The sequence below is a fragment of the Schistocerca americana genome, chromosome 4 (genome assembly GCF_021461395.2).
Source record: "Schistocerca americana isolate TAMUIC-IGC-003095 chromosome 4, iqSchAmer2.1, whole genome shotgun sequence".
Lineage (NCBI taxonomy): Eukaryota > Metazoa > Arthropoda > Insecta > Orthoptera > Acrididae > Schistocerca > Schistocerca americana.
Window position 1 is genome coordinate 606879880 of NC_060122.1, and position 144179 is coordinate 607024058.

Consider the following 144179-nt stretch of genomic DNA (forward strand, 5'->3'; position numbering starts at 1 on the left):
TGAAATTTCGTAAATAGATCTCGCCGCGACGAAAAACATCTTTGCTTTAATGACTTCCATCCCAACTCGCGTATCATATCTGCCACACTCTCTCCCCTATTACGTGATAATGCAAAACGAGCTGCCCTTTTTTGCACCCTTTCGATGTCCTCCGTCAATCCCATCTGGTAAGGATCCCACACTGCGCAACAATATTCTAACAGAGGACGAACGAGTGTAGTGTAAGCTGTCTCTTTAGTGGAATTGTTGCATCTTCTAAGTGTCCTGCCAATGAAACGCAACCTTTGGCTCACCTTCCCCACAATATTATCTATGTGGTCTTTCCAACTGAAGTTGTTCGTAATTTTTACACCCAGGTACTTAGTTGAATTGACAGCCTTGAGAATTGTAATATTTATCGAATAATCGAATTCCAACAGATTTCTTTTGGAACTCATGTGGATCACCTCACACTTTTCCTTATTTAGCGTCAACTTCCACCTGCTACACCATACAGCAATCTTTTCTAAATCGCTTTGCAACTGATACTGGTCTTCGGATGACCTTACTAGACGGTAAATTACAGCATCATCTGCGAACAACCTAAGAGAACTGCTCAGATTGTCACCCAGGTCATTTATATAGATCAGGAACAGCAGAGGTCCCAGGGCGCTTCCCTGGGGAACACCTGATATCACTTCAGTTTTACTCGATGATTTGCCGTCTGTTACTACGAACTGCGACCTTCCTGACAGGAAATCACGAATCCAGTCGCACAACTGAGATGATACCCCATAGGCCCGCAGCTTGATTAGAATTCGCTTGTGAGGAATGGTGTCAAAAGCTTTCCGGAAATCTAGAAATGCAGAATCAACTTGAGATCCCCTGTCGATAGCAGCCATTACTTCGTGTGAATAAAGAGCTAGCTGCGTTGCACAAGAACGATGTTTTTTGAAACCATGCTGATTACGTGTCAATAGATCGTTCCCTTCGAGGTGATTCATAATGTTTGAATACAGTATATGCTCCAAAACCCTACTGCAAACCGACGTCAATGATATACGTCTGTAGTTCGATGGATTACTCCTACTACCCTTCTTAAACACTGGTATATTAAGTATACTTGAATGTGATGTAATCATGAGCTTTCTATTTGGCTTCTAACCAGTGTTTCCTTATTAACTGCTGTATAACTCACATAGTAATTAGTACCAAATTGCAATATTTAAATTTTGACAATATTTTATATGCATTTCTGTATCTTAAATGGCTCTATGAAGGGTGTTGTGTAACAAATAGTTTGCTAGATGCTCAGCATAATGTTTGACCAAATCAAACTGTGTATCAAAAGTATTCAGAAAAATTAGCTCATTTCAACTCCTAGATTCAAAGTAATCACAACAAAGCATACTATGTAAATCGTGTCATAAATCGCTGAGATGATTGTTTATATGTGTAGTTTCTGCACGGAAGATCAGCTTGGGCATTGAAAAGTATAATGAAAACAAGTAAGTATATGTACAGGGTTTATATAAAGTCTGACAACGCTTTCAATTATTTGTTGCATAAGAACTAAACGTTGTACAGATGTTATACATATTGCATTTTGAACAGAAACTGTGAAAGTTTTTCTTACAAACATTCTATATGCGAACCATGAGTGACACGGCAGACACCAGTACTGTTATCGAATTCTTGCCATACCTGTCCTAGGACGGCATCTTTGACTGTGGCATTCTCTTCCCATATTCTCTCCCAGAGCTCTGCTACATCACATGGTAGAAATGGTACATACACCTGATCTTTAATGGGTCCCCACAGAAAAAAGTCACACGGAGTGAGATCTGGTGGTCGGGGAGTCCATTGCTTGAAACAGCTTGCTCCGTACCTGAACTCACCATGTTTGCAACTAGTGCTGACTATCGGCAAATTACCAAACTACACTGTGGTGGTATACTTTCAGGGTTTCTCTTCAAAATGACGTATGTGTGATACCCGTACAATGTTTGGTTCTTGTGCAATAAATAATTGAAAGTGTTCCCGGACTTTATGTGCACCCCGTATATCTCTCCTACAACTTCAGTCTCATAGTGTAAATGCTTTATCAGCTAAACTCAAAAGATTGCATTATATTCATATTTGGTCTTACTTAGCAACTTCCTGATATAATTTCTGGTTAATCCTTCCCTAGACATAATATTTTTCTGCTAGTAGGCTATGATAGACATCATATTTTCATAAAGAGTGTAAAAGTGATGTAATTTGCTGCATAAATGTGCATCTGAACTTGACACTTTTGTACAACACACAGAGCATATCATAGTAGTAAACTTCATATGCAACACAAATCTGAAATCAACTGATGCAAAACTTCTCCAAGATAAAATAATCAATAATTCAAGTATACATGTACATAATCTTAGGTCCATGCTTAAATAGTAGATGTATGTCTGAGGATGTGTGACAATGATAAAGTGTAACTGAAGAAACAAATGTCACATGGCTGGGACCCTGTGTAAGTCACATGCATAATGCACAAAGAATGTGTATCACCCTGAGGGATCAATTTCAATTTTCAAACACATAACTGGTGCTAAGGCTTCAATTGTGTAATATTCCTGAGTCCAAATAGTTTCCTAGATTTAGGGTAAATTAGTCTGTAAGCATTAGGACGTGGAATGTGTAAAATTTGAAACTGTGTTACAAAAACATCAAAAAAATTTTAATCTCTTTATTTATAGCCTTAGATTTCTCGTACCTTTTTGTCAATGCCAACCAAATCTCCTGCTGTAAATTGTGTAGCTTTCAAGTTTCTGTCATGTCTCTGCTTTCTCTAACTGTGACTTAATTGCATGTTTGTCCTAACCATGTCTTCTCTCTCATCCACAGACAACACTGTACAAAACAGGATAATTAATCAGTTTGTTTAATAAATTAGCAGTTTTCTTGCTGTAGTGTACTTCATAGGGCGCAAATCCAGTTGTAGAATGTTGTAAACTGTTCAGAATATCTACAAACTGACTGATAGAATACCAATTAGTATGATCTTTGCTAGAATATTTTGTACATAAGCATCCAACATCCCTCGTATATATATATCTCTCTGTTGGATTACATGAAGGTGAATAAACAGAAATAAGTATGTGTGTGATATTCCTTTCTCTAACAAAATCTTTCAAAATATTTGATGTGGACTGACTTCCACTATCTGACAAAATAGCTTTTGGTGTATCTACCTTTTGAAAGTAATCTTGAGTAATATTATGAGTAATCTTCTTACTAGTTGTCATTATAAATAAATAAGTGTAATCTTCAATATAATGGAAGGAAACATTCCACGTGGGAAAAATGTCTTTAAATATGTCTGCTTGTGTCTGTATGTGTGGATGGATACGTGCGTGTGTGCGAGTGTATACCTGTCCTTTTTTCCCCCTAAGGTAAGTCTTTCCGCTTCCGGGATTGGAATTACTCCTTACCCTCTCCCTTAAAACCCACTTCCTTTCGTCTTCCCCTCTCCTTCCCCCTTTCCTGATGAGGCAACAGTTTGTTGCGAAACCTTGAATTTTGTGTGTATGTTTGTGTTTGTTTGTGTGTCTATCGACCTGCCAGCGCTTTTGTTCGGTAAGTCACCTCATCTTTGTTTTTATAATAAGTGTAATCTTCGTATGAAAGAGGCAGTTGCCCAAATAAATCTGCTCCAATGAGTTCTAGGTTGTTCTGTGGTGTAATTTTTTGCATTAAACTTGTGTGTGTTTGATCTGTAGTCTTGACCCTTTGACATCTGTCACAAGAAACTAAGCATTTCCTTACTCACCTACTAATGTTGTTAAAATAGATAATTTCCTGGATTTTCTGAATCTATTGCATGGTGCCACAATGACCAAAACTCTGGTGTACGTACTTAATAAGGGTGTCAATATGTTGTTCTGGCCATCCAGCTATATGAGCCTAGATTGTCTCTTCTAAACAAAATTCCATTATGTACCTAATAGTGCTGTTTGATTTTATCATAACCCCCTCCTACCTAAATAAATTTTTGCCAGCTTCCTTTCATCATCATGATTCTGATTTCCCTTAGCTGTTCACAAATTTTAGTTATCTCTTTTTCTCCCGTAATACCTTGAATGTACATGATTCTGAAATTTCTGTCACTTTGTCCATTGTAATTCCTATTTCCGTACTGCATCAGTAGTCTAGATAATGGGTCTGCAATTACGTTCTGTTCTCCTTTGATACACTGTACTATGTGATCAAACTATTGTAGATATACTACCCATCTCATAATTCTACTATGATATAATTAAGATCTTTGAATATAACATAAGGCTTTGTGGTCTGTGTATACAATTACTTTGTGCCCAACTAAATAAATTCGAAATTTCTTGGATCCCCATACAATAGCTAATAATTCCTATTCTGTAATGATGTAAGTGCTTTCATGTTTTTGTAAGGTTCTAGTTGCAAAACTTATAGAATGGTGTTCAATATTCCCATTAATTAAATTATCTTTAAATAAATGAACTCCCAACCCATAATCACTGCTATCTGTCATCAAATAAAATGGTAAAGACAAATCTGTTCTGTATAATATCTCAATGTTGCATAACTGGTGTTTAATTTCAGCAAAATATGCTTGACAGTCACTAGTGCACTCCCAGATACTATTTTTCTTTAATAAATTACGTAAACAAGGTACATTGAGTACTTGTATTTTAGTATACTTCTTATAAAAATTACATAAATCATATGGTTATAATAGAGGGAAACATTCCACGTAGGAAAAATATATCTAAAAACATAGATGATGTGACTTACCAAATGAAAGTGCTGGCAGGTCGACCTGCCAGCACTTTCATTTGGTAAGTCACATCATCTTTGTTTTTAGATATATTTTTTTTACATAAACCATAGAATGATCTGAGTTCCTTATTTAATTTTGGGTTTGGGAATTCTGCAATGGCCAAAAGCTTATCATCATCAGACAGAATCCGCACTCACTCATAATGTGACCAAGAAAATTCAATTGTTTAACAGCAAATTTATATTTTTCCAGCTTCAGATGCATGTTCCCTTCTCTAAATTTCTTTGCTGCCTAATGTTTTTAAATGTCCTTCCCATGTTTTATTGGTTATTAGAATATAATCAACATAAATGACTGTAACTCACTCCCCCAGACATAGTCCAAAGCTCTTATAAACTCAGCAACAGAAATGTTAACACAAAAAGTTACAACACAGTATTTAAATGATGTGGCATTATAAAGAAATGCAGTGTATTTTATAGATTCAGGATCAAGTGTAATCTGATGCTAACCTGAAATCACTTCTAAACTGGTAAAAAATCTAGCACTATCAAATTTATTCAAAAACTCTTCCATGCATTCTGGGTGATCATTCTCTCTTTCTAAAAAATTATTTTAATACCTAGTGTCCAATACTAGCCTGACTTTCTTGGATACAACAAGCAGTGGATTATTGTACTGGCTGCTGCTCTTATCTACTTCCTCCACTTTTGTAATTTCTCAAGCTCCCGTTCCACTACTTTTCTTTTGCAGATTAGTACACTATATAGTTTTTATAAAGAATGGATCATGATTTCTTAATTTTAACATGCATTGGTAATGTTACACTTTATGGCTTTCTAAGTAATGTCTCTCTCCTACACTTAACTTATCAACTGCGTTAACTTTTTCAGTACAAGGTGTGCAATATTATCATTACAAGAACTCTCATCCTTATCAAAATAATTGCTATCATCCATAATTTCTACTTCTCGTATCTGAATACTACAATTTTCATTAGACACTATATGTAATTATGTTTCTTTAATGTTACAGTCTTTGTTTCAACAAACAATAATGTCATCTTCACAACTAAAACTAGCATTTGCTTTCATAATCCAATCCATATCTAACAATATGTGTTCATTTAAGTCATTCACCACCAAACATCCCTGTTCAAAACTAGTGTTCTCAGTGCTAAAAGTTATCAAAGCTTTGTTAAGTAGCTCACTAAGTTTTCCTGTTGTACACCTGTGATTTGAAATTCAGTATAATTCTCTGTATGCTTTATTCTCTCTCTCAGTTTACCTGAAATACCAAATGTAGGACCACCTGTGTCACTCAAACGAACTCCTTTCCAGTTACCAGTCTGAATGTTAATATAAGGACTATCTAATATGTTTTCATGATCGAAAGTTTCGTTCTCAGCTAATAAATCATTCTCAACTTCTCTAAAATTTAATTCTGTTCCTATAGGTGATTCAATAGATATGATTAACCATAAAGTCCCTTTTTGTACCTTACACCTAAGTACAATATTCTCTTGTATTGACAAATCATCATCTTGAGAGTGTGTGTGTTCACTATTCAGACTTATCTTACTATCTGTGTTGCAGTTACTTGAATCAGACTGTGTGCTTTGTCATCTACCTGAAAATCTCTATTCACATCACGATCTTTCAAAAGACCGTGTGCGCAGCAGTGCTATGTCACCTGCATATGCTACAGCTCTTTTCATATGTAATTGGTTCCTGCCAAATGTTACTTAAATGCTGTGTTAAAGTTGTTAATGCTTCTTTGGAATAGAGTTGTGTTCAGTCTAATTGGTCATGTTGTACTTATACCCAATTACACCACGATTGGTGATTGAGTGTGCTCCTGTTCTCCTCCCAGATTTCTACTGGTTGGTCCTCCGTTTATTCTCACGATGGCTGATGGTGTTACGGAGGACATTTTATGTAGATTTGTCAAACAGCAAGAATCATTTGCCACGGTGTTGCACCACCTATCACAGGCACTGGACAATCAAACTCAGGTATTTCAATCATTGGCCTCTGTCTTGTCTATCCAGCATGTTCCTCAGTCTGTGTTCCTGTCTGTTTTGCCCTCCACAGCTCCACTGGTTTATATGCCCCCCTTTTCTACATACGATGAGTCCGTGTCATCATCATCATCATCATCATTTCGTGTCCGATGTGCCATATGCTGATCAGCTGGTGAGAGATGCTATTATTTGTTTAGCTCCGGATCATGAGGTGCCAGAGCGTAACCTATTGTGTGAAAATCCATCCCTCTTTGAGGTTTTAACTATTGCACACTAGTTCGAGGTGTCACAACCTGCGGTTAACAAAATTGAGTCATGGAGTGAGGTATGAGCAATCCAACCCTCTCCTCCACAACAAGCTTCAGATCGTTTTCAGGTGGAAGACATGGTTGCGGCGATCCACACACAATCACATCAAGGTGGCCAGCCTCGCTTCCAGCAGCAGCCGCACCAACAAAGTAAACAAGGCAGTAAACATCGACATATGCATTCCACACTTCCATTGTGCTCTTATTGTTTTGTTAATCCTGAGTGCCCAGACTGCCCAAAACACTGGGCTATCTGTCATAATTGCAATGAAAAAGGTCACATTGCTTCTGCTCGTAATGCAAAAATTCAGTACAATGATCCTGAGGCTGATACGGACCTAAACCTTGTATTGGCTATTTCTGTTGTGCCAAACAAGCTTTTCATTGATGTTATGATTTGTTTGTAAAGTCCTGCACATGCAAGTGGATACAGGAGCTGCGGCAACCTTGTTAAACTCACAAACTTATATTGACTTGGGCTCCCATCTGCTTCCTCGTCACAAAAGTTAATAAGTTATAATAAACACAATATTCCTATTCTTGGCCAATTCTGTGCCTCAGTGACCTACAAATCAATAGTTTGGTCACTTACATTTCTTGTTGTAGATAATGCACATACAGAGAATCTTTTTGGAGTAGGTACTTTTTTTTAAGTAGTTTGGTTTTAGCATTTCAGGTGGAATGAAATTAGTCTCTGAACAAGTGCTATATACACAGTTAAATACATTGTGTTCTAAGTTTTCGTCTTTGTTCTCACCTGGATTGGGGTGTGCCAACAATTTTCAAGTCCACATCACTATGAAACCTTCTGCTCAGCCTAGTTTTTTCCGGATCCATCCAGTTCCAGTGACATTTTGCGAACAAGTCAATGATGAATTAGATCACCTCCAGGAATCCAGTGTTGTTCAGCCTATTGCATTGAGTGAGTAGTCTGCCCCCTTAGTCATAGAATGGGTGGCCTACTGCCTTAGGTATAGTACAGAAACCGTTGTGCTGGTAATGCCTCAGCAGTCATTTGAAGGTTTCTGTGAATGCACAATCTATACCGGATACATACGTAATACAGTGCCCAGATGAATTCTTTGCAAAGCTATCAGGTGGTCAATATTTCTCAAAAATTTACTTGTTGGATGCCAATTTACAACTCCCTTTAGATACAGAGTCACACCATATATTGGTTGTCAACACCTCTTTTGGACTGTACCAAAATTTGCGGTTGCCTTTTGGAGTTGTCAGCACCACCACTATTTTTCAACATTTTTTGAAGCTACTTATAGTGTCTGTGATTGTGTGTGCAGACCAATTGGACGATATTGCAGTTTTCGGTGCCTCCACGAGGAATGTTTACAGAATCTGTGTACTCTTTTTTTTTTCTGTCTTCCAAGTGGCCAGGTTGAAATGTAATTTAGAAAAATGTCAATTTTTTTCAACCTTCTATCGTTTATCTTGGGTTTGAAGTTCCTTGCAAGGGTCTCAAACACTTGCCGCAACATGTTTCTTCTATTGTCTCTCTGGCACATCCTACATCAGTCAAAGAACTTAGGTTTTTCTAGGCAAAGTCCTGCACTACCATAAATTTTTGCATGAGGTAGCAACAGTCATGCAGCCATTACATGTGTTGCTGTGGAAAGGGACTCAGTTTTGCTGATCACAGCTTGTGAAAGTGTGTTTTCCACCCTTAAAGACCATGTTGCAATCTGTGCCATGCTTAGTGATGTACCAACCAGGCCTCCACTTGGTCTATGTGATGGGCACTTCACAGCATGGGTAAGGGGTGGCACTGGCTCAGGGATATCCCAATGACTCCAAGCACTCCAAGCAACCTCATGGTTACACCTAAAAAATGCTGACGCCTGCTCAAACTAGGTACTCTCAGATAGAAAAGGAAGCTTTGGCCATTGTATATGCTGTGCTTTTCTCTATAGTACCAAATTCTGCCTGGTCACCGATCACAAGCCATAGGGTTCCTTCTTCACTCCTTCTGCATCGTTACCAGATAAAGTGGTACATCACATTCGATGTTGAGCTCTTTTCCTTTTGCATTACAACCACAAGATTCATTTACACCTTACGAATCAGCACTCAAATGCCCCTCCTGCTGGCCTGTCCGAACCCGGGATTTGTTCAGGAGGAATTGCTTTATTTCCACATTGATGTCACCATACAGCAGGCAATTTATGGTTTCCCTCTCACTAGCACATCGATCATGGAGGTTGCAGCTTTGGAGTATAACATTCATACAACATGGTTAGGCGGATTCACCGTCTTCTCATGCGTCTGACCTCCTCCATAATTACCTTCTTTCAACATCAATTCTCTGTTGTGAATGGTGTTCTGCTTTTAGACATGAATCACGTGACCCCTCAGGTAGTGATTCCCTCAATGCTTTGCTCAGAGGTTCTCTGTTTATTACATGCAGATCATTGGGGTGTATCACACTCAAAAGCATTGATCCGTCAAAACACATTTTGGCCCAGCTTGGGCGGTGCCATTGTTTGCTTGGTTGCCTCCTGTTCACTGTGTACGACACACAAGCAGATCCTTGGGCATCATCGTCTCCTTGGCCGATGCCTTCACATGCATGAGACCATCTTCATGTGGATTTTGCTGGCCTTTTTCTCAACACTTAGGCTGTTGCTCATTGACATACATTCTCATTTTCCAAATGTAATTCATTTTCCATATTCAAAACTGCCATTGTTATAGCTTGGTCCAAATTTTTTCCACTCAAATGCTTGCTTACGACATTAGTGTCTGACAATGGTAACGGTCCACAATTTTCATCGCAAGAGTTCATGGTATTATGCATTTCCGGTGGTATCCATCACTTCCTCGCCCCATTGTTCCATCCACAGTCTTAACAGTGATGTGGAACACCAAGTGCGGACATTAAAAACTCACACGAAGATGTATGTTGCCAACTCTTCATCTGACGTTGCCTTAGCTCGGTTTGTCTCCTCATACTGTTTCACGCTGTTGAGCGAGAAGGGCCCGGTGGAGCTATTCCATATGTGCCAGCTGAGGAGACTGCTATACCTCTTGCATCCTCCACCTGGAGACCAACACATGCAGCTTGCTGTGCATCTTCCGGCTGGGATGGCTGTCAGGACATGCAGTTTGGGATGTTGCTCTAAATGAATTCCAGCTGTCATTGACAGATGCTAGGGGTGGCGGGGGAGGATGGCCGGTGCTTGAGGCACCATGATCAGCTTCACTTTGTATGAACAGCCGGAGGCCCCCTGATGTCACACCATCACCTCCAGGCCCGTCCACATTGGGCATCACATCATCCGGTGCTGCCAGTTCTCCACTCCTGCGTAGGTGAGGGCATCTGTCCTCAGTGGCCGAGTCACCAGTTTCTCTATTGCTTCCAATACCATTGTCAGGGATTCCATCACCTGCTCCTTAGCAACCGCTGGTGACAGTATTATCAGCACTGTAAGCACTGCCACCAGAGCCGATTCCCAAGGTCGACATGGAAACAGACATGGTGTCGCCGGTGTTTCCATGTGGTCTGACACAGGAAGATGCATGCAGAATGCGTTCGCACCTGAAGCACTTCAGACTGCTTGCTCCCATTCCTTCATTGAATCATCTTGCCCTCAAACCAATCCTCACTGAACTCTAATTGGCGATCTACATTTCAAGGCATCAGTCTGAATAAGCTTGTCTAGTGGTTTATCCAATGTGCTAATGTTCTTAATGGTCTCTCACAGAACTCCCGCATTCTCATTTTATCTTCTATGTTAATGGAACCATTTGAAAACTCACTCTTAATCCTAGGTTACTTGTCCCTGACGAAAGTTTAATAAGAAACAACTTTCCAAATCTTTAAATGATGTGTCTGGGTTAACATGCTGCCTAACCCAGAACAGAGCTGCTTCATCTAAAAACTTCCTTACTAACTTGACTTTTAGATGATCTAGGATACTTTGTGTGAAACTATGTTTGCCTTGACATGAAAAATCCACCAGATGGAGTTCATGATCTCCCGGGAAATAATTCAAAATCATTATTGTACATATTACCAAACAAACAATTATTAGTGTAAAAACTGGTTTCTAATTGATTAACTTCAGAGTTAACTACATTTATGTACTTGTTACAGTCCTCAACATTTCTACTTACAATGACTAACTCTTTCCTTATTTCTGTTTTACTTAATTCCAATTTTTCCTCTAAATTCTGTGAATTTAACTTAAAAAATTTATGCATATGCTTGATATCCTGCTCTGACTCTCTAATTATCATTTCCTCTGTTTCTCTTAATCTCTCCTCAGCAACAGTAACACTCTTATCCACTACTTCCAATTCCATATCAATAAATTGTTTAAAAGCACCTAGTTCAGCTTCTGCTTTGTCGAGTCTCTCAACAGCACAGTTAACTTTTTTTATTAATCTGTGTTAAATATTCCTTTATTTCTTTTAAACCTATTCCATTTTGCTCGAAATTTTTATTTATACTGTTATTTTGTTCTGACAGTTTGTCACCAAGCAGTGTTGTTGACAGATCAAAAAGATCATTTAATGGATGTGGGTGATGGAATCCATGAAGCGGTGAACAGATACTGCTTGAATTATGTTCACTATATTCTTCCTTCCTTATAGTTAACTCTGAATTTGATGACTGAAGTTGCTCTACTTGATCATTACATTGTTGTAGCTCATTTTGAAAAAAAAAAATACAAATTCATCACACGCAAACTTTTCGAAACAAAGTACAATCCTAACACAGGTTTCAGACACAGCCTAAAAACCCCTAACAAACCAACTGAAAAACATTAGTGATGAAAGTACCTAGCTTTTTTGTAGGATTGTGATATAAGGCAGCAGTCTTGCACAAAGTAAACATCCACTCAATTGTCCACATGTCATTTCATTAATGAGAGTCTCGGTTGGGCACACAGTTTTAATCTGCCAGGAAGTTTCATATCAGCAGATACTCCGCTGCAGAGTGAAATCTCATTCTGGAAACATCCCCCAGGCTGTGGCTAAGCCATGTCTCCGCAGTATCCTTTCTTTCAGGAGTATTAGTTCTGCAAGGTTCGCAGGAGAGCTTCTGTAAAGTTTGGAAGGTAGGAGACGAGATACTGGCAGAAGTAAAGCTGTGAGTATCGGGCGTGGGTCGTACTTCAGAAGCTCTGTTGGTAGAGCACTTGCCTGCGAAAAGCAAAGGTCCCGAGTTCGAGTCTTGGTCAGGCATACAGTTTTAATCTGCCAGGAAGTTTCATATCAGCGCACACTCCGCTGCAGAGTGAAAATCTCATTCTGGAAACATCCCCCAGGCTGTGGCTAAGCCATGTCTCCGCAGTATCCTTTCTTTCAGGAGTGCTAGTTCTGCAAGGTTTGCAGGAGAGCTTCTGTAAAGTTTGGAAGGTAGGAGACGAGATACTGGCAGAAGTAAAGCTGTGAGTACCAGGCGTGAGTCGTGCTTCGTAGCTCAGTTGGTAGAGCACTTGCCCGTGAAAGGCAAATGTCCCGAGTTTGAGTCTCGGTCGGGCACACACTTTTAATCTACCAGGAAGTTTCATATCAGTGCACACTCCACTGCAGAGTGAAAATCTCATTCTGGAAACATCCCCCAGGCTGTGGCTAAGCCATGTCTCCACAGTATCCTTTCTTTCAGGAGTGCTAGTTCTGCAAAGTTCGCAGGAGAGCTTCTGTAAAGTTTGGAAGGTAGGAGACGAGATACTGGCAGAAGTAAAGCTGTGAGTACCGGGCATGAGTCTTGCTTCGGTAGCTCAGTTGGTAGAGCACTTGCCCGCGAAAGGCAAAGGTCCTGAATTCGAGTCTCGGTCGGGCACACAGTTTTAATCTGCCAGGAAGTTTCATATCAGCGCACACTCCACTGCAGAGTGAAAATCTCATTCAGGAAATATCCCCCAGGCTGTGGCTAAGCCATGACTCCGCAGTGTCCTTTCTTTCAGGAGTGCTAGTTCTGCAAGGTTTGCAGGAGAGCTTCTGTAAAGTTTGGAAGGTAGGAGACGAGATACTGGCAGAAGTAAAGCTGTGAGTACTGGGCGTTAGTCGTGCTTCGGTAGCTCAGTTGGTAGAGCACTTGCCCGCGAAAGGCAAAGGTCCCGAGTTCAAGTCTCGGTCGGGCACACAGTTTTAATCTGCCAGGAAGTTTCATATCAGCGCACACTCCGCTGCAGAGTGAAAATCTCATCCTGGTAACATCCCCCAGGCTGTGGCTAAGCTATGTCTCCGCAGTATCCTTTCTTTCAGGAGTGCTAGTTCTGCAAGGTTCGCAGGAGAGCTTCTGTAAAGTTTGGAAGGTAGGAGACGAGATACTGGCAGAAGTAAAGCTGTGTGGACCGGGCGTGAGTCGTGCTTCGGTAGCTCAGTTGGTAGAGCACTTGCCCGCGAAAGGCAAAGGTCCCGAGTTCGAGTCTCGGTCGGGCACACAGTTTTAATCTGCCAGGAAGTTTCAATCAGTAGTATTGTTTAAGATACAAATTTACAAAACTTTAATAGAAAATTAATACAGAGATAAACTGTGAACAGTATAATTTAGGTGCATTATTTTCTGATGGGTATCTGTAAGTGGTTTGTGGAATAAACAATTTAGAAGCATGAAACAAGATTACATACAGAAATTAACAATGCAAATTACATTTGATTAATTTATAAGGAAAATATAAGTTGTGTCTGTCGTGATATAAACTGGAGTTAGAAACCTATTATGCTTTCGTTTAATAGTAGCCACATCATTCAAAATGACTGCTATAACTGGAAATCAGTATAAGTTTACATTTGTAATATGATGTTGTTGTGGTCTTCAGTCTAGAGACTGGTTTGATGCAGCTCTCCACCCTACTCTATCCTGTGCAAGTTTCTCCATTTCCACTACTGCATCCTACATCCTTCAGAAGCTCCTTAGTGTATTTATCTCTTGGTCCCCCTCCACGATTTTTACCCTCCACGCTGCCCTCCAATACTAAATTGGTGATCCCTTGATGCCTCAGAACATGTCGTCCTTCTAGACAAGTTGTGCCACAAATTCCTCTTCTCCCCAATTCTATTCAGTACCTTCTCATTAGTTACATGATCTACCCATCTAATCTTCAGCATTCTTCTGTAGCACCACATTTTGAAAGGTTCGGTTCTCTTCTTGTCTAAACTATTTATTATCCACATTTCACATCCATACATGGCTACACTCCATACAAATACTTTGAGAAAAAGACTTCCTGACACCTAAATCTGTACTCAATGTTAACAAATTTCTCTTCTTCAGAAACGCTTTCCTTGCCATTGCAAGTCTACATTTTATATCCTCCTTACTTCAACCATCAGTTATTTTGCTCCCCAAATAGCAAAACTCATCTACTGCTTTCAGTGTCTCATTTCCTAATCTAATTCCCTCAGCATTACCTGATTTAATTAGACTACATTCCATTGTCCTCATTTTGTTTTTGTTGATGTTCATCTTATAGCCTCGTTTCAAGACACTGTCCATTCCATTCAACTGCTCTCGCAGGTCCTTTGCTGTCTCTGACAGAATAACAATGTCATCGGCTTACCTCAAAGATTTTATTTCTTCTCCATGGATTTTAATTCCTACTCTGAATTTTCCTTTTGTTTCCCTTACTGCTTGCTCATTATACAGATTGAATAACATCGGTGATACACTACAACCCTGTCTCACTCCCTTCCCAACCACTGCTTCACTTTCATGCCACTGTTATAACTGCCACCTGGTTTCTGTACAAATCATAAATAGCGTTTCACACCCTGTATTTGACCCCTACCACCTTCAGAATTTGAAAGAGAGTATTCCAGTCAACATTGTCGAAAGCTTTCTCTAAAGCTGCAAATGATAGAAATGTAGGTAACATAAGTCTTAGGGTCAGTATTGCCTCACGTGTTCCAACATTTCTATGGAATCCAAACTGATCTTCACCAAGATTGGCTTCTACCAGTTTCTCCATTCGTCTGTAAAGAATTTATGTCAGTATTTGGAGCTGTGACTTATTAAACTGATATTTTGGTAATTTTCACTCCTGTCAACACTTGCTTTATTTAGTAATGGAGTTATTATATTATTCTTGAAGTCTGAGGGTATTTTGCCTGTCTCATACATCTTGCTCACCAGATGGTAGAGTTTTGTCAGGGCTGGCTCTCCCAAGACTATCAGTAGTTCTAATGGAATGTTGTCTACTCCGGGGGCCTTGTTTCGACTCAGGTCTTTCAGTGTTCTGTCAAACTCTTCACACAGTATCATATCTCCCATTTGATCTTCGCCTACGTGCTCTTCCATTTCCATAATATTGCCCTCAAGTACAACACCCTTGTGGAGACCATCTATATGCTACTTCCACCTTTCTGCATTCCCTTCTTTGCTTAGAACTGATTTTCCATCTGAGCTCTTGATATTTATACAAGTGGTTCTCTTTTCTCCAAAGGTCTCTATTAATTTTCCTGTAGGCAGTATCTACCTTACCCCTAGTGAGATAAGTCTCTACATCCTTACATTTGGCCTCTAGCCATCCCTGCTTAGCCATTTTGTACTTCCTGTCAATCTCATTTTTGAGATGTTTGTATTCCTTTTTGCCTGCTTCATTTACTGCATTTTTATATTTTCGTCTTTCATCAATTAAATTCAGTATCTCTTCTGTTACACAAGGATTTCTAATAGCCCTTGATTTTTTACATACTTGATCCTCTGCTGCCTTCACTATTTCATCTCTCAAAGCTACCCATTCATCTTCTACTGTATTTCTTTCCGTTTTCTTGTCATTCGTTCCCTAATGCTCTCTCTGAAAGTCTCTACAAACTCTGGTTCTTTCAGTTTATCCAAGTCCCATCTCCTTAAACTCCCACCTTTTTGCAATTTCTCTTTAATTACAACCAATGTTGCAAGTATTTTACTACTATACTGCAAACTTTGATTAAATAATGCATACAATATGAACAGAATGTGAGGCAAGTATAAATTCTACATTGGTAGTCATTAAAGAATTTAACTAATTAGTGATTTCAATGTTAACAAAAATATTCCTACCAATTACAGTCTGGATACTATGTGTACTTAAATGTGATGCAGTCATGAGCTTTCTGTTTGGCTTCTAACCAGAACTTCCTTATCAACTACTGTGCAATTCACTTAATAATTAGTATCAAAATACAATATTCAGATGTTTGACAATATTTTATATGCATATCTGAAGCTTAAATGGTTCTCCATAGGGTGATCTGTAACAGATTCCTCTCAGTTGAAACTACATAGAATAAGAAATAGTTTGTGTACACAGTGCTGGACAGCTTTGATGAATGTTAAAAATTGCACCGTACAATACACAGCTGTACTACTTTATTTTTATTAAAGACAATTAATTCTGAGTATGAATGTGACTTTCTTCAGGTCCCCAGTTCCACAGCCGATTAACTGAAAAACAGGTGTAGGCAATTATTATACAAAGCACCATATGAAACATCATTCTTCATATGTACAAACATTACATGCAAAGTGTCAGACATTATTGCAAGATTATACTTTAGAAATGTTTACAAGCATGCATTGCATAGCTTCAATGCCCAATGAAACACTTAGAACTCCACAGAGATGTTTTGTAAACATATAACACGATTGTGCCTATACTGTTCTCTCACTACGAGCTGAATTGCCCAAATAACTTATGATAGAGGCTCAGGACATTCCAAAGATATATGGATACCTAGTATTTAGCCTATTAGCAGGTCAAAGTTGTCATAATGTTCTAAAATTCGACTGATTTATTGAATGAACCAGACATTACATTATTTATTTGTTAATTATTGAGCATTTATTATGCAATTAGATTATTGTAGCACCCAGCAAAAACAGTTAAACTCTGCAAAGTGTGAATGCATACCAATAATAAAAAGAACACACAAAAATGTAGTGAAAATAAGAAAAAGACATTGTGTAGAGATTCATTGCTTACTTTAAAAATTATTAAGACTGAGATGATATTACATGTTGCAAGTAAGTCTCATCAAAATTATTCGGTTCAAATGGGTGATGTAAAACACTTCTTCTTCTTCTTCTTCTTCTTTGATATCCTGAAGACATTTTACTACTCAGAGTAACATAGGTGACTAAGATCAGTGTCCAGTGATTCAACATTGAATGAAATTAAGCTTAACGAGAAGCTCAGACAGGCAAATGCTAGATATGCTAAAATATACAAGATTCTCATAAAAGTACAGTGACAAATAATGTTAGTATATTGCATCAGAATGTCAGGGGATTAAAAAACAAAGTAGATAATCATCTTGTTTGTTTAGAAGATTTAGAAACTGAGGGTGGAATAGATATTCTATGCCTGTCTGAGCATCATATAGTCACAGATATGGGAAAAGTAAATGTAGGTGGATATAAGATTTCAGCACGTGGAGAGAGGAGGAGTTGCCATACATGTTAAAATTTATCTCAGTGTAAAAAATTTAGAAATTAAAAAAAATAGTGCATGTAGAGTAACATATAGAAACGTGTGTGTGTGTGTGTGTGTGTGTGTGTGTGTGTGTGCGTGCGTGCGTGCGTGCGTGCGTGTGTGCTTAAATAATGGTACTTTTATAACTGCAGCTGTGTATAGATCCCCATTGGGAAATTTTAAGCTATTTTTGAAGAAATTGGATTCCTTGTTATGCTATCTATCAGGCAGAGGAAAGCAAAGTATTGTTTGTGGGGATTTCAGTGTAGGTTTTCTGACAGAGTCCAATAGAAAGCTTGACCTTGACGTATTAGTTTGTTCTATCAACTTCATGTCAGTTATTCATTTCCGTACTCAGATAGTACAGAAAGCAGTGCACTGATAGATAAAGTTTTTATAGAGCAAGATAAATTTAATCAGATAAAAACTTTCCCCATTAAAAATGATCTGTCTGATCATGATGCACAGCTAGTTACAGTATATGATGTAGCTCCATACAGTAATGGAAAATAGTTCTCCAAAATAGCACATTCAATTAACAATTTAACAATTGCAAATTGAGGGAAAGCTTGCAATAGTCAGTCTGGGATGAGGTGTACAGGAAACCTGATTCTGATTTAAAATTTAACCTATTTCATCACACCTTTGTGAGTACATTTGAAAACAGTTTCCCTAAGAAAACTGTGAAACATAATTGTACGAATTATTTTTATAGTCATTTTTACGTGTTGTAGAAAAAATAGGATCCAGCTATTCATTAGAAAATGGAAAGCTGTGTATGTAAGAGGCAGCACCTATGCTGTTTCAAAAAACTGAAATTAGGAAAATAATAAATTCACTCGAGAGTAAAAGCTCACATGGAATTGATGGCATTTCCAGCAGAGTACTAAAAGTGTGTTTGTAACAGATAAGTAGAATTCTCAGCTACATATGCAGTAGCTCACTGAAACAGGCCATTTTTCAACATAGAGTAAAATATGCTATTGCTAAACCAATGAATAAAAAAGGGGCATAGGTCTGATGCTAACAGCTACTGCCCAGTCTCATTTGTGACAGCTTTATCTAAAATTTTTGAACAAGTAATGTATTCAAAAGCAGCTTCACATATTTGTGAAAATGAAATACTAACAAAATTCCAATTTGGTTATCAGAAAGGCTTCTCAACAGTAAATGGTATGTAAGCTTTCACTAATCAAATATTTAATGCTCTGAATAATTGGATATCACCCATTGGGACATTTTGTGATCTCTCCAAGGCTTTTGCCTGTACAAGTCTAGATAAACTTAGGTATTTGGGATGTGAGTGTAATAGTGCACAAATGGTCTAATACATATTTAACTGGAAGAATGCAGAAGGTTGAAATTAACAGTATGGATAGCCTGCAAAACTCAGCTAGGATTTACCAAGAATGGTGACCCACAGGGTTCAGTCATGGATTCCTTATTGTTCTTAATGACTAGCTACTCTACATGCAAGAAGATGCAAAGCTAGTTCTTTTTGCTGATGATACAAGTGTAATAATCACACCCAACAAACAAAAATTAGGTGTGGAAATTTTAAGTAATGTCTTTCAGAAAATTGTTAAGTGGTTCTCTGCAAATGGACTCTCAAAAAATTTTGAAAAAACACAATATATACAATTCTGTACAGTAAATGGCATAACACTAATGATAAACATAGACTTTGGTCAGAAGTCCGTTGCTAAGGCAGAATATTCAAAATTTCTGGGTGTGTGCATCAATGAAAAATTGAATTGGAAGAAACTCATTGAGGATCTGCTGAAATGATTAGGTTTAGCTACTTATGCTATTAATATTATTGCAAATTTTGGTGATAAACATATCAGTAAATTAGCCTACTATGTCTATTTTCATTCACTGCTTTCATATGGCATCATATTTTTGGGTAATTCATCTGTTCTACACTCATAGGTAGCACACCGTGCGTAGTACACATCTGATGCAGTGCTCGGGGCCACAGCACAGTTGCGACACCTGAGGATGGGCTTATGAGAGCAAAGAGCTTGATCTCTGCCCAAGCTCTTTGCCTTTACAAATGTCTGCTTGTGTGTGTGTATGTGCGGATGGATATGTGTGTGTGTGTGTGTGAGAGTGTATACCTGTCCTTTTTTCCCCCTAAGGTAAGTCTTTCCGCTCCCGGGATTGGAATGACTCCTTACCCTCTCCCTTAAAACCCACATCCTTTCGTCTTTCCCTCTCCTTCCCTCTTTCCTGATGAGGCAACAGTTTGTTGCGAAAGCTTGAATTTCATGTGTATGTTTGTGTTTGTTTGTGTGTCTATCGACCTGCCAGCACTTTCATTCGGTAAGTCACATCATCTGTGTTTTTAGATATATTTTTCCTACGTGGAATGTTTCCCTCTATTATATTCATAACTTTCTACTCAATTGTACTTATTCCGCTTGGCAACATCAATTAAACAATCAGTTCAGCTTATTGCTCCACTGAGATGCAACCACCACCAGTGACATGTTCTGCACTCAGTCGACCCTCATCATGATCTTTTTCAAACAAGGGACAACTACCCTTACTGATAAACATTACCCTCCCTGTATCTTCAGGTATATCAATTTTCATTGCAAACTTTATTATAAAACCTTTATTAACACCAACTGTGATGATCTTATACCCAATTGGATAATCTATTACAAGAATTTTAGTTCATATATTTATTATCCAAACAGTACTTTTACTGCCTGACAGTTGTGTACATGTCTCTCCCCCTTCACGATGTTAGAGATGCGGATAGGTCCATCGTCCTGAGCCGACTCAAACTGCATCTTAGTTTTTGGTTTTGCCAGAAGAGTATCCATATGCCAACCTTCTATAAGTTCAAGCAATCCATGTAAGTCCCTCCAGTGATACACCTTTTGCCAGTATCAATGTTCCTGCTGCTGGCTTGGCCACTTCTCCTCATGCCTTTTGGAGGAATTCCAAGTGTAGCTACCTTGCACTCTCTTGAAGTCTGCTACTAAACTGCAAAGAAATCAAACTATAAGTTATATTTATATTCAGATTGCATCAGTTATTTGGAAATTTTCTATTGGATATTTTCCATCCTAGTATAGAGTACTTTATTCTTTACCCTAACTTATGTTATTAAGTGATCTTATACTTGGTAATGAGTGGAAATGAAATATCATTGTGACCTTTCCTGCGAGTTATGAAGGCTAATAGAATTCAACATTCCACTGCCACAGCTGGTCCGCGTAGAAGCGAATTAAAAAATGAAGTTGTCATGGGACCCAGCTCCAGCCAGCCGTTTCGCCTCGCAAGCAGGCACAAACTGGTATTGGTTCCACTCACCTGTACCCACATTTGGGGATTAATCCTCTTAATCCAGTGATGAGGCACCAACTAGAATATCAATAATCAGCCTAGGCAGGCAATTTTGTTTGTTCAGTATTGGGCACACCGAGAGATACTTCAGACATCCTCTCCTCCTCCCCCCCCCCCCCCCCCTCTGAAAAAAAAAAAAAAAAAAAAAAAAAAGACAAATCCCTCCCAATCAGTAGCAAATTGTGACAGATTGACAAACTACTGCAAGCGCTATTGCATCATTTCACTAGCAGTCTGGAAAAATGCAACTGATTGACAAACTACTGGAAGTCCTAATTCAACTGTCTGCTAGCAGTTGGATCATCCTCTGGTCTATCCGACCACATGCTGTTCACAACCCTGCTTCAGACTTTAGTTTGTCCTGTGTACAGTGCAGCTTTGTATCTTTATACTAATATTTGCACAATGCCAATAACCTGCAGGTTACCCACCTGCAACACCCACCAGACAACCTATTGCATGTATCCATTAGAAAAACAAGTCTGGAACACTCAGAACTCCCTTCTTCATCTGCAGAAGCAGAGAAAGGACTGTCATTCTATTGGGTAACAATGAAATAATTTTGCAGATGAAGCATCTAAGTGTGCATTCATGAAGGCTAAAATTTTCCATATTGTGGCACCACACTAAGCATAGTCGCTTTGCTGTTGAGACATGGCATCACACACTGTTTTAAGGAAGAAGCTGTGGTCATTTAAGCAAATGACTTAGCTGTGGCATTTCTCCTTTTGGTCACTGGAATGAGAGGAAGTAATATTAATGTTCATGCAGATAGGATAATGTCCTAGATTGTGTGAGATTCTCCTCTGGTCAGATCACCCAACAATGTGTGATGCCTGTGGCAAAGGAAGTAATATTAATGTTCATGCAGATAAGATAATGTCCAAGATTGTGCCAGATTCTCCTCTGGTCAGAACACCCGACCATATGTGATGCCTGTGGCAAATTTTGGCATGCTGTATCTTAGCAGAATATGTTTTACATGGTATGACAACTTGATTAGCAGATAAAGTGTCCTTTTTCTTATCTAATGACAATATAATTCAGTATGTATCTTAATATTTGGTATTATGTTTGATTTTTTTTCCCTTTACATTAATAGGCACCATGTTAATATACTGTCATTGTGACAGACCCAGTTCACCTCCCTTCACCCCTCTCAGTGGTTAGTCAATTACCAGCACCACTTTTATGATTGTATCTACTGCATAGCCATTTTACTTATATTTAAACAGTGTATTTTACACAATGACTATACTACAAGTTTTATGTATTGTGTTTTTCTGTTGGTGAATGCGTGAATGTGAGCCAGAGTGAATGAGACTTCAATTAGAGATTTACACTCTTAGAATGTAATTTTCAAATGTTTTAATCACATTTAGCTCAAAATTTTTGGTAAGGTCACTGACAACCCTAAATTTGATGGCCTTTATTAGTTACCACAGAATTATACAACCATAGCTCCTGCTGTTTTTATTGCCTATTGAGTACTTTTGAAATCCTACATCTACAGCCACACACTGCAAACCACAGTTAGATGCATGACAGAGAATATTTCCCAGTCTACCAATTATAAGTGCTTCTTCACATCCTATTCACATATGGAGTGTGGAAAGAGTGACTGTTTACATGGATCTGTGCAAGCTGTAATTAAGCTAATATTTTCCTCACATCCCTTTAGGGAGCAATGTGTGGGGAGTCGCAGTATATTCCTAGAATCAACATTGAAAACTTAGTCTTGAAACTTTGTAAAAAGGCTTTCGTTGTAAATAGCAGTCTCCTTTGTGGGCTGATTGCATTTTCCTAGTATTCTACAGAACACAATCATAGCCTGCACATTGATGCCCCATTTTATCGCTTTACATAGCACAATAAAAATTATTTCATTACCTCTTAGGCACTGATTTGCATTCTCTGTACCTCATCTTGTGCTGATATCTCTTCTGATAGCTATGTTTGGCTGCTGTGATTTCTGTGTATATGAAAATGAAGGAGAAAAATGAGAGAAGGAGAAGAAAGAGAAGAGTTCACAATGTCAACATTGTGCTTGTCTGTGACTCACCATCTTCTCTAAATGGTGACTAGCAATCTATCCTCTTCATAATATTGTAGTTATTCCATCTTAGACTTCCCATTGTGTGAAATCTGCCAACTGCTTTACCCATTACTGAGCCCATATGATTCCTCCTTTTCATATCTGTACAAGGGGTTATACACAAGTATTTGTATGAGTTGACCATTCCCAGCTGTGAGTCATTGATACTGTAGTCACAGGATACTACATTTTTTTTCATTTTGTGAAGTACAGAATTTTTGCTTGTTTGAATATTTAATGTTGCCAATATTTGCACAACTTTGAAATCTTATCAAGATCTGACTGAATATTTTTCAGACAGTATTTCTTTATAGATAATTGCATAATCTGTGCAAAGTCTGAGTTTGCTGTGCTGCCTGCGAGGTCATTCATGAACAGAAAGGATCCCGACACTCTTCCCTGGAGAACACCCTTAGTTACTTCTACATTTATCAATGCTCCCCCCCCCCCCCCTCCTCCCCCCAATTCAAGATAGCATGCTGTATCCTTCTAACCAAACAATAATCAATCCAGTAATAAATTTTGCTCGATACACCATATGAGCATAGATGTGGTATTGAGTCAAATCCTTTATGGAAATCAAGAAATATGGCATTTATCTGACAGCCCTGATCCATGGCTTTCAGCTTGTTCTGTAATGAATCTTCTTTTCCAGTTCAGGCAAAAGATATTCTGTACAAAATATTGCAGTAGATTGGCTGCAAAACACAATTCATAGCCTGTACAATAGTGCCCCATTTTATTACTTTACACAGCATAACAAAAGATTGGTTTGTCCCCTCCTAAGCAATGATTTCGTTCCCTGTATTTTATGTTGAGCTGATAACTCTACTGGTAGGTTTTGCCAGCATGTGATTTCTGTCTGCTTCACAGTACGAGAAAACAAGGGAAAAAAGACACAAGGAACAGAACATAGCTTACAGTGTTAACCAACATATGGAAAACTTGACTTCTTACATGTACATCCATACTCTAACATGGTGGAGAGTACTTTTGTGCCACTGCTACATTTTCTCTTTCATGTTCCAGTTGCAAATGATGCTTGACAAGAACAACTGTTTTCAAGCCTCTGTGTGAGCATGAATCTCCCCAATTTTAAGTTCATGGGGTTCTAGGAAATTATTGTAGGAGGAAACGGTATACAGGTATTAGTTGGTTCTTCTAGGAATGTATGCTTCTGGAGTTTCAATAGTAAACCACAATATGATGCACAACACCACTCTTGTAATATTTGCTGGTGTAGTTGGATGGGCATCTGCATAATGCTTTCATGCTTACTGGATAAATCTTTAATGAACATCCTGCTCTTCATTTAATGTTCTCTACTTCCTCTGTCAGTCCTATCTGGCAAGGGTTCAAGACCAACAAGCAGTGCTCAAATAACAGTCAAACAAGCTACCTCCTTCATGGGCACACTACTCTTCCTGAGATTTCTTTGATCTCAGTCTGCTATCCTGTTTTTCCTATTATTAGTTTTATATGGTCATCCTCACAACAGAGGGGTTCCTCTCGTCCTGGTGTCTGAGGGAGCTGCCCTTATTTTTTTTACCTTCACCAACCCACCCTCTGTCCTCCTTGAGGAAGCAACTTGTTTTCTGGCTTTGGACTGCCTTAACAGATATGACATAATAATGGTCTAACAACTTTTAGCATTGTTCTTGATAATGGCATAAAAGGTAAAAGCCAAAATCTAGATAATATAGAAAATAAATATAGTAATACACAGTCAATTTGTGGTTTACTGAAGGCTAGGATACTCAACGCATTTTCGTATGTGTCTTTTTGGCAGTACTGACATTTTCACCTACTGATGATAAGTATTGACCAGAAATTCTGTCTCATAATTTTACAATGTTGGGAAAAGGAATTTAGTATTTCAGCCTTCTCTCTGTCATGGCTTGTTTCAGTGGTATTGTGGTCACTGAGTGTCTGGACATATGACTTTTATGCATTTACTGATTTAACATAAGGCTGAACGTCATAAAATTTTATGTAAGGTCAGTAAACAGCATTATAGTTTGCAGGGACACCAGCACGAGTGATGCTTCAGACCAGAGAACACATACGACTGACTGCGATCTCCATGTGGACTCCAAAGAAGTCAGTTTGGTTTAGAACCTTGTAGGGTGTGGATGTCGTATATGTCAGTTGATGGGCAATAAAGCAGTACTGGCATATCAATGTTTTATCTCCACTACTGATATGACCTCTGCGTCTAAAAGGGAAAACTACCACGTTGGTGGGTCGAGACAACTGTGATAACCGCTTAACGTATTGGAGAGATGTTCTGTTCCCTATCGTGATAATATGCTGTAACAATTCAGCTTACTGCCCCCCCCCCCCCCCAAAGATGATGACCCACAGATTAGCATGAGTGATGTGCATCATCAGTTTAATAACTGTACACCAGTGCTCAAATACTACCATGGATGTTGCTTCACAAAACAATGTATGCTCCAGTATGGCACAAAGATGGTCATTATACAACAATCTACTGCTGGAATTTGTGCAAGTTTGGCATCAAGTACATCAGTTCATGATTCAGCAGGACAGGTCTCCTGTGCCAACCACATTACAAAATCCATTAGGAAATACAGTCACCATTTATGGTTAGCATGAGCGCAAACACAACTTGGTCATACTACAGTTTATAGACTCTGCACACAACCCAAGTTGTCATCTTTCCAGCCGGAACCATGGGCACAATGTCATCTTTTTGCCACATAAATAAAACAAATATGAAGTGGTAAAATACGCCTTGCTACAACGCTAGTCACACATCCCAGAACAACGACTGAAACAGAGAAACAGTGATGAACGACTCACTGCCAGATGCTGTCTCACCAGCTTTAGACACTACTTGACCTGAACCCCATGCTACACACTGTGTTATGAACTTCATGGATTGTCAAGCTTCTGCCACAGCTATCACCTTGTCGACAGAATGTTCTTTGTGCCACAGCATAAAAAGCCATCAATGCCGAGGAGAATAACATACCACTCAGCACTGGATGTCAGTTGAACATCATCCACACTGAAACACTCTGACGTGTTGAAAGTGCACGACAGTGATGTCGGCACCCCCCAAACAGGACACTGACCTGCATGACCCATACACCACTGCTCTTCTAGTCGGCAGTGATGCACCAAATGCGACCACCACCTCAAGGCCGTCAAATTGTGGTGCTACATACGGGGTGTGGTGATATTTCCAATACCTGCTGGTCTCCCTGCAACTACCTACACTCCAAACATGTGTCAAAGTAGGTGCACTGGCATGCTGTACACATCAAGCCATCAGTGCCCACAACACATGAGCCATCCTCTCTTCTCACCACTCCACTGTCTGGTGGAAGGCTCTATATATTTGATTGAAGCATGTATAAATACTTCCTCACTGATGTGAGATCAGACACCAGTATGTTACTGAAGGACACAAATGCAACACTATCTGGTGTAACATCCCTACAGTTTTATACCACAAATGATTCATATGTCACCATACACTGAACCACTAACTGTACTTTGGAACTAAGCTCAAATCAACAATTTCATTGGACTTTCTTAATTACTGACATGAGTGAACAGGTGATAGGAGTCCACTTCCTATAGCACTTTCACGTTTCACTGGAATTAAAAAATGTAGTGCCACATTATCATGACATAGGACAACTCGTCCCAGTGCCCTTCAGCTTGATGCCCCTTGTCCATCAGAAACTACTTAATGGCCTGTTGGGCATCAGCATGATGGTGACATGTACTCTAACACACTAACAAAGCACATTACAATGATGAAGAACCTAATGACAATAAACCAGCCTTATCTGGACACCCGCAAATCATTGGATGCATTCCACACTGACAATGCAGTGCTATATTAGTGCAGAGTATAACTGAACCAATGTGTATGCTTCACTAATGCATTCATGCAAGCAGTGCGAGAATCTTTTGCTCACACTTCACTCAGCCATAGTCACCACTACATCCCCTGTGCCCACCCTGGCAAACCATGTCTCACTGCTGCTAAAACCCACAGCTACACAGTCAATGACCACAAGCACACCACAATGAACACAGGTCAGTAAGGCACACTCTGTCTCATCTCTCAGGGAATCAAATAAGTGAACGATCCCATCCCCCAACCAGGTACAAATGGAAGTTAAACCATGTGCCATCAATGATGGTATGATGCACCTTCTCATGACACCTGGTCCACCATTCTGCTACAAAGAATGTTGGCTGGCATCTGCTCTCTTTTGGGCTGCAAAATTGGCAGTCAATGTACTAATATCACCAGGGATGCTCCACTCTTCAGACAGGCCGTGGGCTTTCCCAATAATACTTGTACAGAAAAAGGGCAGTTCCATGAGACTCTGAGGTGATTACACAACTCTCATTGCTTGAATGATGCACAACAGTTATCCAATTCAAAATATTAAAGACTTTACACACTCTTGAGTGGGCACCACTATTTTCAGCATCATGTTACTGTTGTTGTTGTCGTCTTCAGTCCTGAGACTGGTTTGATGCAGCTCTCCATGCTACTCTATCCTGTGCAAGCTTCTTCATCTCCCATTACTTACTGCAACCTACATCCTTCTGAATCTGCTTAGTGTATTCATCTCTTGGTTTCCCTCTACGATTTTTACCCTCCACACTGCCCTCCAATGCTAAATTTGTGACCCCTTGATGCCTCAGAACATGTCCTACCAACAGGTCCCTTCTTCTAGTCAAGTTGTGCCACAAACTCCTATTCTCCCCAATTCTATTCAATACCTCCTCATTAGTTATGTGATCTACCCATCTAATCTTCAGCATTCTTCTGTAGCACCACATTTCGAAAGCTTCTATTCGCTTCTTGTCCAAACTAGTTATCGTCCATGTTTCACTTCCATACATGGCTACACTCCATACAAATACTTTCGGAAACGACTTCCTGACATTTAAACCTATACTCGATGTTAACAAATTTCTCTTCTTCAGAAACGCTTTCCTTGCCATCGGCAGTCTACATTTTATATCCTCTCTACTTCGACCATCATCAGTTATTTTGCTCCCCAAATAGCAAAACTCCTTTACTACTTTAAGTGTCCCATTTCCTAATCTAATTCCCTCAGCATCACCCGACTTAATTTGACTACAGTCCATTATCCCCGTTTTGCTTTTGTTGATGTTCATCTTATATCCTCCTTTCAAGACACTGTCCATTCCGTTCAACTGCTCTTCCAAGTCCTTTGCTGTCTCTGACAGAATTACAATGTCATCGGCGAACCTCAACGTTTTTATTTCTTTTCCACGGATTTTAATACCTACACCAAATTTTTCTTTTGTTTCCTTCACTGCTTGCTCAATATACAGATTAAATAACATCGAGGAGAGGCTACAACCCTGTCTCACTCCCTTCCCAACTGCTGCTTCCCTTTCATGCCCCTCGACTCTTATAAAATTGTAAATAGCCTTTCACTCCCGGTATTTTACCCCTGACACCTTTAGAATTCGAAAGAGAGTATTCCAGTCAACATTGTCAAAAGCTTTCTCTAAGTCTACAAATGCTAGAAATGTAGGTTTGCCTTTCCTTCATCTATTTTCTAAGATAAGTCGTAGGGTCAGTATTGCCTCGTGTCATCCAACATTTCTACGGAATCCGAACTGATCTTAGCCGAGGTTGGCTTCTACCAGTTTTTCCACTCGTCTGTAAAGAATTCGCATTAGTATTTTGCAGCTGTGACTTATTAAACTGATAGTGCGGTAATTTTCACATCTGTCAACACCTGCTTTCTTTGGGATTGGAATAATTATATTCTTCTTGAGTCTGAGAGTATATCGCCTGTCTCATACATCTTGCTCACCAGATGGTAGAGTTTTGTCAGGACTGGCTCTCCCAAGGCCGTCAGTAGTTCCAATGGAATGTTGTCTACTCCCGGGGCCTTGTTTCAGTGCTCTGTCAATCTCTTCACGCAGTATCGTATCTCCCATTTCATCTTCATCTACATCCTCTTCCATTTCCATAACATTGTCCTCAAGTACATCGCCCTTGTATAGACCCTCTATATACTCCTTCCATCTTTCTGCTTTCCCTTCTTTGCTTGGAACTGGGTTTCCATCTGAGCTCTTGATATTCATACAAGTGGCTCTCTTTTCTCCAAAGGTCTCTTTAATTTTCCTGTAGGCAGTATCTATATTACCCCTAGTGATATAAGCCTCTACATCCTTATATTTGTCCTCTAGCCATCGCTGCTTAGCCATTTTGCACTTCCTGTCGATCTCATTTTTGAGACGTTTGTATTCCTTTTTGCCTGCTTCATTTACTGCGTTTTTATATTTTCTCCTTTCATCAATTAAATTCAATATTTCTTCTGTTACCCAATGATTTCTACTAGCCCTCGTCTTTTTACCTACTTCATCCTCTGCTGCCTTCACTACTTCATCCCTCAGAGCTACCCATTCTTCTTCTACTGTATTTCTTTCCCCCATTCCTGTCAATTGTTCCCTTCCGCTCTCCCTGAAACTCTGTACAACCTCTGGTTTAATCAGTTTATCCAGGTCCCATCTCCTTAAATTCCCACCTTTTTGCAATTTCTTCAGTTTTAATCTACAGTTCATAACCAATAGATTGTGGTCAGAGTCCACATCTGCCCCTGGAAATGTCTTACAATTTAAAACCTGGTTGCTAAATCTCTGTCTTACCATTATATAATCTATCTGATACCTTCTAGTATCTCCAGAATTCTTCCATGTATACAACCTTCTTTTATGATTCTTGAACCAAGTGTTAGCTGTGATTAAGTTATATTCTGTGCAAAATTCTACCAGATGGCTTCCTCTTTCATTTCTCTTCCCCAATCCATATTCACCCACTATGTTTCCTTCTCTCCCTTTTCCTACTCTCGAATTCCAGTCAGCCATGACTATTAAATTTTCGTCTCCCTTCACTACCTGAATAATTTCTTTTATCTCATCATACATTTCATCAATTTCTTCATCATCTCCAGAGCTAGTTGGCATATAAACTTGTACTACTGTAGTAGGCATGGGCTTCGTGTCTATCTTGGCCACAATAATGTGTTCACTATGCTATTGGTAGTAGCTTACCCGCATTCCTATTTCCCTATTCATTATTAAACCTACTCCTGCATTACCCCTATTTGATTTTGTGTTTATAACCCTGTAGTCACCTGACCAGAAGTCTTGTTCCTCCTGTCACTGAACTTCACTAATTCTCACTATATCTAAATTCAACCTATCCATTTCCCTTTTAAAATTTTTTAACCTACCTGCCTGATTAAGGGATCTGACATTCCACGCTCTGATCCGACTGCAGAAAAGCTTACCTCCAAATACCTATAAACCAAGACAATGTCTCTAAGACCACAGTAATCACACAGTTTGGACTTTTTCATTTTCTATTCATGCCTTGCGGACCAAAGCATGCAGCTCAGACTGGACAGTGGTTCGTTGATGGAGGTCCCTTCAGATTTGACTTTAGTTATGCTTTCCTGGATGATATCCCAGTATTTTATGGAACCCCATGAGTTTGTGAATGGCATCTTGAACTAGTTCTAGTTGTCCTGCAGCACACAGGTGTGATCATAAATGAGGATAACCTGAAGTTACTTTTCTTGGACACATACAAAATGCAAAATGGATCAAACCTACCTCAGAAAGAACAGAACTCAAGAAGCAGTTACTACCAGAATTACCATGACCTACGACCTACAGCACTGTCTAGGCATTGTAAATTTTTTTTTGGTGTCTCCTGCCACAGGTGGCTGTGATACAATCCCATTCACTGGTGCTCTCACCAGGCCAGATGTGCAAGGGGGGGGGGGGGGGGGGGGGGGGGGGGGGCAACAAAATGCAAGAAGCATTCACACTAGCAAAAGACTGCCTTGCAAAAGCAACCACTTTGGTCCACCCAGTACCCAATGCATAGCTTGCTGTCACAACTGATCTATCGATTTTGGCATTGGAGTGGTCTTACTATAAGTTGTGGCAGGTGAAGCACAGCTGCTTTGCTTCTTCTAAAAAAAAAAACTCATGGCCTCGCTGTCAAAATGGTCCATGTCCAATCATGGATTACTTGCCGTCTGTGAAGCAGTTAGATATTTTACAGAAGATATTGAAGGAAGGTACATAATTATTTATACAGATCACAAGCCACTCACAGATAACATATGGCACCTCTCAAAATATGATATTCCTCATCACTTCTGTCATCTTGATGTTGTTGTGCAACATACGACAGATGTCCGTCATTTACATGCTGCTGATGGCATAGTCACAGGTTTTGAGTTGTTGATCAATATTATTTCTTGACAACTAGATTACAACAAACTTTCAGAAGAGCCAGAACTATGACCATTAAGGACTTACTTAACAGTGATTCCACCAGCCTCTGTATAGAAAGGCTGACAGGCCCTTGTAACATCCCCTCTGTGGAATGGCAAACCCTAACTTATAACGTACTGGACCCCTTGGGCTGTCTGGTATGGTAAGTGGTAGATTTACTGGGGTGCGTGGCACATCCTATTTGTGACTTACCTGCATGGTGGTAGCGTAATCAGCCTCTGCACTTCCTCGACCTGTAATCTTACCTGCAGTTCAGCCCCTCATACATTATTCAGCACCCTGTGGATTCTGTACTTAGTAAATACATAGAACTAAGGTTTTGGAGAGGAATTCCATTGCTACTAAATAATGCAATCCAGTTCTGATAAAAGTAATTATATTCTAGAGCCTCGTTTGTCTCAAAATCCTTTGATACAGTTTATTACCAACAAGTTGCAAAATCACAGTATGCATGCCAGATAGCAGTTAGACGGCTATGCCCATCTATGTGGGTTTAAGACCACTGTCGGATACCAATTACCTTTGGTTGTTGTCTCAGTAATGCTAATCCAAATTGTGATCGTTTTAATATCATTCACTCAGCTGCTACATGGGTCTTTTAGTTCAAAAACCAGGAACTTTATTATCGGATGCCATGGGACTCAGTCTTTACTTACACTTGATACCCCACATAAAAATAAGCATGATTGTAACCAATTGGTCATAATGATCATTGGCAGAAGACAAAAACAGAATTGCAACAGCAGGAGAAAGCACAGGAGCTGACTTCCTGTGTTCATGGTGTTGTGTACACTGAGCTTTGCTCAATTAACCATTTGCATCTATACCTCAGTAATTGTCACATATGAAGATAAACATTTATTCACAGTCAAAATAACTTCACCACCTACGTGAACATTACTTTGTCACAGTCTTATGCAGATTTAGCCAAAAAGCAAAGCTTAATTGGTAATCTTGCGGGAGCACAACTGCCAGCCATCAGTACGGCTGCCCAATCTAACCACTAGTCCTCAACAATGGCGAGCTGTGCGTTCCTTCTCCCCCACTAAACCGCTTGTGATGTCAGCTACTATCTCTGACCTTAAGACAGACACATTTTATCTTATACTTTCCCTGTTGCTTTCTGGAGAAATACACTTTTGATTTACACTCCTCTGCAAATTTTACTCTGACCCTCTTCTTTAATTTAAAGTTTTTTGAAACAAACCACTTTTTTACCCTTTGGCAGCCTCTGGTGGAGTGATAAATGCTAGCTTTGCATGCTATGAAATGTGCACATTGTTTACCAAATCCATGTGAATTTGAGGCAATTATGTCATGCCAGTTGGGCATGCACAAGAGCTTAAAATGGTCACAATTGAAGGTGTACTTATGAAGGAGTTTTATAGAGGAGCAGCAATACAGCAGAGTGTGGTAGATTTTGTGCTGTGTATATGAGATTACCGCATCTACATTATGTTCAACAGCATTAAAAAAACTGCTGAGATATTAGAAGTTAGGGTGTTCATGTGTACTTATGCTCTAACACAATGGTCACCACTGCCTATCCCCCTCCCCAAACCACTTGTGACGTCAGCCACTATATCTGCCCTTAAAACAGACACATGTTACCTTATACTTTCCCTGTTGCTTTCTGTGAAAATACACTTTTGATTTACAGTCTTCTGCAAATTTTGCTCTGGTCCTCTGCTTTAATTTAAAGTGTTTTCAAACAAACCACTTTTTTACCCTTCGCCATCCTCTGGTTGGCAACAACAGGGTTTCTTTTTGAAGCCATCTTATAATCTTAGGTATCACATGAAGTTCTTAAAACTATTGTGTATCTGAAGTGTGGTCATTTGTGCACAGCACATTGCCGCATTTCACCCTGGTACTAACATCCAAATACTATGCGATGGTCTCAAAACAAAAATTGGCCACTAGTCCTCACATCCACGTGGTGCACAATTTTTGGACAGTTAAACATCTGGAGTGCACCCAGGGTTTAGGCCAACAGTACCACTCATTACTGAACATTTTGTTTGGCCGAACATTAAAAGTGACTGTCGAGGCTGAGCACAAGCTTGCTTGGCTTGCTGGCACAGCAAAGTTGGCCGTCATACACAACATCAAATCAGGCACTTTGATATACCATGAGCAGGGTTTTTCCATGTTTGCCTAGTCTTGGTTGGCCCCCTTCTCGAATCTGAAGCTTACAGATACTTACTGTCAGTTACTGACAGAGTTTCTTGTTGGGTAGAAGCTGTCCCCAGTAAGGACATTACAGTACAATCAACAGCATATGTGTTCATCATTGCTTGGGTAGCTTGATTCTGCTCCCCTGAAATCATTATGACAGACCAGAGAAGACAATATGAGTCTCCTCTATTCGAGGCACTCTGCAACATCTGTGCCATTCATGTAATCTTATGACAGCACACTCAGAGTAACAGGCTTATGGAGTGGTAGCACAGAACCCTAAAAACCTGACTCATGTTCCAAGTGTGACTGTGGATGGAAGCCTTGCCGTGGGTACTACCAAGTGTTTGTATAGTATTCAAGAAAGACCTACATGAAATCTTATAAGGAGAATCACTCACGTGCCCTGCAAGTTACCATCTCTTACCTTGGATACCAATCCGAAAGTTTTTGTGCGTAAGGAACTTAGTAACTGTGAGTTATGTGATGATATGATCCAGCCAGCTTTACAGCCATCCTACACAGGCTCGTGTAACGATTTAAAATGAACTCTCATATGTTTGAAATCCTGCTTGATGGAAAAGCAACAATGGTCTCATTAAACATCCTAAAATGAGCCTGGACTCTGCACAAACACCCAGCTGCATATGATAAGGACCCAGAAGGAACAGACTATGACCCACGTGGTTAATTACCCCTTGATATGCAGACAGCTATTTCAGACTCTGAGGAGCCAGTCGTCACCAAATGGAACATGAGAGACTCTTACAGAGAACATCCATGTGAAACTTGTACACAGTGATCCAATAGTGGATGCCTGCCTTGACAGATAGCTTGACAACTCCCACTCACATTACAGTTACCTAGGAAAGTAGATTACACTGCTATGTCTTCTCATTTGTCAGCAGATGGAGCACTCACTATTACAGACCCTATGGAATGACAACAGCATCTGCTACACAATACATCAGCGACAGCTTCAGATCCTCCTCCTGATGCACCATTTCAGACACCCCAGCCCCCATCCCTGCCTGTGCCAAGCGAATCTCAGTGCAGTCACCCTCATCGAACTCCTCGAACTTTGGCACAGTATCATCTGTACAGCACTAGTGCTGCAGGTCAGTCCACAATGAGAGTTGGACCAACCGTGTTCTGCTTCGTAACTGGCCATGACATGGTTGGTCACTTTTATCAGGTTGGACCATCGTCGAGAAATGATCCATCTGTGTCCTGCTCTGTATGACCCATCTGCTTGATGATACTCACCAACCAGCACTCCTCCCCCCCCCCCCCCCCCTGCCCCCCCTGCACCCCAGTGCTCTACTCTACAGGAAGGGGTGAGGGGTGTGTGTGTTGGGAGGGAGGCTCTGAGGGGACACCAGCATAAGTAGCACCTCTGACCAGGGAACACACGCAGCTGACTGCAGCATCTGGGTGGGCTACGAAGAAGTCAGTTCACTCTAGAACCTTGTACCACGAGGATGTGTTGTATGTTGGATAATGAGCAATAAATCAGTACTGTCATATCAATGTGTCACCTTCATTTAGGTATGATCCCTGCATCTAATAGGGTAGTTACCACAAGTTTTTGATTCATTGCACACTTCACGTGTGGTTTTCATGATGTTAATTTTTTTCTAATTCAGTTTTTGGTTGTTTTTGAATCTTTGGATATGTTTAATTCTGAGGTGAAGCACTCTTTTTTTTTTTTTTTTTTTTTTTTTTTTTTAATAGTTTTCTAATGTGGTTGTCAACCCATAGCTGATCTTACACTCTCCTCACATAGCATCTACGGTGTTTTTTTACAATACTCTTGGAATTTTTCCATTTATAGTCAGCATTTCCATTCCTTAATGTATCTGCCTGATGAAATTGCTGCCATAAAAGTCTTGACAGAATATTTGTTAAAACATATGTAATACTTTGTGCCATGGATAATTGTACCCTCACAAGCAAAAACGTAATTGTTTGAAACTAATGGCACTATGAAAAACTGTGTTTGGGCTTTCCATACCTTGGGAGACATCATATGACATTAAAGTTATCTTCACATGTGCTGGGCCAGATGTGTCTCACAATATTGTGTAATGAGGAGGAGAAAAGGAAGGAGAATTGGACATTAAGTCTCACTGACAAATGAGAAAAACAGCGCAAATCAATATTGTACAAGGACGATGAAGAAAAAGAAACCAAAAACAGGTTGAATAAATAATCACAACATCAATTTGAAATGATTTAAAGAAACTATAGCCAATCCAAATAAGGAATATCAGTTGAGAATTTGAGTCTCACTCCTCTTGAATATGACTCCTTTGTTTTTACTACTGCATCATTTCACTTGGGCCTTAGAAATAATAGCAAATATGTCCTATGATAAATCTAAACTGTTCTTCAGTTTCTGCTTTGTTCATCCAGATAATTTTTCTGAATTGATACAATTATCAATTATCTAAGTTCCTGAATTTAAAAAATGAGAAAACACACAGTGTAGAAATAGAGACACAACACATAATTATAGTACAATGAAAACCACTCAGATCTTAATTCTTTATTAAAATAAAAGTTTGTTAAATAACAAATATAGAGAAAAGTTTGCACCTGAGATCACTTACACAGATGAAAGATACACAGCCATTCATATCAAATGGAATTTTGCATTTAATTGTTGAGTCATACCAGATGGCATGTCTTGCAGTAATTCCTTTCTTTACATAGACAGACAAACATAAGGTACTGCTCTGGATCATCAGCATTCATCAACTATAACAACAATATCAGAGTTCCATTCTGTCTACAAAATAATTGAACAAAGTTATTTGAGTCCATTAAGAAGATGACTAATAGCAAAGCCCAAAACAAAATTATTACACCTGATTCTCGTTTTACAACATCCACAATTTCTATTAAGAACAGTTGTTGCTGGTGGGAGAAATGAGCACAATACTTGGTTTTTGCTCGGGAGACTTCTTTTGTCACAGTAAGTGTCATCAACCTTCAACCAGTGTCTAGACGTCCGAGACTGGTGCACTTTTGTATAAGGCAGGGAAGTTATATCCTTCTTTCAACTGCAGCCAGTTCTCAGGTGAATATTTTGCTCTTTTTTTGTCAAATACGTGGAATGTATATGCATGCCGAGGATGCTGAGATTTGTTGTGCTCACTTTTGTGAACAACCTGCCCATGGATCAGCACACATGTTCCTGTGAAAAGAAGGACAATATCCATCGTACTCGTACACATACAATATGAAATGAAGGCAGAACAGAGGAAACTGTTGGCAATATTTTATCAAGTTGATTTGGGGGATTCTCTGCATGCACAGTAAAAGTGACCAAATTAGTACTGAATGTCTGCTATTAACTAGAATAGATCTTGAAAGCCAAAATATATGCACTCATGAGACATTAAATTGGAGGTGATGCTAACTTTTTTCCTCTTTATATTGTTATCCACTTGAAGATAGAGACCTGAGAAAATTCCATTTGCTAGTACTTTGGCACAATTTTAGGGGACAAATCATTGCTTAAATATTTTTTTAAAAAAATGGTGTAATAGGAATACTATGTGATGTCTGACACTGTTCATCTCCTAGACATCTTAGATACAGACACATATCAATCTTAGCTTTATTACATGTGAAGTTATTTATGAACTTTGACAGAAATAGTATAATTAAGGTTACACAGGAACGAAAAGTTAAGCTTTCAAAATCCATCACAAAAACTAAATTTAGCTGTCTTTGCTGTCAAAGTAATGCTGCAGCCAATGGCCACAGTACATTTTTTGTTGTGTTATTTTCATTTGTGGATTCTTTACAACACAAAATTACTGAATGTGACTTGATGGTTCTAGGGTATGTGTGAGACTAAACATTGACAGACCCATGTTCCAGATCCCACCCTGTAATTAAAATTTTCTGGGACTAACCATAGCTTTTATTTCTGGTAATGCTTTTTATGCGTGAGAAATGCATTTTTTTTCATAACCCATATTAAACAATAAGTATCTCTCTTACTGTCTGCATAGACTGATTCACAGGTTTGAGGAAGCCAATGGACCACTACCGACACAGCAATGCTACTGTATGTTTCCACGTAACATTTTCATATAATTCTGTTCAAGAATGAAACGTCTTCTTAAATAAAATTGGATGTTAACATCAAATTGTTATAGTGACCAATGACCATGAAGTTTATGAACATAATTTTTCATACGTTTTTGTGGAAACTGCAACAAAGCAGGTGGATCTTCCCAGTTGTTATGGATAGGGACTAATCAGGAAGATGTCATCAGGAGAAACAAAACTAGCATTCTACAGATCTGAGCGTGGAATGTCAGATCCCTTGATTGGGCAGGTAGTTTAGAAAATTTAAAAAGGGAAATGGTTAGGTTACAGTTAGATATAGCGGGAATTTGTGAAGTTCAGTGGGAGGAGGAACAGGACTTCTGGTCAGATGAATGCAAGGTTATAAATAGGAAATCAAATAGGGGTAATGCAGGAGTAGGTTTAATAATGAGTAAAAAAAGTAGGAATGTGAATAAGCTACTATGAACAGCATAGCGAATGCATTATTGTTGCCAAGATAGACATGAAGCCACACCCACCACAATAGTAGAAGTTTATATGCCAACTAGCTCTACAGATGAGGAGATTGAGGAAATGTATGATGATGAGATAAAAGAAATTATTCAGATAGTTAATGGAACCGAAAACTTGATTATCATGGGGGGGGGGGGGGGGCTGTAATTCAATAGTAGGAAAAGGAAGAGAAGGAAAAGTAGTAGGTGAATATGAACTGGGACAATGGAATAAAGGGGAAGCCACCTAGTAGAATTTTGCACAGAGGATAATTCAATCATAGCTAGCACTTGGTTTAAGAATCATTAGTGAAGATTGTATACATGGAAGAGACCTGGAGACACTGGAATGTTTCAGACTGATTACATAATGGTTAGATAGAGATTTAGGAACCAGATTTTAAACAGTAAGACATTTCCAGGGGCAGATGTGGACTCTGACCACAATCTATTGGTTATGAACTGCAGATTAAAACTGAAGAAACTGCAAAAAGGCAGGAATTTATGGAGATGGGACCTGGATAAACTGAAAGAACCAGATGTAGAGCTTCTGAGATGTGGGGCTAGAGAAGAATGCAGAAGTTTAAATGGGCATATTAAGTAACTAATCAGGATGCACGAATCAAATTGGGGAAGACAGAAGTTTATGGCACAACTTGACTAAAAGAAGGTATTGGTCAACAGGGTACTCAGGGAGCTGCATCAATCTTCAGACTGAAGGTCACAACAACTAAAAACAGAAAGAGTAACTGCTGTACAGTGAACAGAAATGTAGAAAGGATACTATTGAATAGTATCTTTTTCCATGTGAAATAAGACATACTTACATTGTAGTAATGTAATTTGCATATAAATCAGTAAGACAGATGATTTATCAGTCAAAGCCCTATGTTATACAATAATTATCTTTAATTTTCTACTATGTATACATTTGAAGTATCCAAGAAGTAACTCAAGCAAGACTTTGCTTTGCATAAGGATGCCTGGAAGTTTGTCACTGGTGTTATCAAACAACTATTGAGAGAGTTTCGTAATTCTGAGGTAAGCATACAGATTTAAAAGTGAGACACGTGCCTCATCCTTGGAATGCACATAACTAACAACTGGGTGTATGGTTTTTGTGTATTTATTGTTTTATTCCTCTACTTATAAGAATGAATAGAATCATACTCCACATTTTCTTCTTTCCCTTTTATGAAATGTCGGGTCAGCTTACTTTTATTTAAATTACCATAGCACAAGTTTGGTCTTTGCTTTGACATAATTATATCATTTTTTTCTAGGAATAATTGATTATAATTAGATTCCAGAAATTTTATGCTAAAAATTGCTTCATCTGAGGGAAAGATGAGTGTGTAACATCATTAGGATATTTAAAAAGTGAGTAGACAGAACTGGTAACTACAGAACCATACCTTTACGGACTGGTACAGGCTGAAATATTGATGACTGATACTGGGGAGCTGGTGCTGTGAAAATTAACAGCTCATCTGAATTTGGATCCGGATTTCGTATGAGACGTCTGTGTACTCCACTGCGATGTGATCCAGGTGCAAACCACAGACAACCATTTTCCACTGTAGCATCATCAAGAGCAAACCAAAACCCCACAAGCTCAGTAGGTTCAGTGTGAAGGAATGTTGCATCCTGGTGTGCTACAACTTAAAGAAAAAAAAAATTCTTGGCTGGAAACGTGACATAACAATTGCATAAGAATTTTTCATTTAATTCACTAGCAATTATTTGAATGTAGTACAATAACTCTTAGTAACTAATAATTGTGGTTCAGAGCTAACACAAATACAAATAGAAACAAAAATAAATCTTGAAATTTAAAATGTTCAGAAACTTAAACATGTGATAGACAAATATGAATTCAATTCATGAAATGTCTAAATTATTACCTTCAGGAGGTTTAACATTCAGCAATGCTGACAGATATGCATAAAAATATCAGAGATGAAGGTAAAGATCTCAAAGAGAGTAAGAGGTCAAAGATAGTACATTAGTAACTAAGCTGTCATCTTCAGTTAAGAGATAGCAAACAGAGGTTGACAACAAGAGGGGACGATGGATTAGAGGAAGGACAAAGAATACCAAGTGAAAAGAATTATGCAATTTTAGAATAAAAAGTTTTAAAAATGAAGATGACAGCATGAACAAGAAGGAAAAAAGAGAAAAGAAATGAAGAAAAATGAAAGCAGGCGAAGCACCTATAGAGGAGAAGAGGGAATGAGCAAATCAAATTTCAAGTTCAGGTCAGAAGATTCATATGTCTGTGTAATGTATCTGGGATTCATGGTCTTTTGTCAGACTGTGGAGAGTGCTAAGCAATTGTAGAATGGACATCCTCAAAACCAATATTAAATTTTTGTCCAATCGTATGTCCTGCCCCTTTGATGGCAGGTGTGTAGTGAACATATATTTTCTGGCAAATCATATGAGTAATGTGGTACGCTGCCCTACTTTTAACGTTGTTTGTTTTCAATTGTGGTATGGTTGAAGTAGGTAGTAGTAGGCAGGTGTGCAGGTGTGTGTCACAGCTCATACGACGGGAACAGTTGCAGTATTAGGAACTTGAGGTAGATACACTGCTCTGGAATGTTATAGGGCTGTACAAGGATGTTTTGAAGGTTAGGAGGGTGGTGGAAGGCGACAGTGAGTTATGTGGGCAATATAATGGGGAGAGGTAATCTCATTTCAGAACTTGTCTGAGGAAGTTGGATCTGTGGTTGATTAATTGGATGAGATGACCAAAGTCTGAATGGTTTCCAGTGACAAAGGGGTTGTGTGTGACTCTTTTAAGCAGGTGCTATGTTGGTTGAGGGTAGGGGGATTTTTATGCATATGTAGATTAAGTAGTTATGACAGAGGAAACACTAGGAAAGGATAGTCATATAGATGTTGATGAATTTGGTGTTGAAGGAGATATGTTTCCCATGGATACCTAGTTATTCTGATTTTTTTTGTACTTTAATTGCATGCATTGACTGGAACACACTCTCTGAATTTCTGAAAGTAGTAGTACTGTTGTCAAAAGACTGTCTTCAACTTTAACAGAAACCAGACTGCAGTAATATGAGTCAAAAAACATGAGAGAGAGACAACAGTTGAAAATTGAGTGAGACAGGTTTGTAGCCTAACCCTCCATGTTATTCAGTCTGTACATTCAGCAAGCAGTAAAGGGAACTGAAAAGAAATTTGTAAAGGGAACTTAATCACAGGAACAAGAAATAAAAACTTAGAAGTTAGCAGATGAATTCATAATTCTGTCAGAGAAGGCCAAGGAGTTTGAAGATCAGTTGAACCAAATGTACAGTGCACTGAAAAGACAGCAAAAGTAAATGCAAAGTAAGATGCTGTAATCGTCTTAAATCACATGATACTGGGGAAATTATGTTATAAAATGAGACACTAACAGTAGATGAAGTTTGCTATTCAAGAATGAAATCTTCACTCCGCAGAAGAGCATCCACTGATATGAAACTACCTGGCAGATAAAAACTGTGCACCAGAATGAGATTTGAACTCGAGACCTTTGCCTTCTGGAATCGAGTGTGCTGCTGACTGACCTACCCAAGCATGACAGCAGTTGAAAATTGAGTGAGACAGGTTTGTAGCTGTCCTCACAGCTTTTCTTCCACCAGTCCCTCATTTTCTACCTTCCAAACTTCACAGAAGCTCTCCTTCGAGTTTTGCTATTGTCGTAGCAAAATAACTGATGATGGCTGAAGCAGAAAAATTTTTAAATGTAGACTGTGGCTGTAGCATGAAAAGCAGTTCTAAAAAAGAGAACTGTTTTAACATGTAATATGAATTTAAGTGTTTTGTAAAAGTATTTGTGTGTAGTGCAGTCTCATACAGAAGTAAAATCTGAATGATACACAATACAGTAAGTATGCTCGTGTGGATGTAGTCTGGAATATTTACAGCAGCGATGCAGGTATGAAAAAGATTGCACTGTGTAGAATATCCTGGGGTGTTGCGTGAAATCAGTATGTCAGACAGAAGGCAACAACAACTGTGTTATTGCTTCCTCTTGCCATTATATTTCTTTTTCTAGAATAATTGTTCTTTGTTTGTTTTTCTGTTCCCGCATTCCATCATATCTGAATTAGAGTTAGCAGATGTTTTTTACTCTAATGAGATCTTTGACCTACTACTCCTCTTGATGCCTCTGAAGGCTAGAAACATTGTTATTTTTTATGTGTTTCTCCCAACAGAAACTTAATAACAGACAAGTGACATAAAAAACATACAAAGACAAAGGAAAGTTTTAGAAGGGCAGGAAAAGCTGATTTTAACTGTCAAAAATGAGAGAGTCAGTATGCTGGTAACAAATGAAATCGACAATGGGAACTGTCCACTGCTATTTTTAGTGTAGCTCTGGCTCGTGCTGTTATAGTTGTTGCTGAACAAGTGATTCTTTCCTGTTTCACAGAATTAACTTGTATTTTTTAAATTTGAACCTTTGAATCTAGTTGTATAACATTTGTGCTTGTTAACCTTAATTATTATTTTGTGATATATGGCATATCTGATATTTCCTTTATAGTTTTACCTGCCTTTGAAGAGTGAAAGTAATGCTTGTAGATTAGGAATTCTATTTTAGTCCAGCCTATTTTATCATCCCTTGTTACACACAGATAATATATTTTTATGTCAAATTGTTGATAAACTGTGCTCCAGTACTCTAACATAAGAGAATGATTCACCAAACTTACATAGCAAAAGTCAGGTGAATATTTGGAGCAGGCGATATGCAAAGAAGTGAAGAAAGCCATGCCTAAAGTTTTGAAATACTGCCACAAGAAGTGTTGAATGTTTTAAAACAACTGATCATAATTTTGCTCCATTAATGTCATTTATCATATTTTGTTGTGTATTTACTATTTCCAGACTTGTAGAAAACAAAATCTTTCTAGTGTGGACTTAAGAACTTAGCTTTGGCACTGCAAGAGAAAAGAAAATCAACTAATTTCATATAATTTAAAAGGGAAGAAATGAGTGCAGTCTCTCAATGTTGTGCGTCATATCACATGTATACCTTACATCAGTCTCACTCTTAACTTTTTAAGTATTGTTCTTTCCTCTGTTCACTTTCCAATCTTTCTTTTCTCTTTCTTTCCGACTGTATTGCTCAATTCTCACAAAAATAACTTCACTTAACTGCTTCCTACTGAAGTTACATTTTTAAAACTATCTACACTTGTATATTATGTGACGTGAATTGTTTGATCACACCCAGATTAAAATTATAAGTTCCCTATTTTGAACTTCTGTAAATAGAACACTTTTAAAGGATATTTTATATGATCTTGAAATCTATTGCAGCTTTTTATATATATGTGAAACTTTCTAAGCCATCAGATTCATCTCTTGAACAGTCTCACAGCTGATGAAAACGAAATTCATTTGCTTAACAGCTATTTACAGAGGGTTTGTATTTTCTTATTTGCTGTGATAGCAGTCAAGCTGCTTCTTTAGTGCTGTTACTCTGTATGAGAAACACACATGATCTACATGATTTTACTGTTATGTAAAATAATCTCCCACAAAGGCCTCCCTATTTCCGTATTAAGTACTTTACCTCTTCATATTAAATGCTTGCTTTACAGTCTTCACAGTGCAAAAGCATTGCCATAGTAAGAAGGCTTTCATTTGCTGGTATAGGGAAACAAAATTCGCAATGAGAATGCAGTAGATGGTACACTGTATACACTGGAAAAACTTTATAGTATTTTCACTAGGCACACATGGCATTACAACAATAAAAATACAGAAGTACATATGACAATATTATGAGAAGGAAAGTTGCCACTCACCATATAGTGGAGATGCTGAGTGGCAGATAGGCACAACAAAAAGATTTTCACACTTCAATCTTTCGGCCAATAGCCTTTGTCAACAATACACACACACACACACACACGCAACATGCATGCAAACGCAACTGTCACACGTGACTGTACTACACAAGTACATATGACAGTCTTGTGAGATGTAAATGTTAATGTAGTTGTGAGCATGCCAGTTACCAGTATGAGTACCAATGTATTTAGGTATTTTGTGTGTGGATTATTTCCTCAACAGAGTTGTTTTCTGCAAAATATGGGTTGAAAATTTACTTATTCAAACTACCTGTTGTTATGTGCTTCATTTTGAATTCCCCACCCTTCTCTTTTCATGCCCTTTTCCTGTTATCCTACTACCACAAGATTTCTCATATGAAGGTTAGTCTCGAATGCAAAGCACCTCTTGCTAATTTTTCCTCTCATTTTATCATTGCCCTTTGTTCAGTGTATGTCAGGATTTTCTACCATCTTTTGGTGTCCTTGCAACTATTTTCACTTCATTTTTCTTTCATATTTCATAGACTTGATCATTTCATACATCTCTTTACAAATCTACAAAGATTTGTTGGCTGTTACTGATAACCAATCTCCAATCAAGAATGTTCAACTGCAGGAGTTTGATAGTTTGTGAAATAAAGTCTGTTGATTCATTAGTTTGCATGGAGCTGTTAATCAATTTGTATATTTTTAAAATTTGTTAGTGAGTGAGAACTTTTGTTCAGTGATTTCTCATTAGATTGCTGGAAATGGAGGAATGCTGAAATTGCTTTTATGGTGTACAGCTGAGGAGATAAACATGTGAAATCATTTCTGATTTTTCAAATTTACTGAATTTAAACAATATTTAAATCCTTTTTTTTTTCAACTCACCTTCACTACCAACACCAGGGTTCTTATAAATGTACATACTTTGCACAATAACAGGTTCTGAAAAACCTAGCTGCCAACATGTTTCTTTCACTTTATTGCTGAAAGTGTACTTCTCAAATGTTGGATGCAGTAAATGGAGAGCATGTCCAACTTTATTCAGGGAGACTTTTGCATCCACTAGCAGTTTTCCAGACTCATCAACAGCCCCATTTTCAAAGAAATAACTCACTTTATCTGAACTTTCTAGGAAGTACTTATCTTTATTCTGAAACAGATAAACAAATACTTTGATTCTATAGTTAATTTTAGAATATGTAATTCCTTAAGTGTTTAGAACATATATTAAATAACACACTTTTACACAGCTTTCAGCTGTTTGCCATTTTGATGTTCATATTTGTGTGAAGAATTACAGTAAGCATTTGATCTATTATTTGGAACAAGAGAAATACAATTAGAAGTTGTCTTACTATCTTGACAGATGGCAAAAGCTCCTTTATCACCCACAGATGGGAGTCAAACTGCAGCCCCTGGTACCTGAGACTCCCTCAACAGAAACAGTGAGGACGGGAGAGATTGGGAAATATGTTAAAACTTTCTACATCTACATGTCACCGTACAGTATGTGGTGGGGATACCCCATGTACCACTTCCCTCCCCTTTTCTGTTCCCATCTTGAAAGGTGTGTAGAAATTACAATTGTTGGTAGTCTTCTAAGTGAGCTCATATCTCTCTAATTTTGCCTTCGTGATCTTTTTGCAAGATATGTATAGGAGAAAGCAGTATATTGATTGATTCTTCCCAACTCTTTTAGAAACATACTATCTCAGAATTTTGACAGTAAACTTCTTTGTGATCCACGTTGTCTCTCTTGTAGCACCTACCATTGAAGTTTGATGAGCATCTCTGTGATGCTTTCATGCTTACCAAATGAATCTGTGGCAACACTCCTCTTGGATCTTTTCTTGTTGCTCCATCAATCCTATATGGTAGTGGTCATAGGCTGAAAAGCAATACTCAGTAATTGGTAGATTTTTGTAAGCAATCTCTTTCATGGCCAGGCTACTCTTCTTGAGGATTTGTCCAGTGACTCTCACCTTTCCCACAATTAGTTTCATGTGGTTACTCCACTTTAAATCATTCTTATGTGACAACTCTGACAGCAAGAGGAAGTTATTACAACAGTGCATATTGGATCCACACTTGCCTTCCACATCCCATCTCCGGCCATCCTGATTTAGGTTTTCCGTGATTTCCCTAAATCGTTTCAGGCAAATGCCGGGATGGTTCCTTTGAAAGGGCGTGGCCGATTTCCTTCCCAATCCTTCCCTAACCCGAGCTTGCGCCCCTTCTCTAATGACCTTGTTGTCGACGGGACGATAACACTAACCACCACCACCACCTTGCCTTCCACACCACTTATGGCGCTGCGAGCTGCAGGTGGTTACCTCAAGACAAACACTCAATAGAAGCCACATCCTCAAGGCAATAGCTGCATCACCTGGTGGGATCCCATGGCCAAGCTGCCTGATAAAAGTAGGAAAGGCAGTTCTTGTTTGTTCTCCATATGATCTGCATATTACGCCAGTGGCCCTGTGATGACAACTACTGCCTTGGACGAAGACTACTCTTGGACTGTGTGATTCTTTACTTCTTGTAAATCATTTGTAATTCTAGTGAATATGGAATATGTGACTATCTCCAGTAATTGTTTAGCAATCATGTAATTAAACTATTTTTGCAGAGTACTTTACATCTGGCAGCAAGTGTTGATCTGCAGCAGATCTTCCTGCCTTTCACTCCAGTTTTCTAACATTGCAACTTTTTTTTATATACAACATCATCTGCAAAACAGCCTCGTGGAGCTTATGACATTATTCACTAGATAATTTTTATATTTTGTCAACTGTAATAGTCCTGTAACACTCTCCTGTGGCAAGCCAGAAGCTACTTTTATGTCTGAAAATTTCTCTTGGTTAAAATTACATACTGTGTTCTTTTAGCAGGCAACTCTTAAATCCAGTCACAGAGCTGGTGCGATGTTCCTTACACTCATATTTTGTTCATTAGATGACATTTCAGAATTGTATCAAACACTTTCTGAAAGTCAAGGAATATATTAACCTGGGTGCTGGTATTGACTGCTTTCTGTATTTTGAGAATGGAGAGAGTGAGGTGGGTTTCACAAAACCATTGCTTGTGGATGCCAATTGTTCCTACTTAGCAGATTTTTGTCTCCTGAAAGGTCATAATACAGGGTGATTCAAAAAGAATACCACAACTTAAAAATGTGTATTTAATGAAAGAAACATAATATAACCTTCTGTTATACATCATTACAAAGAGTATTTAAAAAGGTTTTTTTTCACTCAAAAACAAGTTCAGAGATGTTCAATATGGCCCCCTCCAGACACTCGAGCAATATCAACCCGATACTCCAACTCGTTCCACACACTCTGTAGCATATCAGGCGTAACAGTTTGGATAGCTGCTGTTATTTCTCTTTTCAAATCATCAATGGTGGCTGGGAGAGGTGGCCGAAACACCATATCCTTAACATACCCCCATAAGAAAAAATCGCAGGGGGTAAGATCAGGGCTTCTTGGAGGCCAGTGATGAAGTGCTCTGTCACGGGCTGCCTGGCGGCCGATCCATCGCCTCGGGATAAGGTTTCATAACTAACCTTTTTTGTAGGACTCTCCATACAGTTGATTGTGGAATTTGCAGCTCTCTGCTAGCTCTGCGAGTCGATTTTCCTGGGCTGCAAACAAATGCTTGCTGGATGCGTGCTACATTTTCATCACTCGTTCTCGGCTGTCCAGAACTTTTCCCTTTGCACAAACACCCATTCTCTGTAAACTGTTTATACCAACGTTTAATACACCACCTATCAGGAGGTTTAACACCATACTTTGTTCGAAATGCACGCTGAACAACTGTCGTCGATTCACTTCTGCCGTACTCAATGACACAAAAAGCTTTCTGTTGAGCTGTCGCCATCTTAGCATCAACTGACGCTGACACCTAGTCAACAGTGCATCAAGTGAACAAATGTACAACTAAATGAAACTTTATAGCTCCCTTAATTCACCGACAGATAGTGCTTAGCTCTGCCTTTTGTCGTTGCAGAGTTTTAAATTCCTAAAGTTGTGGTATTCTTTTTGAATCACCCTGTATATGAGCACAAAACTCTACAATAGATTGACATCAGTGGAATAGGTTGCGTAAGTGTGTGTATTTGTTTGATGACTTCTTGAAAAGAAGAATGATCTGTAATTTTCTTCAGTCACTAAGGTTCCTTCAGCCCTCCACTGAAATATGACAGACTAGCGGTAGGAGTAAGTTCTTTCAAACTCTATGTAGAGTGTGGTGATACAAACCACCACAGAGGAGCAAAATGTATTCCTACATCTTCATACTGATGACTCATACACATGAATACAAAGCTTAATCATAAGAGACTTTTTGTTGTCTCTGTCTGCAACTCAATGTGTCATCTTTACAGGTAGCCTTTCCAATAAAATAAGGTACCATACGTAAGAGCACAGATCATGCAGAATTGTTATTTTCTCTGCATGTGGTGAGTCATGCCGAGGGATGATGTATATCTTCAGGATGGGATGGCAACTGCAGCAGCTTTGCAAGAGGAAATAGTTGGTTGGGTATGAAAATATAGGTTCCAAGGCTCATCTACATCTGTTGACGAGGCACAGAAGTGCTGAGATGATATATAAATATTTTGGACTGTGGTTATTACATGATGTAAAGAGACAAATGAAATCTTTTATTAATGTTCATTATGTGTTGATAAGCTGTGTTGGGTTGTTGTGATTCACAGAGATTACTGATGTGGTAAGTTCAATACGGACATGTTTGTTATCAATATACAGTTTATTAACCCAAATGGATGTTGGATGTCCTTTAAAAGAATTAGAATATTCTACTCATGATATGTCATGGTTTGTTCTTTAAAAGAAGTTATAACTGTGATTCTGAGCTTCTTAATTACAACAATAATACAATTGGGTAAGAAATACAGCATAATCTTTCAAAAGTTCATGGTCAAGAATACAAAAACTGCGTTAAATCAAAGTGCAATGGAACACCTCAAGAGTCATATAAAACCCCATCAGATCCAGTTGCCTTTCCTCTCTTGGGTGTTTTTAGATGATTTTCTACCACATGCTCATGTATCTCAATATCTGACAGTTTGGTGCTTATGTGGCAGTTGAAATGAGGGACTGCTTTGTGGTCTTCCTCAGTGCAACAGTTTTGGAATATGGAATTTAGTATTTTGATCTTCTCTCTGTCATCCTCCATTTTGATACCAGTAAAGAAGTAGCACAAAAATCACTCAAGATCCTGTGTCAAGAAAGAGACAATATGATATTCAAATTGCTTATGCACGTACTCCTCTGCTTTACTCACCAATCTAGGTGAAGGAACAATCAGTGGGAAGGCTTGAAATTTTTTTCACTTTTCAGATATGTTGTCAAGACTTTGAAGCCAGTAAGAGGCCAATTCACTTATCTCTATTTCATTTGAACTTTTGTTCATGAGTATTTTTTCCTAGCACTTGTATTTTCACTATCAGGTCTAAATAAAGAGATTTTTGAAATTAAATTATGTGTTTGTGCAGTCTCTGGTATTCATAATAAAAGACAAATATTTTACGTGAAAGAATTGTGAGACAAATACATATATATGGTATCATCTGACCAGGAATCTTCAATGTACAAAGATCACACAAACAAAAGAATCAAGCGAGATGGCTACAACCTGAGTGATTAAGAACAATTAAATCATAATTTAGGGGTCTAGTGGTAAAGCATGCATCTGGAAACAGAGGTTATGGAATTGAATTCCAGAGAAACCACAGAAATTTTTTACTCTGCCTTCAACCTATCCTTCACCTCTCAATGATGTTACGATTCACCAGGAATGGCATGTAGTTCAGATTTCACATTAATCTGTCAATCCCTTTTCCCAGTAGGATTATGGGGTCAGTTAGGGATATGCAAGTTGCTGAAATGGCGTCCAATTGGAAGACTTACAACAGGCCATTGAACCCCATAAATTTTTTTATTGTTGATAGTTGACATTAAATTTTGAACTGTTCAGTATAACATACACACAAAATCAGGAACTTATTGCAATGAACATAACTAACCTGAATACAGTAAGTTGTGGCAGCTGAAATGTTAACATTGAGATTTTTCTACTTTGCTTGCTATCACTATCATGAATGTTATGAGCAGCACATTGATTTACTAGACTTGACCTAATTAAGATGGTATTCACAAAGCTTTCTTCGATCACTCAGTGTCACTGGTTGATTATGTGAAGAAGGGGAAGGGGGTGGACATTTGGGTTGATCTAGAACCTGAACGAGAGTACAGCAAGGCCTTGTGAGGAGAGGAATGCTGCAGAAGATAAATGTGAAAATGAAAAGGAGAAGACACAAGTTTAAGTTTAGACTGGATGGATGGTGATTATCTTGGAGGGTCAGCTCATGTCTCTGTAATTTGAAAACTGAGATATTAGGAGGAAGTGTCTAAATGATTTGACATATAAAATGAGCACAGAAGCCCTCATTGTTATATTCAATGCCATTGTCGGCATCGAGCATGCAGATTGTTTGTAGTCAAGCCCTCTTACTGATATGGTGGTGAAGGCACAAGATTCTGGAGATCTGTCAAAATCTACTTCTGTTAAAGTCATTGACATTTAATCATGATTTTTTTTTATTCATAAAACACAGACCTTGGACCTGTTCTGACTGGCCAACTGATGTGTACAAGACAGTATGAGGAGTGATCTTTGATCATGGGACATGTGCTCAGCAGGTTGTTAGTCCTCCAGCTGTTATTGTCACTAGATGAATCCTGGTGACATTGTTGGTTCCTTGTTCAAGCATCACCTCATCTGGCCTCATGAGGCTGAGTGGAACCTGTTCCAGACCTCCATTCCCCGAAAAAGTCTGCAGAGGACTCGAACCTGGGTCCTTTTGCACAGGAGGCAGTGACGCTAATCATTCGGCTATGATGGCATACATAAAGAAATTAATTTTGACCTTAAGGTCTACAGTTTGGCACAGATGGTTGACAAGGCAATGTTATGGGCTCGAGTCTCAGTCCAATGCACTGTCTGAATCTGCCAGGCAGTTTCCAGTATCTTAAGTGCTACTATGACCACAAAAAACCTGTCAATAAACATGAATGGTCTCTGGCATGCTGTCAAAATTGACAGCATCCTGTACTATTTAACAGACCACGCTGCAGACCAGAAAAGATCTGAATACTTGTTTCATCTATCAGGTTGTTTGGAATCTGTTGTGTCAATGCCAGTGTCCCCCAAGATGCTTATGCTGACGATGTTTGTCACCTCTCTACTGTTGTATGGTGATAATGAGGAGTATTTAATGTATTTTTAACACATAAGATGCATAAGGTGACTAAATATTTTAATAACCAAGGCCTAAAAGCAAATATTATAAAATGACAGTTACTGTAGTTCCCATCAGGCAACTTGTGCCACAGATTTGAAGGAGCTATTTGTGGAATTTTGTTTAGAGACAATGAAGACTATCTGCACTTTGATTGCAATCTTCAGTGGGAAAATCATGTTAACTACGTGTGCAGGAAAATAAGCAGTGCATTGTATTTGCTTAGCCAACTATCTAAAATTGTGTGTAATGAAACACTACAAACAGTGTTCTATGTTTATAAGTTATGGAATTAAGCTGTGTGGTTGTGCTGCTGATGTGCAGTTGAAGAGAATACTGGTGCTACAGTACTGGCTGATATGTAATTTGGGATAAGAGAGACCTATTGTGATGCCCTTATCAAGAATAAATATCTCACTACACTCATTGTGTGTGTGTGTGTGTGTGTGTGTGTGTGTGTGTCCTGTTGTGATGCCCTTATCAAGAATAAATACCTCACGAGAAGAGAGGAGAGGGAACTTGGGAACTTGCCCTTCAGTATATCCTCTCTTCTTGTTATTCGCCAGGCCTCAACCTCCGCTAATTTCAAGTTGCCGCCGCTCATACCTCACCTGTCTTTCAACAACATCTTTGCCTCTGTACTTCCGCCTCAACTGACATCTCTGCCCAAACTCTTTGCCTTTACAAATGTCTGCTTGTGTCTGTGTATCTCGGATGGATATGTGTGTGTGTGTGTGTGCGTGAGTGTATACCTGTCCTTTTTTCCACCTAAGGTAAGTCTTTCCGCTCCTGGGATTGGAATGACTCCTTACCCTCTCCCTTAAAACCCATATCCTTTCGTCATTCCCTCCCCTTCCCTCTTTCCTGATGAAGCAACCGTTGGTTGCTAAAGCTTGAAATTTTGTGTGTATGTTTGTGTTTGTTTGTGTGTCTATCAACCTGCCAGCGCTTTCGTTTGGTAAGTCACATCATCTTTGTTTATATAAGCCATCAGGACAACACAGTCATATGCTACAATGTACATAATCACAATACAAGAAATAAGAACAGTTATTACAGACAAAGAACATAATTAAATGTAACAGAGTGCAGTCTATGTAATAGTGGCTCAATGTTGTACAATGAATTGCCAGAATCAGTAAGAGCATATACTGGAGATCCATTTAAAACAATATTAAAATTTTCTCTTGTAAATAAATGTCTATATTCACTGAAATAATTATGTGTACATTATATGTTAATCTTTTTAGTCACATATTTGATGTATTAAACCTTTGTATTCAAATATGATATGTACTATATCTTTGTAAAAATATGATGTTTGTAAAAGCCATCATTTGATGACTACATACAGAAAGAAATATAAATTTGAAAACTAAATAAATAGATATGGTCTCCAAAATGTGATTTTCTCTAACAATTGCCAGATAATTTTGTTACCTCTCCTTTTATTCTTTCCAGCTTCCTTCTCTGTTTCTATTTTGGTTACCTTTTCTTTATGTACACTTGGGCTACTTTGGGAGTTAATATTTTTTGGCCAAGTTTCATCATCCAAGTCCTTCATAATTTTTACAATTTTTCCCCTCTCATTTCCTCATGCACCGCATTAGTTTTTAGTTTTTAGCTTCTATCTTGAACACCTGCAGTTCATTATTAATGCCCTGCAGTTTGCAGCTGGCCGGAGTGGCCGTGTAGTTCTAGGAGCTACAGTCTGGAACCGCGTGATCGCTACGGTCGCAGGTTCGAATCCTGCCTCGGGCATGGATGTGTGTGATATCCTTAGGTTAGTCAGGTTTAAGTAGTTCTAAGTTCTAGGGGACTGATGACCACAGCAGTTAAGTCCCACAGTGCTCAGAGCCTTTTTTTTTTTTTTTTTTTTTTGCATCTGTGTGTTCAGTCTCTGATAGCTGCAATTCGTCATCTGTGTCACATCGTAGCCGTTCCAGACTTTTTCTTTCCATATACTTCCTATGCTTCTTTCTTGTAAGCTCTCTTGCTTAACAAACAAACTCTCGAAAGGGCTCTCTCTTTGATATGACACTAAAATCAATGATAACACCTGATGTATGAAACATGCAGCAGATTTCATTGTCATTCATTACCACTTAAAAGTGACTGTTCTGAAAGATTTTGCCAAAAACCTCAATCTTCCTTTGAAAGGTATCCACTTGTATTCTGGAACCACACTAAATGTTATTTGAACTTGAAATTTGCATTCTGCTGCATTACCCATTTCCATCCTTTAAACTAGATGTAAACTCAACTGAAATCAGACAACATTTTTAACTTGTCATTTTATATTTCTGCTATCCAGTTCAGGTGAATACATCTTCATCATCAACTGGATTAAGAGCAAGTCATTTAAAAATAATTTTTACATAAATGTACCTTAATATGATGATATAATCCTCTGAAACATTTAGATGATTGTGAGAAAGTGACTGTTTAAAGATTTTTCTGTATTTGAAATGGCATTTGTAATAGCCATGTTTACGCTAGACTTAACACAAGTTTTCAAAGTTAAATATTAATAATGTTGGATACACAGTAAATCATACTCTCAATTGCATAACAAAAAGTGTAAGACAATACGAAAAACAAAAGTACCTGCTAACCTGCTTGGGTTGTGTTGTACTGAAAACTGTTCGAGAAGATTCCTCTGGTAAATCATCAGTAAGCTCTTCTCCCGCAGTTTTGAGTTCCTTCACTTCAGCATCAGACAAGAAATCATCCAGGATGACATATCCATCTTGTAATAACTGCAAATTGCATGCAGATGTGTGTTTAAAAAATTTAATTAATAGCTTGTTAGTTTGCATGTTTGAGTGATAATATAAATTATAAACATTTTGATGTGGTATGTGTTACATTTAACTGCGCGCGCACGCGCGCGTGCGCGTGCACGTTCGCGCATGCACATGCGCGTGCATGCGTGGGTGTATGTGCAAGCCTGTGTGCATATATGTGTTTGTAAAACAACAAAATTTAACACATTTTATAGAAAAGGTAAATAAAATGCATTTTTTTTATACCACAGAAATGAGAATATTGGCATAAAGTCTAAATTGTAGGTTATGCCCTTGGTCCTTCTAAATTATGAAAGACGTTTGTAACCTTTAATAAACAGTTTTATTAGTAGTTAAGTTTCAGACAACATACTGTCAGACAAATGGTTTATTATTATGTGCAGGTGATGTAAGGTACATGGGCACAGCAAATCTGCAAGAAGGAATGACAAGTTTAGTGTGTCCATCTGCTGTGAGCTGCTTGTTTTTAGATGTCATGGCTTGGAGGTGTTGGTCAATACATGAAATCAAGAATGATTTCAGCTTTGAGTCTCTAACACTGAAGACACTGCAAAAGCAGAAGAATGGTTATCCAGATTTTACTATCTGGTCCAGATAGTAGTTAATTTTATTAAATAGGTGACAATGGAGAATGAATTACACAATAAGATGGAGTAAACGAAAATAAATAAACGTTCCATGTTGTAAATACTTCCTATGATAGAATGAACAAATTTAAAGTCATGTGACACCCAGTCAGTCTTAGTGTTCTTTGTCTTTGAAGAGTTAACCTTAATTTTAAAAGAGTCTATGAGTGTATGGTTTCATGTTGTGGAATAGATTTCTTATTTCTTGTAGCTGCTGCCACCTCCACAGCAAAATTTTCTTTTTGTTTCTTGCATCTTCATAATCTTAGCAATGCCAAGCCTGGGGGCAAGGGGAACCTCCATAGCTCTCAGGAGAAGGAAAAACCATAGTGTAGTTACGTGTATTTCTTCCAAGAAAATTATTTAAGTATCAGCATTACACAGGTTTTTAACAGGGTTGGGACTGAGACTTTTTTATGGCTGCTTAAAAAAAATCGTTACAACAAATGACTTGGAGCAATCACTGTGACAAGAGCTTCCTGGTTTAGAAGTGTCTTCCTATAAAATTTCCTCTTTTGTTGTTTATTTCTCTATCATTGATAGTGTTTCTTAATAATAATAATAATAATAATAATAATAATAATAATAATAATGGTTTATTTGCAGTTCTACAGACATATCCACAGGATGAATGAAAACAGAATTTCAAAGCGAATTCTTAAAGTCATCAACTCAAGCAGGAGAAAAACAAAATGGATAAAAGAAGTTGAAGAGGACCTCAGACAAGCACTCATAACAATAAATGATGCAGAAAATAGAACTGAATTCAGGAACATCATCAAAAAACATAAATTTGACACCACAACACAGAAGAGACCAGGATGCAAATGGACAGCGGAGCGAAAGAAACAACACAGTGAACACATGAAGAAAATTTGGACTCAGAAAAAACATAAACAATCATCATACAGGAATTCAAGTTCAAATGCTCTCTTAAATGGGAATAATCGAAAATAATAATAATAATGGTTTATTTGTCCATAATAACTTTTACAGTCTTGTTGAAGACTCAGAAAATCATTGTCTGTGTATTTTTGTGTATTGAACACTACAGTTTGAGTCTTGAAAAAGGCTACAGACAGCATTACAAGTTGTTACTACCTGTTTATAGGGTTCTCTGAAAATAGAAGCTGTCTTAAGCTTTTTCACTAGTCCATTTGAATGTTTTGCAAGCCAGTTTTCTATTGATAGGGACAATATGTTCTCAAAGGCAACAGAAAGGAAACATTGAGTGATTCTTTTGTCGCAATAGGAGACTATAAGAGAGAATTTTATTGAGTTGTTTTGTGCATATTTCGTCCCCTCTGTTATATGAGTAGTGTTTGTTACCGATCTAATAATTTTGGATGTGCCTAAAAGCAGGAAGTATTACAGTTTTCTGCCACGTCACATTGTGACGGTGTTGCAATAGCATTACAATGCAGTCAGGAGGGAGGGAGACAGAGATGGAGATAGAGATAGAGATAGAGATAGAGAGAGAGAGAATGTGGGGGAAGGGGGGGGGGGGGCTATCCAGTAGTTGTGAAGTACATCACCCAAAAGCTTAGCGATGTCTTGTTTATGTACTTATCAGTTACGTGAGATTACTTTCTTAATTTATATAACAATTGTTTTTGTTCATTTATTCCATACAAGTACATTTTCCAATGTCTTTAGATCTAGACATAGTAAAGAAGGAGATAGATGCAGGAGAAGGAGAGTAAGATACAGGGAGAGAAACAGAAGGAGGAGGAGGGGGGGGGGCAGAGACCTTTTAATTTGTGCGAAGTAATAGCATGCACTGTGTTTCCCTCAAAACTGTAATGCAGATTGTTATTTACTGCGGACAGTTTTGCCAACTGAGGTGAAACCATCATCAAAAATGTTTACGATTTCAGATAGGTAATTTTAAGATTGCCATTATGAATACTGGAGAAATTACTACAGTATCTGTCATTTTTTGCACTAAAGCTGTTTATCACATAACATAACCACAGCAGCTAAGTTATTTATATTTTGGAGCTTTCTAACAATATAGCCTGATAGGTTCCGGTTACTTTTAACAGACAGTTAGATCATTTGTTGAGTTATTGGAAACAATCTTTAGTTTGGGACTTTTTATAGGGTCTTAACATAATATGCAAGAATAATTTCTCTATAGCCCATATAATGTATGCAGTCTCCTGAAATAATTGTTGTAGGGGGCTGCGCTATTGGGTAAATGACTTCAAAAACAGTTATAGAAATCAGTGTCAAAATTATTTCACATTCTTGAGGACACTGTTGTTATCATCATATACAAGCCATATACTTTAACTGTTCCCATTTTTGCTTTCCATTTGACTAAAATTGGAACTCACTAGAAGCTGAACCAAATGGTGAAATGGGATCTGAGTTTCACAACAGATGTGCTGCAGAAAAAAATTTGATTGTGTTAGGTCTTAGGTTTGCCAGGCATGTCGTTGTATCATCAGTTTTCTTAGTTCCCTCAATGATAAGTCGAATGAGGCCAAAATCATCAAGTATCACAGACAACATTTTCCTATTGCCATTATATATCATGAATATTACTGAGTCGCCTATACTGCTTTGCGGACGCATACTGCAACTGTCTGCCACTAGAGGGCTCCAAATTGTAGTGTGTAATGTGATGGTGTGTAACATATGTTGGTGCATAAGAGATCGTCAGAACACTGAAAGCACAAATTGAAAGAGTTCAACCATACATGGAGCACTCTGTCCATCGGCATGACAATTCCAGACCACACGTAAGTGCTGTGACATCTGCAACAAGTTGATGCCCAGGGTTCACTGTCATTGATCATAAGCCTTATTTGACTCCATCTGATTTTCATCTGTTTCTGAAACATGAACACCTGCAAAGACTTCACTTTGATAGCGATGAGGCTGTGCAAGCAGAGGTAATGCTATGGCTCTCAACAAGGTCAAACATTGTACAGTAATGGTATCAAAGAACGTCTCTTGATGCAAGAAATGTGTTTGTTGCAAGGAGGACTATGTTGACAAGTAAATCTGTAGACAGGAAGAATAAAGATGTAGAATGTCAATGAAGTTTGTTTTATGTAGAAACACTTTAACAGTGTTCACATAAAAAGTTTGGAGGTATTATTTTTATCAGCAGACCCTCACAATTATATTTTGCTCTTATAAATATCTCTCATATGCTGACATAAAGAAAAGAGTGTTGGGTTATTTAGCATATTTTCTCTCCCTATTGACTTGTGGGGACTTTGAACAATAATATCACTGTTGTTGTTGTTGTCGTTGGTGTCTTCAGTCCTGAGACTGGTTTGATGCAGCTCTCCATGCTACTCTATCCTGTGCAAGCCTCTTCATCTCCCAGTACCTACCGCAACCTACATCCTTCTGAATCTGCTTAGTGTATTCATCTCTTGGTCTCCCTCTATGATTTTTACCCTCCACACTGCCCTCCAATACAAAATTGGTGATCCCTTGATGCCTCAGAACATGTCAAGTTGTGCCGCAAACTTCTCTTCTCCCCAATCCTATTCAATACTTCCTCATTAGTTATGTGATCTACCCATCTAATCTTCAGCATTCTTCTGTAGCACCACATTTCCAAATCTTCTATTCTCTTCTTGTCCAAACTATTTATCGTCCATGTTTCACTTCCATACATGGCTACACTCCATACAAATACTTTCAGAAATGACTTCCTGACACTTAAATCTATACTCGATGTTAACAAATTTCTCTTCTTCAGAAACGCTTTCCTTGCCATTGGCAGTCTACATTTTATATCCTCTCTACTTCGACCATCATCAGTTATTTTGCTCCCCAAATAGCAAAACTCCTTTACTACTTTAAGTGTCTCATTTCCTAATCTAATTCCCTCAGCATCACCCGACTTAATTCGACTACATTCCATTATCCTTGTTTTGTCTTTGTTGATGTTCATCCTATATCCCCCCTTCAAGACACTATCCATTCCGATCAACTGCTCTTACAAGTCCTTTGCTGTCTCTGACAGAATTACAATGTCATCGGCGAACCTCAAAGTTTTTATTTCTTCTTCATGGATTTTAATACCTACTCCGAATTTTTCTTTGGTTTCCTTCACTGCTTGAATATACAGATTGAATAACATTGGGGATAGGCTACAGCCCTGTCTCACTCCCTTCCCAACCACTGCTTCCCTTTCATGTCCCTCAATTCTTATAACTGCCATCTGGTTTCTGTACATATTGTAAATAGCCTTTTGCTCGTTGTATTTTACCCCTGCCACTTCAGAATTTGAAAGAGAGTATTCCAGTCAACATTGTCAAAAGCTTTCTGTAAGTCTACAAATACTAGAAACAAAGGTTTGCCCTTCCTTAATCTAGCTTCTAAGATGAGTCGTAGGGTCAGTATTACCTCACGTGTTCCAACATTTCTACGGAATCCAAACTGATCTTCCCCGAGGTTGGCTTCTACTAGTTTTTCCATTCTTCTGTAAAGAATTTGCGTTAGTATTTTGCAGCTGTGACTTATTAAACTGATAGTTCGGTAATTTTCACATCTGTCAACACCTGCTTTCTTTAGGATTGGCATTATTATATTCTTCTTGAAATCTGAGGGTATTTCGCCTGTTTCATACATCTTACTCACCAGATGGTAGAGTTTTGTCAGGACTGGCTCTCCCAAGGCCGTCAGTAGTTCCAGTGGAATGTTGTCTACTCCGGGGGGGCTTGTTTCGACTCAGGTCTTTCAGTGCTCAGTCAAACTCTTTAAGCAGTATCGTATCCCCCATTTCATCTTCATCTACATCCTCTTCCATTTCCATAATATTGTCCTCAAGTACATCGCCCTTGTATAGACCTTCTATATACTCCTTCCACCTTTCTGCTTTCCCTTCATTGCTTAGAACTGGGTTTCCATCTGAGCTCTTGATGTTCATGCAAGTGGTTGTCATATCTCCAAAGGTCTCTTTAATTTTCCAGTAGGCAGTATCTATCTTACCCCTCTACATCCTTACATTTGTCCTCTAGCCATCCCTGCTTAGCCATTTTGCACTTCCTGTTGATCTCATTTTTGAGACATTTGTATTCCTTTTGCCTACTTCATTTGCTGCATTTTTATATTTTCTCCTTTCATCAATTAAATTCAATATATCTTCTGTTACCCAAGGATTTCTACTAGCCCTCGTCTTTTTACCTACTTGATCCTCTGCTGACTTCACTAATTCATCTCTCAAGGCTACCCATTCTTCTTCTACTGTATTTCTTTCCCCCATTCCTGTCAATTGTTCCCTTATGCTCTCCCTGAAACTCTGTACAACCTCTGGTTCTTTCAGTTTATCCAGGTCCCATCTCCTTAAATTCCCACCTTTTTGCATTTTCTTCAGTTTTAATCTACAGTTCATAACCAATAGATTGTGGTCAGAGTCCACATCTGCCCCTGGAAATGTCTTACAATTTAAAACCTGGTTCCTAAATCTCTGTCTTACCATTATATAAACTATCTGAAACCTATCAGTATCTCCAGGCTTCTTCCGTGTATACAACCTTCTTTTATGATTCTTGAACCAAGTGTTAGCTATGATTAAGTTGTGCTCTGTGCAAAATTCTACCAGGCGGCTTCCTCTTTCATTTTTTAGCCCCAATCCATATTCACCTACTATGTTTCGTTCTCTCCCTTTTCCTACTACCGAATTCCAGTCATCCATGACTATTAAATTTTCGTCTCCCTTCACTATCTGAATAATTTCTTTTATTTTATCATACATTTCTTCAATTTCTTCATCATTTGCAGAGCTAGTTGGCATATAAACTTGTACTACTGTAGTAGGCATGGGCTTCGTGTCTATCTTGGCCACAATAAGGCATTCACTATGCTGTTTGTAGTAGCTTACCCCACTCCTATTTTTTTATTCATTATAAAACCAACTCCTGCATTACCCCTATTTGATTTTGTATTTATAACCCTGTATTCGCCTGACCAAAAGTCTTGTTCCTCTTGCCACTGAACTTCACTAGTTCCTACTATATCTAACTTTAACCTATCCATTTCCTTTTTTAAATTTTCTAACCTACCTGCTCGATTAAGGGATCTGACATTCTCTGATCCGTAGAACGCCACTTTTCTTTCTCCTGATAACGGCGTCTTCCTGAGTAGTCCCCGCCCGGAGATCCGAATGAAGGACTATTTTACCTTTCATATCAAACAGATACTATGTAGTTTACTAAGTGGAAATAAAACTGTGTGTACAGAATGCAGGTTGGTAATAATTCATTATTGTATCATCTAGAATGTGAAAGTGCATCACACTGATACCCCGAGTCATGAATACGTGAGTGATGCTCGTGATCATGATCATCCGCGTCCATGAGACACTTAATACAACATCATCTCGCCAAACATTCGACATACACTGGTGCGAGCATCGCGGATGTATGAAGCAACATTGGCTAGTGACAGAGTGAAAATTTTGATCAACCTCAAGTTACTAGTGCATATTGTGTGTTGACAGTAACAATTTGCAACAATACAGTTTTTACAATAGGAACAATACATCAGTGCTCCATGTATACATTAACACGAGTTCTCACTGTATAGAAAATTTCAAGGGACAAACCATTGACTGACTACCACACTGCTGATGCACAACAACAACAACAACAACCACAACAATAATGGGTTTCCACTCTCACATTGTCAATCGGCATCCATCTGATGGTGATTACCACTAGCGCCATCCTCAACGGCATAATTTCACCAGTCAGCCATGGTTCTTATCCTGCATTTCAAGCTTCCACGGACTCACATTAGGCGGCATTTCATATCAAGACATAGCAGCAGCAACTGACAAACAATCATGGCACCATGTTGCCATCACACCACAGCCACTTTCCAACGGACGGCACAGCAACTATATACCACAACATGCGACACGCATGTAAGGTGTGAGCACACCATGCCTCCTCACAAGGCCAAACATAAGTTCCCGCCGTTCTGCACAGATGACATGATGTTATGGTTTGCTACAGCTGAACATTTTTTGCACGCCAAGACATTACAGACAATTCAGAAAAATTCATCGCTCTGCTGTGTCACTGAGGTCAGCACACCAAACTAGCAAGTGATGTCATCCTGTCACCACCATCCTCCAATACACATGAGACACTGAAACGAATAATTCAGAGAAAACTCACACACCCACTGGAACAAAAACTGTCTCAAGTGCTGTACGAAGCATGCCTTGATGATAGCACTCCATCAAAACCATGGTGCTACTTTCGGTACTTGACTGACACAGAGGTCATTAATGCTCACACTTTGTGAGCTACCTGGTTCATACAGTTGCCAACTCTGGTCCAGACATCGTTGATAGCCCATGAGCAGCAACCAGCCGAAGACAGATCACATTAGCCAAAAGAATATATGCCCACATGTATTAGGACAACCACCACGCCACACCACAACATTGGTTCACCACAATTGCTACAGCATGATGGCTGAACCATCCCAGCACTATCAATGTTCAGCTGTCACAACTAACAACCATGGCTGAATTGGACAATGCTGATGCTGCATGGTGATACCGCTGAACATATGATGCACAAGGCACAAAAATTGTCCAAATTCTGCCTGTGGGCAGGAGTAGACGCACTCGCCCACTGTGTTACAAGTTGCCTTCTGACCATGACTACCCCAATAGGAGGTAGATGCATTTTTGTCACAGACGTTTTAGACAACACCCACTTCCTGACTGACACAGCGTCTGACATCAGTATACTTCCACAGCACCCCACCTCAGCGCCATCCAATTAACCGCCATAATTGCGTGTACTGGGCCAGGGAGAATCCATACATAACCGAGCAAAGGCACGTTAATCTACCAGGAGTAACAGTCTGGTGCGGTCTGTCTTCTAGAGTGTTAATCGGGTCGTACTTCTTTGACAACACTGTTACAGGCGACTCGTACTTGGTAATGTTGGAAATGATAACTCCTGGTCTTAGTGTTGTGTTTGGAAATGAAGATGGTTATTTTCAACAGGATGGGGTGCCATCTCACTTTCACTTGGATGTAAGGGCATTTCTCAATCTTGCATTCCCCGCCAGATGAATAGGACAAAGAGGGAGTATGGAGTATCCCTCTCGATCTCCAGATTTAACTCCTCTAGACTTCTTTCTGTGGGGTATTCTCAAGAACACAGTTTACACTGCGGGATCACACACACTGGATGATCTTACAGAGCAAATTGAGCAAGTCTGTGATGCTATTCCGTTGGAAACAATAAAGTTGGCATGTCGCTCAGTCGTAAGTCATTGTTGACGGTGTATTGCGATGGACGGACACCAGTTTGAACCTTCACCACCTTAAGACGGACCATGAGACACCTAACACCACTAAAATTGCATTTCTAACCCCTTTCATTAAAGAGATGTTCAGTTTCAAAGAGTGTATACATTATTTTGGGACACCCTGAAGAAAGAACTGCTGTAATATGGTACAGAAGGTAACAATGAAATACACAATGAGACGAACAGAAATGACACTTTCATTAAAGGATAAGAGGACAACAATTACTCTGAAGTCACGATGATTACGTTTTTCCCTTGGACATTACAGAAGATGGGATATGGCTCTTAATAGGATGTGTGTTCACCACAAATGGCAATGCTTCCTCTGCAAAGTTCTTCCACAGTGGCCACAAGACTGGTAAAGAGTTCTTGTGGTAAGACACTCCATTCCTCTACCACCACAGTCGGATGGTCATTGGTGTATGCGGACTTGCTGTAATACATCTCCATAGCATATCCCACGCATGTTCGATGGGATTTTACTTGGGGGAACAGGGAGGCCAGTACCTTCGCCGAATACCCTGTCATTCCAAGAGCTCCTCCATCTAAGCTGTTCGATGTGGTCGCACATTGTCATCCATAACATTGAGATCAGGGCCGAATCCACCACTGAAAAGATGCACATAGGGAAGGAGTACAGTGTTACAATAACATTGATGGTGAGTGTATTGTGGTCAAAGATTTGGAAGTCAGTACGTCCCTGCAACATTATGCCTCCCCACATCATAACAACTGCACTACAAAAATGATTATGTTTGACACTGTTCCTGGCTGCATTACATGATTCCACCTCTCGCCATATGAGCTTATGGCCAGAGTCACTACTGAGACTGAATCTGCTCTCGTCCGAGAAGAGCATGTGGCTCCATTTCTCATTTATCCAGTCCCTACGATCTTGGCAACATTGCAAACAGTGCCGCCGATGTACAGATGTCAATGGAACACATATTGGTAGTCGAGCAAAGAGACGATTGCAGTTCCCTTATTGCTGTTGAGTGTAAGACTCTGTGCCTTGCAGTCTTTTTAAAATGTGGTTGCAAATTGCACCCTCTGTCCGATGTGTGTCCCTTCTTGCCTTTTGCATGGTGTAGTGGTCTTCTGCTTCTATAGTTGACTATGGCTGCCCACCTCTTCGCATGTGAAACGAAGCTGTGAGCAATACCAAACTCCTGGGCTACAAATATCACACTTCGTCCTTCTTCCAGTTTCCCGATAATTCATCCCCATGTGAAATCACCCAGATGTTGTATCCAGAACATGTTGTAATGAAGAATCCCGCGACAGTGCACCCCGCTTTCGCTGATTGACACTCAGTGTCTTTTACCGTACTCTCGACTGCGCTGTGATGCGGGGCCAGCCCCATTTGGTGCTATAACCAGGCTGACCTCCCAGCACGACTGGGAGACGTCTGGCAACATGCTTCAGCACTTCCAGTTATTTCCATCGAGTTGCCGATACGTTATGTTGTTGTATCTAGCCGGCCAATGTGGCCGAACGGTTCTAGGCGCTTTAGTCCGGAACCGCACTGTTGCTACGGTCGCAGGTTCGAATCCTACCTCGGGCATCGATGTGTGTAATGTCCTTAGGTTAGTTAGGTTTAGGTAGTTGTAAGTCTAGTGGACTGACGACCTCAGATGTTAAGTCCCATAGTGCTTAGAGCCATTTGAACCATTTTTGTTGTATTTAGCTCGCCTGTAAGTTTTGCACAGCAGTGCATAAATTTCTAAATTTTTCAGCCGATTTACGGAGAACAGAGTATCATGGGAACTGAGAATCTTAAAAATGGCTAGAAACTTTAAAAATTACAAACTTGAACTAAAACAGTTTCGTTCCTGAGGATTAACCCACGTGAACTGGTTTGCGACCTGACTGGCTGTAGAAAACATTCCAGCCAAGATGCCCATTCACTGGTTGACAAAATCTGCTGCCAGAAAATCTGACACCGATCGTGGGTCCACAGCTGGAGCCCGTAAATCACAGGACGTGAGGGAAGGCAAAACAGAAACGGACAGATGCTCAACTAAGAAATAAAATAACGGAAAGACTATCTTTTCCGAGTGTCGGTGGAAACGATACAACATTTTTACTGGACCCATTCTGCTGTTAGAAATTCTCTACTGACAAGACAATAAGCCCTACCTCCTCTTCTACCGTACTGGCGGATCCGTCCAACACCAACTCAAAGGAAGGCCTCGGCGCTTGTTCGTGACGTCACGTCAGCTAGGCACGGCGAACGCCAGGTCTGTTGCAGGCATGCTCATAATGGTGGTGTCCCCCTCTCTGACACAGGAAAATGTGAAACAATTGGCGATAGTTGACCAACACACAATGTTCTGAGAGATTTCTGCAGTCAATTAATTGTGCAATTCATTACACTTCTTAACAAATAGTGTACTCCTGAACTTAAATTTCCACCTGTTTTAAGGATTGACATACAAAAACAACTTCATGGTCCAGCAGCAACAGCATTCGTGCTTCTTTACCTTATTTGTAAATCTGAGGAAGTTACTTTTGCACTGGGTTGCCTTTACAAGAAACTGTGAACATATTGGTGCTCTTCTTTAGGTATCTTGGTTGACTATGGGGTGAGGAGCACTGAGGGTTAATGAAATATCTTGCGATTGTACGCGCTGGGGGAGGGGGTGGGGGACAGAAGAAGAGGCAAAAGAGAGATACTTGTTCTATCAAATAAATTTTTTTTTATCTTATAAAGTTTCTCCTTTCAGTTGCAAGAGGGGAATATTTATCTTTTCTAATGTGCATGTTTAAAAAAGTTTAAGCTCAGCAGTATTTTCGATGTATGAAGCTATTTTGTTTCCTGTTTAGAATTCCTTTCGTTGAAAACGACTGTAATCTAATGACTGGCAACAGTTGGACATTTACACATGTAAATTAGTTCACATTTCCAGTGACGGTGTCAAACGAAAATAAATAAAACAAACGAGTTAATAGTAAGGGGGTTGGGGTAAGATTCGATAACAAAATGTATCAAGTAAATATAGTTACTTGAATGTAAAATTTCCGAAGCTTGCAATGGGGCAAAGCATCTTCTCATGTTGATCTACGTTTGTTTCGACAGTAATACAGAACTATGATCTTCATTTGTAGCTTTACAATAGTAAGAAAATCTTTCATCTAAATAAAACTGCAGACTCCAAAACAATGCCAAACATTTTGTCCAAAAATAAGAGATTTATAGTGATAAGCACGCCCAGGCGTTTCTGCCTGCAACAGACGCGTTCGCCGTGCCTAGCTGACGTGACGTCACCAACAAGCGCCGAGGCCTTCCTTTGAGTCGGTGTTGGTCCGCCTCACCTGGTATATAGCGGCCAATTCGCATTGGATAAGGATGTCAGGGTACTCCTAATCTAATAGTATCAAACACCGATACAAACAAATGATACGAAATGTTTTAATATAATAATAATATATTTAAATAATTTCTAAAATCTTTGGCGTTTGTGGTCCGTTAAAAGTGATGGTAATGTAAGTTATATTTGGAAAATGGCGGGGGGGGGGGGGGGGGGGGGGTTTGCAGTATCAAACTGTGATTCCCTCACTCCTTTTCCAGAAGTGAGCCCTAGACTAGCACTTTTGTGAAGGGAACATCAAACTTAATTTCTCCAATTTAAGCACTAATAGATGGTATGCACATTAGTTAACAACACTGGAAGACTGGACAAATCTTCGTATTGTCAAATACCTAGGTTTTATTCGGTCCTAGTCGTTCGAATTTGGGGCACATACTCTGTGAGTTGGAAGACTAGTGTAAGCTCTGTTCCGAGTTTTTACCATCATTCGAATTACCGCTGTTGCAGGCGCTATCTTGTAGTCTCAAAATTGCTTGAAAATACGAGTAATTACAGCTCACGTTAGAATGCTTCATACTAAAAACTCATGTTGCTTAGACCTCTGGATAAAACAAAATTTCGTGACGCAGTCTGAAGTGCTGTGCCGCACAGCAAAACCTTATGAGACACCTGTGAGGTGGGCCTGATCTAACTCTGGAAGCTGACAACCTAACATTACGACATTCAGCAGGAGTGAATGAGCATACCGACGTATCTGAATGTATTAAACATTAAGTCAAGATGACTTAACAGATCCGTTGAAACATGATAGATGAATGTATTATACAGGCACACTGTAGATGAAAGAAACATAAAACAGAAGTAGGCCTAAGAGAACTAGATTATCATTAAGCTTAAACCAAACGAACAGCTGTCAAGTCTTTCGGAGTATTCTCGTTGTCCGTCTTCACCTGGCGGCCTACAACGTTAGCTGCTACAGAATTGGGCGAGAGAATTTCTCTCTGACAGTTGAAATGGGTTTGGCGCACCTGGTTTGCGCGTCTATCTCAACTAATCACACAGTGCGATTTTGTATATGTTTCTATGGCAACGCTCACGAACCGGGCAACGCCGCTGAATTGTAGCCCTATAGACGACTATCGTTTTCACCTGAAGCCCTTTGGCTTTGTAGATGAAAACTAGCAACTGCTCTGCCAGGTGCCAATGATAATCTTTCGCCAACTGTACTATGAGCTACATCAACAAGTGATTTTTTGCTGTTGTTTGTTAACTTTGTAAAGCACATAGTCTGTCAACTATACTGCATCGCAAGTTTGTAATAATGCACAGTAGACAAGAGTGGAACAGAACGTACAGATGAATCTCTCGTACCAAGTTATAGTAAGTAAAACGTTATTAAATGACGTAGAATGACGAGCGTTCGAAAATGGACACAATTTATTGTCGATGGTATTTTATTTCCATCGCTTTTGAATTACGTCTACATCTACATTTATACTCCGCAAGCCACCCAACGGTGTGTGGCCGAGGGCACTTTACGTGCCACTGTCATTATCTCCCTTTCCTGTTCCAGTCGCGTATGGTTCGCGGGAAGAACGACTGCCGAAAATCCTCCGTGCGCGCTCGAATCTCTCTAATTTTACATTCGTGATCTCCTCGGGAGGTATAAGTTGGGGGAAGCAATATATTCGATACCTCATCCAGAAACACGCCCTCTCGAAACCTGGACAGCAAGCTACACCGCGATGCAGAGCGCCTCTCTTGCAGAGTCTGCCACTTGAGTTTGCTAAACATCTCCGTAACGCTATCGCGCGTACCAAATAACCCTGTCTCGAAACTAGCCGCTCTCCTTTGGATTTTCTCTATCTCCTCTGTCAACCCGACCTGGTACGGATCCCACACTGATGAGCAATACTCAAGTATAGGTCGAACGAGTGTTTTGTAAGCCACCTCCTTTGTTGATGGACTACATTTTCTAAGGACTCTCCCGATGAATCTCAACCTGGCACCCGCCTTACCAACAATTAATTTTATATGATCATTCCACTTCAAATCGTTCCGTACGCATACTCCCAGATATTTTACAGAAGTAATTGCTACCAGTGTTTGTTCCGCTATCATGTAATCATACAATAAAGGATCCTTCTTTCTATGTATTCGCAATACATTACATTTGTCAATGTTAAGGGTCAGTTACCACTCCCTGCACCAAGTGCCTATCCGCTGCAGATCTTCCTGCATTTCGCTGCAATTTTCTAATGCTGCAACTTCTCTGTATACTACAGCATCATCCACGAAAAACCGCATGGAACTTCCGACACTATCTACTAGGTCATTTATGTGTATTGTGAAAAGCAATGGTCCCGTAACACTCCCCTGTGGCACGCCAGAGGTTACTTTAACGTCCGTAGACCGGATGATCGCGCGCACATAGCCCTAGACAGCAATACTGTTTTTATTTCCGAACTGCTTACGGTTAATCTTCAGTGGAAAAACTCAGCTGTGCGAGTTGGGGCCTATGGCACGAGTTACCACGTGCTGTATGGATTAACCGCCTCTAATTACTTATCATATTTTCGTTACTTGTACTTGTTGAGAGAGAACACTATAGAGAGGCAACCTCCCGAACAGAGTGAAGCAAACTGAACACCTCTCCGCCGTGTTTTGGGAAGTACGATACCTTGCGTAAAATATGTTCTAAATCAAATGTCCACGTAAAGTTAAACACGTGGGAGTTCCTTCTGCTCTGGAAAGACGGCGTCAGTAGTAGTGCAGCTTCACGTGCAACAGCACTGGACGACGAACGGAGATGTCACAGTATAGGACGAGATTTAGGCGTTCCCACCAGACGTTGTATAAGCTCATTGACAATATAAAAGTGACCTTGAGTAGTAACGTTGGAGCGCAAGTTGGTTCTGCAAGAGCCGTCCGTGTTTTGCGGATGTGTTCTTAACTTTACACGGGAGCAGAATGATAAAAAATCAACATGGTAATTGTTGGATGACTGCTGCAGTGCCGACCGGAGTGGTCGTGCGGTTCTAGGCGCTACAGTCTGGAACCGAGCGACCGCTACGGTCGCAGGTTCGAATCCTGCCTCGGGCATAGATGTGTGTGATGTCCTTAGGTTAGTTAGGTTTAATTACTTCTAAGTTCTAGGAGATTGATGACCTCAGAAGTTAAGTTGCATAGTGCTCAGAGCCATTTGAACCATTTGAACTGCTGCAGTGTTCGTTATTCAGGAGATACAATGAAGGCCGTCGCAGATCTGGAGGCACTTAATAGCGGAGATGTTATTGCTTATCGCACCTTTCAAGTAGCCGAGGTGTTCAACAGGGACAAAATCACTAACAGATAATTTTTTCAACAGTCCTCACTCGAAAGAAAGATGTATTCGTAGTGTAGTTGCTTTCGTGTGCGCAGTTACACGACGTGCAAATGTTAGCCATGATTTCGAAAAGATATTCAGTAACAGCGTATCTTACAAATTCATACATGTACTATTTCGCTTTTAAAATTACGGTACCACGGAATGAATTCCAAAATTTTGCACTTAATAGTACAGAGTGGCACCGCAAGGAGCGCTAAATTACGCGCCGCGGTCTCAAAGTATTGTATTAAACCGACATCTCGTTTCTACGCTTCAAAGATATTCTACTTTCTAAAACTAATTCAGTGTCCGGAGTCGTGTTATAATTTCTTATTTGTACCAAGCCACGTGCCATAGAAAGTAGACAAATTCTGCCACAGTCGCTGGATACGTATATGGCTTATTGTTGTTTTATTGGTTTTCCCTTGAGTTATGGAAATTTTTTGTAAATGAATTCATTAAATACAATAGCTATAAATATCACCGAATTAGCAGCAATGCATTCCCATCATGTCGAAAGCTGAACCATATTGTCAACATTTAGGGGTACGAGGACGCGATGAAAATGTTGATGTAAGTCTATCATTTAACAAAATACCACCTGAGCCAACGTGGAAAACTGTAGCTTTTTTTATTTTAACGATCTTTGATGACTAAGACTGGTCTCCAAGGCACGTGCCAGCATCGTTGCAAAACGCGAAGCCGCCAGCGTTGCGGTGCACTGCTGCTGCTATCTCATTCATTTGGCTGCTGGCGCATGAGTTGCTGACACCACGCCAGCGATTCGTCGTGGACAACTCTGCTTCTTCCTTCACGTCCTGCCGAGACGATGTATTATTCGGTGTCCGCTGCTCAAATGTTATTTGGCTCATGTGTTATTTGTTTAATCAGTGTACCAACATTTAAGTTCAACACTAAATTACCGTACATTTGGTTATTTTCTAATAAGAAACTTTTGCTCGGTTATGTTAGCGGGCTTCGCGGCTTGAATAGGTTTCTATAAAATTCTTATTTGTGAACCACGCCATATCGTAAAATGATGATGCAGTAGGGCCTATTTCGCCCTCTATCGCAGATAGACTTCAGCAGGGTGTATATTACCCACCAAGAGTTTGAACTCTGCTGAAAATCGGCTTTATCAGGATCTAGAAAAGTGGTCGAAACATTGGTTTATCGTCCTACAATATTACGCATTCGAGAACCTAGATGAGTTTTATGCAAAATAAGCCTACTAATGCGTATGTCTGACCGCTATAATACACCAGAATGGAATTTTCACTCTGCAGTGAAATGTGCGCTGATATGAAACTTACCGGTAGATTATAACTATGTGGCGGACCGAGACTCGAACTCAGGACCTTTGCTTTTGGCATAAATGTGTTGTACCGATTGAGCTAACCAAGCACGGTCCACGGCCGCTCTGCACAGCTTTACTTCCGTCAGTACCTCATCTTCTACCTTCCAAAATTCACAGAAACTCTCCTGCGAAACTTGTGGGGGATTAGCACTCCTGGAAGAAAGGATATACCGGAGACATGACTTAGCCACATCCTGGGGGATATTTCCAAAATGAAAGTTTCACTCTGAAGCGGAGTGACGAGTTCACTGAAACTGTTGAAGAAGTTAAGCAAAGATTTAGATTTCTTAAAAAATATTCCTTTTTCTTGGAAGGCACACATTTCCTAGGTTAATGCTAAACAGGTTACGAAAAATCTTAAGGTGACATATCACACAGCGTAAATTGAAATTAATGTAAGATTCCAGCGGACTATTAACAACCAACAGCAGTCAAGCGCACGTATAAGGAGTAATAAACAACACATAGTGGCATGATGCAAGTTGTCGGCCACTGCGGCTCGAGTTCCTCGTCTTCAGTTTCAACAAAATAAGTTTTAAAATTCTTCTTAAAACAAAAGGAAAAGAACTGGGGGGGGGGGGGGTTGGTGAAGAAAAGTGAAATTCAAAAAAATAATGACCATCCTAATACGTATATGCCAGGTTATAGCATAATTATATAGTGTTGATAAACACAGCGCTGCAGGAAACAACAACAGTCTCAGGAGCATCGCATACTCTCCTATCTCAGGAACAGCAGCAGCACCAACTAGAAGTTGTTTGAGCCTTCCGACAACACTGTAACTGCTGTGGAAGGATCCTATTTATTTCCTCCCATATTTCTTGTTGCAACTAAAGTAATGCGGGTGTTTCACAGCCTTGTATGGTGTTGCACTATCGTGAATTAGAAAGGTGGAGACACTGAGCCTTCAGCCGACAACGTCGAAGTTGCGATGCCACGTGTTCGGACTTCTCTCTCTCTCTCTCTCTCTCTCTCTCTCTCTCTCTCTCCATTGATGTTTATATTCCTCTTCATTGCAGTTTTGCGATTTGAAAATCTCTTTAAATGCTGCAAAAAATGGATCCCATTACGTGTAGCTATCATCCCAAATTTTTTTTAAATTAAAGGTATTAATTTTGTGCGCACAGGCGCAGCGGTATTGCAGGAGCTCCATAATGAATTTACGCGCACAGAAATCAATTCATTGATTTACATTTTGTCGAAACCGTGTCAAATGCGTTCTCAACATGCATAGACCCAACACGAACTCGTGGTTTACACCCTTTCTATAAAATTGTTTGCAATTGTAATGTGGTCCATCATATCATATCCTCCCATAAAACTAGCATGTTATCTGTGTTGGTTAAAGACTACCGTTATTTTTCTCCAGATTTCGACGAAAAGTGTATTCCGACAGCCACATTTTGGTATGTGGCGGAGGGTGCTTTTTGTATGCCCACCCTTTTTTTCCTGTTACGGTCGCAAATGGTAAATGGGAAGAATGATACTTGAGAGCTCAAATGTCCCTAATTTTTACTTCATGATCTTTCCGTGAAATGTGTGTAGTTGGCAGCACCATATTAGCTGACTCTTATAGGAACGTACGCTATCGGAATTTTATCAGTAAACTACATCTTGATGCCCAACGCCTCTCCTGGGGAGCTATTAGACATGGCAGTACGACCGATTCGTAATTGTTGAAGGGAGGCCAAATGATCGCCAATACGTAGTAAGAATGGTAAACCTTCCAAAATGAATTCTGACTCTGCAGCGGAGTCTGTGCTGATTTGAAACTTCCCGGCAGATTAAAACTGTGTGCCAAACCCGGACTAGCGTTTCGCCGGGAAATGCTCTACTGGCAGCTATCCAAGCACGGTTCACGACATGCCCCCATAGCCTTTCATGATAAACCCTGTTGTCAGACCGTTTCATGACCTGGGTACCAATTACCATACTCCAACAGGATAATGCAAGGCCAATGCAGTTCACACCACACACGCTTTGAGGAATTATGAATACTTGACTGGCATGCCTGGACTCTGGTTTATCACCCATAAAGCATGTCACAGACGCGATCGTCTCTGGCTTATCACCCATTAAGCATTTCACAGACGCGATGGGTAGACATAAACTTTCATCCCAGTCTCCAGCCAGCAATCTTCCTCAAGTGACGCAGCATATACGAGTATGTCAGCCATAACAAGAAATTCCTCAAGGTGGTATTTAGTAGACATATTCGTGCCCATAGGGGTCACATCTCAAACTGATGACGATGGACAACAGGTCTAAATGGAATGAAAGTTTGTCAATTTAATACTTGTTATCTGATGAATATATACACAAAGCTTGATACATACAGAACTGGCGCTTCATGGTACAACAATTTTCATTTCTGACAGTGTGTTTCTCTAAACACTCATGGTAATCACACCGAACAGATACACGAAAGACGCAACACACACAAATGTGAAAATTGTCAATATGAACGAGGTAATAAATACTCCCGCTTAGACGCCACTTTGTGAACCCATCAATACGATTAACTGTTTCGATATTTTACTTGATGTTACATAACGACTAATTAAACTGGACTTGCTTTATTAATATTTTGAATATAGTTGCATTCAGCAGCTTATCAATGGGAATATACACTGAGTTGAGAAAAGTCATGACATAATTTCTAATACCGTGTCGGACTTCTTTTGCCCAGCGTAGTGCTTTTCACAATATATGTAAATGACCTAGTAGATAGTGTCGGAAGTTCCATGCGACTTTTCGCGGATGATGCTGTAGTATACAGAGAAGTTGCAACATTAGAAAATTGTAGCGAAATGCAAGAAGATCTGCAACGGATAGGCATTTTGTGCAGGGAGTGGCAACTGACCCTTAACATAGACAAATGTAATGTATTGCGAATACATAGAAAGAAGGATCCTTTATTGAATGATCATATGATAGCGGAACAAACACTGGTAGCAGTTACTGCTGTAAAATATCTGAGAGTATGCGTACGGAACGATTTGAAGTGGAATGATCATATAAAATTAATTCATTGGGAGAGTCCTTAGAAAATGTAGTTCATCAACAAAGGAGGTGGCTTACAAAACACTCGTTCGACCTATACTTGAGTATTGCTCATCAGTATGGGATCCGTACCAGGTCGGGTTGACAGAGGAGATAGAAAAGATCCAAAGAAGAGCGGCGCGTTCCGTCACAGGGTTATTTGGTAAGCGTGATAGCGTTACGGAGATGTTTAGCAAACTCAAGTGGCAGACTCTGCAAGAGATGCGCTCTGCATCGCGGTGTAGCCTGCTGTCGAGGTTTCGAGAGGGTGCATTTGTGGATGAGGTATCGAATATATTGCTTCCCCCTACTTATACCTCCCGAGGAGATCACGAATGTAAAATTAGAGAGATTCGAGCGCGCACGGGGGCTTTCCGGCAGTCATTCTTCCCGCGAATCATACGCGACTGGAACAGGAAAGGGAGGTAATGACAGTGGCACGTAAAGTGCCCTCGGCCACACACCGTTGGGTGGCTTGCGGAGTATAAATGTAGATGTATATGTAGATGTAGTGCAGGAACTCGACGTGGCAGGGTCTCCACAAGTCGTTGGAAATATTTAGCATTGCTGCCTCGATAGCCGCCCATAATTGTGGCAGCCTTGCCGGTGCAGGATTTTGTGCAGGAACTGACCTTTTTTATGTCTCGTGTCGGGCGACATGGATGGCCAAATCATTTGTTCGAATTGTCCAGAAGGTTCTTCAAACCAATAGCGAACGATTTTGGCCTGGTGACATTAAGTGCTGTCATCCATAAAATATCCATCGTTGTTTAGGATGCACTAGGCTGCAAATGGACTCCAAGTATCGAATATAAACATTTCCAGTCAAACATCGGTTCAGTTGGACCAAAGGATCCAGTCCATTCCATGCAGACACAGCCCACACCATTATGGAACCGCCACCAGCTTGGACAAGGTCTTGTTGACAACTTGGGTCCATGGTTTCATGGGATCTGCAAAACACTCGAATCCTACCATCGCCTCTTACCAACTGAAATCAGGACTCATCTGACCTAGCTACAGTTTTCCAGTCGTCTAGGGCCCAACCGATATGGTCACGAGTCCAGAAGAGGCTATGCAGGCGATATCGTACTGTTAGCAAAGCCACTCGTGTTTGTCGTCTGCTGCCACAGTCCATTACCGGAAAAATTCGCCGCACTGTCCTAACGTATACATTCGTCGTACGTCCCACCCTGATTTCCGAGCTTATTTCACACAGTGTTGTTTGTCTGTTAGCAGTGACAACTCTATACAAACGCTGCTGCTCTAGGTCGTTAAGTGAAGGCCGTCGGTCACTGCGTTGATAGTTGTGAGAGGTAATGCCTAAAACACAGTGCTATTACAAATGATTGAAGCGATTTCATAAATTCACTATAGCTCCATTCATTGACATATGGTCACGACACACTACAGATACGTAGAAGAACTCATAAAGTTTTGTTCGGCTGAAGCCGCACTTCAGGTTTCTGCCGCCAGAGCGCTCGAGAGCGCAGTGAGACAAAATGGCGACAGGAGCCGAGAAAGCGTATGTCGTGCTTGAAATGCACTCACATCAGTCAGTCATAACAGTGCAACGACACTTCAGGACGAAGTTCAACAAAGATCCACCAACTGCTAACTCCATTCGGCGATGGTATGCGCAGTTTAAAGCTTCTGGATGCCTCTGTAAGGGGAAATCAACGGGTCGGCCTGCAGTGAGCGAAGAAACGGTTGAACGCGTGTGGGCAAGTTTCACGCGTAGCCCGCGGAAGTCGACGAATAAAGCAAGCAGGGAGCTAAACGTACCACAGCCGACGGTTTGGAAAATCTTACGGAAAAGGCTAAAGCAGAAGCCTTACCGTTTACAATTGCTACAAGCCCTGACACCCGATGACAAAGTCAAACGCTTTGAATTTTCGGCGCGGTTGCAACAGCCCATGGAAGAGGATGCGCTCAGTGCGAAACTTGTTTTCAGTGATGAAGCAACATTTTTCTTAATGGTGAAGTGAACAGACACAATGTGCGAATCTGGGCGGTAGAGAATCCTCACGCATTCGTGCAGCAAATTCGCAGTTCACCAAAAGTTAACGTGTTTTGTGCAATCTCACGGTTTAAAGTTTACGGCCCCTTTTTCTTCTGTGAAAAAAAACGTTACAGGACACGTGTATCTGGACATGCTGGAAAATTGGCTCATGCCACAACTGGAGACCGACAGCGCCGACTTCATCTTTCAACAGGATGGTGCTCCACCGCACTTCCATCATGATGTTCGGCATTTCTTAAACAGGAGATTTGAAAACCGATGGATCGGTCGTGGTGGAGATCATGATCAGCAATTCATGTCATGGCCTCCACGCTCTCCCGACTTAACCCCATGCGATTTCTTTCTGTGGGGTTATGTGAAAGATTCAGAGTTTAAACCTTCTCTACCAAGAAACGTCCCAGAACTGCGAGCTCGCATCAACGATGCTTTCGAACTCATTGATGGGGACATGCTGCGCCGAGTGTGGGAGGAACTTTATTATCGGATTGATGTCTGCCGAATCACTAAAGGGGCACATATCGAACATTTGTGAATGCCTAAAAAATCTTTTTGAGTTTTTGTATGTGTGTGCAAAGCATTGTGAAAATATCTCAAATAATAAAGTTATTGTAGAGCTGTGAAATCGCTTCAATCATTTGTAATAACCCTGTATGTTCTTCTCGGCACACTGTTCAAACTGAGGATCTCGGAATATTGAATTCCCCAACGATTTCCGAAATGGAATGTCCCATGTATCTAGCTCCACCTACCATTCCGCGTTCAAAGTCTGTTATTCCCGTCTTGCACCCGTAACCACGTTGGAAACTTTTCCACATGAATCGTCTGAGTACAACTGACAGCTCCGACAAGGTAGTTCCCTTAAATAGCTTGTGTACGCGATGTCCCTTTGATACCTTGTATTCGCGATGCTAGCGCCATCTGTATACTCAGTGTGTATCACGATCCCGTGATTTTTGTTCTCTCAGTGTATTGATAGTAAACGATATTTTATACCTGACAGTATGGTGTGAAAGGAAAGTTGTATATCGTACAGGATATGCTGATTACTTGTTTAATCTACAGGTCTGAGGATAGCTCATGTGAATCGAAACCGACGATTCAAAAAAATTAAAGCAGGCTAGATGGACAACAAAATCTGTTTTACGACGACTGCAGATCTTCTCCGAGGATATTATGTCAATCTTTGCAATAAACCACCAGTGCCGCGCCGGCCGATGTAGCCGAGCGGTTCTAGGTGCTACAGTCTGGAACCGCGAGACCGCTACGGTCGCAGGTTCGAATCCTGCCTCGGGCATGGATGTGTGTGATGTCTTTAGGTTAGTTAGGTTTAAGTGGTTCTAAGTTCTAGGGGACTGATGATCTCAGCAGTTAAGTCCCATAGTGCTCAGAGCCATTTCATTTTCAACCAGTGCCGCAACTGAAGTGTTTTCGTTAATGCAACCAGTTTCGGACTGTGTCATTTGATCTTCGTGTAAACACAACACAATCTGCATACCAAGTATGTTCCGTGCGCTACTCAATGGTAGCTCGACAACTTATTTTAGGTAACAAACTTCCCAGCTTATAAGCGGAAAGGCACACATTCCCGTTTGTCTTCACTTAACTCTAGTACTTCCTTGTCCGTAACGGGAATGCAGAAACTGCTGGCGTTATTATTTTACGTCATGTTACATGGATTTTGCGCAGAGCGGCCTCTGGGCTGCAGAAATTAGTAAAAGTTATACATCCTTTAAAAGTTCGGTTCAATGAAATGACTTATGAATACGAAAGATCATTCCATTACAGTAGTAATGTTGACTATGAAATGAAATGATACATCAATTTTAAGAATCTCCGTGAACCCTTCAATGAACTAGAGGGAGTTGTCCAATAGAAAGTGATTTAATTGAGCCGGCCGGGTTGACCGAGAGGTTCTAGGCGCTACAGTCTGGAACCGCGCGACCGCTACGGTTGCAGGTTCGAATCCTGCCTCGGGCATGGATGTGTGTGATGTCCTTAGGTTAGTTAGGTTTAAGTAGTTCTAAGTTCTAGGGAACTGATGACCTCAGCAGTTAAGTCCCATAGTGCTCAGAGCCATTTGAACCATTTAATTTAATTGATTCTTAAAACCCAACTGATTTACCTACAAGTCATTTAATATGCTCTGGCAGGATGTTGACTGCATGTGTACCCATGTGGCATTTTTCTGTAGTAATGTTAACCGCTTAAAGTAATTGTAGATGTTTCAGAGCCTAGTGTGACATTCATGCCTGTCGCTATTTTCTCAGAAAAAGATTTCGCCTCGTAAATGAGTGACCAGCGGGGTTCACTGATATGTAGGGATCCGAGTTCCATTCCCGACCAGGTGGAAGATTTTATCAGCTCGGGGACTGGCTGTTGTGATGCTATAGAAGACTGCTGAAGATTAGGTGGGTAGATCACGTAACTAATGAGGAGGTACTGAAAAGAATTGGGGAGAAGAGGAATTTGTGGCACAACTTGACTAGAAGAAGGGATCGATTGGTTGGACACATTCTGAGGCAGCAAGGGATCACCGATTTACTATTGGAGGGAAGCGTGGAGGCTAAAAATCGTGGAGGGAGACCAAGAAATGAATACACTAAGTAGATTCAGAAGGATGTAGGTTGCAGTAGTTACTCGAAGATGAAGAAGCTTGCACAGGATAGAGTAACATTAAGAGCTGCATCAAACCAGTCTCTGCACTGAAGACCACAACAACAGCGAGAGAAGAGAAATAATGGAGATGATAAGAGGATACCGTATATATACACTGCGTGAGAAAAAAAAAACTGATACACGCGGTCAAATGTCAATGTAACTTCGTATACGTACACACCATCGGCGGGTATGTGCATAATTAGAGGTGCAGTTCCCTGTGCCTGGTAGAACTGTCGCCAGAATGCGTTGGTGTTGTTCGTGATTGGTGTTGTTACCAGGCCTGGTAAGATACATAAGGGGCGCGAACAAAGTCAGATCTTGAGCGATCACTGAGGGATACTGAGATTCCATATGTGACACAGCACCTTGCAGTCTTTGAAAGGGGCGTCATTGTGAATGTCCATTTGACCAGCTGTGCAGTATCCAGATCTGTGGGGCATTCGGATGTGACAAGTGATCTGATGCTGGACTTTCTTTCTTTCTTTTTCTTCGGCTCTATAGCCCTTGAAGGGTCTTGGCCTACATCACAATATTCTGCCACTCTGTCTGATCCATGGCTTTCCGACTCCATCCTCTGACACCCAGCTTTTTCATGTCTCTTCAACTCCATCCACCCATCTCTTTCTGGGGCGTCCCTTCCGCCGTCTGCCTGGATCCTTGCCATCAAAGATCCCCTTACATGCTCTGTCTTCTTCCATTCTGTCCACGTGCCCTGCCCACCGCAGTCTTCTTATTTTAATGGTAGTGATAATGTCAGGTTCTTTATAAAGGTGTTGTAGTTCTGCATTCGTACGAATGCACCATCCTTCTTGATCATATATTGGGCCATATATTTTACGTAGCACCTCTCTCTCCTAAATGCTGAAGATCCTTTCCTCATTTACAGTCATGGTCCACGTTTCGGCACCATACATAACAACTGGTCTTATAATTGTTTTGTAAATGAGGATTTTAGATTTTCGTGATAGCAGCGAACTCCTAAGCATGGGTAATGCGGCAAAGTAGCATCTGTTACCTGCTACTATTCTGGCTTTCACCTCACTGCCAATGTCATTTGTCTCGGTGATAATCGACCCAAGGTACTTGAAGCCTCTCACCTTTTCAAACTTCCTGTCGGCTATCCTGAGATTTGGTAGGTTTTGTTGGTTAGTCATTGACATATACTTGGTCTTTTCGATATTGACTATCAGGCCAAGTTCCCTTGCATCTTTCTCCAGTTGTTGATAGGCCTCGCCTAGCACAGCAGTGTTTCGTGCGAGTAATGCCACATCGTCGGCGTAGCCGGCCGAAGTGGCCGTGCGGTTAAAGGCGCTGCAGTCTGGAACCGCAAGACCGCTACGGTCGCAGGTTCGAATCCTGCCTCGGGCATGGATGTTTGTGATGTCCTTAGGTTAGTTAGGTTTAACTAGTTCTAAGTTCTAGGGGACTAATGACCTCAGCAGTTGAGTCCCATAGTGCTCAGAGCAATTTGAACCATCGTCGGCGTAGGCTAGGTACTGCAATGCACGATTAAATAAGATTCCTCCTTTATTTAACTCTATCTGACTTATCACTTTTTCTAGGCAAAGGTTGAATAGCAATGAGTCTCTTCTTCACATCCACTTCTCTGGAGATTTCTCCCTGTATATTTACTTTTCAGTTGGTTTCGCTGAGGGTCATCGTAGAAAGATTAATGAGCTTCTTAGGTATTCCAGTCTCTTCCATTACATTCCGCAATGCCACTCTTGAGATGCTATTGTAAGCTTGTTTAAAGTCGATATAAAGCTGGTGTATGTTAATTTGATGTTTGTAACATTTTTCAAGTATCATGCGCAATGCGAATATCTGGTCAGTTGTTGACCTCTTTCTTCTGAAGCCAGTCCGATGCTGGACTGCGTGGGAATATTCGTCGTCAAAGTTCCGGTCGACCACATCTGACCACTGCAAGAGAGGATCGACGTATTCTGCAGCAAGCACATCGTAACTCCTTTATATGTGCGCCTGAGATCCAAGACCAGGTAATGGATTCCTTGCGACATTCTGTGTCGGGGACTAGTAACAGCCAGACTGAGGAATAACCGTCTAATGTGTAGGCTGTCGTTAATACTACAGCACAAACTGCTGCGTTTAGAGCGGTATCGTGACCGAGAAACATTAACAGCTGATGAATGGTGTCACATTGTGTTCAGCAACGAGTCGCACTTCTGTATCACCACGGATGGCCAACGTCGGCGAATATGGAGGCGACCTGGGGAGACGTCACATTCTTTCAACGTTTTGAAGAGACTCAGTGGTGTTACTCGTGCCGTCGTGGTGTGGAAACCATCGGGTATGACTTCAAGCCACGGCTGATGTGGCTGAAATAACTCTGATGGCAGAACGGTACGCCATGCACATGCTGGATCCCTTGTTCCAAAGCGACAGCATCGTTATGCCACTTTTGAATAGTACAGGACTCGTACCAACATGGCACATGTCTTAATGAACTACCTGCGTGATGCTGAGGTACCTCCGTGGCCACCAAGATCCCCAGAGTTACCTCCGGACCGCGCAGGGTAGCCGCGAGGTCTAGGAGGGCCTTGCCACGGTTCGCGCGGCTCCGCCCGTCGGAGGTTCGAGTCCTCCCTTGGGCATGGGTGTGTGTGTTGCCCTTAGCGTAAGTTAGTTCAAGTTAGATTAAGTGATGTGTAAGCCTAGGGACCGATGACCTCAGCAGTTTGGTCCCAAAGGAACTTACCACCACATTACCTCCGATAGAACAAATTAGTAACCAGTATCCAGGTTGTCAAGGACCAGTTACAACAGTTGTGGGCCAGCTTGTTTCAGGAGAGGAGGCAACGGCTTTACGACACCCTTTTCCAAACGATTCAATGCATTCACCCACACCAGAGCGGGTGCAACGGCATACTGATAAGTATTTTTTTTAATTTGGCTCAAAATTGTAATTACTAAAATAACACCACATACCATCTCACCACGATGTTTCAATACGTTTTCTTCTTCCCTTCCCTTTTTTCTCAGGCAGTGCATTTATTCCAGAATGAGATTTTCACTCTGCAGTGGGGTGTGCGCTGATATGAAACTTCCTGCCATATTAAAACTGCGTGCCGGACCGAGACTCGAACTCGTGACCTTTGCCTTTTGCGGGAAAGTGCTCTACCGACTGAGCTCCCCAAGCACCACGCACGACCCACGACCCGTCCTCACAGCTTCAATTCTGCCAGTACCTCGTCTCCCACCTTCCAAAAGCACTTGCCCGCGGAAGTCAAAGGTCCCGAGTTCGAGTTTCGGTCCGGCACACAGTTTTAATCTGCCAAGAAGTTTCAGTACATATAATAGCTGTCAAAATCCAAAGCTTTTTGAACAGGTCTCTGCAGCTAATCCCTCATTACTTCTTACAGCATGTTTCTGTATTCTGAAGATACTGTCTGCATAACTTGTTAGTAAATCTACATATGCAGAATGAAATAGTTTCTTCATTTTTAAATCGTCTATATTTTGCAGCAGTCATGAGTGCTGAAAATGCACTGTGACAAATTTCAGGGGATAGATCCTAATATATTGGATCTCCTTTTGTCCAGTGTGCTGCGGCAGTTCGAAATGGCATGGACTCAACAAGTCGTTGGAAGTCCCCTGCAGATACATTGAGCCATACTGACTCTAGCGAAAGTGTTGCCGGTGCAGGAGTTTGTGCACAAACTGACCTGTCGGTGATCTCCAATAAATGTTCGGCGGGATTCTTGTCGGGCGGTCTGGGTGATCAGATCATTCGCCCGAATGTTGTTCAAGCCATCGCGAACAATTGTGGCTCAGTGACATGACGCATGGCTGTCCTCAAAAAATCCATTGTTGTTTGGGGAACTTGAAGTGCTTGAATGGTTGCAGATGTTCTCTAAGAAGCCAAAAATAAACATTTCCAGTCAATGAATAACTCAGTTTGACCATAGTACCCAATCCAGTCCACGCAAAGACAGCACACCATTATGGAGCCACCACCAGCGCCCTGTTGACAAATGGTTCAAATGGCTCTGAGCACTATGGGACTTAACTTCTGAGGTCATGTCCCCTAGAACTTAGAACTACTTAAACCTAACTAATCTAAAGGCATCACACACATCCATGCCCGAGGCAGGATTCGAACCTGCGACCGTAGCGGTCGCGCAGTTCCAGACTGTAGCACCTAGAACCACTCGGCCACCACAACTGTTGACAACTGAGGTCCATGGTTTCGTGCGGACCGCGCCGCCATCAGCTCTCACCAACCGAAACAGGGACTCAGCTGACCAGCCCACAGATTGCCAGTCGTCTAGGATCCAACCGATATGATCACGAGTCCAGAATAGGCGCTGAAGGCGATGTCGCGTCACTCTTACTGCTGCCATAGCTCATTAACGCCAAATTTCGCCGCACTGTTCTAATGGACATGTTCATCGAACATGCCGTATTGATTTCTGCTGTTATTGCACGCAGTGTTTCTTGTCTGTTAACACTGAAAACTCTAGGCAAACGCTGCTGCTCTCGGTCGTTAAGTGAAGGCCGTTGGCCACTGTGTTGTCTGTTGCGAGAGGTGATGCCTGAAATTTGGTATTATAGGCACCCTATTGACAGTGAGGATCTCGGAACATTTAATTCGCTAACGATTTCCGAAATGGACTGTCCCATGCGTCTATCTCTACCTACCATTCCGCGTTAAAAGTCTGATTGTTACCGTCGCTCGGCCATCTCCTCGTCATAAACCTTTTCACACGTATCATCTGAGTACAAGTGACAGCTCAGCGAACGTACTGCTCTTTATGCCTCGATTACGCGATACTGCAGCCATCTGAATAAGAGCATATCGCTGTCCATGGCTTTCGCCATTTCAGGGTGTAGATGAACTAAGATGCTTTGTTAATTTTTCAGCAGTGGATTTTCCAATTACTTTATTGTGACTGCAAATAGACCACGATCTTAACAGTTTCTACACTTTGTATTCAGATGTTTGAGAAGACTGTTTTTATAGCTTGTGGAATTTTATGACATTTAGTGAATCGCATGTACTGAGTTATTTAGAACTGCAATGATAAACCCATTGTCGCCAACCATACAATTATGCTTTCAGATATTTCGCAAGTTACCCCTTCAGTAAGAGGACTGGTCTGTCATCACCAATAAAGCGTTTCCGAGTTTGTGATCGAGTCGCTATGTTGTTTCGGACTTGACTGTAAGTGACCTTGCTCAGGGTGTTGTATTTACTACAGTAACATTACTAAGTGTTCACATACCAGAACCGTTTTGTTAAAGGGAGCTGGTAATACTTCTTTATTTCAGTACTTGTATCGTCTGCAGAAGGGGGAAAATTTTCAAATGGAGGTCATTAATGTATATCAGAAACATAAGACCTAAAATAGAACCATGAAGTTCACCACGTCTGATTGCTTCAAATCTTGAATGTCTGTTATGGTCGGTAAGGAACTAATATCCGCTGCTTTCTGTCAGGCAGATTAGATAAAAACTTTGAATCTGTTATGCCTTCTGTTTCACAATATTTTACTTTTGCGTGATGATATTATATCAATGCTGCACAGTTTTATAGACAGTTTATTCCAAATGATTACGTTTTGCCACTTTTAGCAGCTGAAAACTGTCGATATTACCATTTCATTCTACCAACACACCAGGTGTTCCTGTCAGTGCGTATGTTGACGATGATCAGTGAAAGACCCAACCAACTAATCAACTAGCCACCAGACGTCTTGAAAAGCCCGTGGGGCGTCAACCTCGTTTCCTCGAGGCCGAATGCAGCGTATTTATAGCAACTTTCGCAATATGCTCCCCGCTTATTCCGTCCAACATTACAGTCCGCCTGCGGAAGCAGGCGGAAAGAACTATCCGGCACGAAGATAACCGCCTAACGGAGTAGGAATAACATGGTGTACGTTATGCGAGTGTGCAAGAACATATAGCTACTTGGCTACATATAGTTTTGCGTTTAGTTTTAGCAGTGTGTGAAAGTATGAAAGACTCAGCAACGGTGCTTACTGTATTTCCGTTGTAACTGCTTAAAAATTCCTTTAAACCACCGACGCAGTTCTGCTTCTTTGAGAAGACAATGTCATATGGAAAATTCCAAACAGCAACTTCATTGGTGACAGCCAGAAACCGTGCCTTACACCAATCCGTAGATCTATGTTGTTTTCATTGCGCATTGCCGTCAGTGTTCTTTCAATTTCCAATGATGCACCACTTCCTCAGCGTTCAGTGCACTGTATAATACAGGGTGATTATAATTAAAGTTAAACTTTCGAAACGATGTCAGAACACTGGTCAGAATGACGTCAAATAGCAACGGAATATTATCAGAGAAAGGGGAAAACGTATGGCAGAAGAAAAAAAATAGTTTGAAAATTGACCAGTAGATGGCGTTGCATGTGTCAGAATATGTAAATGAAAACAACTGTCATGCGCACGACCCATTGAAGTTGGTATAAACACGCCGGGTACACGGCTTTTCCTCCTTTGGCGTCTGCGACGTTCGCCATGACTGTCTCAACGTAGAATCGCGCTCTTCTTGTAAAACTGTATTACAAAAATGGTGACTGTGCATACGCCGCTCTGCAGAAGTTCCGGACACTGAAAGGTTTGAAAAAAGACGTTGGTACGATGGCTGCTGTGAGTTTGGAGAAAATGATTCGGAAATTCGAAACACGGATTCTTTTGGTGCTCAACCTGGTAGAGGGAAGAAACGAATTGATTCGACGTCCATGGAAGCAGTGATCACAGCAATGCAGGAGAAGACGAGTGGTGGCGTGCAAACGTGTAGTGCACGGAGAATTGGACGAACATTGGACATACCCCTGAGCAAGGTGCGTAAAATCCTACGAAACATCCTTCTTTGCTATCCATTCAAAAATTACCATGTACACGAGTTGCTTCCTGTTGACCTGCCAGCAAGAGAGACCTTTGCTTTAGAATTCCTCGCTCGCACAGAAGTGGACAATGATTGTCCGTGGAAGATTTTGTGGACAGACGAAGCCCACTTCCATCTGACAGGATATGTCAATACACAGAATTGTCGAATATGGGCAACGGAAAATACACACGCAAATCAACCAGTACCACTTCATCCTGAGAAGGTCACAGTGTGGTGCGGGTTTACGGCATCATTTATCATAGGGCCATACTTTTTAGAAGAGACAGGTGCTTCCTGTCTTGCTACCTGCACCGTCACTGGTAAGCGCTATGAATGTCTTTTGCGCAACCATGTCATTCCAGCTCTCCAACAGCGTGGATGTATGGATGGGATCATTTTTGGGCAAGACGGCGCATCACCGCACGTTGTAAATCCAGTTAAACAGCTGCTGAAGCGCCATTTCGGGAATGCTAGAATTATCAGCCGCCATTCCCCTACAGCCTGGCCGTACCGATTACCTGATCTTAATCTGTGTGACATCCTGGCTGGTGGGCTATTTGAAAGATGATGTATTCAGTGTTTCGATTGCAAATTTAGCTGCATTGAAGGCACACACTGCGCGACACATTCTGAACGTGACCCCGGAAACACTTCGATCAGTTGTGGAACATGCTGTTTCTCGATTTCAACTTGTTGCAGAAAACGGTGGACAGCATATTGAACGTGTTTTGCGCCAGTCACACGGAAATTAATAATCCGATTTGATTTTGATCGATGCTTTTTATGCGGTTTTTGGCCTCAGGACAATTAAAAACCTATTTTTCCCATCCAATGTGATATGACCTTGCCATGGTGGATGGGCTTACGTAACTAACAGTATCACACTTGTACACCCATGCACACTGAATAGTACAGTTTGTTTAACGTCAAACGTACACCTAAGGCATGTTTCTACAGCGGTTTGAAAACTTGATTCATTTGTCATTTGTAGGCGACCAATATTAAATTCTGACGCTTATAGCGCCATCTATTGCTACATTTTGTAACTATTTATTTTTCTTCTGTCATACGTTTTTCTCCTTCTCCGACAATATTCCGTTGCAATTTGACGTTATTCTGACCAGTGGTGTTATTTCTACAGCGGTTTGAAAATTTAACTTTAATTATAGTCACCGTGTATATTACAGAATAATACAGCAAACACGAAACAGACACAGAAATAACAAGTTAATTGGTGACTTCATCTATCAGTTTTCAGTTATTTTCTCTTTCATTCTTTTTTAATTTTTTTTAATATTTTTTAGTTCTCTGTTCCTTGTCTATCAGCTCGCCACTATGTGCACACTGGCGTCAACTACACTCCTGGAAATGGAAAAAAGAACACATTGACACCGGTGTGTCAGACCCACCATACTTGCTCCGGACACTGCGAGAGGGCTGTACAAGCAATGATCACACGCACGGCACAGCGGACACACCAGGAACCGCGGTGTTGGCCGTCGAATGGCGCTAGCTGCGCAGCATTTGTGCACCGCCGCCGTCAGTGTCAGCCAGTTTGCCGTGGCATACGGAGCTCCATCGCAGTCTTTAACACTGGTAGCATGCCGCGACAGCGTGGACGTGAACCGTATGTGCAGTTGACGGACTTTGAGCGAGGGCGTATAGTGGGCATGCGGGAGGCCGGGTGGACGTACCGCCGAATTGCTCAACACGTGGGGCGTGAGGTCTCCACAGTACATCGATGTTGTCGCCAGTGGTCGGCGGAAGGTGCACGTGCCCGTCGACCTGGGACCGGACCGCAGCGACGCACGGATGCACGCCAAGACCGTAGGATCCTACGCAGTGCCGTAGGGGACCGCACCGCCACTTCCCAGCAAATTAGGGTCACTGTTGCTCCTGGGGTATCTGCGAGGACCATTCGCAACCGTCTCCATGAAGCTGGGCTACGGTCCCGCACACCGTTAGGCCGTCTTCCGCTCACGCCCCAACATCGTGCAGCCCGCCTCCAGTGGTGTCGCGACAGGCGTGAATGGAGGGACGAATGGAGACGTGTCGTCTTCAGCGATGAGAGTCGCTTCTGCCTTAGTGCCAATGATGGTCGTATGCGTGTTTGGCGCCGTGCAGGTGAGCGCCACAATCAGGACTGCATACGACCGAGGCACACAGGGCCAACACCCGGCATCATGGTGTGGGGAGCGATCTCCTACACTGGCCGTACACCACTGGTGATCGTCGAGGGGACACTGAATAGTGCACGGTACATCCAAACCGTCATCGAACCCATCGTTCTACCATTCCTAGATCGGCAAGGGAACTTGCTGTTCCAACAGGACAATGCACGTCCGCGTGTATCCCGTGCCACCCAACGTGCTCTAGAAGGTGTACGTCAACTACCCTGGCCAGCAAGATCTCCGGATCTGTCCCCCATTGAGCATGTTTGGGACTGGATGAAGCGTCGTCTCACGCGGTCTGCACGTCCAGCACGAACGCTGGTCCAACTGAGGCGCCAGGTGGAAATGGCATGGCAAGCCGTTCCACAGGACTACATCCAGCATCTCTACGATCGTCTCCATGGGAGAATAGCAGCCTGCATTGCTGCGAAAGGTGGATATACACTGTACTAGTGCCGACATTGTGCATGCTCTGTTGCCTGTGTCTATGTGCCTGTGGTTCTGTCAGTGTGATCATGTGATGTATCTGACCCCAGGAATGTGTCAATAAAGTTTCCCCTTCCTGGGACAATGAATTCACGGTGTTCTTATTTCAATTTCCAGGAGTGTAGAAAGATTCTCACCAGGCTACTCCAAACGCAATCTCCAGGCCAATAATGCAACACGGTCATTCTATTTCATTCCGTAATCATCCAAAATTCACAGTGATAAGGTTTCTGTCATTTCCCTAAATTTCGTAAGACAAATGGTGGAGTCGTTACTTTTTTAAACTAAACGGCCAATTTCATTTCCCAATTCGTGACTGCGTTTAGTCTCGTCGTCTAAAAGATGTTAAACCCTGATCTTGCTTTTCCTTTCTTCTTCCGACACGTGATTCAGTTCGACAACAAACGAACCTACAAAACATTCCTAACAGACGTAGTAAAGTCAAAAATAAAGTCTCAACAGATAAAATTCTACGTTCAGAAGAAAACACTCCATTAGGATTGCCAAGGCAACAGTGAAGAGGAAAAGTGGGAAAAGGATCAGTCCTGCATTTTAGAGGTAAATCTAAAGGTTCCCTAATTCAGCTGAAATCAGTCATAGATAAAAGCGTAATCTAAACTGTTTCGTTCATTAAATAATGAAAAAAGACCCAAGAGTTATTCTTGTGACAAAATGCCACCTTTCTGTAAATCAGCGAAAACGTAGTCCAGCTATCTTATAGGAACGTAGCAAAATTTGAAACTTGCTGGCAGATTACATCTTACTCCCAGAACACGACTCGAACCCGGCACATACTTTTACCGCAGTGCTAGGAAGTTTCACAACGTCGCACACTCCACTACAGCCCGAAAGGTTCGTCCTGGAATGCGAACGAGCGTAACAGCACTCTACGGTCGCAGGTTCGAACCCTGCCTCGGGTATGGATGTGATGTCCTTAGGTTGGTTAGGTTTAAGTAGTTCTAAGTTCTAGGGGACTGATGACCTCAGAAGTTAAGTCCCATAGTGCTTAGAGCCAGATCCGTAACAGCACTGGGAATTAATTATCTGTGCAGGTTAAAATTTGTGTCAGGTATAACTGGTGCTAGCACAGTATACTAAGTTCAGAATATATGAATACATAATTGAAATAAATCACTATTTTTTGAACGACTCTGAACTCCAATAAGAAGTTCACTTTGTAATGACATTGAGCCAAAGAGGTATTTAATTTGTACATGAGATATTACTCGTCAGGCTGCGTCGGTCAAAATGCGTTGGTATTGACTTGTTTCGTTGCCCTGGTGGGCTTGGCACTAACGTAAGTGAAAATGTACATTTTCAACGGGCAAAATGGACTTCATGTAGGGAAACCGTGAAAGAAACAATATATATGTGCTGCAATTAGCGCTGCAGTTTTCTGGTAAATGATCGGATGGATATCATTTTGTTGGACTTGCAGTATATTGCAAGTAAGTCGTGACTTGCCTGCCCGGTTGGCTGTGCGGTCTAACGCACGGCTTTCCGGACGGGAAGGAGCGCCTGGTCCCCGCCACGAATCCGCCCGGCGGTTTTGTGTCAAGGTCCGGTGAGCCGGCCAGTCTGTGGATGGTTTTTAGGTGGTTTTCCACCTGCCTCGGCGAATGCGGGCTGGTTCCCCTTATTCCGCCTCAGCTACACTATGTCGTCGATTGCTACGCAAACAAGTTCTCCACGTACGCGTACACCACCATTACTCTACCACGCAAACATAGGGGTTACACTCGTCCGGTATGAGATGTTCCCTGGGGGGGGGGGGGGGGGGGGGGGTCCACCGGGGGCCGAACCGCACAATAACCCTGGGTTCGCTGTGGGGCGCCGGAGGGGTGAAGTGGACTGCGGTAGTCGTCGTAGGGTTGTGGACCACTGCGGCTGTGGCGGGGACAAAGCCTCTCCGTCGTTTCTAGGTCCCCGGTTAACATACAATACAACACAAGTAGTGACTTAAGTTTTCTCTCTGAGAGAATGACTGCTGAGCATCTGAAACTGACCCACGGTGCCATGGTTGTCCTGGTTGCAGCAACATTAAGATAAGTAACAGCCTCTACGTCTCACAGCAACTACTCGTATATGTGTCTAGGCACAGACAATGGTATTAGCGTTCAGTGAGTGTTTTGCTTGAAGTCTTTGTTCTACTAGTTTACAGCGTTGGCAGCACGTAAACCCTTGATAATTTTTGTAGTATGAGCGTTATTCCCTGCCTAAGGTTACGTCTCCAGATGTTGGAGATTTCAGAGGCTATAAAGACTAAGCCAGTTATTTGAGTTTGAATATAGTCCTCCTGCTGAACAAGACTCGGAAGGCCCAACGGTACCGACCGACCGCTGTGTCATCCTCAGACGATAGGCGCTACTTGATGTGGATGTAGAGTGGCAGGTGGTCAGCACACTGCTCTCCCGGTCGTTGTTAGTGTTCGATACCGGAGCCGATGCGTCTCAATCAAGTAGCTCCTCGGTTGGTCTCACAAGGGCTGAATGTACCCTGCTTGCCAACAGCACTCGGCAGACCCGGACGGTCACCCATCCACTTCGACGATCCCACAAGAACCGCTCTTAACTATGCGGAGAGGTCGTTGGCTTTAAAATTACGATCTAAGTCTTTATAGCATCTGATGATGTTTCCAGCATTAGGAGCAAAAACGTTAAGTGCAGGAACATGCCTAGACCATGGCGTAGAGCCCATATAAAAAAATATCACCAAGGACGCACTGATTGCGGTGTGTGGAGTTATTGTTATCGCTGGCGATCTCATCCATCTCAGCCATAAATGGCGACAAATATGGATCCACCAAGCGTCACTATGAGTACAAACCGATCTAAACAAGCGCAATAAATCAGAACACTTTGATTTCTCTCAGTGGAGATGGGAGACAGCTATTACGATTCTCAAAAACCAAACAAAAAAAGCGCGATCCATTTTGCAATCGCGACGAGACATCCAAATCATCGAATATATTTCGCTGGAGTGTAGCTTAGCATCATATCCAGGCAATGCAAAGGACGCCCTGACGCTAATCGAGAGTTCTTTCGACTATTTCTGTTCTATGTTTCATCTATTTGTTGTTAGTAGCACGGTTTTACACCTGCTGCTTAATGTGTAATAATATCCTGTGTCCCGCCATAAGCTAAATTAGCAGATAATATCAGCAATTTATTGGGGAATGGAACCATAGACGTCGATCGTGACATCTGAGCAGTCAACAAACCTCATTCAATAATTTTCTGACACTCGTAATCGAGCTGTTGTTATAGACCCACTGAGGCGGGTCAGGGCCTGGAGATTATCTTGACAGGTCGCGTCCGTCTTCAGGCTATACTTGGCTCGATAAGAAGTGCGTCAGATGATACGACTCGGGAGCCCTTGTATAACTAACACATCGCCTGCTGAACAGTAAGTACCTCATGTGTATTCATTGGGGAAACAGCACTGCACAGCGTTTCCCGTTAAGGATGACTTTCTGGTTAATACGTATGGCTGGAAATTAACACTTGCATCCACATAGATAAAGTTAAGAAGTGTAGGTTATGCGAGGAGGAGTCTAAAGGGATTAAGGTGTACGTGAACTTCAATGACACAGATTGACCAGAAACAAATGTAACATTGAGCGAGTCGTAAGGACGAATACCAGGACTGGTTAAAATCTCAGTATATGAACGGTCTATCCTAATCAGCAGCATTCTGAGATACACGGTATGACGCTGTTCTCAACGTGAAAAAATCATTGTGCAGTAATTATGAGAAAATCAGATTGACCTCCACTTAACGTAGTGAATCGCACTCCGCGTTAATTATCTATGAATCCAACGCAGTTTGAATAAACTTGACTTTCAAAAAAAAATCCAGCTGTATACGATTACAGTATGTGTGATATCTATTCATTTCACCTGGACACAGTAAAGTTTCATCTGTTTGAAAAAAATCTGACAGCCTACGGTGCACACGTAAAACGGTTTTAGCTTTCAGAATGTACGTCAAGCTCTGGACCCACAGGTGGAGAAACTAATGGTATTGATGATGGCGACTAGCCAGTCGCACCGTCCGCCTGGACTCTTAGTCAAGTGGAGCAGGCTACGCGCTGTCACCGATTTCAGCCACGTATTCCATAATCATCCAAAACAACACTATACTGCACAGACACTCAACAGTTGTCTGCCAGATAAATATACAACTGACATATAACGACTACTTAAACTAACTTATGATACGAACAACACACACAGACCCATGCCCGAGGGAGGACTCGAATCTCCACTGGGGGGGGGGGGGGGGGGGGGGGGGCGCGCAATCCGTGACATAGCGCCTCTAACCGCACGGCCACAACGCGCGGCCTTAAGCCAAGTCTTCAGATACAGCCTTCCATGCAGTCCTGTCATTTGCTGTCCTCTTCGTCGTCTTGTAATTGTTTTCTAGCCTTATACTATTCACTATCTGAAATCTTCTGCGTCCTCTTCTTCGTCTTCCATTCAATGTTCCTTCCACAGCATCAATCAGTAGAAAACCTCTTCCCATCTAATGTCCTAGCCATTTGTGTATTCTCTTCCTGATTACTTTTAAAATTTCTCTCTCTTTCCAACACCTCATTTCTCAATTTGTCTCCCCATTTTATCCCTTAAATCCTCCTCCAAACGTACATCTCATATACTTCTATTCTTCTTTCTTCCTCTTTCCTCAGTGTCCATGTCATGGCTCCGTATAACGCTACGTTACACCTAAAATACCTCGCCAACCTCTTCCTCAGATCCTTGTTCATGTTCCCACATAGAAATCTCCTCTTATTATCAAATGCCACTTTGGCAACTACTAAATCATTTCTTACCTCCTTACTGCATCTCATGACTTCCGTGATAATGCTTCCACTATATCTTAAAGCACTAACTTGTTCTATATCTTCTTATCCTAGCTTTATAGTTGTTCTTACTTATCTTGCACTTATCACCATAGATTTTGTCTTTTTATTATTAATTCTCATTTCGATGATGTGCTAACCTTTTCTTATTCCTTCTTTATCTTGATTCTACACATGTTCCGTAATACTTTGTATGCGCTAGCCATCACTAAATATTGAACATGGTGTATAGATTCCTTGTAGTAAATAAATAGAAATTTCAACAGTGAGTACATCATAGTTAACGTTCGCTTACGTGCGCTACAAGCCATTAAAGTATCAACAACAGGAAAGATAGCAAACAACGAAATTTTACTTATTCTGTGTTTACAGTATAGCAGAAAAAATACACGATTAAAGTTTTAGGTGTTTTGAGTGTGTACAGGGTGCGAAATTTAACACATAGGGCTGCAACCTCTGGCAGCAACAATGGCCAAAACCCGGCTGGGTACTGGATCGAACTGAACTTGGATGACAGGTATAGGTATCTCATTCCGCCCTGTTTTAACCTTGTGCCAGATTTGATTAGTCGTCATGATCACCGAGTAGTGGCATGTCAACCGCCCAACAACCCATTACCAGACGGTTTCAGTGGGCGAGAGATCTCGAAAACGTGTTGGCGAGGGTAACAATAGAACGTCTTCTATATCGAGCTAGGTCAGGATAACACGGGAAAAATGTGGTCTTGCGTTATCTTGTTGAAAGATAATGTCACGGAGACTTCGAAGCTACAGCACAGCCACCACCCTTGACAAGTGTAACGCATGCTGTCCTAATTAGGAGCTATGCGAACCAGAAGTGGTATTAGGAACCTAATGGTATCGCAGAGTATCATGCTGGATGCTGAGCTCGTATGACGATGATGAATGAAGCGTGGTAACGTTTTCCTCAGCACCTCCACACATGGATACATCCATCGTGATGCTATTGTCAGACTCGTTTGAAAAGATTGTTGTGGTACCACCCCTGCGTTCAGTGTTGTCTGGCGCATTGCTGTCGGTGTATCATCCCTGCTGCCCTGTCGGGGTGTGGCAACAATGTTCGTCATACTGACTGTCTGTGGTGCCCAAGACGCCATCGTACTGTCGGTGTGGTAACTTTTATTGCTACGAAAAGCCCATTTCGTGACCAACGGTGCGTGACGTACCTGTACGATCCTGCATGGGCGAACAAACAACACGTACGTCTTCTCGGGTGCTAGTCACGTGGTATCGTTGAGCTCTTGCATGGAGTTGAGTATGGAAACCCTGAATCTACATGAATACTCAGCAAGGCACATGACGGTGTGGGGCGGAGATTACTTTTGGTACAACCAACTGATCCCCCCTTTCCGTTCCATACGCGAATGGTGAGTGGGAAGAATGATTGTAGACAAGCATTTGTATTAGCTCTAATTTCTCGAATTTTCTCGTCGGGGTCATTTCGCGAGACATATATGGGAGGAAATAATATGTTGTCCGACTCTTCCCGAAAATACTCTCTCGAAATTTGAATAGCAAACTTATGTTTGATGCACAACTCATGTCTTGTACTATTAGCCACTGGAGTCCGTTAAGCATCTCTGTAACGTCCTCGCGCCGACGAAACGATCCCGTGACGAAACATGCCACTCTTCGTTGGATCTTCTCAACCATTTTTATCAGTTCTACTTGGTAAGGGTCTCAGATTGATGAACAGCACCTTGTAAGCCACATCTGTAGTGGATGAGTTAGATTTCCTTAAGATTTTGCCTACGAATCTGCTTTTCCAACTATTTAACAGTAGTGGATTCTTTTCCTATGCATGCGCCATGTGTTACATTTATTTATGTTCAAGGTAAACTGCCAGTTCCTCCGACGTTATAGATAACTGCATTTAACAGCGTTAAAGAGTTTTCGATGCTTTCTACTAGATAATTTATATAAACTGTAAACAGTAATGGTCCACTAACGCTTCCTTGGGCATTCCGAAAATTACTTTTACATCTGTCGATTTTGTTCCGTTGAGAGAGACGTGTTGAGTTCTATCTGCAAGAAAGTTTTAAATCCAGTCGAAAATGTCGTCCAGTTCTCAGTAAACTTGTACATTTTTTCACTAAAAGGCAGTGTGGGACGGTGTCAAATGCCTTTCTGAAGTCGAAGAACATGGCACCAACCTGGGCGCCGACGTCTGAAGCGCTGTGGCTCTCGTGGAGGAACAGAGCGAGTGAATTTTCGCAAGATCTCTGTTTGCAGAATGCGTGTTGATTTTTATAGAGGGGATTTTCGTTCTCCAAAAACGTCATAGTACGTGAGCATAAATCGTTCCATAATTCTACAACACACTGACGTCAATGATGCAGGTCTATCTGTCCTACGACCCTTCTTGAAACTGTGAATGACCTGCGCTTTTTTTCCAGTCGCTACGTACCTTTCGTTGCTCAAACTATCTACGTTGCTCGCATGACAGTCGTGCAATTCTAACCATCGTGAGAAGCAAATACTGCGTAACGATAAACCATACTAGATAGGTCAAGACCCTGCAATTGTCGAAGTGTGACACTTGCTGGCAGTCGCTCTCCTTTTTGCACTATGTATCCCCTCACCAAAGAACAACATTCAAATGCGATTTCTGAATGAGAAACCTGCTGCGTAATCCTTCATTATATCCAGCATGTTGATGATGTTAGTCTACGTACTTGGTGCGGTTGCGCTGAAATGCAAGCATGTAGTGCACTTCGTATCAGTTTGACGTTTCTTGCATGTCGTCTTCATGGCGTCGGAATTTTAATGGACACTAATGTATATCTGGAGAGTGTGTCTTAAGTTGGCTCAAAGCCGAGGCTCGCTGTATCGAAATAGAACACATCGAATGTGGCAGATTAATATCGGAGTGAACAAAAAATGAAACCTGACAAACTCAAAATAGAGAGAAATGGGTGGAGAAGTAAGGATTGGGGAATTATTGTTTTAGAAGATAGTATCCCGGCTTTTGCCTTAGTGAAACCAGTGCAAACCTAAATCTGAACGACCAGCAGGCTATCTAAATTGTCGCCCTTCGGAATGCAGGTGTAGTGTCTCACCGCCTCGTTCCATGGTTTTATTACAAGTATATGCGGATACGTATGAAAGTTTTAGAAGCAAATTGTCTGCAGTAATTAATAGCAACTGACTGAAAACAAAACTGTGGATTACCTTTCGAGGGATAGTTGTTTAGGTTGTTGCTGCAGTTTCTAAACGCACGGTAGGAAGAGCGCAGCACGCAAAAGTAGGGAATCCGTGTGCGAGTCCTGGCAAGGTGTACAGTTTTAGCCTGTGGTGAACATTGCACCAAAAGCACAGATCATTAATGTCTATTAAATTTCAGTTGGATTTGTGGCATCAATAAATATACCAATTGTTCATACGTAATACTCTACAGTCTAAACAATGAATCAAATTATAAACGCGTGCAGTTAACAAGGTGTAACAGGGCACAATTGATTCGGCTGTCGGGAACAGTGTTCAAATGTTTCGAGCGCCAAGGGAGGACGCCCAATTTGGCTGGCAAATAAAAACCAGCCACAGTGCAGGAAAACTAAACGCAGCGACACTAAGGCTAAAAAGGGACATACGGCACTGTTTTACGGGAGTATGTATTTTAAAGGCTGTGTTTATAAACGAAAATTCAGTGCAGTCGATAGCCTAACAGTCCTAATGTTTGCAGATGACATAGCTGATTTCGTTTTGCCACCACAGAGCACACGCAATGTAAATAAAAGCTAAAATGCATAAGTTATTTAGCTAACTTCAAAATGCGATGTAATATATTTCTTACCCCAAATAAAATATGTATTTACTTATTTAATGAAAAATGAAAGATAAAACAATTAAAGATGCCACTGTTGTGATGAAATTTGTTTGGATATGAAAGGAAAATAATAATTGTGTACTTGGAAAAAGGCGAACCTATATTTAATTCATAATTAGTACAGTAGAGTGTCTGTACAAATTGCCGTTTGTAACATGAAGCGCAATGGTAAAGGGATATGACTGTCTTTGGGTACAACAAACCTCATTCTAGAAGGGAAATGCCTGATTTTACACGTCTATTTTTGAGTATTATCTTAGGAATGGGTCCGCTAACATATTCCTCTTGGCGTGGCTAAAAATGCTACGATATAAAGAACAAATTGCTATAAGGGGTCACTGTCGCCCTGAATGGATTCCGGTGGAACGCATTGGAAATGTTTTCATTGCAGGGGCATGACTGGAACTACACGCAAGCCAACCGTTTTCACTCCTGCACCCTAGCGTGTCCACTTACAGTCGATGAATAGACACAAACCTTGTACTTTGGAGGTGCATGAATCGCATTTCAGCTTAAATGTGAATGGAACACAGTACTTTGTTCTTCTAGCCTTTACCAAATCTTCTGTAAGGTGTAGATGTAAGGTATTGTGGAAGCTGATGAAGGCATTGTGATATTTTCATTACGCACTAAAGGACTGTTTGATACCTTTAAGCAGAATGGCTACATCCAGCTGATGGACATCCATGTTTTGGCGTACGTTCTACATCCTAATGAGGACCCTACCATCGCCAGCCCTAGTTTCCAAGATGACAATTCTCTTGTCCACATGGCTGTAAATATGCTTGTCAGAAGGAACACTCAGCAGCAATCACTTATGAAAACGCAAAGTCGGAAGATTGAATCGCGCTGAAAGTCTTTGGGATTGTCTGGCGCAAACCGACATATCACACGAATGATATCCATGCATTCTCGCCGTCTATGAGGTGTTGCGACAGGAACGGTTAGCCGAAGACATTACTTATAAACCAGAAAATTACCCAGTTCATCTGAAGTATCGTGGTTCAACTAGCTCGTGAGAGTGTCACACAGTATTAGGACACAGACGAGACTTTCTTGGTCTGGTTACACCCATCTGATTTCTCCATATATACTAACAATGAACTGCTTATTATTTTATATAGTTTGGGACGCAGTCACAAAATAGCTTTTTCCAGTGATTTACACTGATGTTGCAATAGGCTCACGTTAAAGATAAAACAGAAAGCGTACGGAGTTAAAACACAGGAGGTTGTCAGTCTACTGATCATTGGTAGCATGCTGGAATACATGCAGTTCATCATTGGTAATAACTGTTACAAAAAGCTTGTATGACGTGTGCTGGAATATTTCTCCAGTTTCTGACGCCCAAAATAGGTTAGAGAGGTTACAGAGGAGGTTACTATCTCTATCTGTCGTGATGACTATACGAAAATGCTGGAGATATTCTGACAGTGTTGCAGAAAATTAGTTTCAGTATTTCAGCTGATTATAAATGAGAAATTCAGGAATTACAGATCGGCTGGAGACACGGAAATGATCACACATCCCACGCTCGGTTCGTGAAGAGAATGTTAAGAACAAATGGCAGTATCACAAAATGGCATAGTGTTGTCTATCGAACATTTCACAGCACGTGTACATTAAGTGCCCTAATACTAGTTTGCTATTACGTAAGTAATTAATCTGAGACAGTGAATTTATATCTCTTTGCAGAAAGAACTACCAATTTTTTTCTCATTTCAAAACCATTTTTTTGTGGAAACACGCGTCTACACTAAAGCATAATAGTGTTCTGTCAACAGAGGTGCTGGCATCCAACAGAATCGGAAACGACAAATCGCCGTTGTTCACGTAGCGTTATCCAAGAAAGTTTATCTTCGAATATTCACTTTGACGGTCAGAAAGAATGAAATACGATGTGTCCCTTTCATTAAAACTTAACGACACAGTATAAAATGCAGTTGCTTCGAAATCGGGTCGTTACACACTCGAGGATGGAAACAAGTATTTATGAAGCTGAGGTAAGGAGCCACGCGATGCAACAATGAGTTTGGCACCTACCTTGGTCCGTATGCTGTCGTGCATTGTGAAGGCTCAGGCAGATGAAACCTGCGGCACCCAATGAGAACCGTCGTGCATCGGCAACTGGCGGGAGTCGGCGCGCTCGCGCTGCCACACAACTTCACACCGCGCTCTACCCCAGCGCCGCGCAGCGGTGTTTCGGGAAACTCGGGCTCCAGGGGGCATTCTCGCAACGCTGACGTCCCGCGGAAGTTGAGAGCGACGATTCATCGACGCTAGGCAAAAAATAGGGCTCTTCGCCGTACTTCCTCCGCATAATTTTTCATCTGGCGAATCACTACTTTATAACTGCCTCACGGAGCTTACTGCTCAGTGCACGTGTCAGTATGACCGCCGGCAAGGTGCCCTTAATGATGCCCAAACAAAGAAATGCGCAAGTTTTTTACTTTCTCTATTTTGTAATATTATGTGGTAATAATAAATCCCCTATTCTTTAGAGAATCGAATTCTCATGTATAAAACAGATTCCAAATTCTGATTACCTTACAAATGATTTAATGTGTTAAATATTTGATGTTAATCAAGTAAGTGATAAAGCTTACAAAATATTTGAAATTATTCTTAAGGTTTGTTGGAAGTCGCAAAGTGTTTTCATCATCTAACAGTGCACGAGTATAGTCTGGGTAATTTGCGCTCCGTTTCAATCAAAAGCTAGTTTTTGTCGCTTCTCAGTGTTTTGTGCAAAGTCATGTCTACTGAACTACGTCGTACAATAATCTAATTTTGCAAGTGCATTCAGAGGAATATGTGGATACTTCCTACAAAATTTGTTGCGAATAGTTAGTAGTGAAGGAGTGTGAGAAAAATAATGAGACTGACAACACTACGAGTGATCTGACAACACAGTGCTCGTCTGTTTGTGTAGACTGGAGTGTCCATCCCTTCCAGAAGCTCAGTCCGAGTTTCAGCTCTGTACAGTAATCACGTGATTTTTGAGAGCGCCGTCATGAAGTTGCATTTTAATTTTGTGTTACGAAAATGGAACAGCGGAATTTAGAGCAAGCTTATGTCATGAAGTATTTGTTAAACTAGGGGAATCCGCGAGTGTGACCTTTCAAAAGTTGAAATAGGCCTTTGGGGAACATTACTTACCAAGAGTACAACTTCTTTACCGGCACAACTCATTTTTGGAAAGCCAAGAACACGTTGAAGATAAACCTCGCACAGAAACACCTTCAACTAAAAAACCCGACGATAACATCGAATGTGTGCGTGCTCTTGGGAGACTGTTACTTCAGGGCAAACTATCGACCAAGTGTCTTACAAAATTTCCTCGTAAATTAAAATGTAATGCCTGATACTGAAGTTTTACTGCATGAACAGCGAGAATGTAGTAAGCGAAAAATTCCTCTTACTTTCATCATTTTGTAGGCGCTGTCAGCGAGAAAAAGTTTCGTTAAGGTCTGAAAAGTGGCTAGTTAAATAGTTAATAAGTTAGTTTCATGTTGCATGGATCATGTGTACGATAAATTATAATGATGAGGAATGAGTCCACTTACTTTCATTTCCGAAACTGTTTTCTAAATCTTCTTTTTCCATAAACAGATGAGATTAATTCCTAGCCAACATCTTTTCACAGTAAAATAACAGAAATTCTTCTATGGAATAGAAGGAAGTTGTAGAGTCAGATAAACTATGTGATCAAAAGTATCCGGACACCTGGCTAAAAATGACTTACAAGTTCGTGGGGCCCTCCATCGGTAATGCTGGAATTCAATATGGTGTTGGCCCACCCTTAGCTTAGATGACAGCTTCCACTCTCGCAGGCATTCGTTCAATCAGCTGCTGGAAGGTTTCTTGGGGGATGGCAGCTCGTTCTTTACGGAGTGATGCACTGAGAAGAGGAATCGATGTCGGTCGGTGAGGCCTGGCACGAAGTCGGCGTTCCAAAACAACCCAAAGGTGTTCTGTAGGACTCAAGTCTGGACTCTGCACAGGCCAGCCCATTACAGGGATGTTATTGTCGTGTAATCACTCCGCCACAGGCAGTGCATTATGAACAGGTGCTCGATCTTGTTGAAAGATGCAATCGCCATCCCCGAATTGCTGTTCAACAGTGGGAAGCAAGGAGGTGCTTAAAACATCAATGTAGGCCTATGCTGTGATAGTGCCACGCAAAACAACAAGGGGTGCAAGCCCCCTCCATGAAAAACACGACCACATCATAACACCACCGCCTCCGAATTTTACTGCTGGCACTACACACGCTGGCAGACGACGTTCACCGGGCATTCGCCATACACGCACCCTGCCATCGGATCGCCACACTGTCTACCTTGATTCGTCACTCCACATAACGTTTTTCCACTGTTCAATCGTCCAATATTTATGCTCCTTACACCAAGCGAGGCGTCGTTTGGCATTTACTGGCGTGATGTGTGACTTATGAGCAGCCCCTCGACCATGAAATCCAAGATTTCCCACCATCCCGCCTGTCATAGTACTTGCAGTGGATCCCGATGCAATTTGAAATTCCTATGTGATGATCTGGATAGATGTCTACCTATTACACATTATGACCCTCTTCTCTGTCAGTGAACAGATGAGGTCGGCCTGTACGCTTTTGTGCTTACGTGTCCCTTCACGTTTCCACTTCACTATCATATCGGAAACAGTGGACCTAGGGATGTTTAGGAGTATGGAAATCTCGCACACAGACGTATGACACAAGTGACACCCAATCACTGACCACATTCGAAGTCCGTGAATTCCGCAGAGCGCCCCACTCTGCTCTCTGACGATGTCTAATGACTACTGAGGTCGCTGATATGTAGTACCTGGCAGTAGGTGGCAGTACAATGCACCTAAAATGAAAAACGTATCATTTGGAGGGTGTCCGGATACTTTTGATCACATAGTGTAAAATCCTTTATTGGTCAAGATCGCAAGTATATTTTTTTATTGTTAACTAGCTTAGTCTACAGTAATTAGCCATATTCAGATATGTAATACATACACAGATACATTTAAGAAAAAATTCTGTGTAAACTGTTAATATGAAATAGTTTTATGACAAAGGACATATCACATTTTTGTTTGTTTAATGTACATCACCAGTTGTTGGGCCACATCATCATAATTTTCTTTAAGCAGCATTGGTTATTATAAAACCTGATGGAACAATGATGTAAAATTATCTCTAAGGCATATTTAAATCACGATGATATATATACAATACAGTGTATGAATACGTCATAAAAAAGTAGAGTTGAGACTACAATTCGTACCCAAGTTTATGTGATCTTCGTGTGCCATGTGTAGCATCTGAATCAAAGATTCTTCTCATGTGCATAGTATGAACATAACTGACACGCTATGTTATTCTAAAGACGTGGCACCAGAACAAATATATAATGTTGACTCCTTTATACGAGGCTTTCGTACTAAGTAAGCTCTACATGCGAACGTAAACATCATAGTTTGCTCATGGCATACGTTATCTGTAAACAAGGAAGTTCCCATATTGTAGCAGGCAGAAGACTAACCGACACCATGCGTCAGGGCTTACAAGGAAGACAGTTCTGTCAGATGGCACTGCTGGGGCGTGTTGATCATAGCAGAATCCACTGTTCAATTAACGATCTATGGTAATAATAGTAAGAATAATTTGAATGAATGGATAACTAAAGAAAGACTATGAATGATTAAAATTAGTTTCCTACGAGCCACACACCGGTCTGTAAGTACCTTGAAAGCGGCAGTAATATAATTTATATATGTCATTATTTGACGAAGTGCAGTAATAAATAATTTTTTTGAATGAATGGATAACATAACAGTTATGTAGGATTAAAATAAGTTACAAAAGTGCTATCCAGCGGCAAAAATGCATGAATTAGAAGGGACATAACGTCTCTATTACACATGTCATTATTTGACGAACTACAGATTATTATTAATACCATTACAGAAAATTACAGGCACACTGAAGTATAAATTTTCTCATGAAATCCGCAGGGTGGTTCTTGTTAACGTTTAGAAACATCCGAAGCGACGTAGAGTACACTGAGACAAGTAATTCAACATAGGACACATGGTACCGCAAAGGTTGGGGAATAGCCCAAAAGTGGGAGACAATGTTGAACATGTGACGTCACCAGGTGCGGCGGTTGAGCCTATCGGTCTGTCGCACCCGATCATTCCAACCCAAGTCAAGCATTCACTTCGGTGTAGCTCTCTATGCTCATGTGCGCGACTGCAGCACGTGGAGCTCAGGGTTCGCGTTTTGGATCTGGCAGGCAGTACTTTTTGCTTTAGATAATTATGTGTTTACTTTGAGGTAAGATTTATTATTTTGTATACCGGTCTCCGCCGGTTTATTGCAAGGTACAGTACAACAAAGCCTACCGTATTGCGTCACAAGCAAATGAGTATAAGCTTCCGAAATGCGCCGTTACCAGTGAATAACCTACGGTTCGTTTACTAAGAAATGTCCGTAAACAAAAAATAGGGTAAAAAAAGGAAAGAAACACAAACTAAGAACGGATTTGCCTTGTTTACAGTGAGGACAACAATTTTGTTTATTCCACGTTTACAGTACATCTCATTTACAAAAGCTGTTCGAAATTTGCACCGTTTGCTCCAGTGCGAATATTGCAAAGCTCAATTATCCCTTCACACCCAAGCCTAACCGCTGCACGTCGGCGAGTTACATTTTTTGGTGACGTCATATATTCAACTGTTCAACATTTCTCATCCATTTTTGGGGCATTTCCCGACATTAACGACCCATGTGTCTTATATTGAATTAACTGTCTCAGCGTCATCCCCGTCGATTTGGGGGTTTTTAAACATTAATAAAAATCACCCTGTAAAGTAATTTGTCCCATGTTAAGAGGATTCTAGAAGCCGTTGGGAAACATGCAGTGGCTTTTCACCATTATTTTAAGAAATAGTGTGTAAAAGACACGTCCAAAACAAACCTTTAATAAGAAAAACCTCTCGTAATTCTGAGAAAATTATTCTTATTTAATAAGCAAGAAAGGCTGTAAATAATACCAGCCCACACATCAGCTACGTATGTCACCAGCATAGAATCATTATTTGCTTGAAACGAAAAATGTTTTATACGTGGCATATATTTTTTATACATGATATATACGTGGTGTTCAAAAAGTCTCTCCGCAGTGCCTACCCATTCATAGGAGAACTTGTGTTAAGTGAAATACTGAACGGTTATTTTCAGCAAGATGGTGCAACCGCGCATACAGTTCGCTTTTCAATGTCACTGCTTGCTGATGTTTTCGTTGATGGCATAATTTCACAGGGACTTTGGCCTCCACGATCGCCTTTCCTAACACCACCTGACTTTTTCTTCTGGGGTGCACTGAAAGCAACTGTCTATAAAAACCGTCCAAAACCCATCGATAAATTGAAAACCGCAATATTCACTTTTACTGCTTCTGTTACAGAAGAAATGTTACAGCTTGTGTTTGGAAACATGATTAGACGAATTGAATTGTATATTCAACAACAGGGGGGACACTTTCAACACTGAATGTGAAAATTTGTACGTAAAAATGAATATTCAATAAATTAATAACTTGTATTTCACTGAGTTTCATTTCGGTATATTCACTGCGGCATACGGCACGCGCGGATAACAATCATACGGCACTGCGGAGAGACTTTTTGAACACCCCGTATTAGGTTAGGATTGACAATATGATAAGGGAGCTTGTAAATGTTACATTATCCGATAATTTGAAGCAAAATGCCGACACAACTCAGAGTCCCTTAAGGGTCAAGTAGCATGTAGCCAGAGGTCTACATGTGTAGGGGCCCTTAGTTATGTTTTATTACCGTATGTGACTATGATAATCACTCCTATTGACATTCAACGTTAGACAGAGTGAGGTAATTATGTCCTTCCGTCTTATGAAAGAGAGTATGTGAACGTATGTGTAAAGAATAGCCCGAGGATTAGCTGGATAATATGAAGGTCTATAGGTAATTCAGTATTGGGAGTAAATTAGAAGTGCGTAAACCTATGCCATCCAACTCCTTATTAGAATATTATATCCCAATAGTGAAGTAATATGAGTAATTTATGTTAAAGCATTTTTGTAGAAGTCGTTAATTGTCAATAGAGGAAATGTGTTTAACAGGAGTGAACATGAGAAAGTGCTCAGAGTTCATCAGATATGCACCTTACAGCTCACTTATACTGGACATTTTTACCTTGTTTTGGTCCACGCTACCACATCTGAAGCTTGCCTACCGCACAATCTTCGCAACAACAGGACCAGTACATGTATTCCACTGTCAGAGGTATCAGGACGGTTTTCGCTTATAACTCCCGATTTGTTCGTTTCCGGTACAGGGATCCTTATCTCAAATTGATATATTCATCCTTCTCCATCATCCTAGAAGGTTTGTAATGTCATTACAGAATCACTCTGTCAGGACGGTTTTCGCTTATAACTTCCGATTTGTTCGTTTCCGGTACAGGGGTCCTTATCTCATATTGATATATTTATCCTTCCCAATCATCCTAGAAAGTTTGTAGCGTCATTACAGAATCACCCTGTATGTATACATACATTTACACGCGCCAGCACCTACAACTTCGACGCTCTGTAGCGTCGTTGGATGTTGTTTCCGGACATGGGTTCCTATTTAAAACTTGATCTATCAAGTCTCCTCTACAGCCTCTTCAAGCGTGTAACATGAATTGTGAAACATCCTGTACAGTTTGTATGTTATTGCCACTTCCAAAGTACATATAGACAGCTGTGTGGCACTTAGGGAAATGATTTGTATCATATATAGTTTTTTATGTTAGCCATTCATTCAAATTATTCTTACCTATATTATCAGTTTGTTAATCGATCACTGGTTTCTGCTATAATCAACACGCCCCAGCAGAGCCATATGACAGAACTGTCTTCCTTGTAAGCCCTGACGCATGGTATCGGTTTAGTCTTCTGCCTGCTACGGTACGGGCTCTTCCTTGTCTACAGATACCGTGTATCATGAACAATCTATGATGTTTACGTCCACATGTGGAGCTCATTTAGTGCAAAAGTCTCGTATAACGGAGTCAACATTGCACATTTGTTATGGTGCCACGTCTTTATATTAATGTAACGTGTCAGTTATACTCATAATGCACATGTGGAGACTGTTTGATCCTGTTACTATACATAGCAGGCAACGAAAAAAAAAAAAAAAAAAAAGAGAGAGAGAGAGAGAGAGAGAGAGAGAGAGAACGACGCACCACGAAGGAATTATCCGAATGGATTGGAAATCGGTAGAGGTGATGTACATGTACAGGCAGACAAATGATTACAATTTCAGAAAAATTGAAAGATTCATTCCAGAGAAAGAGCTTCACAAACTGAGCAAGTCAGTAATGTGTTTGTCCAACTCTGGCTCTTACGCCAGCAGTTATAAGGCTTATAACTGACTGACAGTGTTGTTGGATGACCTCCTGAGGGATATCGTAGCAAAATCTGTTCAACTGATGAGTTGGATAGTCAAAATCCCGAAACCTCTGCTGGTCCATCATGGCCAGTGGACATCGGCTGGTAAGTAATTTTCAATGTCAATAAACTTCACCAACAGCCGTATACTTTAAGATATTTTATTTTATTCTGAAAGCATGGACTGTAGGTGGGCTCAGTTGTTGTCACGTCTTCGTATGAAGCAATTTTATAACGATTAGAATTAACGATATCCAGTGATTTATGGCGCTACACGAGAAGTTCGTTTATTTGGATAAACCATATGAGGCCTGAATATGCAAAATGAAACGCCGGAACTGGTTGCTTCCAGAATAAAATTGGTAAAATTAAATGCCGAAACTGGTTGCTTTCAAAATAAAATTGGTAAAATGAAATGCCGAAACTGGTTGCTTTCAGAATGAAATAAAATATCTTTAAGTATACGGCTGCTGGTGAAGTTTATTGACATTCAAAATGTGGTGTCACCGCCAGACGCCACACTTGCTAGGTGGTAGTCTTTAAATCGGCCGCGGTCCATTAGTATACGTCGGACCCGCGTGTCGCCACTGTCAGTGATAGCAGACCGAGCGCCACCACACGGCAGGTCTAGAGAGACTTACTAGCACTCGGCCCCAGTTGTACAGCCGACGTTCATAGCAATGGTTCACTGACAAATACGCTCTCATTTGCCGAGACGATAGTTAGCATAGCCTTCAGCTACATTTGCTACGACCTAGCAAGGCGCCGTATTCAATTGATAATTAATATTATGAAGCATGTACCGTAACGAGAGATGTTCTACAATTGTGGATTAAAGTTAAGTATTACATCAACTACTTACTTTATTTGCAATTCTCAAGATATTGTCCTGTTCCAGACCTAACGCCAGTCAGCGTGTAATTAAACGCGTGCATTTCGGCCTCCTCTAGAAAAACAGTGTTGGCTCTTCTGCCAACACTACAGAAAATCCCCAACTGTTTGGAGGCCCTGCCTATAGGGTAGAGTTTGTAAAGCACGAAGACAAGCAGTAGAAACTCTCATCGTATACAGACAGGCATTATCTTACTAAAATGTAACCCCAGGATGGCTTGTCATGAAGGGCAACACAACGGGACGTAGAGTATCATCAACGTAACGCTGTGCTGTAAGGACGCCGCGGGTGACAACCAAAGGGGTCCTGCTGGGAAAAGAAATGACACCCTAGGGCATCACTCCTGCTTGTGGAGTCGTATGGCGGGTTATAGGTTAGTATCCCACCACTGTCCGGGTTGTGTCCAGACACATCTTCGCTGATCATCGGGGCTCGATTCGAAGCGGAACTCGTCAATGAAGATATTCTACTCGAGTCAACGTACGGCGTGTGGTGGCGGGTACCTAATACACAAAGTTTCATTTCCCCTTCCTTCCCATTCCATTTGCGGAGCGAATGGTCCTTGAGAAGATTAGATTAGATTAGATTTACTTTCATTCCGATTGATCCGTAGTGAGGGGGTCCTCCAGGATGTGGAACATGTCAGAAAAACAACAAAACATGACAAATATTTACAAGTCAAACAAATAAGCTAATGTACCATTCCACAGGTCCCAAGTGGCATGGTCGTCATTTTTTAATGAACGCTATATGAAAGAATCATTTTACAAATACTAATGCACTGAATTTAAAATAAAAAAGTTTTTTATTTATTTATAATGTAATAAACGTTAATACAACTACTAAATACTTATTTACAATGAACACATTACTGCACTGAACTGGTGCAGAAGTTAGATTGTACTTACACACACACACACACACACACACACACACACACACACACACACACACACACTTATTTACAATGAACACATTACTGCACTGAAATTGTGCAGAAGTTATATTGTACTTTATATATATATATCAGTTGGTTCTACTGAGAAATTCATCAATGGAGTGGGAGGAATTGGCCACCAATAAATCCTTTAGGCTTCTCTTAAACTGAATATCATTGGTTGTTAAGCTTTTTATGGCTGCTGGCTAGTTATTGAAAATGTGTGTCCCTGAATAATGCACACGTTTTTGTACAAGACTAAGTGACTTTAAATCCTTGTGAAGATTATTCTTATTTCTAGTATTGATTCCATGAATTGAGCTGTTGGTTTGAAAAAGTGATATATTTTTAATGACAAATTTCATTAAGGTATAAATATATTGGGAAGCAGTGGTTAGTATCCCTAGTTCCCTAAACAGGCTTCTGCAAGATGTTCTTGAGTTCACACCACATATAACTCTTACTGCGCATTTTTGTGCCCGGAAAACTTTAACTTGGCTTGATGAATTGCCCCAAAAAATAATCCCATATGACATTATGGAATGAAAGTAAGCATAGTATGCCAGCTTTTTCACTTTTATATCCCCTATGTCTGACACAATTCGCATTGCAAATAGAGATTTGTTAAGACGCTTCAGCGGCTCTGTGGTGTGCTCCTCCCAGTTGAATTTATTATCAAGCTGTAATCCCAAGAATTTAACACTGTCCACTTCTTCTATCTGCTTGTCATCGTATGTTAGGCATATACTCGTGGGGCCGACTGTCATAATGCTTTTAATAAATTGCACTCTCTTCATAATCACTACACGAGATATTTGTGGAAAACGTAATATATCTTCTGACTCCTCTTGGAATACGCCTCTCCATGACGCACAGTGCCTTTCTCATGCCTCACACTTGTTATCTATAGCATCTTCAATGCACTCACCTTGGCAAAACAAACCACCCAAGAACTACTCAAACGGTCTGTGAGTCTTCCCTGTTACCTCTTTTAATCAAACACAGCCGTTTATGTGTTTCATATCGTACAAAATGATGCTTGATATGGCTTCCATTGTTACTGACATCATCTGGCTGTATAGACCGCCAGACGACGCATATTGGTGGTCATTGTTATTTCCCAATACGAGTCTTTTCCCCGTTCTAATGACACCATCGTCGACGGGACGTTAAACCATAATCTTCTTCCTTCCAACGGAATCTTTAAAATTTCTAGCCACTCTTGCAACCTACAATAATCTCTTAAAACGGAATACACTCAGCTGCGTTTTGGCAGCTAACCTATCAATGAGGTCTGTCAGGCTGTTTCGGAAGACGGTATTAGACACAGTGGAACAAAGCAGAAAGGACGGAAAGAAGGCAGGCAGTAGAACCAGACACTGATTTAGTTTAAGTGCATCCTATCTTAATTGAAAGCACCCACCTTACTCTGAACTGAAAATTATCTCACTCAGTTAGTCAAGCCGTGTTACATGTGAACCCTGGTGCCTAGACTCCTGATGGCCGATAGTAATAGAGAATCTTCTGATAATCATTGTGTCGAGCAATCAATTTAAACAACAAGTACAGAACTATAGACGTTGAATTATAACTTAAAGAGACCTTCGCACCATATGCCGACCTACACCTGTGTCACACAGGGGATTCGGAGCGGAACAGGATACTTAATGTTTAACAATTATCGTAAAATAAGGGAAAACACCTTCTATTAAACCTAGTATATCTTATTTGAAAATCACTTAAAACTATAGGTCAAGTATTTTTTACATATTTTCAAAGAATTGCATGCATATTTCCCGTTCTGCTACAACCATGGAGCAGAATGGGATAATGTAGTTTGTTTGTGAAATATTGCATAAACGTTGAAATTATTACGAATATCACCTTAAACTAAGACAAAAAGTTGTTTAACGAACAATTTAGACTAAGGAATATGGAATCTTTAAGAAAAATAGTCAACAATAAGAAGATATTTTTATGTCATTTTGAAGGATGTACAATTATTTTTAGTTCCTGCTACCAAGTTACTGTTAACTTTAGTTTACTGAATCCAATAGCTTTTGCACCACATATATTTTTTGGCTTGCGAACATACAACATAGGATGCCTCGTAATAAATCCTATGATTCAGTCCTGCCTAGTTAGATAAGTTTCTTTGTCAAATCTGTGTGGTAAGCCATTTGTTTCTACTAACTGATAGGTTAACGATGTGACAATGAGATGCTAATCGTCGACTTCAGGTATGCTATCAGCTAGACTTTTTGGTCTGCAGGGAATACATTTTTAAATTCCGCATATGATTTGCAAACTCTGTAGTAGGGATTATTCTTGGATTTACGAACTCTCTTCCCCACGTTGATTTGTGTACGTTAAACTTCTCTGATACTGTGGAAAGACCGATTTAAAAAGATAGAACTGCTGATAGTGCAATCTCCATTGATTTAATACCAACTTGTATCTATCAGTCTTTCTAATAAGATATTTTTTATTAATTTTCACTTAATCACTTTTTTATGATACAACCATGACAAATTGCGGCCTTCAGAGGTTGCCATCTTATGCTATGGGCGGTAACTGATGCATTGTCAACACTGTTTCATCAAATGGCGGCCATAGCATCTGAGGATGGCCTTTGAAGGCCGCAAACGGTTATAAATGTATTATAAAAAGGTGATTGAGTCAAAAATAAAAAAGAACCTTACAACATGGTCCTCAAGGACAGATGCATACTTGTTTTGATTCATTGTGCCTTCCAGAACGACGAGATCACCCAACGAACGCCACGACAACATTCCAGAGACCATGACGTTCCCCCTCCGACCTGGACACTTCCAACTATTGTTGCACTATGTTTGCTTTCAGACGTTTCACGCGGGTGCAGCATAAAAAGTGACTCATCTGAAAAGGCCACTCAGTGGATGTGCACCTGCGGTACTGGCGTGCAAATTCCTGCTTTCGTCACCGTGGGTGCATGAAACAGGCGCCTGCTGCAAACACCCGTACGCATGATTTGCTATAATAATAATTATAAAAGGTGGCAATTTTATTTACGCACTGTCTTTTAAATAGATATGATGGTATCTGATACTCAACTACTAATGCAAAGAAACGTAATTATGCTAAAATGCTTTAAATTCTTGCTATGATTTAATCTATAAAATTTAATAATTCTCTTCCTGTTAATATTTAATTAATTAACTTACGTCGTTCAGATTTCGTAACGCTGACGGCGTTAAAATTTAAAGTTGTTCAGTCCCTGTTTTGTTTTCTTTCATTTGTTGCGAGCCAGCGGTGGTGCAATGCTGTTCATTTTCAAGTCTACACTTTTATAAAAATCAGGTCCAGGAAACACTTTTGTGATGACGGATGCGATTTAGACGGTACTCGCGTAATTGTACTGATTAAGAGTTATCGTTTCCGAAAGGTGCAGGTTCGATTAAAGCTGTGTGCACTTTTGCGCGTATAATGAAAATATTCCTAACACGTCGCGTAACAAAAAGTAACATGCGAATCACAACCGTGGTCAAACGAAGAAAATATATGATGACATAAATGTTCTTCGCTGTTATTCATGACAGTTTTAGATTCAACACCGCAATTTTTAATCTTTAGAAATCACAAGACGATACACTTTAGAGATATTTGTTTTGAATAACTTGTATTTACCTTTTCTTGTACTATATGGTGATTGTCCGCAAGGATTATCTCTCTCTCTCTCTCCTTTTTATAGCCTTTATACACTCCTGGAAATGGAAAAAAGAACACATTGACACCGGTGTGTCAGACCCACCATACTTGCTCCGGACACTGCGAGAGGGCTGTACAAGCAATGATCACACGCACGGCACAGCGGACACACCAGGAACCGCGGTGTTGGCCGTCGAATGGCGCTAGCTGCGCAGCATTTGTGCACCGCCGCCGTCAGTGTCAGCCAGTTTGCCGTGGCATACGGAGCTCCATCGCAGTCTTTAACACTGGTAGCATGCCGCGACAGCGTGGACGTGAACCGTATGTGCAGTTGACGGACTTTGAGCGAGGGCGTATAGTGGGCATGCGGGAGGCCGGGTGGACGTACCGCCGAATTGCTCAACACGTGGGGCGTGAGGTCTCCACAGTACATCGATGTTGTCGCCAGTGGTCGGCGGAAGGTGCACGTGCCCGTCGACCTGGGACCGAACCGCAGCGACGCACGGATGCACGCCAAGACCGTAGGATCGTACGCAGTGCCGTAGGGGACCGCACCGCCACTTCCCAGCAAATTAGGGACACTGTTGCTCCTGGGGTATCGGCGAGGACCATTCGCAACCGTCTCCATGAAGCTGGGCTACGGTCCCGCACACCGTTAGGCCGTCTTCCGCTCACGCCCCAACATCGTGCAGCCCGCCTCCAGTGGTGTCGCGACAGGCGTGAATGGAGGGACGAATGGAGACGTGTCGTCTTCAGCGATGAGAGTCGCTTCTGCCTTGGTGCCAATGATGGTCGTATGCGTGTTTGGCGCCGTGCAGGTGAGCGCCACAATCAGGACTGCATACGACCGAGGCACACAGGGCCAACACCCGGCATCATGGTGTGGGGAGCGATCTCCTACACTGGGCGTACACCACTGGTGATCGTCGAGGGGACACTGAATAGTGCACGGTACATCCAAACCGTCATCGAACCCATCGTTCTACCATTCCTAGACCGGCAAGGGAACTTGCTGTTCCAACAGGACAATGCACGTCCGCATGTATCCCGTGCCACCCAACGTGCTCTAGAAGGTGTAAGTCAACTACCCTGGCCAGCAAGATCTCCGGAACTGTCCCCCATTGAGCATGTTTGGGACTGGATGAAGCGTCGTCTCACGCGGTCTACACGTCCAGCACGAACGCTGGTCCAACTGAGGCGCCAGGTGGAAATGGCATGGCAAGCCGTTCCACAGGACTACATCCAGCATCTCTACGATCGTCATAAACAAAGAAGCAAAGCAAGCAACAGAAAGGTGTGGATCTACCACCACCACCGAAAAACGCGAAGATGGAGCTACGCTCGCCGGACAAAAAATTTAGTCACCCCAGTGCGCATCCGCAGATCAATCGCTAAGCCTTTACAGATGGCGCAGCGATTGAGTCACATGCTCAACCACGCATGTACCGCCTCTACGTGAGCATACGGCAGTAGCGATCACAGAGACATTTATGTCTCAAGCGGACGTTATACGTAAACGTGGGTAAATGTAAGAACGTGACAGAGTGGCAACAAGGGGCAATATTGTCTGGCCGTGCCCATCGCCATACGATGTTTAAAGTTGCTGGATTTGTTGGAGTTTAGCGGCAGACTGTTCAACACGTCTACAGGCAGTGGTGTAACATACATGGCCACGGAATAGGATTTCAGAATTGTCGTAGGACAAAGATCCTGACCAAGAAGTGCCGGAGAGATGTTTCACGGCTTCTGAATCAAAATCGCTTCCAAACCCAATACGAATTGTTGCGTGCTGTGAATGAAGGTATATCCCATCCTGTCAGCGAGAGAACAGGGCAACGGGAACTGCACGCAATGAACATTTGCAGTCAGCCCCTCGCAAGAGCCACTGATACCCCTATTTTTCAAGACGACAACAGCAACATTCATCGGGCTGGTTTTCTAAACATTCCCCCACCCTATTACATATTGATTGTTCTGCAAAAACACCTAACTTCAACTCCCATAGAAAATCAGGGGGTCGTTTTGGAATTGTGGTATTCTGATCGCTACCACTCTCACCAACATCTCACAGTTGGAAATGGAAACGCACATTTCCGAGAGACGCCGATAGCGGTCGCACGCAGACCCCGCAGATCCAATGATATGCGCCCACTGAGCCACCATGCCTGTGAGCGGCTCCGTTTACGAGCGCCCACTGCTGCCGCGATATGCGATGGCTGGCGGCAGCTACACGGCCCAGTCTCAGTGGCAATCTTCGTCAGACTACCGTCTTAGTCAGCCTTCGACAATTCGCTCATTCGGGAGCCTCACAATGCACGACGCTCATCAGTTTCTTGTCTGCCTCTGGTAGCTGAGTGGCAGCCGGCACAGTAGCTCAGCATGTTCGGTCAGAGAGGTGGTTGGCCTGTGTAATAAAAACCTGAGTGGAAGGCTCGCCAGACGAACTTTAACGGATCTCATGTGACGTCCACAACGACCAAACACAACGATCAACAACGAACAAAAAAATGAAAAAAGTGGTCAGCGCGACAAAATGTCACTCCTAAGGGCCCGGGTTCGATTCCCGCCTGGGTCGGAGATTTTCTCCGTTCAGGGGCTGGGTTTTGAGTTCTCCTAATCATCATCATTTTATCCCCATAGACGCGCAATTCGCCGAAGTGGGGTCAAATCGAAATACCCGACAGGAGGCCCTAGTCACGCGACATTTTATTTATCAGTTTGCTTCTTGAAATAAATGGACGTTATTGCTATTAGTTCTTTTGTAAAGTTTGTTCACAACATTTGGAGAAAACTGCAAGTAAAACTTCTGTTCACTGTATTCACTTGTTCGATAATCGTGTCTAGTCCTGTCCACCCTCCCTACGCCGACAGCTGCTCTTGTAGCCCACTCTCACTACCATTGTGTACGAAGTAGTACACAACAGGAACAGCGGGTAAAACGACGACATCAGCATCCCCGCAATTTGGAGGAATTGCGCGATGAGATCCTCAGCGAGTACTTTAACCTGGACGTGACTTACCTGCACAACTGTGTGGACTCACTTCCTAACCGGATCCAGGCGGTTATTAAGTCCACGGATGGAATTACACGGTATTATATTATACAGGTCATGATTTCTCTGAAAAATGGTTCTGATCACTATGTGACTTAACTTCTGATGTCATCAGACCCCTAGAACTTAGAACTACTCAAACCTAACTAACCTAAGGACATCACACACATCCATGCCCGAGGCAGGATTCGAACCTACGACCGTAGCAGCCGCGTGGTTCCGGACTGAAGCTCCTAGAACCGCTCGGCCACAGCGGCCAGCTAAAGGGTGTTCTAGTTCCACGACAATGCTCCTGTTCATTTTGCACAGTACCACATGCTGCTTCTTTGCGCTATAAAATTTTACTGACTTTCGCTCTCCCGCCCCCCCCCCCCCCCCCCCTCTCCCGCCGTTATTCTTCTGACATGGCACCCAGTGACTTCTTCTTCGTCCTCCCTCAGAAACCATTACGTGCCATGGATTTACAGAACGCCCTTGAGCTGAGTTTTGAAGTGGCACAGCCAAACTGCAGATATCTACAACCAACTCGTCGGGAAAACCGCCTCGCATCGTTGGTTGAATATTTAGAGAATCACCAACGGCATCCCAAAATATCTTCCTGGCAGCTTGATTTTTTCGAAGTGACAGTGCAACGTTTATGACTACCCTCTCCTAGATAAAACATTGCAAAACTTTGAGCTGATGTTGAGCGTCAAGAAATGTCATAGAATCCACCAGGGATTAACCTTTAACTTATAGGGGAACATCACGAATTGAGCTCATATTTTAAGGAAAATAAACGCATTCACAAAATGTCATTCCAAGCAATCGCTTCCGTGGGAAAATTTGTGCCGTAATTCTGATACTGTGCAATTACGGCCTTCAGAATGCAGAGCTTGTAAACTTCGCGCGTGCCTGTTATTTGTCTCTTGCACCGCCCCAGTGGAGCCGCTAATGTCCGAGCGCCAAGTACTGTACAGCTTTGACAACCAGAGCCCTCCTATTGTTGAAGGCGAGGGAACAAGAGGGGGGAATGGACACATCTTCCCGACGTGTTTTAAAATCTTGTTCGAGAACACTTGCTGTCTTACGTGGAAAACAGTAAGCAATACGAGGTGGTTCTAATTAAAGTGCAGCTACTGCCAGAGATCCAGGTGAGCTGTAATTATTGCATAGATATGCTATTGGGTTAATGTGGAATCGATTTACGCTGGAAAAAACTTACTTGTAATTTTGGCCTCCAGGTGCAAATCTGGCGCTGTACATCATCTCGTCGACACTTCTGGTGCTCAAACTGAACAAATTGTGTGCGTTGTGGTTAATAATAAAATCAACAGTATGTCTTCCTCACTTGTTTGACGTGTTCTGCCTACGCCCCATTCCTAATCAATTACTCATGGAAACAATTCTAGATGTCTTTTTTGCATTCACAGCGCTAAATTTGCACTAGTGGCCAAAATTGGTACTAATTTTTTTCCATCGTAAGTAGATTTCGCATCGACGCATTGTAATACCTGCCAAGTTTCACTGCTACACGATAATTACAGCCCACAGTGGACCTCTGTGAGTAGCTAAACTTTAATTACAGCCACCCGATATGAATACATAATATGTCAACCTCATGCACAGATACATTGAATATTATTTTAACAATATTTTCGTACTGATATTCTGCAGCTATGTATACGCCTCAAAATCAAAATTAATAAACCAAGGAACTGAAGAAGTATAATGAAATGAAGTTAATGATATTCGATTTACAATTTAATTATTCCTGTCACATTGAAGGACAGCAAACCTCCTGCAAGTTGCACTTCATGTGCCAGCTTTAAAATCCACAAGAAATTACCCGCAACAGCTTTGTTAACAATTAAATTGCTCTGCGCTGCTTCTTTAATGACAAAGTAATTCGTTTCTTTCATTTGCACTGCATTTGTGAATCGCAACACAAAAATATTCAAAGGGATCTCTAGCACTTGGCACTATGAGAAAAGCATGTTACCAATACCAAAACAATATTTGACAAACCTCTCACTCACTTCACTGCACAATACTTCGGGCTCGGGAATTAGTGACTGCGGTGGGGCAGAGCAAGTGACAACCGGTGCTCGCGAAAGTTTTAAAGCCGTACTTTCAAGAGGTCATCACTGCGTACTACTAGAATTATGGACCAAATTTTCGAGCATTATCTATTGACGTGGCTGATTTCTTTCGAGTGTGCTGTTTTCTTAAAATATGAGGTAAAGTTGGTGATGTTCCCTTGTTGGTAATATCGCAACTAACCAACTGCGTTATCAGAACGAAAAATTCTTGGTAACCTTCGTCTATGGGTAGCATAGCACTTTGGACGCATACCGCTGCGATATTAAAAGCTCTGACACTGACGCATGCACTCAGTGAGGCTTTCCGTGACTCACGGGGAAACATACTTGGTGCCAAAATAGCCGGGGCGCAACTCCATGCCCAGCTGCCAGACATGTACACCCACACACGAAACTAATTTCGGAAAGTGAAGAACGCGCGTGTGTGTATGTGGACAGTCAGACGTGACGTCGCAGCCATTGTAGATCCGGCATGTGTCAGACAGGGCTCATCAATGGGAAACTCATTTCGCATTGGTTAGCTCTCAACCCTAATTTCGCCGTGTAAAATGTTCTGCTGATCCTGACGTTGTCTTCGCGTCATTATTGCTTGTTGCAGCCAGTGTACTACATCACGCTAATAAATTATTCCAAGTTTCGGGAAGATTTTTGACTTCCGTGACACGTTAGCGTCCTTAAGTGAAATAATTAACACTGGCTAGTTCGACGGCGCTCGTTGCAGAAGTAGCTGGTTCGAATCTAGGACGCAAGAAATTCTCAACGCCTCAGTTCGATCGACAGAATGACGCGTACATTTCATAATAACGGGATTCTGCGCCACCATCTTGGATTTCATCCAAAAGCCTTCTCTGCTAAAGACGGCTTAAAGATTAAAGTTTTGTCTACTTCGATATCTGAGGCGTAAGACCGTCTCACTTTAAGGAAGATGAGAGAATGAATCAACCGTGATCTGCATTAGAAACCACTCTTTATTATTAATTTCTTTACGTTACGTTTCACACTAGTAAAGAATTGTTTACATGACATCATATTTGCCAAAACAATTGAATTATTTGCTGTTCCACTATTGGTCAATTTCGGCGTTATGCCATTTCCAAGAGGCCACTGTAATATACCAGGCGGTTATAATTAAAGTGCAGCCACTCACAGAGGTTCAGTGTAGCCTGTAATTACCGTACAGCAGAGAAACTTGGTAGATATGCTAATGGGTTAATGAGGAACCGATTCACACTGAAAAAAATTAGTTCCAATTTTGGTCACCAGTTGCAAATCGGGTACTGTGAATGCAAGAAAGACGTATAGCTAGGTCAAACACGTGAGAAAGGCATAATGTTGATTTTATTATTAACCTCCGCTTACAATTTTTTTTTAAAATGAGGACCGGATACATCGACGAGATGCTGTGCAATACCAGATTTGCACCTGGTGGCCAAAACTAGAAGTAATTTTTTGCAACGTAGATCTGTTCCTTACGAGTTACGTTGCCAAACGATAATTACACCCCGCACTGGACCCCCTAAGTAGCTGGTCTTTAATTATAACCATCCAGTACATAAGAACAATTTAATATGTTATCAAATACATTGAAGCGCCAAAGAAACTGGTATAGGCATACGTATTCAAATGCAGAGATATTTAAACAGGCAGAAAACGGCGCTGCATTAGACAACGCCTATAAAGACAACAAGTGTCTCGCGCAGTTGTTAGATCTGTTACTGATGCTACAATGGCATTTATCAAGATTTAACTGAGTCTGAACGTGGTGCTATAGTCGGCGCACGAGTGATAGGACATACCATCTCCGAAGTGGCGATGAAGTGGGGACACTCCCATACGACAATTTCACGATTGCACCGTGAATGTCACGAATCCGGTAAAACGTCAAATCTCCGACATTGCTGCGGCCGGAAAAAAGACAATTGAAGAGAATCGTTCAACGTGACAGAAGTGCAACCCTTCCACAAATTGCTGCAGATTTCAGTACTGAGCCATTAACAAGCGTCAGCGTGCGAACAATTCAACGAAACATCATCGATATGGGCTTTCGGAGCCGAAGGCGCACTCGTGTACCTTTGATGACGGTGCGACACAAAGCTTTACGCCTCACCTGGGCCCTTCAGCACCGACATTTTACTGTTGATGGCTGGAAACATGTTGCCTGGTCGGACGAGTCTTGTTTCAAATTGTATCGAGCGGATGGACGTGTACGGGTATTGAGACAACCTAATAAATCTATGGATCCTGCATGTCAGTAGCGGACTGTTCAAGATGGTGAAGGCTCTGTAATGGTAAGGGGCACGTTCAGATGAAGTGAAATGGGTCCCCTGATACGGCTAGATACGACTCTCCCAGGTGGACATGCGTCAACATCCCTTCTGGTCATCTGCATCCTTTCATGTCCATTGTGCATTCCAACGGACTTGGGCAATTCCAGCAGGAGAATGCGACACCCCACACCTCCAGAATTGCTACAGAGTGGTTCCAGGAACAGTCTTCTGAGTTTAAACACATTCGCTGTCCATCAAACTCCCCAAAAAAGAACACTATTGAGCATATCTGGGATGCGTTGCAACCTGCTGTTCGGAAGAGATCCCCCCCCCCCCCCCCGGTACTCTTACGGATTTATGGACAGTGCTGCTGTATTCATAGTGTTAGTTCACTCCCGCACTACTTCAGACATTAGTCGAGTCCATGCCACGTCGTGTTGCGGCACTTCTGCGCGCTCGCGTGACCCCTAAACGATATTAGGCAAGTGTACCAGTTTCTTTGGCTCTTCAGTGTAGGATAGAAAGTGTGAGTACAAAGTTTATAACATTAAAAGTGTAATGGTTACATTAGGAAATCTTATGGTTGTATGACCGTAAAATATTTAGTAGTTGAGCATCTGTCAAAATATTTAAGCATCCTCTGGTGAATGCAAACACATACCATCCATACTCAAGATAACTCGTCTCCAATAAAATTTCCGCAACATCTACATAAATCTCAGCAAACTAGTGTACTGCTGTCTACATATTCATACTATAGCAGTACGCCATTTGGCATATACTGAAGAAGACCAGGAGTGCCGCTACAGCTCAACTTCCACCTGTTACCCATTATTTGCGAGGGACCAGGGAATGAAACCGCACTGTACGGGCACGCTCATCTTTATTTAGTACATTTCAGGCTGAATTTCATGAAAACAGTTCAAACATCTAATTGCGCTGTTAAACACGTATGTACAATACTTAACAGCAAGACAGCTGTCATTTCTTGTTAAAAGAAAAAAGAAAGAAAAAAAGGAAAAATGCATATAGGAACGCATAACATTTCCAGTAGTTCATCAATATATCATCCATTTGTTGTTGTTGTTGTTGTTGTGGTCTTCAAATGGTTCAAATGGCTCTGAGCACTATGGGACTCAACATCTTAGGTCATAAGTCCCCTAGAACTTAGAACTACTTAAACCTAACTAACCTAAAGACATCACACACACCCATGCCCGAGGCAGGATTCGAACCTGCGATCGTAGCAGTCCCGCGGTTCCGGACTGCAGCGCCAGAACCGCTAGACCACCGCGGCCGGCTGTGGTCTTCAGTCCAGGGGCTGGTTTGATGCAGCTCTCCATGCTACTCTATCCTGTGCAAGCTTCTTCATCACCCAGTACCTACTGCAACCTACATCCTTCTGAATCCGCTTGGTGTTTTCATCGCTTGATCTCCCTCTACGATTTTTACCCTCCACACTCTCCTCCAATACTAAATTGGTGATCCCTTGATGCCTCAGAATATTCCCTACCAGCTTATCTCTTCTTCTAGTCAAGTTGTGCCACAAATTTCTCTCCAATTCTATTCAGTACCTCCTCATTAGTTATGTGATCTACCCATCTATTCTTCAGCATTCTTCTGTAGCACCACATTTCGAAAGCTTCTATTCTCTTCTTGTCCACACTATTTATCGTCCATGTTTCGCTTCCATACATGGCTACACTCCATACAAACACTTTCAGAAACGACTTCCTGACTCTTAAATCTATACTCGATCTTAACAAATTTCTCTTCTTCAGAAACGCTTTCCTTGCCATTGCCAGTCTACATTTTATATCCTCTCTACTTCGACCATCATCAGTTATTTTGCTCCCCAAATAGCAAAACTCCTTTACTACTCTAAGTGTCTCATTTCCTAACCTAATACTCTCAGCATCACCCGACTTAATTCGACTACATTCCATTATCCTCGTTTTGCTTTTGTTGATGTTCATCTTATATCCTCCTTTCAAGACACTATCCATTCCGTTCAACTGCTCTTCCAAGCCCTTTGCTGTCTCTGACAGAATTACAATGTCATCGGCGAACCTCAAAGTTTTTATTTCTTCTCCATGGATTTTAATACCTACTCCGAATTTTGTTTGGTTTCCTTCACTGCTTGCTCAATATACAGATTGAATAACATCGGGGAGAAGCTATAACTCTGTCTCACTCCCTTCCCAACCACTGCTTCCCTTTCATGCCCCTCGACTCTTATAACTGCCATTTGGTTCCTATACAAATTGTAAATAGCCTTTCGCTTCTTGTATTTTACCCCTGCCATCTTCAGAATTTGAAAGAGAGTATTCCAGTCAACATTGTCAAAAGCTTTCTCCAAGTCTACAAATGCTAGAAACGTAGGATGCTAGAAACGTAGGTTTGCCTTTCCTTAATCTAGTTTCTAAGATAAGTCGTAGTTTCAGTATTGCCTCACGTGTTCCAATATTTCTACGGAATCCAAACTGATCTTCCTCGAGGTCGGCTTCTACTAGTTTTTCCATTCGTTTGTAAAGAATTCGCGTTAATATTTTGCAGCTGTGATTTATTAAACTGATAGTTCGGTAATTTTCACATCTGTCAACACCTGCTTTCTTTGGGATTGGAATTATTATATTCTTCTTGAAGTCTGAGGGTATTTCGCCTGTCTCATACATCTTGCTCACCAGATGGTAGAGTTTTGTCAGGACTGGCTCTCCCATGGCTGTCAGTAGTTCTAATGGAATGTTGTCTACTCCGGGGGCCTTGTTTCGACTTAGGTCTTTCAGTGCTCTGTCAAACTCTTCACGCAGTATCATATCTCCCATTTCATCTTCATCTACATCCTCTTCCATTTCCATAATATTGTCCTCAAGTACATCGCCCTTATATAGAACCTCTATATACTCGTTCCACCTTTCTGCTTTCCCTTCTTTGCTTAGGACTGGGTTTCCATCTGACCTCTTGATATTCATTTATATTAATTTAAAATATATTTACACACACGTATGATAAACAATAAAAGGCTTTTTTAATAGCTAATGTCGTATTACCCTGCTCATACTACTAACAATGGGTATTATAGCGTAGTCTTTTGGCAAAGGTAAGTGGCGATGCTCGTGAAACAATACTTATAAGCTAACTGTCTTACGAACAGTTACTAACGTATACAGTTAACGACGTATCATTTATTTAGATATCTGGATACAATATCGTCTTTTTTGCCGTCGAAACAACATAAAAATGGCACTAAATATTCAGATATGCTTGTGTAGTGCCTTAGCTGCGACGTGCTGCTGTTGACAACACTTTGGTAACTGGAAAACTCAAATGGGACATAACTGCTAAGGTCATCAGTCCCTAAGCTTACACACTACTTAACCTAAATTATCCTACGGACAAACACACACACCCATGCCCTAGGGAGGACTCGAACCTCCGCCGGGACCAGCCGCACAGTGCATGACTGCAGCGCCTAAGACCGCTCGGCTAATCCCGCGCGCCTGGAAAAATCAACCGTCTGAAGATGGGCATGAATACCTGAAACCGGTTATGGCTCTGAAGTAAAGTAACACAAACGTATATGTTTGCGAAAATACTATAGTGTACATGTGAAGGAAGAGTAAATGATGATAGAAGAAATAAGTTTATTACGAAAGAGGCGGATGTTTCGATCATTATTTGTAACTTGTTTGTCAGTTCCCGTCGAGAATAAAGCATACGAAAAATATCTGTATGCCTCTGTATTCTCACTTATATCTTTACGTGAGAAATAGTATTCATTAACTACAGTCGATTGTGTTTATCGAATATTGGTTCTCTAAATTTCCGAAGAGCGAACAAAGGAACAAATATTTCCTTTTTTCCAAGACTATTATAAACTGCAGAGGTCATTGTTTTATACCATATAGTGTCATATTTTGGTGAACTCCACAAACCAAAGGAAAGCTCTTAAAGTGTAAAAGCGTGTAATAGACTCAATATATACTGATCGGCACGAACATTATGACCACTGACCTACTATCGATATAAACCAGTCAGGCGATAGCAGTGACACCTGGCGAGGAATGACTGGTAGTCAGACACACGTGTGGTGCATGTAGAATCAGTGAACGTGCTACCTTTGTGCAGAATGGGGAAGGCGCGCGGTCTATCTGAGTCGACCGAGAGCAGATGATGATGGCGTGGGAGCTCGTCACGAGCATTTCGGAAACTTGTCGGCTTTTTGAGGGGTGCTGTGGTGAGTGTCTTCAATACTTTGCGAATCCAAGGTGAAACCACGTCCAGACGTCGTGTAGTTGGGCGGCCACCGCTCATTACAAGCCGACGGTCCTTGCATCTGCCAATGTTAACACCACGACATCGGCAACTGCGACTGAAATGGGTACGTGAGCATCGGCACTGTACGTTGGCGCAGTGGCAGAGCGTTGCATGATCTGATGAATCCCGATACCTTCTTCATCATGCCGATGGGAGGGCGCGAATCCGTCGTCTTCGCGGTGAACAACTCTTTGACACCTGTATCGCGGGACAGAGACAAGCTGGCGGCGGCTCCATCGTTCTGCTCTGGCGAATATTCTGTGGGCATCCACGGGTCCAGTGGAGCTCGTGCAAGGCACCTTGACGGCCAAGAACTATCGTACACTGGTTGCAGACCACATACACCCCTTCATGACAATCACGTTCCCCGGCGGCAGTGCCATTTTTCAGCAAGATAATGCGCCATGTCACAAGGCCAGGAGTGTGATTTAGTGGTTCGAGGAACACAGTGGCGAATTCCAGTTGGTGTACTGCCCCCCCCCCCCCCCCAACTCGCCAAATCTTAAGGCGATCGAGCATTCTGGGATGTGGTTGAACGTGGCATTAGAACTAATAGCACCCCTCCCCAGAATTTACGGGAACTAGGTGACCTGCGTGTGTAGGTGTGGTGCCAACACCCTTCAGCTACCTACCAAGGCCTTATTGTTTCCACGCCACGGCGCGACGCCGCTGTTATGAGTGCTCAAGAACATACCGGCTATTAGGCAAGTGGTTATAATATTCTGGCTGATCAATGTAGTATAGCGTAGTACAGTATAGTAGAGCACAGTACGGTAGGTATGATTACGGAAAGAAGACCACACAAATCGGAACATTTAGCTGTCCTCTGTTTTCGATTGACGCTATAATCCTCCTTCGTGAGTTCTTGTCACTTCCGCGCCTCGTTTGTACCGTAACTGTGATCGGTATGAAGCATGAGTGGGTTGCCAGTACGGACCCAGAAACAGGTAAACATTTTCATTCTCACGATCTAGATGGGTAGACTACGTGATGCTTTCTCCGCTCCATGCTCTGCTTTGAGGCACACTGCTTTGAGGCAGCATGAAAAAAAATAATTATGTAGACAATAGTATTGATTATTACACAAAAACTTTTCGATATCCGTCAGTCAGAACTATCGTTAGTACTTCGCAGGATTAATATTTACAGATGCGATCACCGACGAAATATACGGGAGAAACACAGGGTCAGTAAGGGAGCCAGGAGGATTATAAAAATTGTCTATAATACGGGAAATCCCGGGAAATATGGAACAATAGGTCGCCCTATCCCAGACACCGACGTTGACAAACACCGGACAAAAGTTTAGCAACCCTCAGGAGACATGACGCTAGCAACATCACGTCTAGCCTTGACACCGGTCTCAGTTCGGCAGGGAAGGTAGTGCAAGAGTTTCTTCAGGTATGCCTTACCCCAGTCATTGCTGTCCGGTTCTCGCAGGGCTATTAAATCACAGGAATGTTGATAGCTACATTTTATCCACTATTCGAAATGATCGCAGACATATTCTGTTGCATTAAGAAGGGATTTAGGTACGACAGGGTGCACGAGTGACCGTCAAACCAGGAACGTATGTGTGCAGCCTCGTAAACACGGGTATTATTGTCTTGAAAGACGCGAGTGTCTACAGCATATTCAACATGTACTGCAGATGAAAAACGAAGGGCTACACTTGGTCACGGTGACCTGGATGAGTGTGTCTAAGTCATGGCTCAAAAAACACCCCCAAAACATATCTGGCTTCAACTGCACCGTCCACATACTGAGAACTGAAATGCCTCAGTGGGCCATTGGAGCAGTCGATGATCGAGAATCATTTGAGAAGAGGCAAAATCGCGACTTCTGTGAGAACGCTACACACTTACACTCAGGTACTGTCCAGTTTCTGTGTTGTTTAACCTATTGAGGACGTGCAGCTTCATGCGCCGCAGTGAGTAACGGCCTTCTAAGAGATATCCGAAACCAATTGTCCATTGCTAGCACTTACCTTCATAATTTTCGTTCGAAAACTTCACTAACAGCAGCTATTCTTGTCGAGTCTGAAACTAATTTTCGTTGACAAGGCGTGATCTCGTTTCCCATCCCTGTCAGTAAGGATTATTTACAACCACCTTACGATCACTGCTTGTAGACACGCTGGACATCTCCCGTCCATATTCCAGCAAATCGGGTAACTTAATTCGCAGCACGGTTACGAGCTCGTTCAAACACATTAACTCCTTTCTTCCATTCTGTCACGTCTCCACGTCGGCTCGACCTACCACACCCTGATCCTACATAGCCGACGGGCATAGCACATCACTTTTCTGCCGTCACTTAGGTCAGTGTGTCATGTCTACAATTAAAGGTGAAGCCCAGGTAACAATATTGAAAGTAGCTAAAGCAAAGGGGACCTGTAACATAAGTAATGTGATGGAATTAATGAGGGAAGTTCCTTACACGACAAAGAAATGTGATGTGCCAGAATTAATGACGGAAGGTCCTTAGACGAAAGAAGGAATAAATAAGGTGGCAGAATCAATGCGGCTAGGTCCTTAGGAAGAAAAGACGTAAGTGATCTACATTTACATGACTACTCTACAATATACACTTACGTGTCTGGCAGAGGGTTCTACGAAACACCTTCAGACTATTTCGCTATCATTCCACTCTCTAACAGCGCGTGGGAAAAATGAACACTTAAATTGTTCTGTATGAGCTCTGATTTCTCTTACTTTATTATGATGATTATTTCTTTCTATGTAGGGCGGCGACAGAAAAATATTTTCAGGTTCAGAGGAGAAAGCTGGCGATTTAAATTTCGCAACAACCATCGGGTGGTTATCGTTTTGATGTGACAGAATCAATTAAGCAGGTTCCTTAGACAATAGAGGGGTAAAAGGTGAGACAGAGCGGAAGCTGCGAGATAGAAGGCTCGTGGTGGGAAACATGCTACGTCATGAGAAGCCAATGAAGAGCTTAGTACATAGTGAGAGACCAAATAGTGAAGGAGCTCTACCTCCTCCACTCACACTAAGGCCTACGTGAAGAACAACGCCCCAGCGCAGACAATAAGGGGATGTGAAGTTCTTCGACATTACGTCATTTCAGGGAAAGCGGGGGGAAGATAAACGCGAGGCAAAGTTCTAGCACCGAGCGTCAGTGAGTAGTTAGTAACTGGCGGCAGACCGAACGAAGAATTTCTGCCCCACATCACAGTGAAACAGAACGACAGACAAAGCGTTATGCAAGATAGGGACCAACTGACAAAGGATCTCGGACCATGCATCCGAATCTGCCATTTCAACATTGAGGGCATAAGCAGATTTATTGCTCTGTTTATACATATGTGATTTTTTTAAAATCGTGTTGTTTCTGTAATTTTTTACTGTGATGTTATGAGCCATACGCTAAATAAATAAGTAAATAACAGAGACGTTAGATTCACTGAGAAGCAGTCACTGACAGACGTAGTCGGAATCTACAGGCTGGAATTGCTGAGAAGAAGTTACAGTGAAGAACAATATTAAAGTGTTACTTTTCTGGAACGCCATAATTGTTTCCCATGGCGACACAGAGGTTTGTATTGTGGCTTAAAGGTGCCCACAACCCTCCTCTGTAAAGAGCTTAGCAAGGTGCGCGGATGGCACCGAGGGTGTTGCGAACTGGGGCGTCTCAGAGGGACACATTGCCGTTTTATTCACGCATGTGTCAATGTCGCAGAGCCGCATGATCACGCCACTGGAGGGTGCGGAACACTAGGGCTGAAATAGCATAACCACTTTTTACTGCGTCAGATCACGTTCGAATTTTGGTAGAATGATTTTCAATGGTCCGTAGCTGTTCCACGCATATACCAGAGCAAAACCCGCGGTCGCGCTGAACTGCAAAGGCATCAGATCACGTTCAATGGGCATGAAGCTCCACGATCTTCTTAGAAGTGTTGAATCTCCCGGGCGGGGGCGTCAGGAGTGTTCAGTGTTGTCAAGAACATGGTCGTTGGTCATCGCACAGAGAACTGCCGTTTTCGATTGCAGAATGAATGGGGAAAACGCCCCATGGGAAGGGGTAGCCTCATTGGCGCTCTTTATGCCACCTTCTGTGGCCTTTTAGTGTCGATTCTGGCGGCGTGAAATGTTTTCCTCGGCCATTCAAAAGATACCGAGCGATTTCAGCGCTGGGCGAAATTTGGTGCCAATGTGACATCATCAGCCCACCCTACGCCTCACATGAACTTCTGAGCTCTGGACATTTTTAAAATTATTATTATGTGTCGACTCGACTCCTTGCTGTTTGAAGCGTCGCCGCGCCACTGTTTTACACCACGTGTGAGTCAGATTTAAAACTTCTATCTAACAATGGGAGACAGTCACGAGCTTTTAAAAAAGTAACCCTTTAATTGTGTTGCACAATGTAGTTAGCTGTAGGGCTCTGATGATGTTACATTTACACAGGAGTTTCAATAAATGGACTGAACGGCGACAAACAAGTCGCTGTGTCTATAGGACTTGGTTACTGGTGTAGTCACCTAAGCTAGAGAACTTATTCCTGCTGATAATTCTCCTCGCCATCCGCCGGCCATCTATATGCGCAGGACGCAGAAACATGCTTACTTGGGGAGTAACCCCCGATCTGACAATTCCATTTATCATTTTTATCACTATCAGAACCACCCTGAAACCAAATATGGTCCCAAAACAAGAGAAGATGACTCAGAATCTATTCAGAAAAATAAATATTCCTGTCATTCGGTCAACTGGCTGAATTTCCTTTAGCGGGAACTCCTGTCACTGAATCCCTTACGAAACTCACTCGCGGGACTCGACGAGAGGTAGAGTGTCATATGATCGTGTGGCGTCACTTCTACGTCATTTGCAGCACCCTGAAGCGGCAGTTTACTCTTTTGAGCTTGTAGATTCCGACCGGATTGGACTAGATGTTTCCCGGCGGGGTCAGGGATTTTCTCTGCCTCGTGATGACTGGGTGTTGTGTGATGTCCTTGGTTTAGTTAGGTTTAAGTAGTTCTAAGTTCTAGGGGACTGATGACCATAGATGTTAAGTCCCATAGTGCTCAGAGCCGTTTGGACTAGATGATGTTAGCTTGGCTCACAAACGGGCCGCAACGAGCGGGTACCGGACGAGAAAATATTTTCTATTCCCGCCTACCTACATAGGGAGAAATGATCATCGTAATAAAATAAGAAAAAATCAGAGCTCGTACAGAAACAATATTCCCGCCTACCTAGATAGGGAGAAATGAACATCGCAATAAAATAAGAAAAAATCAGAGCTCGTACAGAAACAATGAAGTGTTCATTTTTCCCACTCGCAGTTCGAGAGTGGAACGGTATAGAAATAGTCAGAATGTGGTTCGGAGAACCTTCTGATAGTTACTTAAGTGTGAATAACAGAGTAATCATGTAGAGGTACTGGTGTCGTTAATGTTTTTCTTTAAAGTCACTGAAAAATTATGCTGAGAAAAATTAACCTTACGCACCAACCATAAAAATTATTTTCATTTAAGTAAAGTCTAAGACCGTCTTACTGAATGCTATTTTCACTGTTTGAATAGAAAAATAATAAATTCCTGTCGGTTCTTGTTCTCGGAGTTCAAATATTGTAATATTGATCGAAAGAATTAATGTCTGATAATTTCTGCAGACTGAAATTGCCGCTCCACACGCTTACGTAATGGCGGCAGAGAAAAAACAGTCTGGACTGCTACGGTCATAAAACTTCAAACATTCATTACAAATAAAAATCCGTACGTTAGAATTCCATTTTGTAAATTGTACGTTATATTTTTCTTTTGATCACTAATGCTACCTTTTACAACATTTAAAAGAACAGACCTCAGCTTATCTTCGATCTCATCCGCTTCATACAGCATAGAGAACAACAGAAGAAGGAAAGTTCTACCGACAATGTAATGGCAATAAATTCTTTTGGCGATATTATCTTTTGTTATATGATTATTCTTTGTAGAAAACTGTTTAAAAATAATAAAACGTATTGTTGTTGGACGTTTCAAAATATAATAATAAGTCAGAATATAATAAGTCTTCCCCAGATCTCACATATAGGCTTAAAAGTCATTTCTGGATAGATATTCACGACTTCATAAATCTCGAGCACTGCTCCATACGTTGGCGACACGAATTATTGGCGTTGACATTACAGCCTATTCTGTATCTGTGAAATGCAGTGACTAAAACGGAACATATTTGTGTGAAAGAATGTTAATAATGAAGTAGGAGGCAAAACATTGTGGGGATAATAGTAATTTAATACCTTTACTAATAGTAATTTAAAACGTGATAACTGTTTACGGTCTTGGCAAACAGATTTGTAAGAGAAACCGCATTGTTACAATGACCACTGAATATGGCTTAAAATGAAGTGAAACACACATGGTCTAAATAAGACTTTTATTACAGTCGCAAAAGGTGGTATGTAACCTATATTACTTGCGTAACTGCGACTGGGGAAAAGAGACCTACAAAGAAAACAAGACAACATATACAAACGTAACCAATAAGAAACGAGCCAAGAGCGTAAACGAGCCCACAGTTGGTACCGACCATTCGTGACACAAATAAAATGGCCTACTTTTTTAAAAAAAACCTTGTATGAAATGACAATATTTTCCTGTTCGCTTGTGACACATTGGATTGTGAAAGTACGATCTATTATCTGCATCAGAGATGCAACCTAAATTATCACTGATATTTGGAGAGAACTACTTCTTCTTTTATTATTATTATAAAGGAATGGCGTGGTTGTCACAGCGTCAGGAATGGCGTGATTGTCGCAGCGTCAGGAATGGCGTGGTCGCCGCAGCGTCAGGAATGGCGTGGTCGCCGCAGCGTCAGGAATGGCGTGGTCGTCACAGTGTCAGGAATGGCGTGGTCGCCGCAGCGTCAGGAATGGCGTGGTCGTCACAGCGTCAGGAATGGCGTGGTCGTCACAGCGTCAGGAATGGCGTGGTCGCCGCAGCGTCAGGAATGGCGTGATCGTCACAGCGTCAGGAATGGCGTGGTTGTCACAGCGTCAGGAATGGCGTGATTGTCGCAGCGTCAGGAATGGCGTGGTCGCCGCAGCGTCAGGAATGGCGTGGTCGTCACAGCGTCAGGAATGACGTGGTCGTCACAGCGTCAGGAATGGCGTGGTCGCCGCAGCGTCAGGAATGGCGTGGTCGTCACAGCGTCAGGAATGGCGTGGTCGTCACAGCGTCAGGAATGGATGACGTGGTCGTCACAGCGTCAGGAATGGCGTGGTCGTCACAGCGTCAGGAATGGCGTGGTCGTCACAGCGTCAGGAATGGCGTGGTCGTCACAGCGTCAGGAATGGCGTGGTCGTCACAGCGTCAGGAATGGCGTGGTCGTCACAGCGTCAGGAATGGCGTGGTCGTCACAGCGTCAGGAATGGCGTGGTCGTCACAGCGTCAGGAATGGATGACGTGGTCGTCACAGCGTCAGGAATGGCGTGGTCGTCACAGCGTCAGGAATGGCGTGGTCGTCACAGCGTCAGGAATGGCGTGGTCGTCACAGCGTCAGGAATGGCGTGGTCGTCACAGCGTCAGGAATGACGTGGTCGTCGCAGCGTCAGGAATGACGTGGTCGTCGCAGCGTCGTAGCCTATCACGCTGACGAAAGTCGCATACGTTAGTAAATGCATGGGGCGTCTGCTATGATAGTATCCATGCCAAGTAAGCAGCGCAATCTTGTACCGGATATGTTGTCGCGTACACCACTGCTGCAGTGAGCGGCGTAACGGGAATAGTCGCTGAACGCCACTCTTCCCTGGAATATATTTCTCAAACGTTGTGCCTATGGTTTATCATTCACTTGTGTTGATAAAAGTCTCAACGTGCTTTGACTACAGTAGATACCAAGCAACTCAGAGGTGCAGGCAGCCTCATGCAGATTTGAGGCTCCGTTTTCCTGATCTCAGTAACCTGCATTTACTGAATACTGACAGATTTTCAAGCGATTTCAAGTTGGCTTATAGCTGTCACTGTTTTATTGCACAATAAAACAATTACAACATGACGTAAAAGTAGACTGAAATAGTTCAAATGGCTCTGAGCACTATGGGACTTAACATCTGAGATAATCAGTCCCCTAGAACTTAGAACTTTTTAAACCTAACTAACCTAAGGACATCACACACATCGATGCCCGAGGCAGGATTCGAACCTGCGACCGTAGCGGTCGTGCGGATCCAGACTGAAGCGCCTAGAACCGCTCGGCCACACTGGCCGGCTGAAAGTTGAGTGCCAGATATTTTTTCTCATATGCACACTACCTAACAAGTTAATTTACAAACTTGGCTACGAGCAGCATGTTTGCACGGTGATACGTCGCGCGTCGACACGGACTATGAAATCAGCGAGCTGACAAGTGTCTGTATGCTTACAAAAACTCAAGGATGTGAGTAGCGTAACTAGAAACGGAGCAATTCGTTTGAACTTTAGGTGAGATACCAACGTGACGCCACGTGTAACTCTGCTTTGGAGAAGCGACAGCTCTTGACTGTAACGGCATCTGCTGAACTAGTACTGCATTTACGTCAGTAGGATCTGGAGGACGCTATGTGTGTGTTTGTGTGTGTTTGTGTGTGTGTGCGTGGATGCGTGCACGCGTGAGCTGTCGCGGCCTTCTCAAGGTAAGCTAAAAACAGACAGCAAACAGGTTCTGTCGAGTCAACGTGCTCCAGGCGCGGCAGCCACCAACTGCCGTCTGACAAATAAAGTTTCTGGATCTAAATTATGTGTGTCAGACACATCATGAGATGGGTAGTTCATCTTGATTTACGAATACAACAAAAACTGATTTCCAAAACTAACTGACGAACAACACTATTCAGATATCAAACATTCATTGTACGGAAAAAGATGTAAACGTCGGCTTTCAATAAATCTGTTTAGATACAAGCAAATTGGGAAAAAGTACGTAAAATCATCACAAATTATGGTTGGTTTCCTTAAATGGAATATTTAAGAAGGAAAGGAGATGCTTGAAGAAGTAATAACACGACTCATTATCAAGAGAAAAAATCATACCCTACTGGTCATTAAAATTGCTACACGAAGAAGAAATACAGATGATAAACGGGTATTCATTGGACAAATATATTATACTGAAACTAACATGTGATTACATTTTCACGCAATTTGGGTGCATAGATCCTGAGAAATCAGTACCCAGTACCTCTGGCCGTAATAACTGCCTTGACACGCCTGGGCATTGAGTCAAACAGAGCTTGGATGGCGTGTACAGGTACACCTGCCCATGCAGCTTCAACACGATACCACAGTTCATCAAGACTAGTGACTGGCGTATTGTGACGGGACAGTTACTCGGCCACGATTAACCAGATGTTTTCAATTGGTGATAGATCTGGAGAATGTGCTGGGCAGCGCAGCAGTCGAACATTTTCTGTATCCAGAAAGGCCCGTACAGGACCTGCAACAGGCCGTCGTGCATTTTCCTGCTGAAATGTAGGGTTTCGCAGGGATCAAATGAAGGGTAGAGCCACGGGTCGTAACACATTTGAAATGTAACGTCCACTGTTCAAAGTGCCGTCAATGCGAACATGAGGTGACCGAGAGGTGTAACCAACGGAACCCCATACCATCACGCCGGGTGATACGCCAGTATGGCGATGACGAATACACGCTTCCAATGTGCGTTCACCGCGATGTCGCCAAACACTGATGCGACCATCACGATGCTGTAAACCGAACCTGGATTCATCCGAAAAAATGACGTTTTGCCATTTGTGCACCCAGGTTCGTCGCTGAACACCATCGCAGGCGCTCGTGTCTGTGATGCAGCGTCAAGGGTAACCGCAGCCATGGTCTCCGAGCTGATAGTCCATGCTGATGCAAACGTCGTCGAACTGTTGGTGCAGATGGTTGTTGTATTGCAAACGTCCCCATCTGTTGACTCAGGGATCGAGACGTGGCTGCACGATCCGTTACAGCCATGCGGATAAGATGCCTGTCATCTCGACTGCTAGTGATACGAGGTCGTTGGGATCCAGCACGGCGTTTCGTATTACCCTCCTGAACCCACCAGTTCCATACTATGCTAACAATCATTGGATCTCGACCAACGCGAGCAGCAATGTCGGGATACGATAAACCGCAATCACAATAGGCTACAATCCGACCTTTATCAAAGTCGAAAACGTGATGGTACGCATTTCTCCTCCTTACACGAGGCATCACAACAACGTTTCACCAGGCAACGCCGGTAAACTGCTGTTTGTGTATGAGAAATCGGTTGGAAACTTTCCTCATGTCGGCACGTTGTAGGTGTCGCCACCGGCGCCAACCTTGTGTGAATGCTCTGAAAAGCTTATCGTTTGCATATCACAGCATTTTCTTTCTGTCGGTTAAATTTCGCGTCTGTAGCACGTCATCTTCGTGGTGTAGCAATTTTAATGGCCAGTAGTGTATATACATATGCTATAGTCTCAGTTATTTACCAAATACATTTTTTTGCCGCAAATGGTAACGGAAACGGACTAGGTGATAGCAAATGTTAAATGATCGTTGGAGTTCATCGGCAAATCTTAATTTGTTTCCATTTGCAACGTATTTTCAAACATGCCGCCGCCACCTTTAGCGTGTTTTATAGTTCGTGTAGACAGCCGTCGTGTTACTAATCGGAGCTGGCGGCTTTATTCAGCTGTATCGTGCACACATGCGTTTGAAACTTTGGAAAAGAGCCACGAGGATATGACTTCGTAGCCATAGGCGAATTTCCAGGCCTTGTGTAATCTGCTCAGCGCATTGCGAGAAGCGTAAACGTGACAGTGCCTACCACCCCCCCCCCTCCCCCCACACTCCATTCTAAAAGGTAAAAGAGTTTCAGTGAACTTCGTAACGTTAAAAAGATAAATGAGCGGTTTCCTCGGAAACGTATTGACCAGTACACGACGCACCGCTAGGAAGATTTGCCGTCTTAAGCTTCACGATTCAGAAACCCCTCCTCGTCGCAGAGAATAATGTTGTATGACGGAAACCAAATCGTAAATGTTAATCACTATAGCTCCGCCAACCCTTCGTGCAATAAAAATATTTCCACCGTGATGCTGTGCTGCTGGTATAACTGTATGCCTACAGCTTGACAACTTCTTGTCAACAATCATGTATTTGTTACAGTTTCATTTACTTTTTTGACTGTAGCGTCAAAAGGTAATACAGACATGTAGAGATTACCTGGACGTGATACAAATTTTTTACTGTGAGTGTATAACATTACAGGGCCGTATAACATTACAAGTGATCTATGAGGTCTTGAATATATTATTTGTATCTCTCGGTTGGTATGGAGAAATTGAGATTTGGTGGATTTCTTTATATAGTTTTGCGTGATTAAGTTCCGACGCTATGCAAAGCTGTCATTTAGTTACGTATGATTTGTGATCTGTTATGTTACTTCCAGGCGCTACAGCCTGGCACCGCGCGACCGTTACGGTCGCAGGTTCGAATCCTGCCTCGGGCATGGATGTGTGTGATGTCCTTAGGTTAGTTAGGTTTAAGTAGTTCTACGTTCTAGGGGACTGATGACCTCAGCAGTTAAGTCCCATAGTGCTCAGAGCCATTTGAACCATTTTTTTTTGCTAGTTCTGCAAGGTTCGCAGGAGAGCTTCTGTAAAGTTTGGACGGCAGGAGACGAGGTACTGGCAGAAGTAAAGCTGTGAGGACGGGGCGTGAGTCGTGCTTGGGTAGCTCAGTTGGTAGAGCACTTGCCTGCGAAAGGCAAAGGTCCCGAGTTCGAGTCTCAGTCCGGCACACAGCTTTAATCTGCCAGGAAGTTTCATATCAGCGCACACTCCGCTGCAGAGTGAAATTCTCTTCTGGAATTCCATTTCGTTATGACCAATGTGAAGAAACTGAAAACGGTATTGTAGTCGGAAGGAGAGTTTCTGCATAAAGGGCGCTCCATAATTTCTGTTACAGGCTTGTAGCGATTTGACAATACACAGCAAAATGATGCTAATGGTCTAAGAACATTGTACTCGACAATGGAGTGAGAGCCGAAATTTAGATTACACATAAGAAAAATGCAGTAATATACAGTATTCTTTTTTTAAAGGCTTCTAACGTTTGTAGGGGAGATTTAGTAGATAAAATTTTAATAAGGAACGCAAGTTCGGGAATGTACTCTTTTGTTATAAAGGGAGTATGAAGTTCGGACTAGTTTCAAATCTCTCACTTCAAGGTACGCACGTTGACTGAGGAGAGGGCTCCGTCGTCAGTTCCTGTTGTAATTGTGACATCAAAAACCATTTTGGTTCGACTACAACGGCTGGGAGAAACAAGTACGTTGGTAACTAGAAGGCTTGACTGTGGTCTTCCATGGACTCACGAGTTTGAGGGGGACGTGCCTCGTCACGTAGAAGAGAACCCGGCAACGAGTGTTTGAAACATTGCTGCAGTAGAACGAGACTGGAGACCCATTATCGAAAAAATATCATCCACATAATCCCGCAGATAGATAAGCGTGACACCTGTCGCACAATCAGCTTGACAGCTCTTGCATCCAAGTTTCTCTTCCGAATAACAAATATAAGAACTGAATAGAAAATTGAGGATCTGTTAGCTGACGATCAGTTTGGCTTTAGGGAAGATGAAGGCACCAGAGAGGCACTTGTGGTGTTAGGCTTTTAAGTGGAAACAATATTTAAGAAAAGCCAAGATACTTTCACTGGATCTGTCTCCGTAGAAAAAGTGTTATACAGAGTAAAGTTGTGTAAGTTTTTTTAAATCCTCGAAAAAATATGTGTGCAATGGAGGAAAGACGCGTCATATACAATATGACAAAAACCGAGAGGAAACAATCACAATGGAAGTCCAAGATTGAAATGGAAGGATGAAACAGTGTGAAGATAGAGAAGCAGTCGTTCTCCTACTATGTTTAACCCGTATATCGTTAAGGAGACGTAGAAGCTGAAAGAAAGTTTCAAAAGTGGAGTTAAAATTTACTGTGAAAGGGTATCAGTGATGAGATTCTCTGATGACATTTTTACCATCTGTGAAAGTGAGTGAGAGCTGCACGTTCTATTGAATGGAATGAATCGTGTACTGTGAGCAGGATGTTGGATTGAGAGTAGACCAAATAAATGTGAAAGTATAGGCGAGCAGCACAAATGAGATTTGCGGCAATTCCGACATCAAAACTGGGGATTATTTTGTAGAGTAAATGAAGAAATTGTGGTAGCTTGGGGAAAAAAATACGCTTGACGGACGAAGCATGAAGGATAATGCGAAGCAGAGTCGCACAGACAAAGAGGGCTTTCATCTCTAAAAGAATTCTACTTGTATTCTTTCTTTCTTTTGCTACTGCCTTTATCCTGCATTGTGCGCAGGGTCGGCAGGGTTAAGTACGGAACTGGCATGGTTAATTTTTAGGGGTGGCCGGATGCCCTTCTTGCCGCCACCCCATACCCCCCAGGACGGAATGAGTGTACCCCAGCTGTCTGCGTCTAGTGTAAATCGAGAACTAGTCTAAATATGTTACAAACGACTGCAAGTCGTGTAACTGAGGCGGGACGTGGGGACCAGCCCGGTATTCACCTAGTTGGATGTAGAAAACTGCCTAAAAACCACATCCAGGCTGGCCGGCACACCGACCGTCGTCGTTAATCCGCCGGGCGGGTTCAATCCGGGGCCGGTGCGCCTACCAGAGTCCAGGGAGCAGCACGTTAGCGCTTTCGGCTATCCTGGCCGGTCAAAAGAATTCTACTTGTATCATAGGCCTTAATTGAGGAAGACATTTCTGGGACTGTACGTAGCTCTAGAGAACAGTATTTATGGAAGTGAATCGTGGACTGTGGAAAAACCGCAAGGAAAAGAGTCGACACGTGTGAGACTTTTCACAGAAAGATTATGAAAATGAATGATAAGAAATGAGGAGGTTTTCCACAGAATTGGCGTGGCTGGAACATATGGAAAACACCCGGATAAAGGGAGGGTGTGATAGGACATGCGTTGCCCGCATCTCGTGGTCGTGCGGTAGCGTTCTCGCTTCCCACGCCCGGGTTCCCGGGTTCGATTCCCGGCGGGGTCAGGGATTTTCTCTACCTCGTGATGGCTGGGTGTTGTGTGCTGTCCTTAGGTTAGTTAGGTTTAAGTAGTTCTAAGTTCTAGGGGACTGATGACCACAGATGTTAAGTCCCATAGTGCTCAGAGCCATTTGAACCATGCGTCAAAACATCAAGGAATAGCTTCCATGTTACTAGAAGGAGAGAAGAGGGCTAAAACTCTGTGTGTATACGAGACTGGGTTACATCGTTACACCGCGGAAGCGTTTGTGGAAGGCCGCGCGCAGAATCGCTGTTGGGGATTCTTGACGCCCGGTTCCTGTTTGAGATACGTACATGAGGTAAAAAGTTTAGCCCGGAGCAGCGGTCATTTGTATAGCTATTCGAAAATCTGTATTACAGTGCATTAAGAATGTCTGGACAACGAACCGGAGCTGGCGCCCAGGCAAATTGTGCGGATCGATTATTTCCTTTTAAATAGGGATGAAATTAAAACTCAGCTGATGGCGCCATTTGTATGTACACCGCTCGGATTTTACGTGCAAGAACAGTGACTCTTAAATAACTACGGAGTGGAGCGAGACTGATGGTTCATATTTTTTTTTTTCATCGGTGTATCGGATCTTGGTCTAAGATAAGTTTTAACCGTTTCAAAAAAATATTGCTTCGTTATGATGTTATGTGCAAAAACCACTTTTTCTGAGAGGTGTTTGAAGTGCGTCACTTCTATACTTTAAACTTATACGAATCCTTTCGAACTTTGCCCGAATTTTTTTCGTCCGTTAATCCTTATCCGTTGTCGTGATACGATGGTTTAAAGTACAGCTAAGTGTAGCACGTAAATTTCGTTCATACGTGAACTGAATGAGCGGAAACGATTTAAAGTGAATAAAATAAATAAAAACTGCATTCTTACGATGAAATTGAAGACCCGCTTTCGAAAAATCTTGCTTCATTCGGATTTTACATGCAAGCATCACTTTTTCAAATGGCTCTGAGCACTATGGGACTCAACTGCTGTGGTCATAAGTCCCCTAGAACTTAGAACTACTTAAACCTAACTAACCTAAGGACATCACTCACATCCATGCCCGAGGCAGGATTCGAACCTGCGACCGTAGCGGTCTTGCGGTTCCAGACTGCAGCGCCTTTAACCGCACGCCCACTTCGGCCGGCATTTGCATATTCTGGTAGAACACATACACCGAGACGACAAGAAGTCATGGGATAGCGAAAGGTACAAAGATGGCGGTAGTATCGCTTACACAAGGTTAAAAAGGCAGTACATTGGCGGAGCTGTCATTTGTACTCACGTGATTCATGAGAAAAAGTTTCCGAGTTGATACAGCCGGACAACGGGAATTAACAGACATTGAACGCGGAATCGTGGTTGGACATTCCGGTTCAAAAATATCTAGGGAATTCAATACTCCAAGATCCACGGTGTCAAGTGTATACCGCAAATATCAAATTTCAAGCATTACCTCTCATCACTGACAGCGCAGTGGCTTACGACCTTCACTTAATAACCGAGAGCAGCGGCGTTTGCTTAGAGTTGCCAGTGCTAACAAATAAACCACACTGCGTGTAACAACCGCCGGCCGGCGTGGCCGAGCGGTTCTAGGCGCTTCAGTTTGGAACCGCGCGACCGCTACGGTCGCAGGTTCGCATGCTGCCTCGGGCATGGATGTGTGTGATGTCCTTGGGTTAGTTAGGTTTAAGTAGTTCTAAGTTCTAGGGGACTGATGACCTCAGATGTTAAGTCCCATAGTGCTCAGAGCCATTTGTAACAACCGCGAGACGTACGTATCCATTAGGATAGCGCGGCAAAATTTGGCGTGAATGAGCAGCAGACGATCGAAGCGAGTGTCTTTTCTGACAGCATGACGTAGCCACTCCTGGGCGAGGGGGGGGGGGGGGGACCATATTGGTTGGACTGCAAAACAGTGGCCTGGTCAGATGTTTCCCGATTTCATTTGGCAAGAGCTGACTCTTCGAGTGTGGCGCTGACACCACGAAGCCATGGACTCAGGTTGTCAACAAGGCATTGTGCAAGCTGGTGGTGGCTGTATGATGGTGTGGCTGTGTTGGATGGAATGGACTGGGTCTTTTGGTCAAACTGAACCGCTCATTGACTGTAAGTGGTTGCGTTCGGCTACTTGGAGGCCATGTGCAGCCATTCATGGACTTCGTGTTCCAAAACAACGATGGAATTTTCCTGGATTACAGTGCGCCGTGTCGGAACATTCTGGACAGTTTTACTGACTGGTTTGGCCACTTAGATCGTTTGAAATGAATTCCATCAAACACAGACGAATGGAAAAACTGGTAGAAGCCGACCTCGGGGAAGATCAGTTTGGATTCCGTAGAAATATTGGAATACATAAGGCAATACTGATCCTAAGACTTATCTTAGAAAATAGATCAAGGAAAGGCAAGCCTACGTTTCTAGCATTTGTGGACATAGAGAAAGCATTTGACAATGTTGGCTGGAATACTCTCATTCAAATTCTGAGGTTGGCAGGGGTAAAGTACAGGGAGCGAAAGGCTATTTACAATTTGTACAGAAACCAGATGGCAGTTATAAGAGTCGAGTGACATGAAAGGGAAGTAGTGGTTGGGAAGGGAGTGAGACAGGGTTGTAGCCTCTCCCCGATGCTATTCAATCTATATATTGAGCAAGCAGTAAAGAAAACAAAAGAAAAATTCAGAGTAGGAATTAAAATCCATGGAGAAGAAATAAAAACTTTGAGGTTCACCGATGCATAGCAATTTTGTCAGAGACAGCAAAGGACCTGGAAGAGCAGCTGAACGGAATGGACAGTGTCTTGAAAGGAGGATATAATATGAACATCAACAAAAGCAAAACGAGGATAATGGAATGTGGTCGAATTAAATCGGGCGACGCTGCCGGAATTAGATTAGGAAATGAGACACTTAAAGTAGTAAAGGAGTTTTGCTATTTGGGGAGCAAAATAACTGATGATGGTCGAAGTAGAGAGGATATAAAATGTAGACTGGCAATGGCAAGGAAAGCGTTTCTGAAGAAGAGAAATTTGTCAACATCGAGTACAGATTTAAGTGTTAGGAAGTCTTTTCTGAAACTATTTGTATGGAGTGTAGCCATGTGTGGAAGTGAAACATGGACGATAAATAGTTTAGACAAGAAGAGAATAGAAGCTTTCGAAATGTGGTGCTACAGAAGAATGCTGAAGAATAGATGGGTAGATCACATAACTAATGGGGAGGTAATGAATAGAATTGGAGAGAAATTTGTGGCACAACTTGACTAGAAGAAGGGATAAGCTGGTAGGGAATATTCTGAGGCATCAAGGGATCACCAATTTAGTATTGGAGGAGAGTGTGGAGGGTAAAAATCGTAGAGGGAGACCAAGAGATGAATACACTAAACAGATTCAGAAGGATGTAGGTTGCAGTAGGTACTGGGAGATGAAGAAGCTTGCACAGGATAGAGTACCATGGAGAGCTGCATCAAACCAGTCTCAGGACTGAAGACAACAACAACAACAATCGAGAGGTCAGTTCGTGCTCAATATCCTGCACTGACAACACTTTCGCATTATGGACGGCTGTAGAGGTAGCATGGCTCATTATTTCTACAAGGACTTCTAACGACACTTTGAGTACATGCCATGTCGATTTGCTGCACCACTTCGGGCAAAACGTTCTGTCATATCAGTGTAACTGAGGACACTGTGTGTAGGAGTTACTTTGAGATGTAGTGATTAGCACAAGGGAAGAAATGTTAACAGGACGCTTCAGATCTGTCGGAAAGCTGATGACCCAAGGAACAAAACTGTGTCGAGTTCTGTCTTCTAGGAAGTCCTGAACAAAGTCGTAAATATAGTGTTCCCTGTATTAGGGCCTCGCTGTGCTGTGAGTCGGCGAGTGGAAGGGCCTGGAGTGCCCGAGGCGGAGCGCTGGGTACGCGGAAGCGGCGGCCGACTGCTGCCGTTTGCGGCCACCACCGCAGGCCTGCCCGTTCAGAGAATGTCGTGAGTCAGCGGTGCAGCTCCAAATACGGACGGCTCGGGCGGCCCTGCGACGCGACGGTCGGCTTCACTGCCGCAGGAATGCGAGCGGAGCGCGACCACCAGCCTGCGAACGGAGCTCCAGCACGTCGTATCCCTCCAGTCCACCTTGTGCGTTGCCTGCCCTGGAATTTTAGTCTTTCAACTGTGTTCATAACCTGTTCCAATAATCGTAAACGTAGGCTTCCGCAGCCGTTGTCACAGTCAATAAAATTCTTCTGGGTTTGAGGCCGCATTATCATCTGCAAAATTCTGACGTGTCGGCGCCTTCCTCAGGGTGTGTTGCTACTGCTCTCATCTTTTACTTTCCCCTCTTTGGAGAAGTGTGAGGGGAGTTTGTAGCCTTTCGGCTTTTACTCCCCTGTGTACGTGTGTGTGTGATTATTTCTGTAGTTTCTTGGTGTCTGTGAAATGTGATGGTTGTCTGTGGGGTTGGCGAGATGATTGGTGTTATATAGGAAGGAACAGGATTAAGGGGATTGGGTATTGGGATTTTCTCTTCGACGATTAAGTCGAAGATCGTCATGGGGCGCTTGTGCTTGTCGCGGGACATGTCATACCGACCTAGGGAGTGGATGAGGGCATTTCCTGATCTGGGAGAACCTTCGCAGAAGGCCCTTGCCAGATCTCGGAAACGCTCTCTCAGGAGTGGGATTTCAGTTGCGGCGTGCATATCATCTACGGGGAATCCGAGAGGTAAATACAATGCCCTCCTGAGGGCGCGGTTCTGCAGCATCTGAAGTTTTTCCAGGTGCTGCTTCGCCGCGTATCCCCAGACAGGGCACGCATATTCCATGACTGTCCGGATCAGGGCCTCGTACACGTTTACTGCTACTGGGCAGGGAAGGGAGCTGGTTGAGTTCAGGATCGGGTATAGGATGGACATTCTGGCGCAGACCTTCTTGTGGACCTCGTCTATGTGGTATTTCCACGTAAGACGAGAGTCCAAGGTTACGCCAAGGTACTTGGCGGTTCTGCGCCAGGGGAGTTGGGTTCCATTTAGGTGAAGATGGAGAGGGGGACGTTGAGGAGGTTCGCGCCTTCCGAGCCTGCGGGTAATCAGCATAGCCTGTGTCTTTTCAGAGTTGATGGTGATGCGCCAGCGACGGGCCCAAGTTTCTGTGTCATCTAAAACCCTTTGTAACCTACGGATGACCAGGTCCTTGATCGCATTTCTCGTGTAGAAGGCTGTGTCGTCTGCGTACTGTGCAATGTGCACCAGGGGGGTCGTTGGAGTGTCCCCAGTGTACAGACTGTACAAAACGGGCCCCAGGACCGATCCCTGTGGCACCCCAGCACGAATACGCCTTTTGGTGGAGGTGGTAGTTTCTACTTTAACGGAGAAAGTTCTATTCGTGAGATAGCTTTTGATCAGCTTAACTATGCTCCCGGGGAACACTTGCGTGTACAACTTGTAGAGTAGCCCTCTATGCCATACTGAGTCAAAGGCTTTGGCTACATCTAGTAGCACTATCCCTCAGTAGCCTCTGTGGTTGAAGCCTTCTGTGGCTGCTTCAACCACTCTCATGACCTGTTGTGGGGCAGAGTGGTTCTGCCGGAACCCAAATTGGAAATCCGGCAGAAGTTGCTCTCTGGAAATATGTTCCTGTATGGGTCTTAGCAGGAGGCTCTCATAGATCTTGCTGAGAGTTGGCAAGAGGCTAATCGGCCTGTAGGGTGTGTTGTTAACTGCTGAATGAGCACTAGTTTGGATACTTACATACTATGAAGGAGTGCTGTCACTGGATGTGAGCGTGAGGAAGAGGGGTATTAGTTCATTTTATTGGTCTTTGCATTGTGTGTTGTCATTGGTGGAAATGGGCGTTTTCCATTGGAGTTTCCTTTTCTGCTTGACATTGGTGGAAATCGGCGAATAAGAGACTGAGCGGCGACTACAGCGTAGCGTTGTTTACTAGCTGCGTAGTATCGACTAGGCCGCGTCAGCACTCTACGTACCCTCCACCGCTGTGGCCTGCCGCGCGCCTGCTGCTCTGCGAGATCTGTCCTTCCGCAAAGCTGTCACAGCTGCAGCCAAGACGCTGGAAGTCGGTACCCGTCTTCTCTATTCATATTGTCGGGTCGCTTGGCTATTTCTATAGGCCGAAACACCCCCGTTTAAATCCTTTTATTGGGTTTTGTGTAATTTACCGAAGCCGCCAAACAATTAATTATTATGATTATATGACCGTGTGCTTAATGGATGAAAGGCTATCGGTTTTTCTGCTGTGGCTTCGGGGGTATTTCAACCGAGTGCGGCTGTTCTGAGACAGAATAGTTAATGATAGAAAGTTTGTCTATTATTAAGGAGCACAAAGGTTGCGATGTGCAAACTGATATATATATTTCCTACTAACGCATAAATTCTGAGGCAGTTACTACC

At 41.7% G+C, this 144179-nt stretch overlaps 1 protein-coding gene across 1 annotated transcript; it reads right to left on the minus strand.

The window, feature by feature from the left end:
- Positions 1-36044: 36044 nt before the first annotated feature.
- LOC124612499 (phytanoyl-CoA dioxygenase domain-containing protein 1 homolog) lies at positions 36045-99182 on the minus strand. The gene is made up of 5 exons (XM_047140739.1): positions 99032-99182; positions 53874-54017; positions 44814-45078; positions 39504-39749; positions 36045-36710 (listed from the first exon to the last, which is right to left on the minus strand). Exons 1-5 carry the CDS (start codon positions 99053-99055, stop codon positions 36517-36519), a joined length of 873 nt encoding a protein of 290 aa, XP_046996695.1. The 5' UTR covers positions 99056-99182; the 3' UTR covers positions 36045-36516.
- Positions 99183-144179: the final 44997 nt, after the last annotated feature.

Bases quoted from the DNA above. Each gene is read 5' to 3' on its own strand.
- LOC124612499 (XM_047140739.1), bottom strand. From the start codon at position 99,055: ATGCACGACAGCATACGGACCAAG. The intron at 45,079-53,873 runs GTTAGCAGGTAC...TATCTGTTTCAG, and splicing joins GTACAACACAACCCAAGCAG to AATAAAGATAAGTACTTCCT. The intron at 39,750-44,813 runs GTGAGTTGAAAA...TTTTTCTTTAAG, and splicing joins CCCTGGTGTTGGTAGTGAAG to TTGTAGCACACCAGGATGCA.